This window comes from Amphiprion ocellaris, chromosome 18, assembly GCF_022539595.1.
Source record: "Amphiprion ocellaris isolate individual 3 ecotype Okinawa chromosome 18, ASM2253959v1, whole genome shotgun sequence".
In the NCBI taxonomy this organism is placed as follows: domain Eukaryota; kingdom Metazoa; phylum Chordata; class Actinopteri; family Pomacentridae; genus Amphiprion; species Amphiprion ocellaris.
This window is the reverse complement of record NC_072783.1, coordinates 20,440,981-20,561,945: the sequence shown is the minus strand read 5'-3', so window position 1 is coordinate 20,561,945 and position 120,965 is coordinate 20,440,981. Positions and strand designations below refer to the sequence as shown.

General features: G+C 39.4%; 6 protein-coding genes across 14 annotated transcripts; 5 read left to right on the top strand and 1 right to left on the bottom strand.

Moving 5' to 3' along the window:
• The first annotated feature begins 2,599 nt into the window (after window positions 1-2,599).
• On the top strand, window positions 2,600-55,653 carry shisa8b (shisa family member 8b). Its single transcript, XM_023278949.3, has 5 exons — window positions 2,600-3,231; window positions 3,775-4,448; window positions 22,721-22,845; window positions 41,053-41,166; window positions 48,888-55,653. Exons 2-5 carry the CDS (start codon window positions 3,808-3,810, stop codon window positions 49,406-49,408), a joined length of 1,401 nt encoding a protein of 466 aa, XP_023134717.3. The 5' UTR covers window positions 2,600-3,231; window positions 3,775-3,807; the 3' UTR covers window positions 49,409-55,653.
• A 1,614-nt stretch (window positions 55,654-57,267) lies between these two features.
• desi1b (desumoylating isopeptidase 1b) lies at window positions 57,268-61,402 on the bottom strand. Its single transcript, XM_023278969.3, has 6 exons — window positions 61,028-61,402; window positions 60,807-60,828; window positions 60,633-60,702; window positions 60,370-60,479; window positions 59,831-59,953; window positions 57,268-59,437 (listed from the first exon to the last, which is right to left on the bottom strand). The coding sequence occupies exons 1-6, from the start codon at window positions 61,113-61,115 to the stop codon at window positions 59,356-59,358; spliced, it is 495 nt and encodes a 164-aa protein (XP_023134737.1). The 5' UTR covers window positions 61,116-61,402; the 3' UTR covers window positions 57,268-59,355.
• A 127-nt stretch (window positions 61,403-61,529) lies between these two features.
• xrcc6 (X-ray repair complementing defective repair in Chinese hamster cells 6) lies at window positions 61,530-69,554 on the top strand. 2 transcript variants are annotated; one of them, XM_023278966.3, is made up of 13 exons: window positions 61,530-61,593; window positions 62,087-62,167; window positions 62,457-62,569; window positions 63,342-63,483; window positions 63,846-64,097; window positions 64,884-65,070; window positions 65,217-65,403; window positions 65,895-66,063; window positions 66,533-66,694; window positions 66,919-67,048; window positions 68,546-68,646; window positions 68,752-68,868; window positions 68,980-69,554. In XM_023278966.3, exons 2-13 carry the CDS (start codon window positions 62,095-62,097, stop codon window positions 69,177-69,179), a joined length of 1,833 nt encoding a protein of 610 aa, XP_023134734.2. In that variant the 5' UTR covers window positions 61,530-61,593; window positions 62,087-62,094; the 3' UTR covers window positions 69,180-69,554. The 2 variants fall into 2 exon arrangements, with proteins under 2 accessions (XP_023134734.2, XP_023134736.2); XM_023278968.3 differs by having other exon boundaries at window positions 61,532-61,593; window positions 62,084-62,167.
• Window positions 69,555-69,700: 146 nt separating this feature from the next.
• On the top strand, window positions 69,701-76,871 carry LOC111574406 (GTPase IMAP family member 1-like). Of its 6 annotated transcripts, none has more exons than XM_055004366.1 (8): window positions 69,701-69,894; window positions 70,173-70,261; window positions 70,950-70,996; window positions 72,350-72,400; window positions 72,541-72,591; window positions 72,692-72,742; window positions 73,005-73,055; window positions 75,353-76,871. In XM_055004366.1, the coding sequence occupies exons 3-8, from the start codon at window positions 70,954-70,956 to the stop codon at window positions 76,066-76,068; spliced, it is 963 nt and encodes a 320-aa protein (XP_054860341.1). In that variant the 5' UTR covers window positions 69,701-69,894; window positions 70,173-70,261; window positions 70,950-70,953; the 3' UTR covers window positions 76,069-76,871. The 6 variants fall into 6 exon arrangements, with proteins under 6 accessions (XP_054860341.1, XP_023134741.2, XP_054860342.1 ...); XM_023278973.3 differs by having other exon boundaries at window positions 70,950-71,027; XM_055004367.1 differs by having other exon boundaries at window positions 70,145-70,261.
• Window positions 76,872-81,524: 4,653 nt separating this feature from the next.
• josd1 (Josephin domain containing 1) lies at window positions 81,525-98,557 on the top strand. 3 transcript variants are annotated; one of them, XM_035952236.2, is made up of 5 exons: window positions 81,525-81,683; window positions 82,249-83,170; window positions 83,855-83,983; window positions 87,305-87,499; window positions 98,427-98,557. In XM_035952236.2, exons 2-5 carry the CDS (start codon window positions 82,821-82,823, stop codon window positions 98,464-98,466), a joined length of 714 nt encoding a protein of 237 aa, XP_035808129.1. In that variant the 5' UTR covers window positions 81,525-81,683; window positions 82,249-82,820; the 3' UTR covers window positions 98,467-98,557. The 3 variants fall into 3 exon arrangements, with proteins under 3 accessions (XP_035808129.1, XP_035808128.1, XP_023134759.1); XM_035952235.2 differs by lacking the exon at window positions 98,427-98,557 and adding an exon at window positions 96,022-97,744; XM_023278991.3 differs by lacking the exon at window positions 98,427-98,557 and adding an exon at window positions 90,684-91,670.
• Window positions 98,558-98,666: 109 nt separating this feature from the next.
• On the top strand, window positions 98,667-115,467 carry cbx7b (chromobox homolog 7b). The gene is made up of 6 exons (XM_023278970.3): window positions 98,667-98,801; window positions 104,674-104,717; window positions 105,760-105,825; window positions 106,233-106,299; window positions 106,419-106,770; window positions 108,926-115,467. Exons 1-6 carry the CDS (start codon window positions 98,733-98,735, stop codon window positions 109,126-109,128), a joined length of 801 nt encoding a protein of 266 aa, XP_023134738.1. The 5' UTR covers window positions 98,667-98,732; the 3' UTR covers window positions 109,129-115,467.
• Window positions 115,468-120,965: the final 5,498 nt, after the last annotated feature.

Genomic DNA, 120,965 nt, shown 5'->3' with positions numbered 1-120,965 from the left:
TTGGCTTTAGCTACGGCCTACAGTGACCTGTGGGAAGGTTCAATAAACGACCAGAGAACGAGATAAAGTCTCACTCATTCATCACAGAGGGTCACTACAACACGTTGCACCGTTTTTACAACTTGACCGATGTCTATCTGTGTTTCGCCCTGTTCAGAGCATTTTATTATTTCTAATTTCACTTCCATGGAGATGGCTTTCCTTTTCTTCTGAGCACTGCGATCAGAAGAGTCTGACTTACACTTAGGAGCCACAATGAAGGACAAAAAGTTAGCCAGTGTAGCACAATCCAAGGTGGCGTACAACTGGCGAATGTAAACAAAGTCATCTTACAGTGCCACATGATGTTTTCCTCCGCTCCGTTCGTCAACTAGTTCCACGTAACGAGGAAATGCGTAGGTCGATGACGACGTAAACCGAGGACCCCCTGTATTTGGCCTTAAATTAAAGTATGGAACAAACCTAAACGTTATCATGATAAGAGCAACTTCTGCAATGTCATTACAGTATCTGAAAACATGTGCGCCACATTTCATGTCAGCACATCCTGCAATTGTAAAGACAAGTCACTCAAAACCCACAAATTTTAACCTCAAGTCTGTGCTGGTGAAAAACAGGACAGATCAAAGTCAGAAAACTCACTGACGGTGCGAAATCCCCTTCTCTGGAGCTGTTCCTAAAAATGAATGTATAGAGCAGTTGGTGACAGCGCGTTGGTCCAGTGAGTGTTTTCAGATAATCACCCAGCTTTAACATCTCCTCCACAGTAATAATTAATACACATCAGCAAAGTCAGCCTTTCTGTAGGATTAATCTTTCTGCACAGTTGCAATGTTTATTCTAAGGATGATGGAAATTAGCAAAGGACCTAAATAACTTGTCAGACCTTCCTTCAGCTGGAAATAGTTTCAGTAAAAAACTTTCTTTTTTTTTATGAAATCACACTCATCCTGGCTGTCATTTGGTTTGCCGTTGGCTTGGTGACCTTCTGCACATCACGGTCCAATCGATGCTCGCTGCTCACTCTTATGTAACACGCATCTGTGTGGCTGCACTGCGAGAGTTTAACATCATCGAGTCTTACTGGCGGAAAACGATGAAGAAACTGAATCCTGCAAGTAAATGAGGAGAACTGTTGAAGCGCTGCCCGACGTCATCCTGTACCTGTCGCCTCTCTGCTGCCTTCATCCTCATCCCAAAACTCTCACCTTATCCTCCCTCCTGCTTCTCACTCTAAGCCCATCTCTCTTCCCCACACTGCTCCCCTTCTCTCATCTGTGGTCCTCATCCAGTCGTTGCCCCCTCTGCCATTCCACCTCCCCATCCCCCTTTCCTTCCTTTCTCTCCTTTCTTTTCTTTTCTTTTCTGTCAGCCTCCTCCCCACTGCCCTACATTTACTCTCTTCTTTTCATTCTCTCTGTTACACTTTCTCTCTCTCTCTCCTGCTCTGATATCCAGAATTGCAATACAGTGAAAATCAGAGGAAAGTGGAGGAAGCGTTGAGTTTGCTCCGGAATGACAAGACATAAAGGAGGGGATTTTGGGAGAGGCGATTAGCGGAAAGCAAAACAAAAAGCCCCTTGTCAATCTGGCTTATAATTCCATTAAAAATTGTACATGTGGTCGTTTACTTTGAGAAAAGCTCTTTTAATTGGCCTCAGCGGTGGCATGTAAGTGTGTGTATGTGACTGGAAAAGACACACATGCAGGTGTTTATCTGCACTTTTGTGTCGTTTCTTATGCACGTGTGTTCTGATTATCGTGTGTGTGTGTGTGTGTGTGTGTTTGCAGTCTTTAGCAGCATGTGCCGGTCTCAGCTCCTGGTTTTGGCATCCCCTCGCGCAGGTTGGGATTTAAACAAGGGAATAGACGAAGCTGGAGTTGGACCCTGCTGACTCCTGAGTCTTTCTGACACAAACAGATGCTCACAACACACACACACACACACACACACACACACACACACACACTCGTACATGCACACACTCGACACAGAAATCTGCAAACAAGTGTGTTATCTATGCCCAAGACGCGAGGGGAGGGCGGGGAAGAGACACAGACGGGAGAAGAAAGGATGGGGAAGTGGGAGATGGGGGGAAGGAGGCTGTAGGAGGAAGGGGTTGGCACTCATGCTTGTGTGTGTGTGTGTGTGTGTGTGTGTGTGTGTGCGTGTGCGTGTGTGCGTGTGCGTGTGTGGTGGGGGTCATGAAAAAGCAGGAGACAGACGGGAACTGGGGGAGCGATAAGTAGATGATGAGCAGGAGTGACCGCAGCAGATGGTGACTGTCCTCTGTGAGCCGGGCAAACATATTCGACATACAGGCACACACACACACTCACACAAACAAACAAACAAGCAAACAAACAAACAAACAAACGAGGATGGTGACAGAAAAATAGGAAAAAAGTGACTAATTACTCAGCTGACATTTCAGTTTTTCCCTCCTCTTTTTTTAATATTTGTCCCCCATCTCTCTCCTCCCTCCTTCCAGGCATTTTTCCTCTGGGGATGATGGGAGATGCAGCTGGATATAACCCCCACACTCATCATCACACACACCCACACACACACACACACACACACACACACACACACACACACACACACACACACACTCGCTCTCCTCTCTCTCTCTCCGTCTATCTGGCACTGAGCAGAAGTAAACAGAGGAGGAGATCTCATTTGGTTCCTGAACTGTTGCAGCGCTCAGTGCAGCCACCACACACACTCTCACTTAATTTCTCTCTCACACACACACACACTCACACACCTACACACACACACTCGCTCGCACACATGCACAAACATGAACACACACAGCACACAAAGGGATATTGGCAGCAAGAGATCCTGACAGTCCAGGACCGGACTCACACCTGCCAGCTCTGACTGAGCAGCTTTTACTGAAGAAGAAGAAGAAGAAGAAAAAAAAGAAGAGGAAAAAAAATTCAAAAGGGGGTAAAAAAAAAAAAAAAAAAAAGAAAGAGCGAAGAGGAAAAGAGGAGTGCGGTGGGTTCGTGGTTTGTTGAATCCACCAGATCGAGTCCACAGCTGACGATGGAGAACACATGAGGAGGAGTGACAACCGTGGGGACACTCGGTGGGGAAAAATGCTGCTGGGTAAAGTTTGTGGATATTTCTAAAGGGATTTTTACAAATTTTTTTGTCCTTCAACTTTGGAGAAAAATTGCAGAAGATCGACTGCGTGCAGACAGCAAAAAAGGAACAAGGTAAGGACACTTTGAGAGATTTTGAGCAGAAAAATTCTCCCATGAGTTTCTGTTTCATTGTGGTGCTCAAAACTTGCACTCGCTTTTCTGCAAATTTTTCATTTTTGATTATCTGTTGTCTCAGTTAAAGGCAAAGGAGTCAGTTTATGCAGATTTCTTAGTAGGACAGCTAGTACTTTTGCTGTACATTCCTCTTTTTTAAAATAAAAAAGCCTGGTGCTGATCTTGTCTCACTGTACGAGTGGTCCTGTAGGGATTCTGCCTGACCTATTTAAAATGTCCTCTGCTCTCTTTTCATTATTGATTCCAATAAGCATGTGGGATCAATAGCCACATCATGTGTTTTTACAGCAACATGCTGTCGATCTGTTTGTTCAGTGTTGCAGCAAAGTTACTTCATGAAAACAGAGAGGACATGAACACAAATAAAACTCTCTCGATGTTGCTGTCATGTTTGTGTTTGTGTTGTATAAAAGCATGTAAATGTAATTTTCTCTTTCCATCCATCTCCAAACTTGTCTCCCTCCTGTCTGACGCCTGCAGGTGGGACGTTGGATTAAAGGGCTCTCCGGAAGCATGGCGACCACCAACCCTTCCTCCTGCCTCCTTCTCCTCTTCTTCCTCCTCTCCTTCCTGACTTTCCAGCTAGCCCTCACCCAGGACCCATCCGTCACCACGGTGGCGGTAACCGAGGGCGACCCATTTATCGCCCCCACCACGCTGGCCAACCAGACGACCAGCAGCTATGTGGAGACCACTCAGAACACTCCTCCAGAGACGGGGCTCTCAACGCCCACCAGCGGTGGAGACGCCGATGACGAGGACGTCCCTCCGGTTGGCGGGACGCGTTGCCAGGGTTACTACGACGTAATGGGCCAATGGGACCCGCCGTTCAACTGCAACGCCGGCGTCTTTCTGTACTGCTGCGGTACCTGCTTCTACCGCTTCTGCTGCCAGTTCCGTCAGCAGCGGCTGGACCAGAACATCTGCTCCAACTACGATAGCCCCATCTGGGCCAACACCGGCAAGCCAGTGGCCACCATCACCGAGGGCCAGGGGGACCAGGACCGGGACCGAACGCACCTCATCGTCTACATCATCTGTGGCGTGGTGGCCATCATGGTGCTGGTGGGCATCTTCACCAAACTGGGCCTGGAGAAGAGCCGCGGAGGAAGCGGAGGAGGAACAGGGGCGGCTCAGGCTGACCTCAACTCCAGGTGAGGAAGTGTGTAAGAGTGTGTAGGTGTGCGGAGGAGGTGCGTTCGGTGACATTTCCCTATAGAGTGTAGATGCAAGCAGAGAGGTGGTTAGACATTTGTGTGTTTAGTACATGTGTCTATGCATGCACATATGTGTGTGTTTGCATGGGTTTCCTGTTGCATTGCAGGGATGTTGGAAAGTTGGAAATTCTGACTTCAAAAGTCAAACACAGAGCAGACAATCGAGGATTTTCGAGTCGCAGATTAGAGTTGCATCAACACACGACCTGCCAGCTTGGAATTTACAACTTCCAACTTTCAATGTGAGTCTGTGGGCCCACTAACGTGTGTGCATGTGCGAATGTTTGCTTGTACGTCTTCAAATTAATTTTGAACCCTGAAAACATCGAACCAAATTAGACCGTCTCATCCCAACCTTCAGAAAACTTCTCAGAGCAGAAGCAGATGATCACTTTGTTGTGGAGGTGTTTTCACCTTAATGTTTGATGCAAAACATGGAAATGCTGTTTAAAGTACAGTTAGAGGAAAGACAAAAGAGTTAATAATGTGTAAAGCTATGTACTTTATTGCTCTACCACATGTCTCTGCATGTTAGACTATAGCTGTAAGTTGCAAGCTCATATGTCTATACACCCTATATATACCCTATATTTATTATTCCCTTATTTTGGTTCTGCTCATCATTTTTAATATGTTTCTAATTTCACATTTTTCTTTGTTTTATTTCTTTGTACTGTTTCTGTTTTCTATTTTCTTTTCGTTTTCATCTTCTTTGTATTTTACCCCTTGTGTACCATTTGCTTTCTCTTGTAAGCATGACTTATATTTGAAATAAACAAAAAAAAAAAATGTGCAAAAAGAAAAACCAGCCAAACTATCTCTTGCTGCAGTAAAGCACTCATAAAGAAGGAACATCTTTGTGCTTCTGTGTGAGAATTCCTCCTTTAAAGTTTGCCTCAGGTGTGCAGAGCTGTCAAGGTTTTCACAATGAGCACAAGATAAGTCACTTTTTACACTTTCTGCATTGAAAAATGAAATAGTTTCGAGCAGCTGGACGGTCATTGACACTTAAATGGAAAACACAACCTGGTGGAAAATATTCTTTTAGGATTTACAGTTAACTACATCATCTACTCTCCTGGTACACATGCGAGCATTCAGACACACATGTAAGCACACACATCTGCTGCAGCTGGGTTAAATACACAGTCCTGGGTTCAATCTGTTCGCCTCAGGAAATCATTACAGCAAACAGCGCACAGCATGAGCTCCGATCTCCTCGCTTTCATCGGCAGCTATCTAACCCTCGCTAGCTGCTTCACCGCATTCTCTCCTCTCTACCTAGAGTTTATTCTGTCTTATCTCGCCGAGCTTCTTGTTTTTGATCTTGTTTTAGTCCTTGAATCTCCATTTCATCTTTTGTTCCTCTCATCCTGCGTTTCTTTGTCACAAATCCTGCTGTTTTGGTTCCCCCTTGCTCAGCTCTTCTCTAAGTCCACCTTCCTTTCTGCTTTCCTCCTCTTGCAGCCTTTCATCCCCATCTTCTCTCCTCTGGAGCTCATGGTTCCCAAGGATAAAATGTCAATCACTCTTTACTCATTCCTCCCCTTTTATGTCCATCTTTTGCTCTGTTTAACCCTCCAAATCTCCTCTTTCTTGCATCCTTTTTTATCAGTGTCACACCTCATTCTTTCCACCATCAGCATTTGCTCATTTCTTAGTTCATTCTTGCTGCATTTTAATTGAGGAAGTGGACATGCAGACACCTCCACCAAAAACCTCCACTGACCAGCTGCTCTGTTTGCTCCCCTCCTATTAACCTGAACTGCAAAAACTCATTCGGCGGATAACACACAGCCAGGATTAATATTTCCTGCAGGGTAGCACCTCACTGAAATAGAAACATTCCGGCTGCATAAACATCCTCCCTCGGTGAGCCCATCTCGACAGATTACCGCCCCTCTTCGAGATTAAACAAATTTCACCGAGATTACAGCTTTACCATTTCTGGACCGCTCTGCCTGCACGCTTGTTTAGTTATTAGCCTGCTGACATAAATCCCTGGTCCAAAAGTGAACGTGCAACTAAGACCTTATGTACGGCACGCACTTCAAGAGGTACCATACGTAAATATGCGCATGCAGCCACACTCTTGAGAGCAGGAAATTAAAGTGACAAAGCACAAAGGGACACTTCTGCACTTTGCTCTCACGCCGTTGAACTCCAACTCTGCACCTGCTTCTTAATGCCGTCTTTCCTTCCCACCACCTTTTCTCTCTCTCAACATCCTGCAAGCACAGGATGATTAACACTCTGAAATCCCACCAGTTTTCCCAAATCAGCTTTGAAAGTTAAACTCCAAAGTCCCAGATCACACACACATACACACACACACCTTCTAATGCATGCACCCCTCCACCAGGTTCAGTGTGTTGCTGCACTAATCCTGCACCAACAATAGGGAACGGAGAGCGCCGCCTTAGGTCATACGTGTCACGTCTAATGAAAGGCCTCAACTGGAGAGGGGCTGGCTTTACACACACAGAGTAAACAAACACCCAATGACCTTCATGACTTTACCCACACACACACATACACACACGCAGTGATTTATAGTTCAATTAACAACAAGAATGATAGTGGTGGCATTTAAGTTGCGTGAGCACGCTTCAGATCACCACAGTGAGAGGGCAGGTTAGCCAGGAGGCGATGTGCTGCAATACAACGTCCACCTAACGCAAAAGTGTGAGAGGTCCAGGACCAACATGGTGGCAGCAGAGGTCACATGGTTCAAACAGAGCGTGTGTGTGTGTGTGTGTGTGTGTGTGTGCGTGAATGTGGGTGCGTGCGTTCATGCGTGAGTGTGTGTTCATGTATATGTGTCGGGGCATTTGTGTGTCCCAGCACTGCAGCTGCTGTCAAAGGGAAAACCTTGTATCTCCAAGTATAAATCAACCCCCCATCTGATGGAAACCAAACATATTAATGTCGCTAAAATTGCTGATGTTGAATGAATCAGTATCAAAAAGTAACTGGAAATCCAGTTTAATATCATTAACAGACTTGTTGTCATCATGAAACCTCTTCAAAGAGCCTTAATTGGTTAATTAGTCCGAAACGACTCTTTAAAGGAAGCAAACGGAGCTTTTGTCATCACTCTGGAGATACGAGGTTTTCATCGAGTCGTGCACTTGGATTGAAATGTTTGACTGCTTCTGCATGTTGTCTATACGTAGCGTGTGTGCAGCCTTTTAGCCCCCATGTTATATAATGAAGGACACCAACTGTCGCTTAAATGCTTTGGCTGCTGTGCCCTGATTTAAAACAGACATATAAGCAAAACTCAATACAGCCGGGCATCCATATGAGCTGCTGCTGCACACAACAGACGCGATCACTTTTCCATTTCACCCTCACCCTCTTCCACACTCGCTCATCATAATGGCGTGGGATATAGTGTCACGGTTAACATTTGCAGGGCATTTTGGGCACTTTGATGTGATTTTCAGGGACAGTTTGGAGCTTTTTTGTAAAATTTAGGCAGCATTTATGGAGCGTCATTCAGAAACACTTAACTGCTTCTTCAGGCTGTGTGTTCATGTTGGTTACACTTTTCATGAAGGCTTTTTTAAAAGTTGTAACTTACTGCTTCATTAATAAATAATAATACAATCAGTCAACATAAATAAGAAAGAGAATCTTTCTCCTTCAGTACAACTTACGTCTCCTTTTCATCTTCTTTAAACTTCCACCACAGTTCATGAGAAAGTGATGAATTTATGACCCTTTATAATGATTTACTTGTTATAAAGTAATTAAGCCACTGATAAAGGCTTATTAGTTTCTCAGTTTTTAATCAGCTATCAGGCCTGCAGGAATAAAGACTTGCACCATTTACAAACGGTTCCTTCATTACAATTAACAGTCTGCTGTTTTATGATGTAAATAACAATTAAAACAGCAATTTGAATAATATCGCCCTCTGAGGGGGCTGCAGTAATAGGGGTTCCTCTTAATAAGCTGATAATAAATGGATTTTGATTGGATGCTCTGCAGCTCTACAAGGTCCTGAACTGTTACTGGAGGTAATATAAATTACAAAGACCTGGCACTATAGCTGCATGACACTGGAAAACACTGACATTGCGATATTTTGTTGTTCTGTGACTTAAAAAAAAATAAAAAATCAGGAATTGATTTTACATAACCATGTGGAGGGCATCTGCATCGGCAGTAAATGATATTAGCCACTTAGAACTTTCCTCATGTGGTGTAACACTGGCAAAGACATCCAAAATAGTTTTTCTGCTTTGAATTTCATCCAGATATGGCTTTGGCTTTGGCTTTGTACAGAGCTGTGTGGCGCTGATGATTTAAATGGTCAAACAAACCAGTTGTGCTGCCTCGCATGGTGACAACAGTTGTAAGATGCTGCTGACAGAGGACCTGTTCCTGGTCACACCATCCTCTCTGTAGCCAAAATATTTCCACACAGCTCACGGTGTGTTTCTTTTTCCAATCAACTCTTTCTATTCAGTGCTTTCTGTCCTGTTTCTATGCTCCGTTTGCCGTCCACATGTGGAGCCTGTATGCCAACAAACTGTCAGTGTATCCAAGAGGAGGAAATGGTGATGTGGATAGTCACGGAAAATAAGAACCTTGTTTTAAGTTTAGCACTTCTAAAAAGCTGCAAATATGCATCCACACATCACAGAAATTCTGAAAGAACATATCGTGCAGCCCCACCTGGCACTCTAAAACCTGCTGCTATGAACAGCTTGCTGTACAGTAACAAGTCTTTTTGGAAATGTTGCCAAAGTCTATCAAATCACAGATCGTGTCACACATGTACAGCCTAATCTGGTACAGTTACATGCAGTCACTCTTCAGTTTGTTCGATGCCCCTGTGATACCTAATGACATCCAATCCCATGCAATTGTTGACGCTGTCAAAAAGGCGATAATTCTGCTTCATTAAGGTCTGCACTGCATTTTCTCCCCATAGTTTTAAGATTTAACGTGCACCTAATAAAGTGGCAGGCTAGTGTACCTACTAATCTTCTATAAGTTATAGGTAACTGAGTGCAAATACAAGTCCAGTAAATCTCCCAAAAAAGCAGCGCTAAAAGAAGTTTTTAATAAAAGTACCAATACTGCAGTATAGAAATACTCTGTTGTGCATTAATCCTTTCATTAAAGTAAAAGTACACATGTATTAGCATCAATCCAAAGCATCAAAAGTAACAGTTCTCATTACGCAGAATGGACTATTTCAGAACAATGCATTAGAATACTGGATTTATAGTCATTGATGCTTTCATGTGTTCATCACTTTAATGTTGCAGCTGGTAAAACTGATTTTAATGATTTTATTTGTTTGTAAATTTCAACCTCATTCCACATAGGGGATGTTTATTTTAATCTAATAATAAGGTATCGTATTTTCTTTTTGCTTCTTTGTTTGATTTCGTGTTAATAATTTTAACATGCAAAATAGGAAAATGTAGCAAAGTATAGAGCACAGTAATTGCCTCTGAATTATAGTACAAGTATGAAGTAGTATGAAATGGAAATACTCAAGTAAAGCACAATCAGATCAGAATTGTGCTCAAATTCAGTAGTTAAGTAAATGTATTTAGTTACTGGACATCACCTCCAAAAAGTCCTCCACTGGACTACAAGTCCCATAAATTGGATTACGAACTCAGAAAAAACCTGCTTCTGAAGGATTTACAGTGATATTTTCTTCTTGTGGCAGAGCAGCGATCGAATTACACTCCCAAGTTATCTAGACAAGTTTCTAAGTTTCATTACCAACAGACTGAGTTCATCAGAGTATCATGTGACCAATCTGCTCCACATGCTCCCACTAATGGTAAGACATTCTGTCATAACCTACAGGGGCAAACAGTCAGATCCATATGAAAACATGCTGCAGAGTAATGAAGCGTTCTGTCTGCTCCTGGCTAAACCACACACTAACGTACAGCATGTTGGAGAAGACATGAGCATCAACGTACTTGAGAACTTCTTGCACTACCCAGCTCTGCAGTTTGAGGTTTTAAGAAGGAAAAAAAAAAGACAATTCATCACTTTAAGGTCTTGCCATGTAAGAAGGAACTTTTACTTAAAGTAGTAAAGAAAAAAGAGAAGTTTCCCTCAAAGTTTCGCTCCTCCTGTTCCACTTTCGCCCCTCCGTCTACCACCCCCCAGCCTTCTGATTACCTCCAGGGTATAGCTGTCACTCTCTATCACCTCTCACCTGTCACCAGTGTGTGTGTGAGCATGCATGTATGCTAAAGCGTGTTAAAGTGTGCACACGTATGCGCCTGCGTCACCGCTTGCCGCAATTCCTCCCAAAGTGAGAGGACATATAAGCTGACAGATTCCTGGCTGTATCAGATGTGACAATTCTCCCCCTGCAGCTGCTTTACCTTCCTCTCTCTCCCCCTCAGTCCTGCCAGGCTTCACTGGGCCCACACACATTTAAATGTGGGTCAGCGCCCACTGACTTAAGGGTTTGTTTGGCTGTGTGCTGCTTCTGTGTTTGCCTTTGTGCTCGGTCTGTTTATCCGGGTGAAGGTGCTGGGAAAGTGGTTGACACGTGGAAAGCTGAGAGACAGGCAGCTTTTAACGCGGCATGTCTTGAAGGTGGCATCTCAGAATTTAAGGGTGTTTGAAACACTTCATGCCAAGATGATAATTTTTTGTCTGTCACAGTCAAATCCATATCAGTCAAAAGTGAAGTTCACAGGACCAGCAGACACACAGGGAGTTGGCCCCTGTAGCTCCATTTCATCCTTCTCCCAAACTTCTAATGGGCCATCTGTCTGCAGCTTCAAATAGGCCTGAAAACCAGCTAGAAACAACCCGAGTGACTGTGGAAGCTGCTTAAAAACTTTTCATTTAGCACAGAATTACATTTCTTCCATTTCAAGGTGGCTGAATAAAGAAAAATCCTTTGGCAGAGGCTGTGGCAGAAGGAGAACTGGTAACAAGTTAGCTTATTAGCATGAAAAAAGCCACTCAAACACTAACGACTTCCACAGCTGAATAAATAACACTGTATCTGCAATTTGTGCCACGGATTGGATTTATTTTGCATTTTCAAGGTGACTGGAAATAAAAACTAGCCACGGTGCTGTTTGTATCCAACAGCTAGATAAGAACCTAGACAGATTGGGCTACTTGGAAACTGACAAATCACTAGAGTGTTGCACTGGTTTCTTTTAAAGATAGCCAAAAAAAAAAAAAAGACATCTTGCCGTAAAAGAAACACTACAAATCAGCTTGTTGGTCTTAATAAACCACACTGTTGCTACCTTCACTGATAGAGAATGCGAAGGCACATCATGTTGTGTAGTACGTTGGGATGACATCATCGTCTGAGAACAACCTTATTTTACGTTCCAATTTTCTCATTTATTAGGAAAAGTGTCCAGTTTGAAAGAGCAACAAAGTCCACATCAGGTGTTGAGTTGTTATTCTGAGACTGACACTTTGATTTTATTCATTGTTTACTTTCAGTTTGCACTCACTGTAATTAACCCTACACTTAGGTTGACACTTGGTTGATACAAGTTTTCCCAAAAATGTAACTGAGAGTGCAGTTTTGTTGTATGGGAGCATAAAGCTGTGGAGACTGTGTCTGCTACAGTGGTTACCTGCTTTACCAGGGGTTTTTTTGGCTGAAAAGTTGGTTAAATCAGTCAAGCCTGATGGAGAAGGGAAAGCTGGGAGAAACTGAATCCCAATGCCAAGCAAAAGCAATTGGACAGCCTTCAGAAATTTAAGGTTTCTAGCAGAAAACTCTCGGTAACTTTTGGCAATGTCGCCTTGTGGTGGTCTTCTGGTTGGCATTAGACTTGATGTGTTCTGGAGTTTGTGAGAGTCAACTTGATGTAAATTTCACAATCTCACCAAGTCCATGAGAGTCCATGTGGATACTTCTGCATGCATCCTTCTGCAGTCCAAAATTTGTGCCCACGCAGCAATAAGAGACATACTGTACATGTTCTACAGAAGCATGATGTTCAGTTTGTAAATGATGTTCCCTTTCAGAGTGACATAGTTCCATAGTTTTTCAGGTAGATCCTTCCTTTGCCGGTTATGTCTGGTTCAAATGCAAAACTGAAAGCTTTAAATTGGGAATCAACAATTGGGTGGCATTGTGTTCATCTCGTATATTCATTCTATGGTACCAAGAAAATCATCTCTGGCGTATATAAAAAAATCAAAAAATTATCCTTAAAACATACCAAACCTGCCATAAAGATTCCACAAATTTACCCAGAAGTCCACAGCAAGTTTTCTACAGATTTAATTTGAAAATGAAAATCTGACCTTGCTGCAAACTTGGGCTTGACCTTCCCAGTGCTCAACCACCTGTCTGCCTGAAACTGTTCCTACCAGAAATGTAATCTATTGTGTTTTCATCACTAATGACAAACTGGTTACCAGAAGGTTATAAGACGTTTTGCACTACAAAGTGTGGTGGCAAATCCCCAGTCACCACCTGAGCTGGTAATGTCAGTCTTCTCATGATTGCCAGAATGTTGCTGGAAGGTTGTTACTTGTGGCCAAAACCCACACAGGAAAACAAATTTATTTGCTGCAAATAAACAAGTTTGGTACAAGTCTGAGAAACTCAGCACAGTAACGTATGCCACCTCATAATAGTGTTTCTTAGAAGATGGCAGCCCAGTTCCAACCTGCAATACAACGTGACATCAACTTCATATTCTCTATAGATTTCTCGATAACTGATTATTACTTTTGCTAACATGGTGGCTAAAGAAACATGCAGGCACATAGAAGTTGCTAGGCAGACTTCCTGATAATTAAAAGAAACATGGATGTCTAATAAACATGGAGCCAGAAAAATTGGACAGAAAAGCTTTCATCACCTAATGATGAAACCTGTTATACAATTAAATAAAGACATGCAGCATATAGCAGCAGTTTCATCATTGGTTTGGTTGCATTCACTGTACCTCAGATTAAATTTGAAATTACCTCTGATTGTAACACCATCTCAGCTCTAGATTCATTCAGTAGCTGTTCTGGACCTTTTGATTATATTAAATGATCCTCATCAGCAGAGTAAGTTTGCTCAGTTGCCATTGGATTTATTTTGAGTGCCTCAACTGACTTTCTATCTACACTGACACATGTTCAAAGTCCATTCAAAAGCCTAAATGCCTAAAGATAAAAATGTACATGAAATTTCAGAGACAATAGAGCAGACAAGGCAGAGAAATCCAAAAGCATAAATATCAAACCACTGCACCAACACAAAATGTCTGTGTGCATATGTGTGTGAGTTGAAGATGTGCTTTGTCATCTTGTCACTCTTTATCAGTAATCGTTGGTGGCAGCCTTTGGATGAAAAGAAGCAGCAATGAGTGACAAGAGAGCAGTGACAATGGAGAGAAAATAAACAGATTGTGACACGGAGATATCTGCCACAGTGGCTTTACTTTTTCAGTGGATTATCTAAATGTTTTGTTTTTATAGATAAAACACATGAATGCCAGAGAGGAGTTTTGGACAGACATCAGTTTGAGCGCATACACAGTAAGATGGGTGGGAGGAGAATCAAAGAAAAGTAAGAAGACAGTGCAACGGACACGCTAATGGGCTGATGAGTTGAAAATGAGGGGCATCACTGATCTGTTGCCATGTGTGTGTTTATGAGTGTGACAGACAGAGGTGAACCGCTGTCTTCAGGAAAAGGTCAGAGACGAAACACTCATCAACAGCTCATCTAGTGACTTTTATCCACCAGCGTGTGCTTTTTCCATGTGTAAGTAGTGGTGCAAAGTGAAAACCAAACCAATGATCTGAAAACTGACCTTTCCAACTATTCATGTCAAGGATCAAAAATGTAATGAAAGTTAGAGTGCACATCAAAAATCTGTACAAACACTGAAAAATTACTTAAAAGTGAAATGATTCAAAACTATCAGTTTACAGTAATTGCATTACTTCTCAGTTGGACAGCAGGATATTTGCCTGTCATGTACATCCACCTTTGTTGAAGAAATACTCTACCATTATTTTTTTTAGCTGCACTTTGCTGGAGGGGTTGTGTTTCTTTCTCTTTAAAGTATCTTACAGGTGTTGTGTTGGATTCTGGTCAGGCGTTCTAGCTCCTAGGTTCTCATTTTTTCATGTTGCTTTAGACTGTTGGAATATTCCTTCTCTAACTTTTGGAGTCAACCTGTCAGCCAGCACTTTAGTATATCTACTGGTGTTCATGGTAGCATCTGTAAATGTCATCTCCCCAACATCTGTTGCACTCATGCAGCCCCATATCATCACACTCTCACCTCCATTATTCACTGTCAGGACTATGCATTCACTGCAGTAGTCCTAACCAGGTTCATGTGAAACATATTGGACCCCATCCGAGACAAATCCATCTTGTTCTCATCAGACCGAAGAATGTGCTCCCAACATTCATCAGGCTTCTTTTTAATTAAAGCCTAGTTGTGCAGTTTTGTGTTGAAGAGAAAAGAAAGTTATTTTTTCTTAGATGGCCTCCATATAGGTTGACAGTTTTTGAGGTCCATCTGACTATACAAGCTTCAACAGAAATTCTGAGTTCACTGACTTCCCCTCTACCAAATCTGAAGCACTTGCTCATCAGTTTTTCAGAGGTAGATTGTGCAAATAGTGCACTAACTGTGGCACCATCTTAGAAGGTTGAATTGGCTCTGATTAGTGATACTATGGCTCATTCTATACCTCTTGGTTACTGCTGCAAATGTGTTTCTACTGTTTTTAGTTGGTTACAGATCTTCCTGTATACTTATTTGTGAAGTCTCACAATCGCATTTCTCATTTCTTCTGGTAATTCTTATCAATGAGGAGCCATGATACAGACGAGCAGATAGACATGGCTCCTAGGTCCAAAACTGAGGAGCTCTTGTGTTCATAGCTCATTTTCTTAGCATGGTTATGCAGTAAGACTGATTGGAAATCCCAGGCGTACTCCATTTTATTCACTTATGTATTTACTTTTGTTGCATTGAGTTTCCATCCTAGAGCCTGCATTTTAAATGTAGTCTTTCTTAAGTGTTTGTATTTTGCTGCTCATACGAGGTGAGATACGTAATACAGCTTTGAATCATTTGACATACGTCTGTAGTATACAGTAAATACTTGGGGGTTATTTAGATATTGGGTTCAAAAAGTGCATCAAGAAGGCGGGTAATACACTGAAATATAGCACTGCTATCTTTAGACATTGTGAGAACTCATTCACTAATGAAACCTCAAGGGTGTATTTGAGTGCAAGGATATTTTATCATAGCAGCTACTGCATTTTTTGCTGCTCTCAAGCAAGCGAGACAGCATTAAAACCTATAAGATTACTTTAAAAGTGAGCCTTAAAAGTCTTGGATAGGAAACCATGAAGTATCAACACTGCAACATAAATACAAAATGTTATATTTCTATACTAAAAGAATAGTCTGGGGATTGAACAGAGGAGCTTATTTACATTCTTTGGTATTGTGTGTCTTCTGTGGGATGGGAGTGTAGCTGTGGACTTGTTAAGCTGTCTATGTACAGTGTGTTTGATCGTATCTTATTCGTATCTAACACCTTGGACATGTACTTGAATTTTTTTTACTATTGTGCCAACCTGTCCATGGACTGCATATGAAAATTAGCTTGTAGCTAAATCTGGTAAATGTATCTTTTGTCATATGCGATTAATGTGTTTGTACATAATCCCCGACTAATACAGTCACAACAAATATTTGTTGTAATTTTAAATTCACCTTAAGTTCAGACATAAACTGATGGCTTATTTGCCAAAGTGTATCTGCATACAATTACAGGATCAATAATATGTGTGTTACTGCAGTAAGAAGACATGAGGATATACAGGAAACATGCATTCTACTGTTCTTCCTAAATGTATTATCATGTTCAGAACATTTCCCATTTCAGACTCGATTTCTCTGTTTGGACAGTTTTTGTTAATATTTGTTGTAGCTAATCATTGTGAGTGCTAATGTGACTGATCTGGGTGGAGTAATTGATTGTTACAGGACATTAGCCAAGTCTCATCTCAATCCGGCTGTAATGTGATGAGAAAGCATGGAGGAAGTGATGATCCCACAGATCTGAGGCATCATACTGTTACATAATACGTTATAGACTTAATAAAGAGCCATGGGAAAAGTAAGTCGAAGGTTACTTATGGAATATATAATACTCAAATGTATATTCCATCAGCTTTTTGAAAAGGTTGAGATCAGTACAAAGCAAATCTCAGAGTGAACGCTGCCAGAGGAATTTGACTCAGAGCAGCAGTGGAAGTTGGTCTGCGGAGCTTTGACTTGGCCTCTGTGTGGATGTTTTTGAAAGTAATTTTGTCCAGTTGGCAGAGTAAGAAAGAACTGAATTTGTTTAATCTCTTGTAATCACTTGACCATTTGCTGATCAGCCACAACATTCAAATCATCTGCCTCATATGGTGGAAGTTCCCCTCGTGGCTCCTAAACAGCTCTGACCTGTTGGAACTCAGACACAGGACCTCTGGGACAGTGGATCCTTTGGGTCCTGTGGGTGGTGGGTTGAGCACTCTGTGGATCAGGCTTGTTCGGGTACATCCCACTGATGCTCTATCAGATTGGGATCTGGGGAGTTTGGAGTTCATGTCAACACTTTTGCTCTTGAAGCTGTTCCTGAGCAGTGTTGGAACAAGGTTTAGGAGGGTGTTAAAATAACATCCACAGGAATTCTTGGATCCAAGGTTTCCCAGCAGAACACTGCTTTGCAGCAAGATGGTAGATGTTATTCACTTCAACTGTCCGGTGATTTAATGTTGTGGCTGACTGATGAAAATTCCCATATTTAAATAAATGACACACTAAGGCAGAGCACCTTCAACCACAAACTTGCACTGACATTCTTGCACTGCACATCTCTGCACTTTTAAACTTTATTTTTATTTTTTCTGTTAAAAAATTTTGCCACCCTTGTATATATTGTAAATAAAGCTGCTGTAACAATGTAAATTTCCCCTGGAGTGGGGAGAAATAAAGAACTTTATCTTATCTTATCTTAAAACTCATCCCCCATCAGTGCAGGTCTGAGTACAGCAGGAAGTCCTTCCTACCGGCTGCAATGAGGCTTTTCAGTTCACATTAATATTTAACTTATGATGTATATGCTGTGCATATGTTTTAACTTTTATAATTTTTTCTCACTTATATACTATGTGTATGGTCATCCTGATGACTATTAGTGTTGATGATCTGTCAGGTTTGTGGGTTGTCTGCATGTTAACATGCTACTGTAACAAAGTAATTTCCTGTAAAGGATCAATAAAGTAACATTCTATTCTTTTCTAATGTAGATCCAATGCTGCATATAAAAAGACATTGATCAGTAGTGATTTTTAAAGTTTGCAACTGTTGCCTACTCATGAGACGAGGTGTTTAATTTTATAGATGTGCAGAAGCCTTTTTGCTGGATTGTATGCTGTTGCTGGAGCGTGCTTTGTCAAAATGTAGTTTTGGCTTGTTATTTGTTCCTACCTGAAAACTACATTTTGATTTTTATGTTGTAAGTAGTTGTGTCCATACCCAAGAATAAAATCAGAAGTGAGTGAATATATTTAACTATTAGAAAGACAGGAGATCCATCTTATGGTTTAGGCTGATATGACATGATGGCCAAAGATAAGAATGTAAAGCAGTTTTTTAAACTTTAGTGATGTAAATGTGCTGTTATAGTTTAGCTGCAGTTATGGTAATTGTGGCTTAAAACTACACTCACTGAAGCCCCTGTGACTAAACCAGATGATTGGGGATGGATTTCATGATATGTGATGCTAACATTGCACCAACACAACAAGAGCAGGACGACTAGTAACTGGCAGTACTGATTCCATCTGATTAACAAATCTGCACCTCTTTGTCCCTCGTCATGATTGATTGTATGTACAAACACAGTGGACTATTTCTGTCAATCTACCCCCCGCCTGCCCTGCGAGTATTAACCTTTCAACCAGCCGCACGGCCACCTTCACTCTTTCAAAAGCATCCACGGAAACTCTCATGAAGCTCAGCCAGCGCTCTGCAAACACTACTTAGCCCGGAGACGGGTGCAGTTTTTGTTGCAGATTAAAAGTTGAAATCAGCAAGTTGTTTGAGCGGCGAGCCAAGAGAAGAGTGCGAGGAGGCCCGAGGCACCGAACGGCAATGAGTCAGAGAGAGAGAAGATGAGGAGCGGGGAGAGATTGTAGCAGAGGAAGACAAACGGTGTGGTTTAAAGAGGAGGGAGAGGAGAAAGAGACAGATTTAGGGCTGAGTTTAGGTGAGGAGGGGGCAGGGAGAGAAAGAATGAGAAGACAAAGGGAAAAGAATTAAAAACTGACGAAAAGCCGATTTTAGAATCACTTTAGTTACATAGACAAAAATTCATATGATTTATATTGGGTTATTCCTTTACGGCTGTTTTGCGAGTCAAACACAAGGTCACAAATTTTAACAAACTGTCACATGTACCGTTTATCCACACGTGACAGTCGTGGGTGTTGACAAATGGGATTAAATCGGACATCAAAACAGTTTCATGCCAACAACGTCGTCCCTGCTGGGGCCATTTTCTGGCATCTGTGACACTGTTACTCGCACACATCATCACACCTACAGATAGTTACCAGAGAAGTGGCCAAAGGGAGCCACTTTTCTGTTTGGCAGGTTGAGTGTGAACAAGCCGCCGCTGGCTGTCGCTGTCAGGTCAATCTTGTCTGTGTTTTGTGTACCTGCACATTTACATATATATGTGTGTTTGTGTATGGTACTGGGAGGTAAACACATGCGCTTCACTAGCAAAACAGAGGCACTAGTGTTTGAATTATTGATCAAGGGAGTGAATGGCATTAATGGTGTAAACTCAGCAAATGCACAGGGAGTGGAAATGTGTTTATTCAGAGTGATGTGTATGTCTGCGTGTGTGTGTGTGTGTGTGTGTGTGTGTGTGTGTGTGTGTGTGTGTATACATGGTGAAATGTGTCATCAGCATTAGGAAGAAGGTGCAGCGGTCCAGTAGTGCGTTTCTTCAGCTGCATACGTTCACACGCGTATCGATGCATTTCTTGCAATCAAGCATATTAAGAGCTGCGTTCAAATGTGCCCATATTGCACGTACATCATGCAGCAAAAATGCCTCCGGTCAAATACAGCTGCCTGGAATTTGTTCTCGATGATGCACTGAACAAAATACATGAACATACATGGTGGAGATGAGCCGCGGAAATGCTGCCTCAGCACAGAGAAACACAGAAAATACATCAGATCAAGCCAAGTCACCATCATTTACAAAGGACATTAAAAACAACACTGACCCAAAGTGCTTTCCAATGGGGACATAAGTTTAATGGTCCAAATTTATCTGACACTTTCAAATATTAAAGTTCAGCTGTCTAAAAACATTACTGACTTTGTAAGCGAAGCGTCAAATGTGCAGATAAAGTGAAGTTAAAAGAGATCAAACATCAAAGTGGCGGTGAAGTCATGATTCAGCTCTGCATCAGGGTAACGCACTGTTACTCAATCTGATTAATATCTATTAAAATCCAATAAACAAAAAATACTAATAATACAAATAGGACATTGCATGTTACCCAGCCGTAATGTCCTGTTTACTATCTACTGTATCATATGGTAACTAAGAGAGGTTCCACTGGAGTGGTGCATTAGTGACCATTATGGAGGGGGGTGTCAGTCTGACTCACAGGATGTAGACTGTGGGTATAACGCTGTCATTTTGCTGTGCATTTCCTGCAGCATTCTTGTCCCCTTCCACTACCTGTGCGAAATGCATAAGCTAGCATTTAATGCGATATCATGCAGTGTGCCTTATGTGTCTGTGCACTCAGAGAGCACAGTACTCCGCCAAGGCTGCTCAGTCGTATCATTTCCGACGGATGAAATCTTGAAAAAATTAGTGGTGGTAATCACGGTACCATAGAATGTGTCCATTTAATATAGCTGCACCCACAAACAAAATGACCTTGCGCTGAGCACGGGTGTGTGTTATGCATGTGTACGTTATGTACAGATACCAAATCGCGTGACCTAAATATTTAGCGGGCGGTAGGAATTGATGGAACTCAGAAACACCCCCACAATTGAATCAATTGTTCCCTGAATCATTTCCGATGGATAAGTCCCGATAAGTCCACAACAGTCGATTTGTAGTAGGATCGCAATCATGTGATCGTCAGCAGGCAGCTGACGTAGTGTTCACTTGTTGCCATAGTTACAGTGACGACGTGCCGCTATCTTGCAATGATACAGGAATCTTTAACAAATCCGTGGATCCAGACAATACGCCGCATCCTGCAAAAAATCTAATCAGGTGGTGATTGTGTCATTTCTGACCTTCCCTGAAAATTTCATCCAAATCCGTTTGTCAATTTTTAAGTAATGTTGCTAACAGACAGACAGATGCACTCCGATCGTCACATACTGTACCTCCTTGGCAGAGTAAAAATCGAAGAGAAAAGCTAACACACACACACACACACACACACACACACACACACACACACACACACACACACACACACACACACACACACACACACACACACGCTTATTATTAGTTGCTTGCTTTGACATAACCACTGCAGTGATAAAATAGACGATAGGACAGCAGAAAGTTACTAAACATAGCTTCCAAAACATCTGCACAGTGGGTGATAAGTTTTCATAGGGTTTGAGCTTAAAAAGTGTTACAGTCAGTGAGCTATTGTGAACCTGTATTCTCTTGATGATAAAGGCCTGCTGAGGGTGTCAGAATATGAGAACTCCTTCTACAACCAACTTCACAATCGACGCTGCACTTCCTTGGGTCCTCAGCAATATTATCCGCCAAGTGTGAAGTAGGTCGGATGAACTATTGTTGAGAAATGTGAAGAACAGACACATAAACAGTAGCGCTGCAGCTATTAATTGATTAGCTGTCCAATTTTAAAAGTCAAAATTCTCTAATTGCAGCTTTTTAAATGTGATTTTTCTGGTTTCTTTCCTCCTCTATGACAGTAAATTGAAAATCTTTGAGTTGTGGACCAAACAAGACATTTTAGGATGTGATGTTGGCCTTTGGGAAACACTGTTTGACATTTCCCCCCATTTTCTGACATTTTATATACCGAACAAACAGTTAGCAGAATAATCAACAATGAAAATAATCATTAGTTGCAGCCCTAATAGACAGACAGACTCTTCCATTTGTAACTGTGATGTTCATGTGTGTTTATTAAGGAGGACTGTTTCTCCCAGCAGATTCTTTGACAGTTCTTTAGAAAAACAAAGCCTTTTTCTGCTCACTCCAGCTGTACAACCATTTTCACACATAATGAACAAGGCTTCCCCTGGGACGAGGGGGTGTCCTGTGAATGAACTGCCTGCATATGTGTGTGTGTGTGTGTGTGTGTGTGTGTGTGTGTTTGTGTGTTCATGCCTTGCTTCCAGCTGCAGGGGAAAGTCCTCTCAGGAGACCAACAACACACAACTGTCAGGAAAACAGATGATGTTTGTTGTCTCACTGCTGACCAGCTAATGTGTTTGGAATCAGGCGGAGCAGCAGCTCCAATGTGAACGATAAACGAATCACTTTTCAGCTGCTTTTAAGTTGGAGGGTGATATGAATAAAGGTTTATGTGGCCAGTTTGATTTCCTGCATTTTGTGCTGGAGATCAGATGAAGGAAACAGGGTTCAGTTTTTTTGTTTTTCTGACATTCATTCTTGTATTTTGTGGTTTCTGTGGAACAAATTAATGATCTTATTAAACCCAAAACTTCTATTTGGTTCGATTTTCCAGTTCAGATTTCTGTTTTGGGATCATCTCACTGTGTTTTTACTCTTAGATTTTTCTTGAGGCCATTTAGGGCTCAGTGAGTGGATGGGTGAGAACAGGGGACATTTGTATTTCATGATTTGCCTGGAGCAACAGTAGGGACATAAAATGTTTCACCAACTACTGAGATCTTTTTTTTAATCACATTACACCCTGCCTCATTTATTTGGTCAATTATTAACACATCCTAACAACCAAAATTAAATGGAGCGATCCAATTTCATCTATAAGACATCATTAAAAACAATCTGAATTCAGTGATTGGTACATTTTAATTTAAGTTGTTTTTTGAGATCAAATTCCATGTTGAGCACCGATTTACAGTCACTGTTTGTATTTGTGTGTGCATGTGTGTGTGTGTGTGTGTGTGTGCTTCTAGGACTCTTACAGACCTGCTGAAGCAGCAGGGAGGTGAGGTGAGCTCAGTGGAAAGTGCCACGGCCTGTTCGCCCAGCGGAGGAAGAGCCAACGGCGTTTCAACCAGGATGCTACGCAGCAGGAGTGGTGAGTGGAGAGGGTGTACACACACACACACACACACACACACACACACACACACACACACACACACAGTATCCACATGTACAGGTAATGTAGTAGAAAACATCTCCATTTACTGGTGTGAAGATAGAGACATTCAGAGTGAATTATGTTTTTCTTTGTGTGTGAAGCCCGTATAAATCACATTCACATACCAGTTATGTTTTGTATAAAAACATAAAATCCAGCTCCTCAGACAACTTCCACACAGTAGATTAGTTTCAGCACATTTTGCATCTGTTTGCTTCAGTGTGTATTTGCATAATGGAGAGTATTATATGCAGGGTCCCACATGTAATGAATTAACTCCATCTAATTGTGCATCTACAATGTTACACAGTTGGAGGATCAATAAAGTATTCTTACAGTACAGATATACATCCATTACCAACCCATTTAGCCAGTACAAAGTCACAGGGCTGCAGTCTTTCCAGCTCATTCTGCTCTAAAACACACTCCAGTCTATACAGGCAACTCCTGAGAGGTAGAAATTCTAGTATAAATTTCTAAAAAGTTTTGCGACAACAAGGTCCAAAGAATAAACCTGAAGTGCACAAAGGTGGGACAGGATTGCTGTTTGAAGGCCACTTAGTTATCCCTCTTTGACATAATATTTCTAGAATTTCTTGCATCAGAAAGGGTTTTACATAAAGTGATATTACATAATCTTTCTGAGTATCATGTAATATCATTATTTAAAAGTGTAGAAGCAGCAGCATCAGCCCGACTGGTTGTTCTGGTAACATTTATTCTCTTGCCATTGTAGAAAACCCTAAAACCTATCAAAGGTACATATTTAAGAGTTTATCCCATTAAAATAACCTTCCAACCTTAAAGACATCTTTTAGATGAAACTCTACATGGTTGCCTTCTTTAGAATAGTTCCTGCCTCATCACGGACCTTATTCATTGCAGCTCAAGCACACCAGCTCACCTATGACTCTGCTCAAACACTGTATCACTGCTTTGTATTGGAGTAATTCAGCCACACATGTTCAAACCAGACATTGAATCAGAAGAAGAAGAATGACGCGGGAAGCCAATTTGCGCAAGATGACAGCTGTTTTTTTCATTCGGAAATTAGAATTCGTGTTTAGGTGATACATCAATATGCAGCAGTTTCAAGGTGGAAACACTCAGTCATGCCAGTGTCTGCTTGATGATATTTCTTCCAGCATATAAAAACACAGTATAGACGTGTTACTAGCTTGATTTTCATTGGAGGAGACCTAAAACATGCAGAGTAGAGGCTACAGAAGTAGCTATTTATCACTGTTAAGCAAGTTCCATGAGCTAGCAAGCAGAACAAAGGCAAGCAAAGTTACATTAAGTTTTCTGACACCATGTAGAGCACCACAAACAACCTGTGTCTGCTTTTTCCTTTCTACTGTCAGTTACTTCACACTTGTACTGTACAAAGTACCACCCACACATTTACATACATACACACATACATATTAAACAAAAAATAAAAGACAGACGAGAGACCCTGTTTCCTCACGTCTCCTTTGATAAACACAGTCAGCCGGCGTTCTTCTAGTCTGTCGCTCTTATTTCTCCCACAGGCCGACGTCTCTCTTCACCTCTCACCCACACACACTTCTACTTCATGTCACTGATGATCTTCTGTCTGGTTCTACTCTTTCATGTCTTCCTCAAGGTCACATCCACATAGAGCCAAAGGTGTCTTATTTGTTATTGCTGCTTATTCCTGCTTCCTCATTTCAACAGGGGGTTCAATCAGGTGATCTCAGGTCAGCCACACAGTTCTACTCCTTTAACCTTTAGATTACTGCACTACCACCCATGCTGATTACTTTAGGTTGTCTTTTGTCAGTAGGTAGATGTTGGTGAAACTTCAAGCAAGCATGACAGAATTTAAAATAGCAATTGTGATGAGCATTAGTTGCAGGTGTTTTTGAACCAGACTTCCCAAAGATCCAAACAGTGTTTCCAGTGGGATGTTGACATTTAGTTGACTATGGACATCTGGGCCTCCAAAATAATCTGAGGTCACCATACATGAAAGCAAACAGAAAATCAAATCTTCTGAAACTTCTTCACACTGGCAAGCTGAAGAGCAAATCTGTCTCAGGATACCGTCTTTGGAAAAGAGATAACTACTGGATGATGGAACATGCGTCACTAAAGACTTGATTATACTTTGCAGATGTACATATGGAAACCATGGAGTGTAGTTGTTTCAATTATACAATTTTCAAGTCTGCAAGGAGGTTCTATACATGCAGTAGATCTGCATTGATGTGTTCTTCACATGGACTCCACAGTCCTTGGAGTGTATTTGTGGCGATGGCACAAATTTTGGGCTGCAGTCAGATTCTTGTGGACTTTGAAATTTACATCACACCAACCCTTGCATACTCACAGATGTGTTAATTCTGGCTGACATGTGTAGAACTTGTGATATTGGACAAGAATGTCACCGCAGATACCCCTTTCATTGTACAATAAATGCAAGGACTTTCATATACACTACCATTCACAAGTGTAGGGTCACCCAGACAATTTCATGTTTTCCTTGAAAACTCACACTTTTATCCATGTGCTAACATAATTGCACAAGGGTTTTCTAATCATCAATTAGCCTTTCAACACCATTAGCTAACACAATGTAGCATTAGAACACAGGAGTGATGGTTGCTGGAAATGTTCCTCTGTAACCCTATGTAGATATTCCATTAAAAATCAGCTGTTTCCAGCTACAATAGTCATTTATCACATTAACAATGTCTAGACTGTATTTCTGATGAATTTAATGTTATCTTCAATGAAAAAAACTGCTTTTCTTTCAAAAACAAGAACATTTCTAAGTGACCCTAAATTTTTTAATGGTAATGTAACTCCATTAGTGGGTCACAGGCTCAGTTACCGTTGTGTTACCTGAACTGACAATAGATACTGACCAAATAGACATTTATTTAACAAGGCAAATCTTTGAGACAGAGTGAAGTGGAGAGATGAATGCCTGTTCCTTGCTCTTGTTACTCTTGGACCTGTTTGCTTCCATTGCTCTCACCTTCATAGTCGTCACACGGCCCTCAGTTCAGTATCGTTCCGTCCTCAACTCAGATTTCACTCCACTCCACATAAATCGCTCACTGCTCGTTCCAATAAGAGAAGATTTGTCTGGTTCCATCCCAGATTATGCTCTTAGCTCATGATGTGAGTGGTACCATAGAGAACTTAGTAGGAGATCTGGGGACGCACTAGTTTTTTTAAAACATCTGCTCTTTGAACGGTCCAAAATCCTTCGCTGACGATCACCACTCACTTGCACTTAGCTCCGTTCATGTGCTCTGGTTTGAGATAGCCACATTAAATATGAATCCACAGTTATATCTGATATTATGAAAGCTTACTATCATTAAATAACCATTTAATGTAATTAATATCTATCATTTATTATGATCATTTAGCTCACTTAACTTCACAAACAAAGACTACACTATTACACAGTACTGAAACCAATAAAAAGTGTTTTGATGATGCTGCTGCCTCTGCTGAAACTGATTAACATCTATTACATTTGAGCACGTTGTAGAAATAACATGAAGCATGAAGCACTTTATATGTTGGACAATTAAAACAATGTGCAAAGCATATAATGCAACAAATATACTCACCTATGGATGACAGAAAGAGGATAGAAGCTACAGTTTTGCTGGAAACACACTTTTAGTGTAAGAAAGGAAATAAAGAAACTGCTGCTACTGTATTTGTGTCTTAAAATCATTTAGACTGTTCAAATCATGAGGCTTTGTGCTTTCAAATGATGTATAATCGGGGCCAGTGCCATTAAAAATACAGCAGCAGAATTTTCAATCAGCCCACATTCAGGCTGGCGAGTTACAAGGGGATACGAACTGTCTTAAAAGGAAGGAAATTGCTATTATCTATTTTGCAGCTTGAAATCACATCTTACACCGATGAAAGTATTTTACTGAAAACTTTGGTTACACCTACAGATGTTTTCTGCAGCTGTGTGTTGCATGATCCTCTATTCAGCATCTAAATATCAGTGTATACATGCACTGTTGCACTTCCACACCATCATGAAGCTCGGATTTGGTAAAATGCCATGTTGCTCTCTCGTCAGACAGTATTTCATCAGTTAATAGGAACAGCCTGACTGCCAGTGAAACTGACGTGTCCTCGGCCATCATGCAGACTTGCATTTTGAATTTCATGTTACTGGTTCTGATTTTTTAAGGCTTATTTCGGAGCAAGGACAGAGTGAGACACTGAACAATAGAGCATCTTCATCTTTAAGTAGAACACATGCATGCAACACATGCAAGACGCACGCACGCACGCACGCACGCACGCACGCACGCACGCACGCACGCACGCACGCACACACACACACACACACAGGGTTTAATTAGTATGTTAATGTAAGCAGGCTGCACCCCTACAGGCAGTTTGTGCCTTTTACATACATCTTCTATGCAGATCCAGCCACCTTCATCTAACACCGATTCTAGCCAGGTATATTCGGATTTAAAGCTGCAGAGAAGTAGAAGTGCTGCTATAATTTTTAACGTCTGGACTGTTCCTGTTTGTGCATCCCAGCAGCTGAGCATGCATGTGTGTGGATTAGTATGCGCTGGTGTGCGTCTGCATGTGAACATGAGGGAGGGATGCAGTGTTTGATATGAGAAGCCCCCTGCAGCTTCTATCTGACATCTCTCACTGTGGAGAATTTCACACCCCGCTAATGACATGATTCGAGCCACGTGGACACTTTTTGATTGATCGTATTGAAAAGGGGCAAAATAAAACTTATTAGCCAGAACTAATAGTTAGTAGAAGGGAAAGAGATGTTTGTAGGGCAGCAGCTGTATTATTTTATCTCAAAGTCGCTTGTTGCTTGTGGCCCACAGAGGCTGCAGTGCCAAACAAATAATAAAGTGCACAAGAAATCAATCAAGTTCTTTTAAAAAAAAAAAAAAAAAAAAAAAAAAAAAGCATTAAAGCAATTCAGCTGACAGTGTAACCTGGGCTGTTCCCTAATTTACAGTTACTACCGAACCTCTTGGCCCTGCAGTTATCACATCATACATATTAATAACAGTGGATCTCAGTAGCAAATGTGATCTCTGCTGGCTGATTGTACATGTCCTGAAATGAGCTTCTTCCTTAGAAAGAATCTGTCATTGCAACATAATGTCTCACCACTGTTGCCTGTAAAAATTGAAATGCAAACACTATTTACTGAGGAAGTTTGTGTTGAAAATTATATCTTTAAATGAGGGGAAACAAGATCTTTCCAGGGTCTGGAGAAGTGTGCAACACTTTGTGGGTTCTTTGTTCGATTCAAAACAATTCTAATGAAAAATGTGCATTAAATTTTTATCATCTATTCCTTTTAATTACTTCACAAATGGATAATTGTCTCAGTTTGTTGCTTCAGAATTATATCTTTAAACTGAAATAAAAGACACGTGAATATTCTAGTTTTCCAATTCCATCTTATGTGCTTATGATTGGACTGTGCCATTATCATACATTAAAATCCTTACAATGCATCTGACCATGCAATGATTTATAGGCTGTATTATATGTAGGACATTAATGTTACATTTATACAGACATATATTGTCTATAACATTATTATAATAATGTTGTCTTTACTTTCATCTGTTTATTTATTCATTCATGCATTTATTATCCTGTAGGTTTTCCTTGAGGTTTTGGTCATATACACAGATGCACCCTCTAGGCACAGTCAAAAACAGATCTGAAGGCTGCTATTTTAATCAGAACAACAACGGCAATACATCGGCCTGTGACCTCAGTCTTTGCGTTCACATACGTCCAAAACATTCCAAAATAGAGCAGCTGATAAATTATCGCAGAGTCAAACACTACAAACTGTATCATTTGGGTTTGCGGACAGCTGTGAACTCCCCTGGATACTAATGGCACAAAAAAAAAAACAAAGTCATTTGAATTTTTTTCTTCAAAAATGTAATTTTTATGCAAAACCGAAACATGAATAATCTTAAATTTTAAAAAGAGACAATAATCCATATGTGAAGTCATCCAAAAAATAGAAAGCAAGAAAAGCATTCAGAGAGCGCAGTACTCCGCCAAAGCTGCTGTCTTTGCATCATTTCCAACGGATGAAATCTTTAATAAAAAATGACCTGTGTGTTATGCATGTATATGTTATGTACATGTAGCACCCATATGCAGCCACTCTGCTGAGGTAATTACCCCGAGAATGGTGGGTGCTCAGGTTCTAAAGCTAAATGGAAAAAAAAAATATATAGATATCAAACTAAAAATGCGACCCAGAGAAGCTTTTTTTTCCCTTTTGGCCAAATTAGGAGAGGCCGGATTTAATACAACACAAATATATATACCACCGATAAATCAAAAAAACATGAGAAGTAACACAGACTTTCCCAAAAACCAAATTATTGGCTGGTTCGACAGGTGTCCCCGGATGGTCCTAATGACCAGTCCCGCTGTTATTTTTAAAGCTAAATCCCTTTCTCCAATAATGAAAGCTAATATTTCCCCCTAAGTTTACCCCACAGTCTCAATGTTTGCCCTCCAACACCCACAAAATCACCGAACAATAGAACATCGATCTGTGCTCTATGACCGCACACACACGTACACACACACACACACATACACGATACATACAAGTCTACTCACTGTCCGTGTTCAGTCTGAAGCAACAACGTTGTGCAACGCTGTTTGGTCCAGAAAACATTGAGTGCGGTGAAACAGCGCTCATGAAAACATTGAGTGCGGTGAAACGTTCCAATCCGAAGGATGCTAGCCGCCGGGCTAGCGTTAGCCACGCTAGCCTCCTATCGAACTCATCATAAACTGCTCCCGCAGTCGGTTCTCCGTCCTCCTGCTCACCACCTGACAGCTGGGCGTGTATGTCCGCAGCCCTGTTCTCCAAGCTTCCTGCTTGGGGCTGCTGAGTCTATGTTTGGGTTTTTCTCAAGCCAAAAAAGAACCCACGCTGTCTACGCTGTCTACGCTGTCCACGCTGTCCACGCTCTGCCTCCTGCTCCACTGAGAGACCATCGAGGAAAAACGTTCCTGCACACCTGCACCTGCTCAGTGTCACTTCCTCGGGTCAAAAGTACCCACCCAGACACACTCCCAACCAGTCACACAATAGCAGACAGCCAGAGTAAAACAAAGCAAGATTGCCTACAGTAATTTCCTAACTACCACCCAGCTGCATACAGATACCGAATCGCATGACCTAAATATATAATATAATATGGCAGCAGGAATTGATGGGACTCAGAAACACCCCCACAATTTAATCAATTTTTCCTTGTATCATTTCAGACAGATAAGTCCCGATAAGTCCAGAACAGTCCATTTGTAGTGGGATTGCAATCATGTGATCGTCAGCAGGCAGCTGACATAGCGTTCACTTGTTGTCATAGTTACAGTGACGCTGTTCCACTATCTCGAAATGATACAGAAATCTTTAACAAATCCGTGGATCCAGACTATTAACCACATCGCTGCCAAAATCTAATCAGGTGGTCCTTGTGTCATTTCTGACCTTCTGTGAAAATTTCATCCAAATCCATTAATCTGTTTTGAGTAATGCTGTGCACAGACCGACAGATTCACACATTCACAGAAGGACAAGCGTACACTGATTGTCACATAACTCCGCCGCGTGCCTTGGCAGAGTTCAAACCCGTTTTTCATTTGAATCATGTTGATGGTGTGAACTGAACTGCAGAGCTGCAGAGACTCTTCCAGGTGTCACCATTTGGATTTGGATCTTTTCAAACTGAAGAATTTTTACATTGTTGGGACATCACAAGAAAAAGAAGTGCTAAAAAACTCATCACATATAATTCACTATCGCTATTACTTACTTTTCATCACTCAGCATTTAAATAACTCCAAATCCTCTACACTCCACACCTCACATGTTCTCTACTGTACAAATAAAACACTGCGTTTTAACTTAGATGATAGTAGTTTTCTGGTTACTGCTGAAACACTGTATTCTAATATCAGTGTTACTGTGTCCTGTTAAATAATAAGAAAAAAATGTTCTCAAATTATTATGACATAATATTATTTCTCTTTAATTATTTATTCAGCTTTGTTGCTGGTTTCTCAATCTTTCACACCACATTGAGTTAGTCAACAACTACTGAACTCAAGATGTAAAAATGGAGACAAATACACAGAAAAAATTAAACAGATGCAAATGATTAAAAAGGAAAAGAGATGAAAACTGGTTCAGAACCCGGAGTCAGCTGGTAGATGCTGCTAATTGCAAGAGGGCAGAAAAAAAGATATCTCACAGATTTTTATGCTTCAGCGAGGGAAACAGCTACTGGTCACGCTAATTTGTTTTCACATTGTCTGTTTGTCCTATTGTTGGGAATATCTCTGGAACATTATGAGGAAATGTCATCAAAATTGGCACAAATGTCCACTTGGACACAAGAATGTATTAGATTTGAATGGCCAAAGGTGACAAGAATTCATACACTAATTTTTATGATACATAAATTTCCCACAAATGTCCAACAGGATAAACTGGTGAAGATAACATTAAGTTAATCAGAAATACAGTCTAGACATTGTTAATGTGGTAAATGACTATTCTAGCTGGAAACGGCTGATTTTTAATGGAATATCTCCATAGGGGTACAGAGGAACATTTCCAGCAACCATCACTCCTGTGTTCTAATGCTACATTGTGTTAGCTAATGGTGTTGAAAGGATAATTGATGATTAGAAAACCCTTGTGCAGTTATGTTAGCACATGAATAAAAGTGTGAGTTTTCATGGAAAACATGAAATTGCCTGGGTGACCCCAAACTTTTGAACGGTAGAGTATGAAAGGTCAAAAGTCCCTGTGACCTTTTGACTACATTGATTTGCAAAGACACCTTTCTGGTCTTTATTCAACACCTTAAGTCAAAACAGAAGGAGTGATCAGACACTGAACTGGTGACACTAAACTTGCGTGTCCACCTTTAAAACTGTGGTACCTGTGAAGATCTTCTGTGCTGGCTGGTTGAAGATGTGTTTGAAACATCCAGGTTTTATCATTTATAGCTTCTTAGCAGCAACATCCATATTTGAAGTGTCATCTACTGTCACGGCTACGACTACAAGTTCTATCAGAGTCAGCTAATTCACCAAACTCTTTCTTCATCTCTCCTTCACTACTTTCTATAGTAGTAATAGTAATAGTTTTTATCTCCTTTGAAATAATTACTACAAATGCAGGCCTTTCAGTCACTCCTACACCCTACTGCGGTTTCTTCTGTACAATTTTCTTTTTCTTTCTGAGCTCCCTCCCGTCATCGCTCCTGTTGTTGCCCTCCAAAAGGTTCAAGTCTCATTTAGTTGTCGACAGCGTATCGAGGAATTTTAAATATCCCACTGCTGAGAGCCACCGGGGGATTGACTTGATAATCCAGCTGCTTCTGTGGGGCCTGATGATCTCAAACTACTGAGAATTTTTCAAGCATATTGCAGTGTCTCGCAAATGAGACAGCATTTGGCACAATCTGCTGACTGAATGGAAACTGTAAGTAAGTTGAGGGGGGCGGGACATGAGTTAGTCCACTTCTAAATACGAAGTGACAGGAGGGAAAAGCAGGCGACTTGGAAGAGACATCAGTTTTGATGATGATACGTATTGATGCTAATTTGCGGCTTATTTCTGCACATTACTCACTTCTTATTTCCAAAGAAGGAAGCAGTGAGTGTATCCATATAATAAAGTTAGAAATAGGAACTTCAGCCTCTAAACTGTCATCTTGCAACACGTCACCTGAAAGCTGTCTACAATTTTTTTAATCTTTTTGGGTCATAGTATGGTCTTAAGCAAACTTACAGTCTGACATTTGAGGGTTGACACATCAGTGCTTTTCATCATGAATCACCTCCATCTGTGCCAGATCTTCATCCTCTCTTCATTCCATTTGTTTGTTGCAAGTTGTGCTTGATTTCTACTTCTCAGGCTGTCAGGAGGCACACTGTATGTGGATGTAAACATAATGCAAAATGTTCCCTAATTCAGCCACAGGACAAAGTGGAACACCACATAGATTTCCTGAGCAGAAAACAGATGAGCAGTATCGGTTTTTCCATTGTAGACAAGATGGCAGACAGGCCTTTGGAAAAAGTAGTGCTCATTACAGCAGCAGACTAATTGACCACATCTGAACTGATTGGAGAGGCTTTAAAAAGACCATTTCTGTCCTCTCTGCGAACAACCTGTTTGCATCAAAAACTGCTGTTTGGTCAAAACCACTTGCATCTGTGACACACACACAAGGTTTACCAGGACACTGACGTTTCTGTTGGACGTTTATTTTTGGTTGCTGGAAATGTTCCTCTGTACCCCTATGGAGATATTCCATTAAAAATCATCCCTTTCAATTTAGAATAGTCATTTACCACATTACCAATGTCCAGATTGTATTTCTGATTAATTTAATGTTATCTTCATTGGGGGAAAAATGCTTTTGTTTCAAAATTAAGGACATTTCTAAGTGACCCTAAACTTTTGAATGGTAGTGTGCATTTAACTGTAGAAGAATGTGTGGACTTCAGCTGGCCAACCCAAGTATTTGTTGTCATTTCCAAAGAATAAAGTCTAATTTATTAATTTCATGCTTATATTCCTGCTCCTGGTCTATCATGTGTGAGGAACCTGGATGTGGAGACTTTCTTCTGTAGCCCTCTGATGACTAAAACTGCCCACGTATTCTGTTTCATGTGGAAATATGTCAAATTACTGAAGCTAAAGATGCTCCAGCTTCTCTTTCACTGTGACTTTAAAGGTTGGAAGTATCAAAAGAGAGAAAAAAAAAATCACACGTCTTTAAAGTCTTTGCATGAGATTTACATCAACCATCAGTGACTGACGTTAACTGGGGACAGGAGGCGAAGATTTGGTCTAAAAGCCTCCAACAAACATGACTCATTGCAGAAAGAAAGCTTGAAGCGAAAAGCTATGACCTATTTATCAAAGACGACTGCAGAAGTAGTGTGACCCAGTACTAAATCACTCTTCACAACACAAATTTTACCTTTTCTTCTCTCGCGTCTCTTTGTTCCCCTCCTTCCCCCAGCTGTCAGAGGAGCTGCTCTGAGTGCTCGTCTCCTCCAAAAGGTTTTTCCTGCACTCTCAACTCTTCCCTGGGGTCATGAGTGCAAACTACTTACCCCTGTAAATTAATGATCTTAGTAAGAATCTGCGCTCGCCTGCTCTTGTTGATTATTCTGACAAAAGGCATGTGTGTGACCCACTCAGCAGATCGCACACAGCGGATTAGAAAGTACGAGGGTGTGGGAGAGGCTTGTTTGTTTGCTCTGACTCGGCTGCGGTAAATGTTGATGCACACAGACTTCCACACATGATCTCACCGTTGACAGACATGGTTCACACTCTGCTTACTCACTTCATTCTCAGCGCTTAAGTCTGCTTATTCTTACCGTCGCTGTCTCACACACAGACACATGCTTCATCTGGGTGATGACAGACGCCATGCAATGATTTCTCTCCTGTATCAACTTTCCCTCTGCACTTTTTACGTATCATTTCACACACTATCACACCCTCACATGTGGATTTGAATGCACATTTAAGCAGCACGCAAGTGGAAATTGCAGGAAGATGACAAAGGAGGTGAGAGAAAGCACGGATGAAAGCATGAATGAATAGCATCAAAAACTATAATGTCTCCTCCTGAAAATTTTAACTCTTCTTAAGTACCTGACTTTGAAATGAATCCTAGTCTAAACGCCTTGCTTCATATTGCAGCACCATTAATGCTTCTGTTACAGACAAGCTGGAAAGTCATAATAGGAGTCCTGCTGTGAGCCTCCGCTTGTTAATTTATTGATAACCTAGTATTTTACATGACAATAGAAGAATATATCCTTCCTCCTTTCATCTAAAAGAATCTGAGAATTTCTCTGTTCTTATTAATTAATACCTTAATTTTTAATATCACACCGGACACCACGTGAGCATTTTTCTAAGCAGCATTTAGAATTGAGGCTAATTATGAGTAACAGTTGTTTTAGCCTCCAAATGGATGCTTAATTGTCCTCAAGTGGATTCTAACCTGGAAGCAGTTGAGTGAAGTTAGACTGAAGCTAAAATAAAATGCTCTTGTTACAGACTCTCTCAAATATTCAAATCAATATCTGATGTTGAGATGTTTTGTCTTCATATGTAAGATGGCAATAGCTAAGCTAATCACTAGCGGGGTATGTCTCTGTTTAACATTCAGATCTGAGTCTCCTCATCTAACTCACACTCTAGAAAAAAATTAGATTTATGTCAGTGTGACTCTGAGGGGTGTCATTGTGTCAATTTCTATTTTTACGTGAGGAATTTTCAACACAAGTTACTATCTGAGCAATATTCAGATCAGTGGGATATTGTCCTGCTTCCCACCTGGTCAGTAATATTCCTAAAATACTATGATTTTCCAGAGTAACACACACTTCCACTGTACACCAAGTCTTTGTCTGTCAGGTCTGACAGCTTTGTTGCTCTGCATTATTTAGACGGATGAAACAGGAAGCTTCACTGCTGCACACCTTAATCTTCTGCTGCATGCAATTCCCACTGAGAGAGAAGATATTACATAAGCCATTAAGCAGCGTTCCTGCCCTCTCGCTCTGCGCTTAAAAGATCTCGATGCCAAACATTTACTTGGTGGTGCTTAATGGAGAAATTAATATGTGCGACTATGCTGGAGTTTAACATCCACAACCTCGAACCAGAACCTCTCCTAATTCCCTCACTTAGTGTTTAATATATTGGCTTGGACACACACACACAGTTACATACTTATTCCATTACGCAATCACTGAATACTGGCACGCTGAGAGAGGTTTTGTCCAACAGACCGACTCATTAATCGTTCTTGTTTGTATTCTCTACATGGGTGGACATTATGTGAACATGGGTGCATCATCTGTATCTAGTTTCAGTCAAGTTAAAGTGAATGGTGCAAAACAGTAAAAAGTTCTGTCATTCTGACTCTCCGCCTTCATCACTTCCTGTCTAGATTACTGCAATGGAATCCTGTCCAGGATCCCCAGCAAAGTCCTGGACTGGTTCCAGTATGTGCAGAACTCCAATGCCAGGATTCTTCCCCACACCGAGCCCTGGCAGCACATCATCCCCCCCTTCACCCACCTTTACTGGCTCCCAATCAAGTTCCATATCTCATACAAAATCCTCCTCCTCACCTATAAATCCTCTCATGCCATCAGTCCCTATCAGATCTCCTCTATCCCTCCACCCCATCCAAGAATCTGTTGTCCTCATATCCAGGTCTGCTCACCATCCCTTACACCTGTCTGCGGTTCTATGAGGATAGAACCTTCAGTGTGGAAGTTCTCTCCTGCATCTCGAAATTTTCAAAATACTTCTGAAAACCCTCCAGTACATCAAGCTCTTTCTGTCTAGTATACAAACATTGCCACTATAGTTTTTATTTTATTGTTCTCTCCATATATGTAAAGCATCCTTGGATATTATTATTATTATTATTATTATTATTATTATTATTATTATTATTATTATTATTATTATTATTATTATTATTATTATTATTATTATCCATTTTCTGGGGTTACTAGGGTGACACCTCCACCCTATCTAATATATGATCGTTTGGCTAAAAAGGAGTAACAGTGAATCAATAAAATAAATGGTATAGATATATTGGTTAAAATGTATTTGTGATACACAACAAACAATAGAATGAAATTGAAAATGCAGCTTAGCTGTATTGGAATGTAATTATTGGGAAACACAACTGAATCCAAAATACAGTCCATCTAAGTTTTTTTTTCCAATGTTCAGTTCAAAATTCTGTTTAGCGTCCTTCTTGAAAGTCAAGCCAACTTACCTGTGCACCCACTAAAATATGTAGCTTACCCCACTTCATAAGTTACAGATACCAAGAAGAAGACAGGACTTGATGCAAGGCTGGGATATAAAACGTGAACATATTGCAGAAATCTAATGAAAAGAATCGTATAAAATTTAAAAAAATAAAAACCTCCAAATGACAACCAAAGGGTTACTTTTCCACCAGTTTCCATTGTTAAATACACTGCTTGACCCAAAAAAAGGTGGCCACAGAGTCCAGACCTCAGCCCCATTGAGAATCTTTGGGATGTGCTGGAGAAGACTTTGCGCAGTGGTCCGACTCTCCCATCATCGATATAAGATCTTGGTGAAAAATGAATGCATCTCAGGACAGAAACAAATGCTGTGACATTGCAGAAGCTTATCGAAACGATGCCATGGTGAATGAGTGCCATACTCAAAGCTAAAGGCAGTCCAATGAAATATTAGAGTGTGCAACTTTGTTTTTGGCTGTACAGTGTATGAAGAAAGACTTCAGAGACATCTGAGTCGTACCAACACTGCAATCTGTTGGTTCTGCTCCGACAGCTTCATGATGAAAAAAGATGAAGATGCTGATAATGATGATGATGATGACATTATAAAAAAAAAGACTTTTCCTCCTAATCCACTAATCTGGCACATGCTGAGAGGTCAGCGGCACTGGATGATTCCCTGTGTCCACACACACACACACACACACACACACACACACACACACACACACACACACACACACACACACACACACACACACACACACACACACACACAAACGTATATAACAATATGTGGAACATCTTCTTGGTAGCTAATCAGCTTAAATTTAGCACACAGCATACTGATTATAGTGTGTGTGTGTGTGTGTGTGTGTGTGCGTGCGTGCGTGCGTGCGTGCGTGCGTGCGTGCGTGCGTGTGTGCGTGTGTGTGCAGTGATTAAGGTAGAGGCTCAGAGTTCTAAGTGTAAACGTTGTTACCGTAAAGACTAACTCTTGACATTTCTCCACCCCTCTGGCTTCAGCATAATTTTCTAATTTATTCCACCAGAACATCCCACCGTCCTCAGTGTTCCTCTCTTCGTGACTCTCTCACTCTGCAGGCCTCTTTCATGTCCGTGTGTGTGAAGTGGTTAGTATTCAAAAACTGCGCCGCATCTTTACATCTTTCGTAGCGCCGAGATGTGATGAAATCTTCTGTCTTTGATGCCATGCTTCTGTCATTGTGACACCGTCTGCATATTCACACACATATGCACAGGTTTCCCTTGTGCATGGAAAATCAGATTGGCAGGCACATCAATACGCTTTACTGTTTAAATCAGTCAGAAGCTCTGTCGGTTCAACACACAAACAAACTAAAACACACATAAAGATGCTGAAACAAATACCATTGATTTTGGTCCATTTTTTTTCCTGAATGACCTTCCAAAGCTGTTCTTTGGGTCCGTGTGTGAACATCGGTGAGTGCTGCATGTGTGTCCATCCATCCTTGGGGCTCACATCAAGTGCACTGGCTGCATCAGTGGACTTCATTAATGCTAATAGCCAGGGCTTTACTCTCCCAGTTTGTTCCATTGTTCATTAGCCTCAGTTGATTTAGCGAGGGACCGGCTGGCCGTCAGGGATAGAACCACTGTCTCACCCAGAGTCACCAGCCTCAAGGTAGAAGCTGATGTTTTTTAACTCGTGTTGATTCAGCGTCTGTGTGACATTTCTACAACTCACATTCCCACCTCAGAGATTCCTGAGACAGATGCTGATGAGCTTTTCCTCACCAGTGGTGGAAAGTAATCATGCACATTCAATCAAGTACTGTACTTGATTAGAATTTTGAGCTACTCAAGTATTTCCATTTTCTGCTACTTCACTACAGTTCAGAGGGAAATATTGCACTTTTTACTCCATTACATTTATTTTTCAACTTTACTGCCTTACTTACTTGAAAGATTTGGTTTAATTGTATAGCATATACACTACCGTTCAAAAGCTTGGGGTCACCCAGATATTTTCATGTTTTCCAGGAAAACTCACACTTTTATTCATGTGCTAACATAATTGCATTATTAGCCTTATAACACCATTAGCTAACACAATGTAGCATTAGAACATAGGAGTGATGGTTGCTGGAAATGTTCCTCTGTACCCCTATGGAGATATTCCATTAAAAATCAGCTAGAATAGTCATTTACCACATTAACAATGTCTAGACCATATTTCTGATTAATTTAATGTTATCTTCATTTTTAAAAAAGTTTTTCTTTAAAAAATATAGACATTTCTATGTGATCACAAACTTTTGAACAGTAGTTCAAGTAACAAGCAAATTTTAATTTATAAAACTTTACTGATTCTTAAGGGGGAATTCACAGATCCACAGCAGACAATCTATATAAAATGGTTAAATCATCTTTTTGCACTGACATTCTTGCACTGCACATCTCTGCACTTTTAAACTTTATTCTTATTTTTTCTGTTAAAAATTTTGCCACCCGTGTATATATTGTAAATAAAGCTGCTGTAACAATGTAAATTTCACCTGGAGTGGGGAGAAATAAAGAACTTTATCTTTATCTTATCTTTATCTTATCTTAACAGTTCCAAAATTAAAGTACTGAATGCATGAATGCATCAATAATTATAATTTTATTATATTATTCTGAAATGTGTCATGATTACCATTACTTTTAGGAATTAAAGTACATTTTGATGCTATTTTTTTTGCTTTCTTAGTCAAGCATAATTTAAACGCAGAACTTTGACTTTCTACTCTCCATCAAACTGTTAAACTTTATGTCACCACTTATCTTATTTAAATTTGCTCTTTGGGTCACCACAGTGGCTTAGGACAATTTCCTTACAACACAACATCAGACTAGAGTAGCTTTTTTAGAAAAGTAAAGAGCACTTGGACACAACAAAGAAAGATGAAGGCAAATGGCAAAGCATAGACACTGTGAACGCTATTCTATGAAAACGACCATGACGCACAAACAAATCAGAAGAGCATTTTTACTGCACTGTTAACATCCTGTTTAATTAAGCTTCTACACTGTAACTGGTAAGGTTTTGCACTGGGATTTCCAGCATGTGGTTTTCTGCGCATGCAAAAATAAAGAAAAGCTGGAGGCTAAAATAAGAAGAAACTGCACTGAATGAGTAAAAACCCGACTCTCTAATATGATGTGAAAATGGTCGTTAATGACAGACCAGCAGCTTGTGACGGCCTGTTGCTTCAGTTTGTGTCACGTCCCTCAGGCTGGAACATATTGTGCAGGGAGGCCGTCCAGTGGCCAATCAAATACTGGCAAGCACACAATCCTGGTGGATTACTTTGTAATGTGAAAAAAAATATTCCTGCTTACTTTATCGGGACTTATCCATCGGAAATCATACAATGACTGAGCAGCCTTGGCGGAGTACTGCTGTTATGTCTAGTAACATGTAAAAAAAACACAACAACCGATGGACACGTTAATAAGGTTGAAAAACTTTATTTTCAATGGAGAGAATCTTTAAACATAGCATTTGTTGGGTGAACAAGTGATGAATCGATGCTTCTTTGCAATGCCTCACCAGTCAGGCAAAGCTGGAAGTTGCCACAGATGCCTGAGGGCCCCAGAAGTCAAGACTCACTATACTGGTTTCGAAATATTAACCTCGAAAGAACAATATGAGCTGAAATGGTGAAGGCCTTAAGGCGAAACATGCATTATAACCTCATTTTAAAGTCCTGTCTTTTAGAGATGCCCTGCATTTTAGGCCTTTACGCCAAACAAACGTGTGCATAATGAAATTACATTGGATCAACTGGCACACAACAAATTTTGAGTAGAAAGTATTGCAATGTACTGACAAAGTACTGGTTGGACCTGGGGCTTTAGGCACATTATAATGAAGCTGCCACATATACTGTTGTATGTACACAGTATACAGGGTGACAGGGTGTTTACAGGCTGCTCAGAGTGGAAGATACTGGAATGAACTGGGTATTACAGCCTCCAGCATGTTTCTGCTTCAAGGTTAATGCAACTATGCTCCCAAGAAACTGTTTTTAAATGTATTTGGTGTCCGTATATAGGAACTACAGTATAATTATAGCTTAAAGATAGGTTGGGGTTATGGCTGAAAACAGCCAACAATTAAAATGATATTGTGTCTTACTTTATTAAGATAAAGTGTGTTCATTGTTTTTGTAAAAATGCTGGATTCACCACTGATTCGTTTTGCCTGTCTCTTTTCAGAACAGTACCATCTGAATAACTCAGCTTACGGGCCGTTTGGACAAGGGCTTCCACACCCACACAGCAACCACAGCATAGTGGGACTGAACAAATATACCTCCCTCAAAGCTGTGGGTAAGTCGGACACATGCACAAAATGATGCTGACTCCATCTGACACAGTAACCTTTACAGTACAGTAAGCTGGCAGTACAGGAGCTGTCAGCTGATGAGGCTCTCTTTGCCTTGTGGCAAACAGAGAGTTGATCTTAAAGAGGAGCCCCCCAGAGTGTTCCTGTCTGACACCGTGGTGTGACTGGTTAGGTAACGCTCATCGTCTAAATGTTACAGAGAGAGTCAAGTAAACTGGGGTTCATGAGGAAAGAGGGAGGGAAGTGTTATTTTTACTACTGAAACCTTTAGTTGTTGAAGTTAAGACTTTGATTGTAGTAAAAATCCCTTCAGAATACAGAAATATTTTAGCCGAGTCTAACCAGAGAGCCCAGGTCAGTGCCAAGGACAGAGCTCTATAATATTTCATGTAACAGTGCCTGAGGGAAGCTCTTGGTCAGGAAGAAGCTACTGGAGCAAACATGGAAGCTATGTGGGTGGAGAATTTACCAAAGTCACCTGCCCCTGATTTCAACAACTGGGAGATTTATATTTGTTTTCTATGTATTTCGTTATTTCTAACAATTTGGATTGCATACGCTTTTTATTTCCAAATGAAGTGATCAAGCAGCTGACATGAATAAAAAACATCAGTTACTGCATCTTTATTTTGATATTTTTGTAAATGTACCTCTCTGGTCATTGACTAAACCCCTAGATACTCATCTATGTGCAACTCTGCACCGTTGTATTCTTTCGACTGTGTCAATCTATGGAGTCCCAGTGTCTTGCTGCATCCCTCACCACTCGCTGCAGCTCAAGCACACCAACTCACCTACAACTCTACTCAAACACTGTAGAATTACTCTGTGTTTCACAATGGCAGTCTAATATTGGAGTAATTCGCTGATAACCAATTCTGAGGAACAATAATGACACAGAAAGCCCGACCTGCAGGTAGACCGTCTTCTGGCAAATTAACCATTTTGAATGACAGTTCTTTTTTCCTTACATGAAGCAAAACAAGACATTCTCTGCAGCCATTTTTCAGGAACACCGTTGCTGCTTCATGTTCTTAGCGCTGCCCAAGACTGTTGTGATTGGTTTACAGAAAACAACACAAAAAAACTTTAATTTTTTAAAACTACAGTAGAATGATAATGAGGTGCAGTCAGACCATTATCCAGCATCGGAACACCACTGTGAAGATAGGTCTGGCTATGTGCGACTAATTTCTAAGTGTAAAATGTATGAACTTTAGTGCCTGCAAAACTTCACACAAAGTAATGGCCTGGAATATCACAGTCATGGTGATAAGCTTTGCAGTCAGTGATGGCACAAAATGACGATGGTTCATGGTTGTCTGAAACCTCAGTGCGCTGCTCTGTTGAGTAAATGAGTCAACTGGGACACAACACTTACCCAAAAATAGTTTGCAGTGCCACAAATGGACACAGATCTATCATATCTAATTATTTTCTTGTGCACATCTTTCCTGATTTGACCCTCTGTAATGTTGTGCTTGTATTTGTGTGTTCTTTCACTGCACTTTAATTGACGCCTCCAGATGTGATTTTGTAAGAGATTTGTGATGTAACTGCGAAGCTGCTACAGAATGTAATGGAGGCTGTAGGGTTTTTACCAGGTGACTCTAGAGACTGTTTGTAAAGGTCACACACATTGTTGTCCTTGAATAGTGAGTTTAACAGTGAACTGAGCTGCATCCAACCTCAGGCATCCCATTAGAACAAAACAAACCTTTACCAGTCAGCTAAAGGCAAAACTTCTTGTCAAGGTAAATTTTATTTGTTAACCTTTGTTGTCTGTGGAATGTGGACGACGCATGACCGCTATTTCACAGTAGCATCCTTCATACATACTGCACATACATGTTTGTATTTTGAAGATGTGAAAGTGTACGCTTCTATACTGGACATGTTTTACCTCCTGAGATAAGATGAGTTGCTCAAAGGTACTAAGATTAAACCAATTAACCATTAGATATGCCCCCATTAGTACCTGTCAAACTGTCCCTTTCTGCCTGGCACACAGTTTACAATGACAGCAGTGCCAGATTTACCTATCAGACTCGCAGTATAAAAGTTCCTCGTTGTAAGTCAGCATCCATCGACTGTCAGTCTGACTGACGACTAGAAGATTTTATCAGCTTGAGCTTGTCAGCTAATTTCTGTTGGCTTCACGAGCTGCTGGCAAATGCCACCTCTGGGCGACTTTTAAATATTCATCCAAAATGAAAACCCAGCAAAAGAGAATACAAGCATAATCTGACATAGAAAAAGACTTGCTGTATATATTGAGACATTATCATATACAACTTTATTAGATTATCAGTGCTGAAGCATCGTTGTATAAGCAGCATGTTACTGTTGTAGCTGCTGCAGATGGAGCTAGTTTCAACCACTGTATGTACAGTTTAATATACAGGAAAAGCAGATAAATCCAAAGGCTCATCACAGGGAGAGGTAAGAAGGAAGAACAATGCAATGATTCATAAATCTGTTCTCAATTTTTGGACTAATTTAGATTTTTGGTGACATACTTGATCATTTATTTACATGAAACCATTTGAGATGTTTACAGAGAAAGTCACGATTTGGTGGAACTATTAATTAAGATATTGGAAATGTGATTACAGACTGCTGAAATCAGAAGCCAAAACTGTAGCAAATAGTTGTATTCTAAATATTGTTAAATTACTTTATCTGTTGTTTTATAATCTGGCAAGTTCCTTCATTCGTTCAGCTTTTATTTACATTTGAGGTATCGTTCAAGATGTCGTTTTAAATGACATCAAATTACAAGAATAAAGTAGAAAAGATTGAAACAAAGAAAAGGTGTTACCACAGTTAGTTAAATAGAAGCATAAAACATTTGCTGTTTTGAGAGAAAGATTTGTTAGCTAAAATAACTAAGCTGTCAATTTAAATAAAAGGAAAAACCCTAAAACTTGCAAACAAGGTAAATATTCAATAGACACATTAAGGAATAACATGTAGTATAAAATACAATAGTGTTTAGTGATCACAAGTAGAGCTTGGGGGTGTAACATCAAATTTCAAAAAGATTTCAAATGACAGAAGTGTATTAATACTAAAGAGGTGCTGTACTTTATTTCAGGTGTTGAGAGGCTACGTTGTAAGCCAGCTAGGATGATATACTAACATTTGTAGATTAGGTAAGAGCATATAAGTACACAGTTTAATTAATTTCTTGCACTTTTGTGCTTTTTTATTTTAAGAGGGAGCAGGGATTTAAACAGACACGACCCTCCAAACTCCCTTAAGATATAAACATCGTCTGCAAACAGGACATTAACATCTAGCTTAATATTATATCAATATTTCTTTTTCGAAGACTTGTTTTGTTTTAATTGGTTTTCTACTCAAGAATGAGAAGTACGGAGTAAAATGAACTGGGTAAAAATAGCAGCTTCTGAACAAAAGATGAAAAGAAGCATCTGTTGTTGGTGGAATCTGATTGTCTGACATAAATGATGAAAGCACACACAGACAAGGTTAGCGTTCATGTAGCCAGGAAGCTAGCAGCGATGACCTCACTGTTGGGTTTATTTAAATAACTCTCTGTGACATTCATGCATGCACATGACACACACACACACACACACACACACACACACTCGGGGTATTTATAAATCTATGTTGCTGTGTCCCCTCATCCTGACACACATACTTTTACCTCCATCATCTCTGTCGCACTCCTCAGTTCCTCCCTCCTCCTCCTCGTCGCTCTCACTGCCTTCTGCCCTCCTGTGTCTCAGCAAAAGAGGGATGCTGCTAGTATTCATTCACCTTAGGGGCATACAGCAATTGGAAATACTTAAATCACCAGCTTTCCCCTTTGATCTACTTCAAACTCCCCCCTTTCATCCCGACCTTCTTTCTTCTGACTTTCTCTATATGTAATCTTTCCACTCACTTAAAGTTATTTTATTTCTGAATTTCGCATTTTCTGTCCAATTTATTTGTAATAGGGGAAAAAAAGAACTTTCTTTTTCTGTGTATTTCTGATGTCTCACACTGGCTCCCTCCCATTAGGCCTCATTTTTCTACTATTATTTTGTTAGTCACCTTGTTTTCTGTATCATATCAAGGCATTCTTTTGTTTTGCTACAACTTTTCACCGCTTCCTACTTTAGCTTTCATTTATTCTTTGCTGTACCTTTGATTTCCCATCCTAACATTAGCCACAATACACTATAAGCTACACTATATAGTATGTATTCATACATATAGTGTGGACCTAAATAAATGAGCGGCTACATGTTTTCACACAGGTGCATTATATGTTTACCAATGCTGAGCAGACCCCACTGATTCTTGTAGTGTATCAATATGACAAAAAGAAGAGCTAAGAGACTTTGAGAGATGGTACACTGTTGGGGCACAGATGGCAGGAGCTTCAGGCACGATTGCTCAGTTGGCTTGTGTTTCTTTGGGAAGGACATCAGTCGATTGGGTCAGAAACTGTGATCCACAGTGCACATTTGATGACCATGGTACCTGTGTATTAGTGCCATATGTAAGGTAACAGAGGAGCAACTCATCCTCAGGTGAAAAAGAAAAAAAATGTCAATGCAGGATGTGATTCTGAATATTCACATAAATTTGGACAACCCTGTGGTAATTTTGGACAATTTTATACCATGCCAGACAGATTTAATGCCAAAAAGTTTTTTTACTTACTGTTATCTTACATATTTTCCCTGTTTTGTTAAATAACAGGTCCAGTAAAATCATAGAAGAGAGTAAATTTATGTTAACAGTTTGAAAAATTTGAATAATATCCGTATTTTAAAAAAATCTGTAATTGTATAAATGCTAACTTGAAATTTTAAAGTGTTGGGCAGTAAAATTACAGTTTTATATCTTACAGTTTAAAAAATATATGTTAAACTGTTTTCAAGTAGACTTTCTCTCTATTTTTTTTAAAAATAAATTGTATATCAAATCTGGTAAAATCAGGGGGAAAAAACACGAAAACCTTTTTATATGAACAGTAATTCATTCTCAATCCTAAAATTACTTTTTTGTATGTTCTGTATGTAAATAAGCGAAACCTATTATTCTCAAAATATTTGCTGTTATTTCGAAGAAAAAAAATGTATATTGAATATCGAATCCTATCTAATTGGTCAAACTGGTATTGTACAGATTTTTCCTGATTTAATGAGTTTCTGATAATATCTAGAGCAAAAGTTTTAGAGTCCATTTGTTCAAAAATAATATTAGAAATAATATATTTTAATATATTATAATATCACCCATAAACAGTGGCTATAGTCACTGACGCAGCGGTCATGGGTTTGATTCCAGCCCATGACCCTTTGCTGCAGGTCCTTCCCCCATTCTTCTCACATTCCTGTCTTCCACTCGCTCCTATCCTGTCAATAAAGCTGAAAAAAGCCAAAAAAATAATAACAAAAAAAAGAATCCTGAAGTTTTTAAACAAGGGACAAACGGGACGTCGGTCATTCCCAGATTCTCAACGACTGATAAACTTTGCACAAATATCTCAACTGCAAGATTCACGACACCAAACAATGTCTGTAGCCGAAGAACTTCTTTACAAGCGAAAACCGAACAACAACCTACTCAGGTTTGTTTTCCTGGAGTTTATTGTACTTACAATATCTTTGTTTTGACAGTGCAATGGCACAAAAGAACAACAAGAAAAACACCTCTCGCCATTGTGGACAGAACGGAAAACAGTGGCGCCTCTGAGCAGGAGCTCTGCTTATTTGGCTTTCAGGACCAGATATTTTGCCAGAAAGACCAAATAGAAGAAATGGAGCTGCACATTAAAGAGCTGGTAGCTGACAAGGAGCAGCTGACCAAAGAAGTCCACAGCAGGACAAAAGGACAAAAACAGCAAGCTGGAGGATCTTCTGCAGACCAAGGAGAAGCACCTGAAGATCTGCTGGAGGTCGACAAACACAAACAGTCCGATCAGCTGGAAGACGAGGCTCCTGAAGACCAGTTCTACTCTCCACTGATGGTCAAAGAAGATGGAAATGTCAAGAAAGATCGGCTGGATGAACACAAGCCAAAGAAAGCTGCGGTGAAAAAGCTGCACGAAAACAAGAAAGAAGAGCAATAACGTCCGAGATGAAAAAATACTCCTGAAGAAGGAGAAGAAAGAACTGGAGGCAAAAGTTAAAGATCTCCAGATGCAGAACCGAGAGTGAACATGAGTAATTCATGTAATTAAAACATCTTTCTACTGTATTAATCCAACAACTGCCCTTGCTGATTTTCTGAGTACAGATTGTGTCAGCTGGAACGGTTTGTCAACAGTTACATAGAGACGGACATTATGGTGAAAACCTTATTACAAAGATGAACGCATATTTAAGAGTTGATGTATAAAATACTTTTAGGGAGCTAAAGAAGCTGCCATTACCGACAGGTTGGAGCCAGGAGGTTCTAACATAAATGCATCATGGATTAAGTGTGATTCAGTCATCAGCGTTCTTACAGTGACAGAGTCTGTGTTCGTACGTTGACAGTTCATTCTAGGCTGCTTCTCCATGTGACTCAGAACTGAATCAGACTGTGACAAATTGAAAATGACTCCAAAGTATAAATGAGTTTAAAGATGGCCAAATATAGCATGTGTTTGCTCTAATCACTAAATTGTTAAAGGAGAATTCTGACATTTACCAGTTTGTTTTGAGAGCTTTGGCCATCATTTTGTATCCGTCACATGAAATACTGTAAATATTTAAGTTGGAACATTGTTCTCAGATCAGGTTGTTAAGTTAAAGTTGGACAGGTAAAGAAAGGACAACCGAACAATGCCTTAAAGGTTTTATTTGGAGGAAAACACAAAAATGAATACACACCCGAATTCCTCAGATGAAACCTTCATTGCACAGAAAACTCTATCCATGCACAAGTGGGTGTCATAGCACAAATTTGAAACTGATAATGAGTCTATGAACAGTTATGGATTCTGACAGCAGTTCAACAGTTTGGTATGTTCATTCTGTTCATGTTTTCCTCAAAGTGAATCTGGCTAATTTGGCCAATCTAAGACTTCTTTGTTATAATATTTCCACAATTAACTTAGAAATTATGTAAAATTGTAGCATTAGGATGGAGTTATGGTGCTCCTGATCCATCCGGAGCAAAGACACTTTGAGGGTTCCAGGATTAAACTAAGAACGTTGTGATCAATGAACAAACTACTCTTCCACCTGAGCCAATCATCATGTGTTTGCAACAGAGGAGGCTGCAGTTCTAGGACCAAACCTACCAACCAACCTGGATTATTCCACCCAAAATACTACTCTCTGTACAAATACTTGAAGCTTTAAAGGTTTATTCCACCCCAAATACCATTTTCTGTCCAAGAACATATAGCTTTATCGTTTATTCCCCTCAAATGGTAGTTTTTACTTAACAAGTTATGGTTTACTCCATTCAAGACTACATAGGTACTGGACTAGAAAAGCTAGCCCCTCTTTGAAGTAAACAAGTGGTCACCATGTTAATTCGCCCAAAAAGAGTTGATAAAAAAAAGAAGGCTCCCAGAAATGCTGTCCTACAACTACAGCCCTCTCTGCTGCCATCTGAGCCACAGCTGCCCTGATGTTTGAAACTAGACCCAAGTCATAATAGACTGAAATGTTTCTATAACTTCCTGATGAACGTTTTGTACTAGATATTGCCTGTCTCAAACTGTCCCATCCTGTCTTTGTTGCAGCGGACAGTGCGTCTCGTAGCTACTACAAGAGCTTCCCACTCATGGACTTCTCCCATTACCAGCCTGTAGCGCCTCCTGCCTTCCAGCCCATACATCCCAAAGAGAAGTCGTACATCCACCAGCCCCTGCCAGCACACCACGACATCCATGCCCCCCTCGCCATCTCCATCCCTTCCAGTCACCTTGAGCATTCGCGCCTCCCCAAGACCACCACCCACCCGTTGCTCTCCAGCTCAGCCTTCAAGGCATGGGAGCCGACTGGCCGCCATGTCCACCGGCAGACCTCGGCACCGGGACACACGTCTTCTTCTACGCACAGCTCTACCCGGAGACACGCCTACTCAGCCCGGAGGCAGCAGAGCATAGAGAACATGCCGGATCTCTTTAATCAGCCCTATGGAGGGATGTACGGGGGAGTAGGGCAGGGACAGCATATGCAGGTACAACATGCAGCTCAACCCTACTACCACACCAGGCAGAAGAGCTACTCTACGCACAGTACGACTGAGGTGACTGTCTGAGCGCCAAAGCCTCAGAGAGCAGCCTGCCAGTATCCTAAACACAACAACGAAAAGCTTTGGTGTTAACCAGTTGCCAGAGTTTGGGACAGCTCGCCCACCATGTGACGGATTAAACGAGGAGACTCATTCAGATGAAAGGGGGTGTTTTCATAAGTGGAAACAGTGAGATTCAGGAGCAGAACCACCTCTTCTACAGATAATAGACTCAGTTAGTAAAGGTTAATGTTAGTCTGCAGGAAAAGGTCTCATACATAAAGTCTATAGACTCTACCAAAAGGATATCTTACAACCACTCTCAGGCTCCTACAGGTTGCACGGTCTTCACAGATTCTCAACCTCTATGGTTTTGCCACTGCGGTGTGGTTTTGCAGGCTTTATACTAATTTACACCAACTCTTACAGCAGGGAGCCTCATTGCATCTGTGATCACGTTTTACATGTTGGCAGGAATAAACAGTGAGGTTGTGTTAGCCTAGTGATTCTGGATAAGAGTAGATACGGCAGATGATCAGTGCATGGGTTAGGGCAAAGTCACAACCAGTCTCATGGGCAGGTTGGGTTGTTAAAAACGTTCCTGAGACTGACGAAAACTGGAGCCAGCTGGCCCTACTTTCTAACACTGTCGGTCCAAAGAGACATTCAGTGCAAGCATGCAGCTATTTTGATGTAAATGTACTTTGTAGACTTTTCTGTGGTTCACCTACAGGAGTTACACCTCAGGATCCTTTCACTTAAGTTTTGTGGAACACTAGAAATCTTCTATATTTATTGGGACCCATGTCCTTCTACACCTACCCACTGCTCCCATTAGTTTAAAGGAATAGATAAACATTTTGGGAGATGTGATTGTTTTTTTGGGTCCACCAGTAGTGATTTGGTTGTGAACATGCACACAAAGGCACAGGTCTTCAGTGGACAACAGTCAGCCGTTTGTCATAATGATCATTTTTACATTTCAGTTTTGTATGGATTAAATAAACCTGATATAATTTGTTGATTGTTGAGCTTTAGAGGATTTGGTTGATGGATTTTGTTCCCTTTGACCTAAGCTAAGCTAGCTGTTTCTCAAGTTTTGTCTTTTGCTTAGTCATCCTGCTGCTAGCAATAGCTTTATACTTTACTAGAGTGCCATCAATCTTCTCATCTATCTCTTTGAAATATTGTCACCGTAACAAGGACATGCACACTATCAAGCTAATTATTGCAGAAAGTTAACAGAAATGGAAAAGTAAATAAATTGCCATGAGAAATATTGGAATACTAATCTAATCATGACTGGATTTTTGGCACAAATATGAAATCAAAATAATTTCATTAAAAGGCTTTGCAGTTGTGGTTTAGAAGCTTCACACTCCAGTGGATCTGAAATTTGACAGACAAAATCAGAGCATAAGGTCAAAAGTTATTGTTTTTTAATTGCTAAATGACTTGTCTGAGGACAATGTGTGGCATCAGGGCAATAAAAATCCAAATTAGGCTACTTTAGGCTTAAACAATGTATTGTAGTTTCTGCATATGCTCTGATTCAAATTGGAGGAACTGTGACATGGGTCTAAGTCTGTTAGAGTTCACATGGACAGCTCTGCAGCCCAAAATCTGTGTACATGGTTACACTGCAAGGACAGTAGTACACATGTCCTGCAGCAGTGTGTATACATGGAGTATGTAGATACGAATTATACAGAACAGAGTCCTTCAAGCAGACTGCAGAGTAGTAAAACAACAACTACATATCCACAGCTGTTCATGTGAGTGTCTGCTAGGGAGTATAATACAATTTAGCTTAAGGTGTAGGGTGATAATCCAGTTGGAGCTAACTAACTGATGATATCGGAATTTGAGATGTTAATTTTTAAAAGTTTATTTAGATACACTGGACATTTCCCATTGTAATCTGTATATCACATGCCATTTATTAGTCTTAAACCAGTAACAGTTCAGGTCATCTCAAGGCCCCAGAAGCCTTTTTGTGCATTACTTCGTCAAGTTCCCTCCTGTTCTTCTTGTAAAAACACCTCTACTACTTTGCATCTCTCAGTCTACCTCCATGCACAGCTGTTCTCTCCTCGTTCTTTTCGCTCCCACCAGTTTTTCACAATGAAGCGCTTTGCATTCTTTGCCATCAGGCCAAGCATACAGGGACAGCATCCCTGGGGTCACATTAACTCCACGGTGAGGACAATGCCACCATCACGTCAGCTCCCATCAGCCTCCATCCCAGCCAGAGAGAGGCAGAGGGGGGGTAGAAAGAGAGCCAGAGGCTGGGACTCTTTAGAAAAGGAGAGAAAGGGAGGAGAGAGAAGAGAAAAATAGAAAAAACAAACATACATTGCTGTGTGTTTTCCTTCCTTGAGGGAAGAAAAGGCAGGGAGTCAGTGTGGATCTGGGTCTCACAGTATTGAACTGTCTGGGTCATAATAACTCAGAGTATGTGGACGCCTGTATGCAATTTCTAACCCGCAGGCCCCATTGCAGGGGAATTCACTGAGGCATTTCTAGGCCTGAAGCATTCAACATTTCTCATTTCATCTCTGAAGCCTGGACAGCAGAGGACACTGTGCAGAGCTGTTTGTTAGGAGCTGCAACAGTTGATGCCTCCACTGAACTTGTTGCACAACGAACTGAAATGTTAACAGCGGGTGCACATGTGTCTAGAAATGCTTCCATAAGTCTCTGTAATAATGTTTGTGCCGGAAAAGTTGATGGGAAGTTACGTTTCGTATTCTGTTATGTATGAAGTGCTTTTGTAGCAACTGAATTAAGTGTCGAGTTCAAAGATCGGTGTAGGTCAAACTGAGCCAAGAGCACAAGTTTTAATAGACAAACCACACATAAGGACTGAACAAACACCAAACCCAGATAGCCTGCCTCTCTGTAGCTTAAACTTTAAATTTCCATGCAGTTGCCCAAAATGGGTCTGAGATCTCAAATGCCCTGCTCTCCTGTGAAACAACAGCTCAAGTGGGAGCTCCGGGTTCAGATCATTTTATATCTTTAATATGCAGCAGTACATTACCTAAAAACAACAATGATCCTCACATGAGAACATTGTAATGTCAGCGTCCTCCTCCATGAAGGCTGTGTTACCAAGTAAATCTGGAAATGTGGTCACTACATCTCTGTAAATCTGCAGAAACAAGAAACAGTGGAACAAAAACTTGTCAGCGTCTTGCTAAATTGGATAATTTGTTATTTACACTTCCAGAAGATACAGAGCTACATTGATAAAGAGCCATGTTTGGCCACCAAAAGAATTAAAGTTCATAATTCACATTCTCCTTTTAGCTGTCTTGGTCTCCTAAAGGAAATATCTGGTTCTTTAGCTGCTAAATACTCCACTACGTTCCCCCGATAGTCTGTTTGATGCTACACAGTGAGTTTTTGGAGCTTTCTGCTAAAGCCAGCTGCCTGTTAGAACCAACTTAAAGGCATTAAAATGTTCCTTGAGCATTATGATTTCATCATTGCAAACAACCTGTTTGATGTTACAGTAGCCCTTTGTTCAGTTTTGATTATAAGAAATACCGATTATAGCTGTAGTAGTGTTAAAAGATGATCTGATTCCTTCATAAAGACATCACTGCAGCAGCTTTAGTCCTTTTATGTAATAGATTTAAACACCTAATAAAGATTAATGCTTTGATTTCACACATGAGCCAGTGATGTTGTCAATATCTAAAAAAAAATAAGCTAGATTAGGAATAGAAACGCTTTATGTAACCCTGACTGGCACATATATAAACTTGAAACTATCCTTAAGCTCATACCTGCTGAACCGCTTTTGCACTTTTACTTTCCTATTACCAAAATCTCAAACTTTACATTGTTTCTAAGTACAGAAGCAAATGTACAGTTTTATTCAAACCAGATATCAAATGCAACAAAACTACAATCAACTTTGGTTCAAACTAAGTGAAGGTGAATGTGACCTTTCCACAGAGGGAGGCTTATCACTCAGAGACCTAAAATAGGACTCATACATAAACGCTTCAGGCTTCTACAGTCTTGCTTCTCATTTGCTTCTCTTGCTAAACTGAATTGTGGGTAAATTGTTTTGCTTTTTTTTTTGCTTGTAGTGGAAAGCTGACAAAAATTCAACATTTAGTTTCAAGTGGCGATGCAGGATCCGGCCAATCAAATCGTGTTTAAGCTATGACAATCACACCAGCAAAGACATCCCACAAATATCACACCCACGACGAAGCGTTACAGCAACACAAGGGAGTTGAGAGTCCTGCCTGATGATATGTGTCTACAGGGGTGTTTTCAGATACAAGAAGAAGCTGTCAGGATAGAAGATGTTATAACTTCCATATAAACGCTGGCAACATCCGACTGGACAAACACTGTCACTCCTGGACTGTCTGCCCACAGGTTTCAAACTAACATGGTGGCTCATTTGGAAACCTTCTCTAACATTACAGAAATACTTCACCAGTAAGTGTTTCTGAAAGGATTTGTAAGCCATGAGGTCGCTAATCTGTCTTCACACTTGATAGCTCGACAACGATTAGTTTGAAAGTTTTTCAGGAGTTTCCAGAGACATCAAGTCACACTGGACACAACTGATTTGTATAAAGTAGCCAAGACCTCAACTTTATGCAGATAAGGAGCAATCAATGTGACGCCTCATCTCTCAAAATACATTGTGGCACTACAAGAAGAATACAAAACATGGCAATAACAGACCCTGTGAACATGTAGCATTAAGGCCAAAATAAAACCGAGTACAGAGAAGTTCTTTGTAGGAGAATGCACAGCGTCATCACTCGGGGGCGCCATTGTTGGACCACTGAATGCAAGCATGTCTGTGCTGATTGCATCCCCATAATCCTTCACTCTGCATAGGCGGAGCGCTACCTTAATGGACATCAACGCACAAACATAAGTCCACTTTAGCAGTCTCATACTGAACCGCAAGCCACACATTAAACAACACAGAGTCAAATCAAAGCCACATCTTAGTAGTTTGTTCTGTATGTTTCTTGCTGCTCCCAGACTCACACCACCAACACACAAAAACATGTTACAGCCAGTTATGGTAGATGATGTGTTACGTATTGATTTAAAGAGCACTGTGACTCGTCTCTCTTTCACTGAACATGTGCATCATGTCTATAATTACTTACTTTCTCACCACCAGTGCAGCAAAGGATCCTGGGTAGGCAATCATTTCTTCTTAATGCTTGATGTTGTGAATTAAAATGTTGAGATCTGCTGGTTTTGGGACACAAAAACTTTTTTTTTTAAGCAATGGCTGTTAAGTTCCTCACAGTAAACAAGTGCTTCCAATGATTTTCATGGTATAAAGTCATGCATTTTTTCTCCAAAAGCCCCTTCTGCTCTTTGTAGCTGAAACAAAACTACTTTTCTCCTCTATTTATGATAAAGCTTCAACATATTGTGCATATTATTACTCCATCTTTTTGAACACATGACATCTCTTTTTTTGGTTTTGGTCGTGCAAACACATTCTGAAAATAATTCATTTATAAAAACTGTGTAAATATGTTTATTTAACTGAATTCACTAAATTATTTAAATAAGGGCTGTATGAAGTGAGTAATTTAGGAGCACTTATTGTATTTGCTGTCAGATTTTAACAAATTATATTATTTCATGTTGATGAAAGATGCATAGAGAAGTGAATAGTAGCTGAGTTGTGCAATAGAGAAGTTTAAAGTCGGTCTACTGTCCTGTATGTCACTTTATCACAGTGTTTTTTCACATCAGTGGCAAAACACAGAGGCACAAATGAACTCTAGAGTAGGACAAAGCAGACAGGTTGTCTAAACCACTAATAAGTTTTCTGCTGTGTAGCTACACGATGCTGACTGATATATGGGACGCTGTGCAAAGGCAGTCGAGAAGAATATGAGCCAGGTTTGCAGCAATGCATTTGTGAGCATGTTTAAAAGTGGAGAGTTTCGGTGCTGTGTGAAGATAAAGAACCTTTAGACTGCAATAGAAATAGTTTGTTTACATCACTTTGAACTACTGCAGGTTAATGAATATATAAGAGAAAAGAGCTATGATAAATGTATAAATGCAACCATGATCTAAAGTGTATTGGTGTGAAATACAGTATGTAGCAAAAATGTGTATATACTGTATGTACTTGTACTTCTTACTACAACAAAACAACTACTTTATACCCAAAATGTTGTAGAGACGTTCTTTACAAAAGATTGTTTAGTAACTGATGCCACTTTTGAAGATGAAATATTAAAGATTGTAAAATTAAATAGGGCTTTGGTTGGACTTGTGTTCATGTGGAAGAGACGCTATTCTTTGTGATTCTTTGGGGCAAATCATAACAACAGCAAACACAATAACTGGGTCTTCTAAGGTCAACACACTGAACGGACAAAACTCCTTGCAAGAAAAACGTAAATGACAGCAGTCAGGTCAAGTTACTTTTACCACTTAAATATCATAGTCAATATGGATTTATTACTCTGCCAAGGAATGTGGTGGAGTCATGTGATGATCGGTGTACATTTGTCCTTCTGTCTGTCTGTCTGTTAGCAACATTACTCAAAAACGGACTAACAGATTTGGATGAAATTTTCAGGGAAGGTCAGAAATGACACAAGGACCACCTGATTAGCCTTTGACAGTGATGCGGCTTATAGTCTGGATCCATGGATTTGTTAAAGATTTCTTTATCATATCCTGTGTATTACGTATAGATAGCGACATGGCGTCACTGTAACTATGACAACAAGTAAACACTACATCAGCTGCCAGCTAATGATTACATGATTGCGATCCTACTACAAATCGACTGCTGTGGACTTATCAGAACATATCCATCGGAAATCATATATTTGTGCAGCCTTGGCGGAGTACTGCGCTCTCTGAGTGCTTTTGTTATTTAAAGTGATGCAACCCAGTTTGACCCAGTTCTGTTTGTGTTGTAAGAGGAACAAAAGCTGCAGTTATAACCGACAGATCCAAATCCTACTGCAGTAAAGTACAAAAGTATTTACAGTAAAATTTGAAAATGTGGTGAAAATATTCTAGTGAAAGTACTGGTTTCTGACCCTCTGATATCTCTCATATACGGTACATACATCTGTGTAGAAAAGACGTGAAACATCTTCAGAAACCAAAAAGACAAATCCATTTGCTTTTTACCTTAGCTCCTGTGATTATATATGACATCATTAGATTAATAGTGAAGCGTCAGTGTATCAGCAGCATGTTACTGTTGTAAATGCTGCATTTCAACTACTTTATATCCAGTTTCACATACAGAAACTGAAGATAAATCAGAAGGCTCATGAGATGATTAATAGGAGAAAAAAGAAGGAAAAAAGTTCTGATACACAAATGTGATTTCTGTTTATGGACTTTTTCTGTAATTGATTTTTAGAGAGATATTGGATCACTTTCCTCCACTGTCTATAGAGAGGAGAGTTCATTGAGCTCAGACGATGTTTCTGTCAGCCACAGAGCAGCTCCTCTTGCTACTTTTGGAAAAAAAAAACAACCTGTCTTTACACTCAGTGACAATATAGTAACAGAACAGGTGAAATACTTTCCCAGCTGGGTCTTGAAGCGGTTACAATCATAAACATACCCAGCAACCATGAGGTTCCTATTTTAGAGTAAACACTTTCAGGATTTACATGTTGCCTTGGCATGACACGCACAAGCTGAAACCCTTGTACTGATCCTGTAGTGTCACCTTGTGGCGGTTCTGGGTACTACACAAACCCAAAGCACCTTTAATCTAGTGTCCTAAAATCATACCAAATCCTGTACTAAATCCTACCAAACTTCACCCTATTGAAACTAATCAATAAAATTGTATTAAAATGTGAGAACGACAGAAAACAACTCACATAAAAACATTTTTAATAAAGGATATTTTAATGTTAGAACATAAGTCAAGCTTAAAATGTCACACATTTAACAAAGTGCAGAGTGTAAATATATTACTTTTTCAACCAATTTCATTATTAATTTTGAAATAAATGTTTGTCTAAAACAATGTGTGACTGCAGGTCAGCATACAAATTAGATTTCTCTAGAACACTCATTTCCCCAGCAGATTCATGTTTGAGTATTAATTCAGAATAAATATTTAAACTTTTGAGGTCTTGTGCATTTACTTGTAAAGTTAAATTCCTTACTTTAATATTGAATGACCTGCAGGCATGATTTTTAAGTGTAATAGCAACAGGTTAAACAATACTAAGTATGTTCAAAATAACAATTAGGAAACTATTCAGGAGATTAACTTCTCAGACTTTGTCCTGAAATGAGAATAAACTCAGAATAAAGACACTCATGGCATCAACAATATGTTTTTTCCTGACGACACAGTCATGGAGGTAAGTTGCTGCTGGCATATTGTACAGTGCCTGGTTTAGTCAGGTCAGTGCAAACTGTACACATTCTTCAATATTCCATGTTATCAGACGTAAATTGAGGATATGTAACGGTCTGTCTTTATGAAGTGAACAAACTCGATAACGCTGCAGATTAAACAAACAGAAGATGTAAATGCTGATTGGTCCTGTATTTACAAAAAACAACCCTATGGTCTGTGGTTAACAGATACTTTTGAGTTAGAGAAGACACTAAACTTAAGATTTGGTCAAACTGTAGTTTCTGAAACACTGAATACAAAGACATGCCAGTAAAATGGTTTAAACTCACTCTGGTCCTGTCAATGGAGTGCAGTCCTGTCACTATGATCACAGGAATAAAATTAAAAATCAGAAGACAATATGGTGAGCAAATAAAGGCTAACAGACATAATTAAATTGCCATTGAGAATGGTTTAGCGAGCATTAACAAAACCAAGACAGCTACTATGCAGTTCCTTGAGAAAGAAACTGGACTCGTGGTTTCTGAAGGTTAAAACTATCACTCAGGTCACAAGATCAGGTCTTTGGTCTTGTATGGTCGTGTAAAATGCAGTTTAGGAGGAAATTTGGCCACTGATCAAGGGACAAATTTTGATACTAGATTCACATGCAGATTTTTTTTCTTTCTAAAGATTCGCTGTTTGGTATCACTGTGTGTATTTTGATACAGATCTGGATGAAAAACTCACATGAACACATTTAGAATCATGCATGCACAAAATATGCACTTCAAATGTGTAAAATTTGCCTAAATACTACGTGAACTGTTGCAAATTTGTCTCCAAGTAGATGAGGAAAAACTCACCATTCATAAGCACTGACATACATGATGTAGAAAAAAACATCTGTGTGAATGGCTTTAAGAAGGTGAGGTGATGATAAAATGTGACATCTTATTAGTGGTATTAAAATCCTCTCTCCATTGTCACGATTCAGTGACAGAAAGGGTAAAAAGGCCAACATTGGTAAGAGCACAAGGCAAAAGCATGATCTGCTTAGTCAGGCTTTGCTTGTGTGGTGCTGGTATGGTAAAAGCTGGCTGTACACCAAGCATGGTAAATTACACATTTTGACAATACAATAATGTCTTCTTTTTTAACATGTTAACATTTTCAGCGGCTAAAAATTGCTCTGTCTTGATTCTGTACACGACAATCATTTTCTGCATTGGTTAACTCATTTTAATACTCCCTGACAGACTCTCATAATGAAGCATCTTAGGAAATAATGGCAATGTATGTTTCAAAAGCCTCTGGCATGAGGAAATTTAAAATCCAAATCCAGAGAATATATATAATGTATTGGCTAACCTAGGGGAAGTAATCTCATCAGGAAAGTAATCTTCATGAACAAAACAAACCTCATAGCTGAATCAGATTCATCATAAATAGTAGAAATCTCTTTTTTATCCTCCTTAAAACCCCATTTATGTAGAATATGCAGAAACAGAGCTTGGATAGAGGAGAGTGTTTCAATGAAGAAGCTGTAAATATGACAAGTAGAAGAGATCAACGTGTTATCAGTTATCAAGTATTTTCTTTTCTTCCTCAGTATGTGAAACTCTGCCTATCGCTGTCCAGTTATGTTGTTGCCTCCAGGATTTATGACAACAGAGTCCAGTAGGGGACGGAGAGCCTGGCCAAACGGCCTACAGAGGAAACACAGCAGTACAGTTACGCTGAAATCAAAAGGGCTCAAGAAAAGTCTAAATAGATTAGTGTATGCGAGTTGAGCAAACAAAAACACGTTGAGCACAACAAGACTTTAGTCCTTCAATAGAGAATAAAGCTTCTTTCACACGTCTTTCTGTTAATCTGAGGGCATGTGAACGTGTCGGCTTCATGTCTGAATTTTTTCCCCAACTTAGGCTTAATGTTAGACATGCTATTTATAATGTCATACATTATTAAATCATTGATTTTTAATCTTGTTACAACATCAGTATTTGTTTAACTACAAATGTAGAGTAAGACAAACCAAGAGGAGAATTTTGATGATGCAAGAGCAGCTTTATAACACTCATTATTCTGAACTGACTTACGTGGACAGAACTTCAGATGGAAGGTCTGTAATGTACGACGGAATCTTTTTGCCCGTTAGGAACTGAGCCACCTCGTTGCTGAAACTGTTGCAGTTGTGCTCAAACAAGTTGTACTTGTCACCTCTGTGAACCAAGAGAAGAGAGAGAGGAAAGAGGATGGAGACATCATTTCAGACACAACAGAGAGAGAAAGAGGCCAGACAGGGTGGAGAAGGGCGGGTGAGGAGCAGGAAAAAACAAGATAGAGACATTCTGACGGCGAGATAACAGGGAGAACAGAGGCCCTTCTAAGGTGTAGTTCATCTCTTTACTTTCTGTCTCCTCACTTGCATCTCTTTTGTAAATTAAAGCTAATGTAGCAAAAAATCAAGACAGTAATGAATTTAGTTTTAACATAAAATAATATGCATTTCTCACCAATTTCCCTGCTTTGGATGAAAAGCTACTTGTCTGACAGAAGGCAAAGAATTTATTATAATGGCTTTCTTTCTGACAGCTGTGACCTATGCACAAACTGTCTGATGAGCCAGATATTTTACCTGTAGGTGGACTCAGCCAGTGAAGTTAGATACTCCATAAATAACTCTGCGGGCACCTCAGTGAAGCCCATGTCCACCACAGAGTCAGGCTCGCCTAATGGAGTGCCACCCTAGGGACACAAGCATATACCCACCTGAGCGGATGCCTTGCTCCAAACAGTGATGACAGTATTGGGAACCATTATCTTTTAATGTCCAGAACTAAAAGCTGTAAAGTGTCATGTTTATGTGCTCTGAGGTAAACTGACACAGCTGATACTTACAGGTGGACAATTGTTGATGCCTTCTCCAACAAAGAAGTACTCTTTTCCATGGACCACAATAGCTGTATGCCTGTACAACATGTTTTTTTCAGTAAAACAAAGGCTTCGAAAAAAAACTCCACAGAATCAGCGGGAATATTTCGACAAAATAGTCCAATAAAAATGTACACTCACCATATACCATCAAGCTGTTTGCCTATAAAGACATCAGAAATATCATAAACAGATTAAAATATAAAATACAGAATGAACTTAAATCAGTCTTAACTATGTATGAAGCAGCTTATAAAGGGTAAGAACCAAGTTAAAGCCCTGGCTGGAGCATCATCCGGGCCTGGGCGCACTAACTACGGCTTTCCCAGAGTCAAAAGCCAGCAAGCTCGTCAGAAACTCACCTAGCATGACAGGACTCAGCTGGCGGGCCATGCCCCTGGACAGGTCATAGATGTATAGTTTCACCGGATAAGAGCCAGATGGGTCCATGTTGACACGAAAGAATTTCCTTAGCTAACCTGGTGTAAAGTTACGTGACTGAGTTGACCGGATAGCTAGCTTACTGGTAGCTACAGTAAACAAAAGTTACAAAAAACTTTTAGTGGCACCGTTACAAATATAAGTATACGCTAAATACCGTTTAAATAAGGAGTCGTGAATAAAGTAGTAAATTTAAATGAAGCCCGAGGTTGCCGGATGCTGACAACTGCTGCTGTGTCACTGTCTGACTGTAAATAATAACATGACTGTCCAAAAAAGTGCTTTAGCATGCGAACCCTTCTTCCGGACTTTTTGCAAACAAACCCCGCCTGCTTCCCTTTGATTGGACAGTATCTTAGATTGGCAGATAAGCCCCCAATAGGGGGCGAGTCGTCCGGTAGGCGTTTACAGCGTGCGCGTTCATGTACCTGAACGCGGCACTCATTGAAACTAGCCCGGACTTGTGGGTAGAAAGCTACAGAGCTCGGTAAGTGACTCCAACGACCACTCAGCGTGTCTTTAGTTTGTTGTTTTTAAGTGTATTATTTATCATTTAGGTGCAATATTAGAAAGATAAAGTAGTTACTAAAGCGACCCTTAAGTAAATATCAATGAGGCGACCTAACAAGTGGCTAATTGCAAGCTAAGCTAGCTAACGTTATGGTTCCTGGCTAAAGTTGATACTTTAGTTAATTAAACATTAATATAGTCATAATTAACAATACTACCGTCGTTGCATTGCTTTTGCTATGTTTTGCACTATTATGACCCTCTGACTAAATGAACGCCACACTTTTGTCTATTTAAGTGTTTGTTTAGTGAAAGTTTTGAAGGAGTAAATCAAAGAGAGTCAAAAGAGGCCTTGTGGCGAAATAAAATTGTTTGAATCCAGTCCAATGCTGCTGTACTACAGGGTTTAAATTTGAAATGTTGCAGCAGTATTTAGAGGTTGTTATAACTGCTGAATCCTGTGACAGCAGCAGCACTAATGGCGGAGTGGAACGCCTTCTACCGCAACGAGGATGAGGAGGAGGAGCAGGAGGAAGGGGAGCAGTCCGGAGGTGACATGGAAACTCTCTTTATTCTAAGATCAAACATCAGTGCACTTGTGCCAGCTGCTATCAATCACTCTGATTAGATCATTAATTACGGTCATGTATTTCCTCCACATTGTGTTTTATTGTTGTACAGGCAAATTTGATATGATCACCCTTATAATGGATTTTAGCATTAAGCACTCGAGGTAATGTGTCTCCTTTAGAGATGTTATTAAGTAGCATCGTTTAAATGAAGTCATTGTCTGACACCTTGTAGTTGCACCAAAACATACAAGATCTTTGTCTTTGATAGAAAGTTACAGAATCACTGGAAGAGACAGTCTGGTGTTTCTGGTTGATGCCTCCAAGGAAATGTTCATCAAAGGGGAAGATGGTCAGCCCTCCAACTTTGACATGACCATGCAGGTAAGATGACTAGTTCTCCATTTTGCAAGCTGTTATTTGCTGTTAGTTTTTTTTTTTTTTTTTTGTCACCTTTGCTTTGTCTTTGTGTCACAGCTAGGAATGAACCAATTGGATCCAATATCCAGCATTTTATGGGTTATCAGTATTGTTATTTTTTTCAACTGATTCAAACATATACTACTTTGTCTCTAATCAAGGCACCTCTGTCTGCATTCACCAGTCTATAGTCTTAGGCAATGTGCTGCCTACAGTAATATCTTGTTGGCTATATGTCACAGGTAACAGCCTATCAATAAGATAAATGTTAAAAAGTTCTCTCAATTAAACACATGTAAAACATGAATAACCAAAGGGATAAAAACAGAGTTTTACAGAATTGTGAAACAGTTCAAAATATTGTTTAACAGCCTATTTAATTGCTAATACTCAGTATCAGTAGCAGCGCTAAAGAAAACTTACTGGTCGATCCAGAGAAACAGACATTCTTGTACTGTGACAACTGCAAATGTTTGGACATCCAGATTGTGACATGTTTAGGAATTACAAGAGATGTGCTGGGAGTTTCACACATATACACACTTGGGGAAAGGCACTATTAAGCGTAAATCATCCTGACTATTAAAACTTACTTGGTGGAAAAGAGACATTTTGTGACAGAAATCATATGAAAAATGTGAAGCTTATTTGCTGTGTACCACCGTATTGCTTTCAGATATGTTTTCCTTTATTTAGCAATCTCATAACAGTACGAGTTTGTGTGCTGCTCTTGTAGGTTGTGCGCAGTGTGTACATGAGTAAGATCATCAGTAGTCACAGGGACCTGGTTGCTCTGGTTTTCTACGGCACAGAGCAGAGCAAAAACCCCAGGAACTCATTCAAGCACGTCTATGTGTACCACGACCTCGATGAGCCCGGTAAGACGCAGCATTCGTCCAGCTAACACATGAACACACATCATCTACAACCCTGCTGTTTTTCTGCAAACACAGATGTGAGCAGAGTTCTTGTGCCTCAAATTTATTCAAATAAAGCAAGTTCAACTTTGTAAGTTATTATTATGTTTCAAGAAGAACAACGAGAACTTAGAAACAGTTCAAAGTTGCAGTGACACTTTTTTCCAAGTAAACGTGTTCACTTAAAAAAAAAATTTAGTGACCCTTTAAGATGATTTAATCTCATTTGATCTGATGTGACTTTTTGTTTCTTCCTACATATTTTTAAATCACTAAGCTTAACTTTCTTACAGCCCTGACTGTCTAGTCCATTTTTTTTGCAGGTGCAAAGCGAGTCCAGGACATAGATTCTCTGCGGGGGGAAAAAGGCGCCCAGCTTGCAGCAGAGACTATGGGCAGTGGGGAAACATCACTAGGTGACGCCTTGTGGTGCTGCGCAAACCTCTACAGTGACATCAAACTTCGCCTCTCACACAAGCGGCTCATGATCTTCACCTGCAGGGACGAACCACACGGAGGCGACAGTGTGAAGGACCGACAGGCTCGAACAAAGGCCGGTGATCTCAAGGAGACTGGTGGGTCTGAAGCAAAGGGTGCTCTTCTTTCATAAAAATCTGTTGTATTGTTTTGCAGTTTGCCTTAAAGTTTCATTACATAGAAAGCCTGTGATGTTTTAGCAGCTTTAACCCTCTGAACTCCAAGCAGGTTTTCCGCTCCTGTTACACTTTTAAATACCTGTGGGCTCTATTTTAACTGCAGTACAAAGCCTGTACTTCTACTGAAACAGTACGACAATGGCTAAAAGTAGAGAAAGACAAAACAGGTCTTATCAGCTCTATTAGAGTTACAGGGCTATAAATCATTAAAAAAAAAAAGGAAGAAAGAACACAAGTTGCATTTCTTTGATTACCGGTATTTATTTTACAAAAATTGAAAAACCTGGTTACAGCAAACAGTTTGTTATTAGAAGTTTTATAAATAAGGCATATCTGATAAAGTAATTTTGATGAAATATCAAAATTTTAAGCTTAGATTCAGTTAAGTTTCCTGAACAAACAGCACTTGACAGATTAGTAGTTCACAAAAATTTCAACATGTGACAATTCTTTCTGCTTTTGCACCTTCTGGCTCTAATAAATGGTGCAATTTAGGCAATTGTTTTAACAATAACATGGCTTTCAAAACCACCATGTGGGTTTTGGGGTTCAAAGGGTTCATTTGATCAACTCAGTCAGCCTTTTAAATTTCTGACTTCTCCACAGAATACACCAAAGTTTCACAATAGTTTATTGCAGTGTGATGGTTTATTATGATATATTGGCCTCTATGTAAGCTCTTCTGACTCAATCCTCTTCTCTTAGGTGTTGTTATTGATTTAATGCACCTGATGAAACCGGGCGGCTTCAATGTCTCGCTCTTCTTTTGTGACGTTATAAGTCCACCGGAGGATGAGAGTGAGTTGGGGCTGCAGGAGGAGCCTTGTGAAAAACTGGATGACCTCCAGAAACGGGTCCGGGCGAAGGAGCAGAAGAAGAGAGCCATGGCCAGGTAGAGATGATTGATTGATGAAAGTTATTCTCGGGGTTTCTTCTTTTTTTTTAATATATAGCTTCACTCTTTTTTGTGTTTTATGTGTTGCTCTGTATTATGTTTTTTTCTGCCTTGTGTGGTTAACAATTCTTCCCTGTCCGTAGGTTAAACTTGTGTCTTGGTGAGGGCTTAAATGTAGCTGTGGGAATTTATGCAACTGCTGTGACGGCTCGGAAACCAAGTGCCATCAAACTTTACAGGGAAACAAACGAACCGGTCCGCAGCAAAACTCGCACCTTCCACACCCAGACTGGCAGTCTGCTGCTGCCCAGTGAGATAAAGAAAGCCCAGGTAAAAGACTGATAGACTCCAGCCCCCCCGCGACCCTAATAAGGATTGTGCGGTGTATAGATGATGGATGGATGGAGTGAACTCATGTGTTACGATCCTAAGCAACTAAAGCCAACTTGTGCCACCGTGCCGAAACATTCTTCTTCTATACAATTGGCACAAACATGCATGACTAAATTACTCCAGTATTACAACTTGCTATTGTGTGTCAAAGAATAGTTTTCCAGTGTTTGAGCAGAATGTAAGGTGAGCTGGACACCTGGAGTTGGAACGAGTGTAGAAGGTTGTAAGAATCAGGGATTTCAAGGAATCAGTAGCATCATATCTAAGCTATTTTAAGGCAGGAAGGGATTGTTTTTATGGAAAAAAATCTGAATATGTAGCTTTGAGACAGAGAGATGAGTTTTTAGTTCAATCAGCAAATTTAAATGTGTTTTATTAAAGATTTAAAAGCCAGTAAAAACTTTGCTTTGTATGTGTGTATGTTGTAGGTGTATGGTAAAAAACAGATAGTGATGGAGAGGGATGAGGTGGATGCCATCAAGAAGTTTGATGACCCTGGACTGCTTCTGATTGGATTCAAACCTATGGAAAAGCTCAAACTGCACCACCATATCCAGCCTGCCGTCTTCCTCTATCCTGAGGAGGATCAAGTGAAAGGTTCAACTGTGTTTCTATGTCTGACTTGCTTCAAAGCTAATGGAAAGCAATACAAAATCAAAGTGTTGCCTGTAGATATGTACATACAATGCAAGTTTGAAATTGTTATTCATGGAAATATGTTTAAAGCCTCTGAAAAATTATTTTGGCACACAGCAGAATCTTCATTCGAAGTCAAGTAGCATAACTGAGAATTGATTTGTTCAAACTACTTTGGCTAAGGGCATTAATGATATCGGTTTTTGTCATGAAAAAAGCGTTTTTGTTGATTTGTCGAAAGCATAATGAGAAACAAGAACTTTTCACTGAATTTCTGTTCAATGGCAGAAAAAAATGACATACAAAATACTGAAATACCAAATACATTTGAAACAGTGGCTATTTTAAGATCTTTTTGCTATCAGATATAGTTAAAGGGGATCCTCTGATTTCTGTACTGAATCAATACATCCTGTGTTTTCCTCATCAGGTAGTGCGTGTCTGTTCTCTGCCCTGTTGAAGAAGTGCAGCGAGAGGAATGTTTTTGCTCTGTGTCGTTGCATCGCCCGCCGAAACTACCCGCCTCGATTTGCTGCTTTGGTGCCTCAGCATGAGGAGGTTGATGAGGGAAATGCACAGATTACACCGCCAGGTAATACACCGATGACATCAGAAGGAGTTTCACTGGAGTGCCTAAGAATCAGAGACAAAACTCTTATCATGTCACTTTTTTGGCTTATCTCAGTTATCAGTTTACTGTGATATGCCAGACAGGCAAAATATACTTATATGTTAGCTAAAGAGTCGGTAGGTCTTGGCAGGTCATTGCAGTTTACTACAGTGTGATGGGAACTTGTCTTCTCTTGTTTTGATCAGGTTTCAATGTCATTTACCTACCGTATGCTGATGACTTCCGGACTCTGGATCCTCCTCACTACCCGGCAGCCTCACAAGTACAGGTGGACAAGATGAAGGAGATCATCTCCAAGCTCCGCTTCAAATACAGGTCAGTTAACACTAGGGTGAATCTGGAACCCCAGGAATAAAAAGTAGGGTAATTTGCATGACCACCTTCTTGTGGAACTTGAAAATGGAGTGCCGTAATTTATTCCCATAGTTGTGTATCAAAATGAATGTTTTTAACTCATGCAATGTTTTATTGTTCTTGTTTTTTGCTTCAGTTCACTTTAACAAATGTTTTTATTAAGTGTCGTTGCTAATTGTGTCATGACATCAGTTGTCTTTGACTCCAGTTGTTGGCCAGCTGCAGTTAGCACAGTTTGGATAAGGGCAGCTGCAGTAGAATCTGACAGAGTTCAGTGTGAAAGTTTTGAAAGTACAAGAACAAAACGTTTTTTCTACACTGTGCAAAGTTTCGATGACATACCACAGGAGCATTAGCAAAAAGCATGAGCAGCTGAAGAGAAAAGACACAGGAGCTATTCAGTACAGAGACACTCCCCATCTGTTTGTTTCCTTCCTGCTCTCTGTTCTCACACATACTGTGTTTTCATACAGGTGAACTCCCAATAGAACCTTTCTCATTAAGATATTTTCCTGTTTCTGTGGTCAGACTCCAGAGTAAGTATGCGATAGTGACTGAAACAAACATCCTGATTTTATGTGTAGGATGTCATCCCACAAGCTCACTATACACAGTGGTTAAAAACGACTGTGCATTGGAATTCAGATGACTCAACAAGGAGAAAAGGAGTTGCTGTAGCTGCTCTGTGAGTGTAAAATAGCCATCGTGTCCAATTTTAATTTGTGGAACTTTCCACTTTGTTAAGAGATGATAGAAACTTGGATTTCTATTGGAATTGCACAACATTGCACTTTTATCTTTTTATCATGTTGGAGTTTCCAGTTTAACTCTATGGCTTTGCGCTTCAATATTTGAACCTTCCTTTACATTTCATGTTGTGCTACAATAACACTCAGTTTGTCAAAAAAAGAACTTACACTACCATTCAAAAGTTTGGTGTCACTTAGAAATGTCCTTACTATTGAAAGAAAAGCATTTTTTAAATGAAGATAACATTAAATGAATCAGAAATACCGTCTAGACATTGTTAAAGTGGTAAATGACTATTCTAGCTGGAAACAGCTGATTTTTAATGGAATATCTCCATAGGGGTACAGAGGAACATTTCCAGCAACCATCACTCCTGTCTTCTAATGCTACATTGTGTTAGCTAATGGTGTTAAAAGGCTAATTGATGATTAGAAAAACTCAATTGTGTGCAATTATGCTAAGCACATAAATAAGTGTGAGTTTTCATGGAAGACATGAAAATGCCTAGGTGACCCCAAACTTTTGAACAGTAATGTAAATGAAATGGTCATTTTGTTTTTCTGAAATGTATCGATTAATCTTTCTAATCCGTAATATAGATTAATTGATTTAAAAAGTGGTGATTAATGGTCGCCCCGCTGGTTATAACAAGGTCATTTGGTTGGTTTCTTTTAGCAACATGTTTTCATTCTTTGTCATGTTTTGCAGGAGTGATGCTTTTGAGAACCCCGTCATCCAGCAGCACTACAGGAACCTGGAGGCCCTGGCTCTAGATATGATGGCTCCAGAGGACATAGAGGACCTCATCAGTAAGACTAAAACAGAACCCTGGTTCCTTTGGGTGCACAACCATTGCTTGTGTCATCATCGTATAATATTTTTTCTGTCTGCGTCTCTTCTTCTCTGCCTCTCAGTGCCAAAAGTGGAGCAGATCGATAGCCGTCTGGGTCCTTTAGTCGACGAGTTTAAGGATCTAGTTTACCCTGAGAACTACAACCCAGAGAGCAAACCAGCTGCTAAGCGTAAAACAGGTCAGAACTGGAGCCATTAATGATGACTTTCCAATTGCACCACAGAGTAGTGTGGTCTTTTGAGCTATGACACCTTAAAATCTGATTATTCTTTTGATTTTGAACTTGCAGCTGACAGTGGAGGTGGAGCCGAGAAGAAGCCCAAAGTGGAGGTGACAGAAGACGAGCTGAAGGTCCACGTGCAGAACGGCACTCTGGCTAAGCTGACCGTTCCCGTGCTGAAGGAGGCCTGTAAGCAGTTTGGGGTTCGGACCGCTGGGACCAAGAAGCAGGAGCTGATAGATGCTCTGGTTGCCCGACTGGGCTCATGAGGAGCTGGTGTTAAACTCACTGTTTATCCGCTTTGATCAAACTTTGTAATCCTTTTGAAACGCAAGTACTCAGTTATGATTTGAGGGTCTTGTTTTTGTTTTACACTCACTGTATGCCTATAAATTATGGGATGGACAAGACGCTGTGTTCATTGTGCAACAGAAACATTTGGTTGATAAGACTCAGTGAAGATTCACATTACCATTTATTTTTGAATTAAAAAAAAAAAAAAAAAAAGACTCAAATAGTTCATGTAGATCAACTAGTTCAAGATTCTAAAGAAGTCCGAAGACAATGAAAACATGGTTGTATAAATTGTGTAACTTTTGATGGTACTATTGTATTCGCATATAATAAAACTTCTGATAACCTTTCATCTTATTCTTTATATTCGAGTGCATGGAGTAGTGTATGGTTCATGTAAAGCAATATTTCCAGCTCTTCCTGTAGTGAGGCAAAAAGGTGTGTCCTTCCAAACTAAGAGCTCAACATTATCAGCATACCTAGACTTTGTCGCTCAATTGTTTTGCTGTACAGCCCAATAAAACAGAGGCAGTGTTTGTGCTGAGGGCAGGCCTGTGCAGGCTAATGCTTCTGCGCAACAGCAGGAAGAAGGAGCTCATACTACTCTGACCGAACATGGGTTGCGTCATGTTTTTGACCAGCTGAGAGCAGATGGCATTACTAGAGGAGGTTTATCAGACTATACAGCAGGTAATATCTCTTTTGAAACATTTTGCCATTGATAAAGCTTAAAATAGACTTAACAATATCTCATTTATGGTGTTCCACTTCAGTTTAGCCTGTCTTGATATCTGTCAACGTGTTTATGGTACACAACAGAATGATTTACTTTCTATCTCTCCTGATTATATTCTTTGCTTTAATCTGAGACTTTTGCATTGTGATTTGGTAAAATATTTGTCAGTGTTACTTTGACCTTTTAGGTCTTTTGTATTGAAAGTTTTGAACAGAAGTGGTGTTGTCTGTAGTTGTCACATTGACACCAGCTGTGAGTCTGACAACTGCAGAGAAATGGAGTGTCAGTGTGAAAAGTACAACTTGGAGGATGCTGCCACAGGTGAGAAACATATTAAGATATTCATCAGTTTTATCTTTACTTTTACCTGTTAATAAGTATTACTTTATTTATCTCACATGTATGAGGACAACTGTAATCGGGACTTAACTAGATATCTGTCACTCCTTCAATGGTGTTTTATATGTCATGCTGTAATATTGTGTTTTTAAGTGAAAGAAAAGCTTTTGTTAGATTTGTGAAGTGTTTAGTGTTGGCCGTGCAGTATGTGCCCTATTATGACAAATTAGCAGACAATTATTTGACTTCCACATAATTTTTCAAATTAAAAGCAAGCAATCACAAACACGTTACCTTCCAGATGGTTTGAGAGGATCTTTGTAAGGCAGCTAAATTATGTTTTATGTGGTTTGGCTGACTGATTTAATTTTTTTTAAGCAGCAGGCATAAACAGCCACATTTACAATGGTGCTAAAGTTTTCTGCTATCAAGATAATCCTGGATTATGATGTCAATCTTGACATTATAAAGACTGAATTTTGAAAGTAAATCTCGGGACGCCTGCAGGCACCAGCACAAACACAAAACTCAGCTGTGTTTTCTTGAGATTCGGAGTATTTCATTCATTCATCATTCATGCATTTCAAATTTGGGTGAAAGGTAAAACCCATGATAAACTGTGAGCAGCACTGAAATACTAATGTCCTGTTTTCTTCCCTCCCCCCTGTAGCTGGATGGCTGAACAGCAACAGTGTCCAGATGGGAGCTTTTACTGTGGTGGGGTATCTTCTCTACAGATTCTCACAGAGTCAGTCACTCAGAAACACCTTCACTCAGATCAGATAGTGCTAGGTATGCAATGAATAGGTAGTGTAGAAAGTACAGAAGATGTAGAAGAGATTAAACTCTGGTGAACTTATTGGAAATGGTTATGGTGAATAACATGGCTGTAAACGCTTTATCAGCTTCTACAGGTCACCGTGCATTCATTAGATAGTCAAAAACACATATCTGATTTAGAGGATAAACATGATGATAGCCTATATTACTGTTACTGTCAACAAATACCTTTAACACGTCAAATCTGGCAACACATTAGTGCTTTTTTTAAAAACCACTTTACTGAAAATAACTGATTTTTACTCTCCAAATGTTGCTGAAAAAGGAATGAACAGAGTGTTTGTTGGTGGCTATTTTCAGCTGCAGATCATTACACAATAAGCACACTAAGTTGACATCATCCCACTGTGACTATTTTTAAGAATTCTGGGATAAGATTGGTCTGAAGCAGTGGATCTCTTAGTGAGGATTGAGCAACGTGATTTTTTTGAGGAGGCATACCGGCATATTTCAGCCATAATTTTTAGATTTAAAACAGCTTGCTAGTCAACTGCTCTTACGTAGTGTTTGCTCGGTGCTTCAGTTTAAACGTTGAGATTACTTTGATGTATTCAGCTGCTGAACTGTATTAAATCACTGTAAAATGATATTATGGTTGTTTGGGTGCTGTGTTGTTGAGCTTCAGTAACCTCCACCACCAGTAGGCGTCAGGATTATCTGGCACTGTCACTGTGTGAGTCATGGCCTGATAATTCTGGAAGCTCTACTCAATGGGAAGCAGAGATCATATGCAAATACATGCATGGATTATTTGTAGACACACAGTGATAACAATAAAATGTCTTTAAATCGGTCGTAAACCTGTTGTTCCTTCGTGTAGAGAGAATTCAACTGCAGTTTTCCATCTGTACTATACATGCATACTGTATGAACCAAAACTTTTAGTTGTTCTCAGTGGTGAAATTATAATTTGATAGTTATTTATTGAATGATTGAATTCTGCCTAGAGAAGGCAATTTGCGGGATCCAAACATTAATTCATGTAAATAAAATTAAAAGAGCTTTTTCCTTCAACAACTCAGGATCCAACACTGTCAGTGGTTTTGTCTTCATATTTAAATGTGTAGCTGATTCAGTTTAGGTTCAAATGAACAGTAACAGAACAATATGGGTTCTACAGTCATGTGAAAAATTTTATATTCTTCATTGTCCCAAATGAAAAAAAATCCTCTCTGAATCACACTATTACAACAATGATGTGACAGTGACAGTTGTCTGGTTTTCCTGCAGCTCTCCCAGCTCTGATCCGATGGCCCATCCGTATCTTCTGCTCTTTAACCGGTGAGTTTATTCAGGGCGATGCATCAGAGGTCAAATGTGATTTAACTGATAGCACACGGACCTGTTGCCATCAGCATGTTTGTGTATACTATCAATTAAAATCACTAGATCATTAGTGAGCATTGCTTCTTCTTCCTCAGGTCTGTCAGCTCTTTGGAGCTGGGTGAGTCGCCTAGTGGGAACCCTCCGTGGTATGAAATATATCCCTTTTTTTCTGACCAAGATGCATTAAAACTAAAGTCGGTCAAAGCCAAAAAGACATTTACTGACGTCTCGTGTCGTGTGTCTCAGGAATCCAGAGCCTGTTCAAATGGCTGTCTCGAATTTGGCATTTTTTCGTTGGTAAGTGCTGCCTCCACTCCAGTGTGATGTTGTTTACTCTTCGCTGTGTGTTGCAAATGGACTTTTTAATTGAAGGTCAGACAAAGTTTACAGTTTGCGTGGATGAGTTAAAGTTGTCAAAGGAAATGAGTCAGTAATTCAAGCACATGACACATGACAGCAATTTTAAACCTGAAGGGAGTGGGGATGATTCACTGATGGGTCATAATTATACACCTATAATTTAAATTTAAAACCACTAACTTCTAATCCACTCCATCAGGAATCTCCTCCAGGTTTAAGTGGTTGGGTGCTGTCATTCAAGCCATCACAGGTCAGTTCACTGTAAATTTTATTTGCTAAATTTTCTGCTTTCTCTGCTGTTTCTTGTTCGTCTCAGTGGACGCCTTAAACTTCCTCTTCTTTCACGTCTATTCATCAATCAGTCATTTGACACTTTCAGCAGAAATTAGTCTTGTTTCATTTCGTATCTGCTTTGCTTTTGTTTTTTCAGAGACACTTTCTCTCTCTGCACATCTTCTGTCAGAAAGAGGATACATGGACATATTATGATATTGTGACTTAAGAACCTGTTTTTGTGTTTGTTCTTTTATTCTCAAACTGTGTGCTTGTCTGTGAGCATGAATGCATGTCTATATGTATACTTACTCGTCCAAAATAGATGTATTTTTCTATACTCAAAGTACTGAATATTGTTGGTATAAGTGAGTTGATACCATATTTCTATGCAGATTTGCTCCTCTGGGAGTGTACTTAGAATCTGTCTTTGGTACATACATAGATAGTGTGACAGTTATTGAATTGCTGTAAGCTCACACCTGAGATATTTATGAAACCTTGGCTATACTTTAGTAAATGTATCACAATTGTATTATTTTGATGATGTAATTACCCAAGAACACATCCATCCATCCCAGTTGACTTAGTTGAACCCATGTATGCACAGGGAGAACATGCAAATTCCATACAGAAAGACCCCAGGCCCAGGCTGGGACGTGAACCGGGGATCTTTTAGCTGCAAGGCGACAGTGCTGACCACTGACCACTGTGCAGCCTTAAGAATCCATCAATAGTATAATTACAATTTACAGTATATATAGATGGACGAACCCTCTGTGACATCCTTAGGTCACCCTTAGGTTTCCTCATCTGCAGTTTTGAAGCTCAGTGTGGTGGCTCCAGCCATGAGCATCTTGGCAGGGCCTGACTGCATCTACTCCCAGCTCATCCAAAAATACCCAAAGAGGAGGAGCATGAGTGGAGCTGAGGCTATCCCTTCTCTCCCTCCTCTTCCTCTTCTTCTTTGGTGTTCTGGGGTTGAGCTGCTGGAACTGGACTGGAGGTCTGTGTCCGTTTCGGTACGTCATGGAACAGATCCATCCTGTTGAGTTAACCCAACATGCTAACTGCTACCAGGGCTAACTGAATGCTAACCATAGATGGTTATGAAGATGCTAACACAGGCGGCAACTCTTTAGTACAGAGTTACCATGGACTATCCTGTGACAATATCTACCTGTCATTGAAAGGGGCCCCGGCCTCAACTATACATTACTTTAACTCTTATTACAATCTAAATGGATGAATTATGAGAGGACTCACCCTCTTCCGTTTGTTATTAATGGAAAAGTAGCTATAGAAACCCAAACCATTTCTGTACTATACTCTAAAAATTGTCATTTTTAAGATGGGGGTCTCTCGGGATTGACTCACGTTTGGAACCAGCCTCAAGGAAATGCAGTTTTTGCACTTCCAAGGTGACTTCGTTTCTCTGCCTCCGAAGTTGTTGCTTACATTATATACATTTACATTATATTGCATCATATTAAGGTCATATTGACTACAGCTTTTAACACATTACAAGTACAATTTGAATGACGCCAATCTGATACAGCTTAAATATGCTTTACGGATATGTAAGAGGTATACTAAGGTAAATAAAAAGTGATTTTAGAAAGTAGGTTTTTAAGGGTTTTTAGTTGTTGATGGATTTGCTCATTAGGCTATTTGGGGTTGAATAAATGTGAAGATATGCAGTGTACTGTTACGCTTGTATGTTTTATTTTTTAGTGGTGGTTATTGTTCACTTCTTGGGAATAAAAAGATGTGGAAAACAAATAGAGGACATATTAACAATGTCTACATCAGAAGTAGGTGTGCAGTAGTCATGCTGGCTGGTTTTTTGATACAGTAACTTGGACGGAGGCCATAACTGCAGCCGAAAATCACAACATAGCTTAACAGACCTCAGTTTTGAATTTATCTGAGCCATGTGTAAGCCATGAAGCCATTAAAATCTGTAAATGGTTTGCTATCAAATAATATGCTTTAAAAAGTGTAACCATGGATTAGCTACATCTCCTCAACAGGTTCTAGCCTTCTGCTCTTCCATTAGCTAGACTTGACAACAAACTTCGTCATTCCATACAAATTTTAAAACACTCCACACAAAATTATTTGAAAACATAAAAGTTTAAATAAATATATTTATGCTCAATCTAGTAATACCTTCTGACAATGAAGAGGAATTTTAGTTCGCATTACTAGATTTGTAACAGTTTTTCTGTACAATCTTTTTACAATGCTTTCTAAAAAACTGTCTCTGTGTAGGGTCAGAATCAACCAGCAGCAGCAGCAGCTCCCAAAAACCAGGCCTGAGGTTGATCCTGCTGGGACCCACCGGTGGAGGACGGACCTCTCTAGCAGATACTTTGTTGGGCAAGTCTGGGACAACAGCACCCATGTGTCCCTTAACGGAGAGCACCAAGAGAAGGACAGTCATGGACGGTCGGGACCTTACAGTGATCGACACTCCAGATCTTTTGGGGGCATCACTGGGGAGCAACATTAGAGCCAGGGAAGCTCTGAGGAGTCTTCAGCTCGCTGGTCCTGGACCACATGCCTTCCTGCTGGTGCTCCGGGCCCCAGGCTCTGGCAAGATACCTGACCAGGATGCCAACCAGGCAATCCAAGCTGTCCTGGAACTGTTTGGAGAGGAAGTCATGGGATACATCATCCCAGTGCTCACTCATGCAGACCGCCTGAGCCAAAAGAACACCGTAGATCACCTGCTGAAAGTGGATACAGGGACTCTGAGAAGGGCTGTGTCTTTGTGTGGCCAGAAGCCAGCGCTGGTGGACAACAGGCCCAACCTCCCTTCAGAGGCTCAGAGTGTGATGCAGAGGAATCTGGTGGGGCGAGTGATGGAGGTGAAGGAGCTGAGGGGGCATTTCATCCACGAACTGCAGAGGAGGGAGGACCGCATCAGGGAGGAGCTGCTGGCTGACATGGCCTCCGCACTGGCTACAAAACTGGGACACTTGTGAAGAAGTGTATGTGGGTTTGTGTGTTTGTGTGTGTGTGTGTGTGTGTGTGTGTGTGTGTGTTTGTGTGTGTGTGAGAGAAAGCACTGCAGAAGTGAAAAATAAGGTGGCAGGATTCATTCATGTGTTAAACATGCAATTTGGACTTTAAGTGCAAGGGTGATTCTTTGCCTGAGGTATTTTTGTCACTCTACTGGTTTACCACTGTCCAAATGAATTTACTACCGCCGGTTGCATTTCGCTTCTCAACATGCTGCACATGCTTTTGGTTAGATATCATGACCGCACACATGTAATTTTCCTATTTTGATGTGTTGTAATTCTTCATTGTGCGTATATTCTTTTGTGTGTCCGTGGTTCATGTTTTCATACTCTGCTCCAGTCCACTGCCCTCCCACGTCTTTCATGATTTATAAGAGATATCAAACTTTAAAGACGATCAGGGAAGATAAAGTGAAGTCATACTGGGGCCAGAGTTCAGCAGTGCTGCTCTGTGTTTTCTGTGTGTTCTCCAAAATTCTCCGAAACAGGTTTAAATGGTGAAACGATTACTTCTGCAAGCTTAGAGTTAATTGCAGGTTTTATACTCTGTATTTATGTCACTGTGGTGAACAGATACTTGTAACAGGTTGATGAATGCTTTGCAGTAAGTGAATAGGGCTATGTTTAACTGTGATTTATTGGGAATCTATTAAGATATTTTGCATGTACAGGGCTGTTGGTAAAATGCAGTGTAAACCAATTTAACCTCCTAATTTTATAGATAGATTAGTCCTTTTAACCAGAAATAAATGGGATAAATACAACCTAAAGAGCCCCTTCAGTAAAAATCTAGTTTTTCACCTTGTTAACTTGTCAATATGGTAGAAGACATATAATGAGCAAAATAAGCAGTCAGCACCATTCCTGAGTATTTCCTCCTTGAAACTGCAGCTTACAGATGATCTCAAAAACACCTAAGAGTTTTAGTACAAGGCATCCAGACTTCTCTTTTTGGTTACTACTCTATTCTACATAATAGCTAGCTGTAGTACTGGAGAAATTCAGCCATATTTTTGAATGGGAAGCTGGTTCTAAAAAAGAATAATAAGAGAGAAAGCACAACTCTGCAAGTTGACTTCGTTAGGTTTGTTATAGTTGAAATCCCAGAAGTCTGAATGTGTGTTTTTGAGACATGTCTGTGTACATTCTCAGTCTGTTTGTCAAGGGATCTCAAGACGGCATTATCTAACAAGTGGTGCCATAGACCTCCATCTTTTATTAGAAATGGCTGTTGCAGTTTAACATAGAGGACTTCTTTCACTCCTCCTCTCTCAATCCATCTTCTCTGTCCAGAATATGAACATCACCATTTCCAAAGGAATGAGGGGGGAATAAATACCCAAGACTCCCCATCAGTTAGTCAGAACTTTAAATGACTCTCGGACGCAGGTGAAACATCTTCAAGAAAATAGAAGCCAAATACATTCTAATGAAGCTCTTAGTATTACCATGACCTGGATGACTGAGAATCTACGCAGACATGTCTTTAAAAAGCACAGAGTTAGACTTCTGGGATTTCAGATGCAACAAACCTAAGGAACCAATCCTTGGTTTCCTGTTCACATGTATGGCTGAATAACACCAATAATACAACTTGCCACAGTTTAGAATAGAGTACTTTTACAGTGCTTGAGCAGCATCCAGTGTGGAAGCTGGAAAGAGATGCAGGGATTTCATAGATCTGCGCATTCTATGGAGACAACACTGTAGAATTACATGTGATCCATTTGAAGGCAGAGAGGGGTTGATTTCAAGGAACAAACTTCTAAAAATGGAACTTTGATATGGGGAGATTAGTTTTTGTGGGGGTTTGTCTGTTGAAGCAAAGTGGCTAAATAGCTCTAGGGAACAACCAGAGAGTCAGGGAGGCTCTGAGGGGTCTTCTGACAGTTCCATTGTGTTTTATATGTTTCATACTCAAACAAATATAGCCACCAAATAACAGTCATCTGACTAAATGATGGCTTGCTGTTAGTTAAGAATATTAATTAGAATGTGGCACAAAACACTACATCAGAGAGATAACACTATATCTTTGTGTCTGCCAGATGCAAATTGTTTGCCATTTTAACCAGAACTACATGTTAACCTCTGGACCAAATCTGTTGTTGCTAAAAGCAGCTCTAAGGTTACAGTCCTGGTCAACACCTGTAGCAGCTGCTGTTAATTGCAGGTCTGTTTTGACATTCTAAGAGTTGCTGAAAATCAAAATGCAGCCAGATGGGAAACAACACCTGCATCCCTTTATAGCGCAGTTAAATAAGCAGTGGGTTTGAGCAAATGAGACTAAAGAGGACCATCAAAATGAAATCAATATACAAAGCAGCTTTTGTGTTTCACATTACATGCACCATGTGAATCCCTTGTGCATACTATGCCAGTTAAATTCTGCACAAAAAATACATTTAATTGAATGTCAGTGAATATAACAGAATACAATAAAAATTTAATTAAATACACTACCATTCAAAAGTTTACGGTCCCCCAGACAATTCCATGTTTTTTATGAAAACTCACACTTTTATTCATGTACTAATATAATTGCACAAGAGTTTTCTAATCATCAATGAGCCTTTCAACATCATTAGCTAACACAATGTAGCATTAGAACACAGGAGTGATGGTTGCTGGAAATGTTCCTCTGTACCTCTATGGAGATATTCCATTAAAAATCAGCCGTTTCCAGCTAGAATAGTCATTTACCACATTAACAATGTCTAGACTGCATTTCTGATTAATTTAATGTTATCTTCATTGAATTTTTTTTTCAAAAATAAGGACATTTCTATAAGTGACCTCAAACCTTTGAACAGTAGTGCATGATGACAGTGTAATTCATAAATATATATGTATAGCATATTAGCATTTGTTTCAGGTGATGTGGACACAGTTCAAATTGCTTATAGAACAAAACAGAAATATCATGACTTCATGAAATCACTGAGTAAAACGTTATTGGATAAAGAATTGATTAAATCCTGGTGAAGAAACTGATTATTTACTTTTCTGGCAGACATGGAGCAAATAACATTCGTTTGGAGTCATGTTTCTGGCTAATATCTGGCTCTTCTGCTGCCAAATGCTCACAAACTACTCTGTAACTTTGTCTGCCAGACAACGAGATAACAAGCAGCAGAATTTTTGAGACATTTTTGCTGAATAAAGCTTCTTTTTGGTTCAGAGCAATCAGACTAGTGAACCAAAACAGTAAGTGAGACCACACTTCGTCCATACTGGTTTCTCTCTATTGGCTCCAAGTTAGATTTAAAATTGATTTTAAGATATTACTGTTGTTTTGAAGTGATTAAATGGGTTAACACTTCCATATATGTCTGACCTTTAAACTTTGCTCACAGAGGTCTGCTAACCGGATTGAATTTTGAAATTTGCTTTGTTGTTTTTTGTTTAACTGCTTTTCACTGTTGTTCTCAGCTTGACTTAAGGAGGGTGAAAGGTTCTCAGTTCGAGGGAAGCTGCAGAGACAATTAGAAATTCAGCACATATATTCTCACCAAGATTAAATGTAGCAATTAAAAAATTTCTTATTACTGTCACTGAAGCATATAAACACTATAAAAGTGAATCTGTTTCTTGTATGTAAATAATGTGTTTGTACAAGTTTTATGATTTAGGTTTAGCTGTGGATTTACTGAAGCTCTTTTGCAGAACCTTGGAGACTGTAGGGATGAAACCTACTTTATAGAGCTCTGGAAACAAGTAGTGCAAACTGCTGAACAATACAAGGCTGACCCAGAATCTGTAGCCAAATAAAAGAAACCTGAGCAGAACAAAGAGGCTTTTGACGTGTCTTCTATGTACCTATCTTATTTAATTTTAATTATGATCATCTTATTAGCTTAACAATTATTATAATGGATAACTTTAGTAACCATTCCAGATGTGTAACTAATACAGGGTTAAATCAAAAAGCTGTTCATGTGTTCTCATGTACTTCAATAAAAATGAAAATGCAACATGTAATATTTTATGAAATTCTATCCATTACGTTCAACATCGGTACATAAGTATTTGTTGTTCCAACACACAGCATCTCTACAACAGATTGAGCATAGTAAAACAACAAAGTACACACTATATTAGAAATGATAATGTGCAGATAAAGAGAGGGATCATAGACCAGAAATCACAAATCAGTAATGAGCCAAAGATCTACAACACATAGAGTTAATGAGGTTGTCGATGCTGCTTGTGGAGTTGACAGACCTTTAGGGGGACAGGATCACGTTGTTGGACATTCAGAGCCATCTAAACTGGAAAAATGGTGGTGTTGTGGACATTCATGCACTTGGTTACAGTCCTAACTGACCTTCCAGCATCCAGCAGCCAATAGCCTGTTGTCGTCTTTCTCTTGCCATCTGTTTCTTTGTGTAATTTGAATATAGCTGCATTTTAAGGTGACTTTTTACAGTCGCTTGTCAAAGGAGTGTCTGTGACAAGGAAATTATTTAATATAGTGGTCAAGAATTTGCCAGCTGAACAGTAACACATTTTTATTGCACAATAGGCTAAATTTGACAGCAACAACAGAGAATCTGAGCATGCTTTAATCAGTTAAAGTGTGTATGATTTAGGTTTTGCTGTGGATTTAGCTGAAGCTCTTGCCCAGACCCTTAAAGACTGTAGGGATGAAACCTACTTTGCAGAGCTCTGGAAATAAGTGGTGCATTCTGCAGAACAATGCAAGACTGACCCAGAACCTGCTGCCAAAAGAGGGAAACAAAAGACTGGATGGACACAGTGCAAAGTCTCAGCTATGTGGGTGTTTTTTATAAGCCAAACAATGACAGGTTGGACATAAGTGTCTTTTGTATACTTGTAGTAGTAACTATTATTAATAATAAAATTCAAGCAAAAATTAGATAATTTAACAGAAAGCCAATCAGGATTAACAGAAAAAAGAAACAAAATGCAATATATAGGATTTCAATGTAAAGAAACTACACAAACACTAACTGATACAAATGAAATAGTAAAAGCACCCAAATTGCCATAGAATGGAGTCAAAGAGTACGTAATTTAAAGTAGAATTATCTTATGAGTTTTGTCAACTACTAAATGTGCAAAATGCATAACTTGTGCAACTTTTCCAGCCTTTTATTCAATTGGGTGCTACATAAATAGCTGCCCTTACTGTGTATAAGTTGCATGTGTACTTCTACATGGCAGTATTACCAGCATAAGCAAATCTGCAAAGTTTGTTGTGTAGCTAACCTCATTTAAGAGTCATAAAGGGTCTATTTTAATTACTCTTGTGTATCTGGTGCAGGTAGCATATGGAGCAGGTGATCTCCGGGAGGTGACCGCAGGTTTGCAGTCCGCTGGGAGGATCCACTCCGTCCACTGAGCAGGCCGTGACAGCAACATGGAGCCAGAGAGACGCTACTGCGCATGTCCGCGTCTGCACGGACGGAGACAGAGACAGAGAGAGCCACAACAGGAAAAAGTGGCAGAGACAAAGGACCGACAAGCCTTCAGGGGGAGAGGACACAGCAGAGTCCGCTTTTAGACCGGTTTCTGAGCGTCCAGCCGGGACTCCACCGCTGGGAGACGAGCTGGTAAGTGGTTGGTGAGAGAAAATGAAGTTATAGAAGCGTAAAGGAGCCGTTGTGGTTGTGTTTGCTGTGGACACGGAGTCACGTAGAGGAGCCACAAGACTAATGCCAGATATCTGTTACTAACATTTATTAGTTGTATCTGTAGTGTGTCATTTCAGAGTGTAACAGCAGCTGACTGTCTTTAATGTAGCGTTAGCTCGCTAATGTGTGTGTCCTGTGTGGCTGTAGTCACATTTAGCTAGCTTGCTGAACAGCTTGCTTCCTCTATCCAGTCCAAGCTGCTGGAAATGTTTACCTTCTTCTCATTTTGGGCTCTGCTGACCAAGAGGAGCTTTGAGCTTTATATGACATTATCCCAACTAGATATCACCATCAACAGCAAATTCAGCTCTTCAGCTGCCACAATGTTTAAACATTGTGGCAGCAGTTTTTTTTTTTTATCATTCTGGTCCCCTGCTAGATTCTGTTGGGAATTTGTGGCCATTTTTGCCATTTCTAATGACTGAATTATGAGATAACAACTAAATCACAACATGAAACTACAACTTTTCTTTTTGCGTTTCAGGCATCTTTCGCTGCTTAAATCAAACTCCTCGTTACGTCTGTTCCAGTGGAAGTGAGGCTTCATGGTCAGCACTGCGGTGATGGAAAGAACTGCAAACCTATAGGCTGTGGTGGAAAGAGCTGTCAGCACACACGAATACAGAGGATGGAGGAAGTGGAAACACTCAGAGAGTAATGGCAGTTTGATTGACGGCACAGCTGTGGCATTGTTGGAGGAGTAATCTTTCATTTGGGAGCATCCGGAGTATCTTTGTTTGCGATTTCTGCTGGTGATTCCATCTTGAGTTCCTCTTTCTGCCCCCTCCTCTATCTTGCTGACTTCATATCAGTCCTTTAGAGAGAGCAGGTGCTGCTGTGTTGAACAGCCACAGGTCTCTTTACCTTGCAGCCCCCACCTCCTGCTAGACTGTACACAGCAACACACAAGCTCCTCTCTTCCAAGCTGGCTGAGAGGTTGCCATGGCAATGGTTGTCATGATGCCGATGTAGCGTCCTGCAAGTAGTAGTGGTGGAGGTAGTGGTGGAGCTGGAGGTGGTAGTGGCTCCGTCGGCGGTGGTGGTGAACGTCCAGGGATGGGAAGCGCTCCGTATCCAGCCGGTGAGTGGAAGGGGAAGGGGCGAGGCGGCCTGCAGGAGCTGGGCTGTATGCCCTGGAAGGTCAGCAAGCAGAAAGGTGGAGGAGGGGAGGTGGTGGTGGGAGCCGAGGAGAGGAGGTGCAGGGATCCCAGGGACACTCAGCAGCAGGATCTCTCGTCCTCCTCTTCCTCCCTCACCCCCCCAGCTCCTCCCCAGCCGTCTCTGACACCTCCGGCCATTTATCATGAGAAGCAGCGGAGGGAGCTGTGCGCTCTGCACGCGCTCAACAACGTCTTCCAGGACGGGACAGCCTTCAGTCGGGACACTCTGCAGGAGATATACCAGAGGTGAGGATACTGGTATACTGAAATACAATATTTAGGAGGGTTAGTCCCTGTCAAATCAGACAGAATTTAGGAAATATGTTGCTGCGCAGACTCAAAACTAAGTTCTGCAAAATATTTTAACTGAACTTTAAGAACACTTGAAACAGCTTTCCAGTCTTATCTGAAAAGCCGTTTTAAGTGTTCAATATCTCCAGGAATGTGACTTCCAGAGGTATAAAACCTTTTGAGGACAAAGACTGTATTTTTAGTATAAAATATGGATACTTCCACATATACACACATAGGAAATTTCTAGGGCATCAGTACCACCCTTGTTTGAAAATGTTGCACTATTTTCATTTTCAAGTGCCAATAAATAAATCATTTGTGTCTGCTGCAAACAGTTTTGTCTGTGTCCTCACCACGTTTCATAGCAGTGGGAGTTTTATTTTTGAAGACATTGAACCCTTAAAATAACTTCCGACAAAACATGTTATTTTCAAGGTGAAATTTGAAACATTCTCAGGTATGAAAACACATGAAATTTTGAAAATTCTACCAAAATACTTTGCAGAATTTAGTTTCAAGTCACAAACAACAAAATCAGAGATGGCGGAGCAACATCACTATCTGAAATGACACAGAAGGTTCACATGAAGTGTTGTAGACAACCTGTGGATGATCTCTTCTGGTGACTCTTCGCAGACTTTCCCCCAGCACTATGGTGACGCCTCACAAGAAGAGCATGCTGGGAAATGGGAACTATGATGTAAATGTCATCATGGCAGCTCTGCAGACCCGAGGATTTGAGGCAGTTTGGTGGGATAAAAGAAGGTATGTAGGGCAGAAACTAAAACAAATTTTCTTTCACTGAAAATATGGTGTTCATCTTAGGACAGTAATCATGGAAGGTTTTTTTTCTGCACTCATATACATCAGTCTCTTATGTTGCAGCTGCAGTTTATATTTAACTGTTGTTTCCCAAAGTGGTCAATATGAGGTTCAGGCAGTGGAAGCTGTTGTTTGTCGCTTGTTACTTTCTTATCTTAGTGGAGTTCACATGAGGACAGGAAATCTTTCAAGCCACTCTGCCATCTGCAGTAAAGGAGCAAACTTAAATCCTAGAATTTAACAGCAGGTAAATGCTGTAAAAAAGGCTCCCCATGCCTTCTGCGGAGTCCTCGATGACCTCTTTAATTAGTCTTTAGTTCCATTATTTAACAGAATCAAAGAGACAGCGTTATCAGCATCCCTCGTTATCAGTCTTACATGACTGTTGACAGCAGCAGCAGCCACAGACCTGCTTTATCAATAGGACGTATTCCTGTTTTTCTTCCCTCAGCAAAACAGGAACAAAATCAAAGCTGCTCTGAATCTACAAAACAACAGTACAACTCTCTGCTGCTGAATGGTAAAACAATATGGAGATGTAACCTTTTGTATGTCATTAAGGCTTTTATATGTTTAGTTGTTTCAGGATTCCAACCAAAGACTGTGAAAAAACACAGATTATCTCTTACACCTCTCAGTGGAATTATTAAGCTTTTACAACATCCTGAAGATTTCTTGAAAAGAGGAAATATGACATATTTCTTGTTCCATTTCTTGTTTATGAAGTAGCAGTGACCTGAGGCTGTGTTTTGTAACTTCGCTTGTTGGGGATTTTAGCGCAGGAAGCACTGACAGCCGAGAGTGTATCCTCATTTTTCAAAACCTGGAAATACAGAAAACAAACCACAAAGCAAAAGTAAATGTATGTGAACTAGAGCTGCAACAATTAATAAAGTAGCTGTCAAATTCTAAACAAATATGCAGATATTTTGATTAAATTCTCTGATTATAGCTTCGTAAGTTTGAATATTTTCTGGTTTCTCTGCTCCTCTGTGACAGTAAACTCAGTATCCTTGCATTAAACAAGTGTTTTGAAGATGTTATCTCTGAGTTTGGTAAACAGAGATCAGCATTTTTTTACCATATTTCTCAGTTCATAGACCAAACTACTAATTGAGTAATCATGAAAATAGTGGAAAAATAATCAACAATGAAAATTATTGTTGTTTGCAGCCTTAATGCGAATCTGTGTTAGAAATCGACTTTCTAGTAGCAGCTTGCAAATCACAGCTTCTAACTCCAAAGAATAGCACTTCCTAATGACAGCTTAAGGAAAAAGCAAAGTAAATGCACATCAAAAAAAGGACACATCATTTATAATGCAACAACTTGTCCTAATGCAGAACATTGTGTTCTGTTATCAGTGCACTGAGAACAATGTTTTGAGATGTGGTCTGATACTGCAGCGAATTTGTGTCAGTGTTTTGCAGCAGACATTTCAATGCTGGAACCTAAATGCTGAAAGGTCAGCCTTTTGATGCTTAATGGCTGTTTGACTTTTGACGGGTGCAAAGTTTGTACATGTTGCTGCACAAAGTTTCCAGTCAGACAAGCATAACTGTCACCACTGGAAACTGACAAAATGTAAAACACTGTGTGGTGCAGTAAATACTGTGGCTGCAACTATTAATTATTTGCATTTTTGATTAATCTGTTAATCATATTCTTAAGAGAGTGATAAATTGTTTGGTCTTTAAAATGTCAGTTCATGATGAAAAAGCATTTTTTTTCCCCAAAGCCTTAAGTCCTCAACTACTGTGTTTTAGCCACACCCAGAGGAGTAAAGACTCTGGAAATTTTTCTGCCTAAGAAGTTGGAATCAGATCATTTTAACTGTTATTCTTAGAAAATTACTCAAACCGATTTATGTATAGAATTTATGTAGAAGTTTAGAACTAATTGATTATTGGATTCATCTTTGCAACTCTGATAAATCTGTATATAAAATAAAATTTACTGGTGTTAGGCTCAGTGGACTCAGTATCTTTTTTATTCTTAGTGCCAGCTTCTTTTTTCAGTTGTTTCTAAAGAGAAAAGGTGCAGTTCCCTAGAAAAATAACATTGCACCCTGCATGTTTTTTCAGAGCATTTTCTCTTTCTGTGTGGCCACTAGAAAGACCTAGTGTCATCATATGGGCAGGACTTGTCACCCGGGTAACCAAGAAAATGGAATACTATGGGCAATGCAAGTCTCGTATAGAGCGGCAGTTAGAGTGGTAATTTGCTATGAAAATAGTGTTGTAGAAACAAAACCTACGTGCTTCATAGCTTTACTTTGTTGAAGAAGTGCCCCCGACCATTCTTCCTTTTCTGCCAGAGAAAAACGCTAAATGTACACACGCCGTTAAAGAATTTTTCACTGCTGGATGAACACTAACAATAAAATTTCATTTTAATTATTACGCAGAGCAGAGTACTACTCCTGCCCCTCCTGAGGACTGTCTCAAGCAGGCTTCTGGTTTAGGTTCATTTTCACATAATTCTATAATTAATCTTGAACCTATAGTTGTAATGGGATGACCACTTGTAAAACCTATATGGTCAAATGAAGATCTTGCATTACATACTGTAACAGATAACATTTACATCTACAAGAAGAGCACTCAGAGAGCACAGTACTCCACCAAGGCTGCTCAGTTGTATGATTTCTGACAATGGAAATCTTGAAAAAATTTGGGGCAAAAATCACGGCACCATAGAATGTGGTGATTTGATATAGATGTACCCACAAACACAATGACCTTGAGTTGAGCAGAGGCTTGTGTTATGCATGTACATGTTATGCACAGATACTGGATCATGTGACCTAAATATGTAGCGGGCAGCGGGAATTGATGGGACTCAAACACCCCCACAATTTAATACATTTTTCTTATTATTCTAAGTCTGAATAAGTCCACAACGGTCGATTTTTAATAGGATCCGTGGATCAAGATTATAAGCCGCATCACTGCCAAAATCTAATTTCTTGGTTCTTGTGTCATTTCTGACCTTCCCTGAAAATTTCATCTAAATCCTTTAGTCTGTTTTTGAGTAATGTTGCTAACAGACAGACCGACAGACCAATGCTGATCGTAACTTAACTCTGCGAATCCCCCGCCTCATTGGCGGAGTAATAATGCAATTAAATATAATATTCCAATTTCTCCATCATGTTTTCTGATGTTCTCAACTCATCACAAACTTACTATAACTTTATGGAGGTACCTCTAACAATGCAAAAGGGAAGTGTACACAAAGTAAAAACTGCCTTTCTTCCTCCAGGGATGTGGGCAGCATTGAGCTGTCCAACGTGGAGGGCTTCATTCTGAACGTACCGTCCAATCTGCGCTGGGGACCCCTCCGACTGCCACTCAAACGGCAGCACTGGATAGGTGTCAGAGAAGTGGGAGGAGTCTACTACAACCTGGACTCCAAGCTACGTAACCCTCAACCCATTGGCAATCCGGATGAGCTCAGGTGAGCGTGATGGGGAGTGTGTTCATGTGTGTCCACCATGACAGCTACAGTCAGGATTGTTTTACTCTTCTGTTGCTTAGAGTATGTGGGTGATAGCAGTGTCCATGTAGAGGATGTAGCCAAGAAATGCAGTTTGTTCCTCATTAGAGGAAAGTGTAAGGACGACCATACTGATCTGTCTGACAATTTAGTCAAGAGAACAAGATTTATTTATAGCTGCTGACTAGGTAATGTGTTTGGTATTCAGTCTGTTCCATACCTCTGTGACACTGTTAACATATCCTGCTGCTTTCTCAAAGATTAATCATTGAATCACTTCATTACTAGAAGACCTTTTACTCTAAAGCAGCTGCAGGAAGTGTTTAGTTTGAATCAGTACTTCAAACTGCAAACTGTCAAAACTCTGGTAACACAAAGTAGTAGAGCAGTTCAGTGCATGCTGAAACACCAGTCTGCTAGATAGAGATCTGAACAGAAACTTTTAAGGGAAACATAAATCAAATGACTGGAAATGTACCATTACACAGAACTGAGGTTGGTGTAATTGTGCGTAAAGTCATAACTTGGCATTTTCATAGTGATAACCTCCTCCTGTGAGGATGCAGTGGAAATAAAGAATGACAAGGGCATGACATCATGCAGCTAAAAGACCATATCGGTTTATTGTAGTGTTAACAAAATACACCGCAGTAAGCAATCAAGCAGCATCACATTGATGACTTGAATGTTTATATTTTAAAATGTGTGAGGTTAGTTTTTGTCAAATTTGGGAGATATCTCTTCACGGTCCCCCTAGCTGTCCAATTTCTCTGTGCAGGAGGGCTGTAGCTAAGGATTTTTTTTTACTGTTGATTAATCTACTTGTATATTTTTTTACATGTCCTTTTTTTTCTTGTTCAGTTGATTAGTTGTTTGGTCTAGAAGTCCAGAATTCAATCAGTGTTTCCCAAAGGCCAAAATGATGTCCTCAAGTGTCTTGTTTAGTATATAACCCCAAAATATTCAGTGTACTGTTGTACAGGAGGAAAGACACCGGAATATATTAAATTTAAGGCTTATTTTCTTTAACAAAATTACTCAAACCGATTATTCAAAAAAATTCAGAAAAGTTGCCGATTAGTTTATTCGTTGACAACTAATCAGTTATTTGATTGCTTCAGTACTATGGTGCAGTGAAAAAACATTTGGTGTTTGGACTGAGTCACACAACACTCTTCCAGCAGGATGCTTTTCACAGGATAAGAGGGAAAGAGAAGCACTGGTAGTGAGAAGAACTGTAAATCTTTCACATGCTTAAAATTGCTCCGACAATGAATGCAACAGAGTTATGTGACAATCAGTGTACGTTTGTCTGTCTGTCCGTGTGCAACATTACTCAAAAACGGACCAACGGATCTGGATGAAATTTTCAGAGAAAGTCAGAAATGACACAAGGACCACCTGATTCGATTTTGGCAGTGATGCGGCTTACAGTCTGGATCAATGGATTTGTTAAAGATTTCTATATCATTGCGAGATTGTGGCAGGGTGTCACTGTAACTATGACAACAAGTGAACTTTACATTAGCTGCCTGCTGACGATCACTTGATTGCGGTCCTACTACAAATCCATCGCTGCAGACTTATCGGGACTTATCTGTTGGAAATCATACAACGACTGAGCAGCCTTGGCAGAGTACTGTGCTCTCTGTAGCCCCTTTTCAATCAAGCTGGTTCTAGTTCGGAGCCAGTGTCCGACTTAGCACCAGTTCTTTGTGTTTCCACCAACTAAGCACCTTCTCCAGGCTCCAAAAACTGGTGCTTTTCAGGCACCAGCTCTTTGCTGGGCCAGAGTTACAAACTGAGTATGTCATGGGTTGGGTACGGGGTTACAGTGACCAACGATCAACGGTGAAAACGCCATCGTCGCTGTTGCCTATGACTGCGATGAAAACAGGTAGCTACTAACAGTTTGATTATTTGTTTGTGGATCGCAATGTAGGCTTGCAGCGTCACGAATGGCACTTCTATGGTTACGATGTGCAATTGTTGTTGAATGGCTACACATGCAGTGACGTACTGACGTTTTATGGTGATGCAATGGCGTAACTCTAACTTGGCTCCTTGCCAATAGAAAAGCAAACCAGTTCTTGGGAGGCACAAGATTTAAACCAACAAAGCACCAGCACTGAACTAGCACCTGGTTCTTTTTGGTCGAAAATGGGTGTGAATAATTCTTGTTTGAATATGCTAATGAGCTAAATCTCAGCAGTTTTTATCTAGAATTACAGACTGCACCTTTAAAGCTGAAATGAATAATATTTTTTGCATCAACAGTGGTTCACAGTATAATGTGAAAGGGATCCATGACAAACCCACATAAACTTATCACTAGACTCCGTGGTTCTTCTCAAACCCTGCAGAGCTTTTTTGCATCTTTGAGCTTTTCGTTTTGTTTTTCAACCAGAACACTACCTGGTTCCCAGATGTAGCAAACAGCTGAGTTTCTTATTTTTTTGGCTCTTTTTTCTTTTTTTTTCTAACAAAACGCTCTAATAACTGATAACTATGATAGCAAACATTCTAAGTTAAACTAGTAATTGCGTAGCATTTAGCGGCTAAAGCAACAGAGTTAAGAAGGAAGTAAATATTGGACTTGCATTCATTTGGTGAGACAACTCCTGTGTTGTTTGCTAGCACATAGCAACTTTTTAAAACCCCTAAATATACTCCACACAAACAGCTGTAGATTTTCTTGTTATATTACTTCTCTGTCCTGCTGGATTCCACTTGGAAAACACTCTGGCTTACATGCACAGTAGTACATTCCCTGACATATACACTACTGTTGAGCATTCACAAACTTGATCTTGTAGCACAGCTGCTGCACAAAGGACATATTTTGGCCTGCACGCGGATTTGTGAATCCACGCGGACTCCTTTCGACTTCACGAAAAACTATGGAATTACTAAGTTTATGTCACAAAGATCCTCGAGTACTTAGACACAGAAAGTACAACACTGAGCGTAAAGGCTCATTGTTGTGTTTTTGAGTTATTTTGTTGCCCCCAAGTGGCCAAAATGTCAATTAATGCAGCTATAAATCCACCTTAAGTTGTCTAGTGGATTGTTTAATTCAAATGTTTTCTTTTCACTGTCATAACTGTGGTTGTTCTGTCTTCTTTTGGTTTTACCACACACCCAGGAAGTTTCTCCGCCAGCAGCTGCGTGGGAAGAACTGTGAACTCCTATTAGTCGTCTCCGAAGAAGTGGAGGCTCACCAAACGTGGCGGTCTGATGGCTAACGGTTTAACCAGCCAATCACAGCTCTAACCGGGCCAACAGGCCAATCACAGAATAAACAAGAGAGGAAGTAGCGTTGTGCACAGCCAATCGCATCGATGCACACTTGCAGATGTATTTTTTTTCTCCCCCTTTTTTTGGGTTTTGTTTACATGGCCCTTGCTGGACGCTTATCCGATAAGATACAATGCAATGAAGGAAGCAAACACTTTACAGGGAGAATCAAAGAATCACAGTCCTTTCTCACAACACAGTTAAGACTTACAAAATGTTATCCTGTTTCTGCTATTGTTGTGTTTTTATACATATTGATACATATTTTTCAGTGTCGGTTTCAATCTGTTTTTTTTTTTCTTCCTTTTTTACTTTTCAAGTTTCCAAAGCCGTGGGAGGTCAGGCTTTCTGAAAATTGCTGTGTTGATCTGCCTGTCTCCTTCAGTGGTCCTCCCTGCTTCAGCCATGATGTTCACTGATGTGTCTTCGTGTTTCTGTCTCTCCCTTCATGTCGTGGATCACTGTCTGTATCCTTCACTTTCACCAAAGCGTGCCCTTCCTTGCCTCATTGTGACTCCATCTCTCCCCTCTTCCTGTTCCCGTTTCATATCACAGGTCACACTGTGATTTATCACGTTGCCAACTTTGTATTTCAACACTTCCCAAACACTTCTGGCACAGGCTGAGCCTTTACTATAGAGTCTGTGCCAACGCAACAGTTTTATATGGCAACAAAACAATGCAACACCCAGGCCAAGCACTCCCTCTAGTGGATGTTTGTCTCAGTTTAATTCCAAGGAGAAGAAGCAACGTCATTCTCTTTTTTTTTTTTTTTTTTTTTTTTTTAAATTTGTTCACATTGAAATGGTTACTGTAAAGTGATGAAATTTACTTATCATCAAGTAAGTATTGCAATACTAACAATAATTGCCCTTTAGTAGAATTATTCTGTATCAGGATATAATAATCATCAAGTTAGGGCGATAATAAATACTGCTGTCTAAATTATTGATAAAATCAAATGCAGCAAAATTAGACAACTTGACCATACTTTGTATTTCTATGTTCAGTTCCCGTATAACATTTCATCTTTTGGTTGAGAAAAAGAACTCTACTAAACAGCCTCAGCTCAAGCTCTTGTTTCTTGCTTGCTCTGGAGCTTTTTACCATATCATATTGTCTTCATCAGTAGATTGAGTATACTCTGTCGCACGGCTTCAGGGGTTCTACTAAATACAGGTGGAGGTGCTTGAGCAGTGAACCACTGGTGTCTGAGCTTTTTAGCAGAGCTGAAGTGATTTGTATTATCAGTCAGCCTACGGATAATTAAAGCTGGGATAGGCAGTGTTTTCTACACTAAATAACACTAAATGGCTTTTCAGGCAGATTAGATGCGAAAGTATAAAGAGCAGTAGCTGGCAGTGAGAGAAGGATGTGGTGATAATGAGTTAAACAGAAGCGTTTGACTGAGGAGAGCAGGTTTGAATCTTGTGTAAAGCTCCAAGTGGATGTTGACTCTGACTCGACTGTTTTTGCATGTTTGAAGCATGTGATTATTCCTGTGTTTGTGTGGTGGAAGGTCTGGCAGATCAGAGAGAAGAGCAGTAGGACTCATTTAAGTAATTTCCAAATCAAAATTTCCAAGAATTTTCTGATTACTTATACATGAATTAAGGCTTGTTTTTGTAGTCTGATCAAATTTTTTGTGATTTTGGACTGTTAGCCTGACAAAACAAAGGGTTTTTTTTTTTTAAATTAGTTGTATTTTTGTACTTTATGTGGGCCTGTATTTGACAAGACAGTGACAAGAGATAGGAAACTGGAATAGAGATTAAAGGAATAGAATGTAGGGTCAGCCAAAATATAAAGCTGGGCAAATTGTGATGGACATTTTTCATAAATTTCGGAAACTGTGCGTAAAACTGGGATGAGCAATATCTTTTTTTTGGCGTCACTGGGGAAAATTCCATATTAACTTTTCAGCATGTTGTAATCCAAGTGGTCTGAGAGGAAACTGGACCCCTGCACCTCCTTGTGGCCGTTTGAAATCTTTAGAAAAGTAGTATAAAGTGCAGTGAGTGAAGGATGTGATGGCACAATGGGTTAGACAGCAAACTTTCTCTCAAGTGGTGTTTGAACTGAATTGTGAAACCAAGCAGTCCTTGATGGGGTTTTTTGGCCTTTGCCTGATTTCTGCTTATCCCAGCTTTGATTAATAACAGGAATTGGTAGATAGGTGCAGCCTTGCTTTTCAGCACATGTGGTTAAAAGACAACTGAGCAAACCGAGTCCTCTGATGAGGACTATGTGATGTGGTCAAAAGCTCCAGAAATGTGAGCAAGTGGACTTTGAATTCCAAAAACAGAGTTTGTCCCTCAAATATTGTCAATATGAAGAAATCATTTTTATTTTCTATTTCATACACTTCTACCTAATTACAACCACAATCATTTCTTACGCAGTTATAAAGCAACGATTCACAGACAGAGGACAAAAAAAATGCACACTAATAAGCGTGACATTCATTGATTGTTGTAGTTTTTTTCATTTATTATTATTTTTTTTAAATTCTTTTGGCTCCAACACTCATCCAAAGGGTCACCACCACAGCAGCCCTCTGTAGCACCAGAGCTCAGGCCTTCTCCTCATCCTCTTCTCAAATGTCTTCTGTCAAACCTGCCAAACAGCTCTGAGAGGATGTCATTGATTGTCCCAACAAGTCGTGCACAGTCAGAAGTGGTGGTTGTGTCAAGTTTCAGTGTAAGGGGGATTTTGGTGGTTAGTTGGGTGGAGAAAAAAAAGTTTGAGAATCTAACAGGAGGAGAGATGGGGAGCAGAACGTCTCGGTGGTGAATAATCTAGACAAAGAAAATGATTTGGAAAGCGAAAGTTGAGAGGCTGGCTAGTGATGAAATATCCAGTCGGGCGTGTGTTGTGTTCAAATATTGTAAAATGAGCCTTATGAGAGATTTCGCTGTTGTAGCTTTCAGATTTATCAGTTTAAATGTTTATACTATATACTGTATGTATTGTCTGTTAATGACAATATTGGCCTTAACTTGTTTACATAAAAGATATATGTGTTGCTCTGAAAGATTAAAAGGGGCTGTGCAGTTTGACGCCATTTCAGGAGATTAATTCCAAAGCAGTAGTTTATCATAAATTTAGAGGAGAAACATGCTGATGCTCGTCTAATACAGAGAGCAACTTAATCTGTAATGACGTTTTCACTTTTGCCGCCAAGGACTTTATGTTATTTACAAAAGTTTGAAATAGTATGACTTTTATAAAGAAAAGATCACACGATTTCAGTGGTGCATGTCTTATTTTGAATTGCATTCTTCTACTCCAGCCCAATCTGTAGACCTGTAATGTCACATTATATCCAACCTGCATTGGAACATCAGAGAAGTTGTCATTAATTTGCTGAAAGTTGTCAAACCAATCGCATCATGAAGAGTCGCACATTTGCTTTCTTTTTTCTTTTTTGCCATGACAATCCATTCAGACCTTCCTACTTAAGGAATCCTGATTGTCACTGTATTATTTTTTCTTTTGCATAAAAATAAAATGCTTATAATGGCACTTTATGAATAAGCCAGAGTGTGGGTGTGTTACATGGGTTATTATTTGCTTTTAAAAGGGGGTATTGTTGAGTTGTGAAGCAGAATGCTCCTCTTTTCAAACTATTCCAGTAGTATGGTCAGATGTGGAAATAAGCTATTTTACGACACTGAAGAACTATACATTAATAGAACTTTGCTTTACTTTAATATTTTCAGTTTATACTACTTTTACCCCTACATTTCAGGGTCGGGAAATAGAGGGAAATATTGCAATTACACTTTTTGTCTGTTATTGCTTTAAAGAGCTTCAATTTCAAGCTGCTTTTCAAAAGTTCATTTAGCATTGTTTATGAGGGCCCTTGTTGCATTTTAGAACCCCAATATTCCCTCAAAATTTATGATTACTTAATTTGAACGCAATGTATGAAACTATCAGAACCACTGGAGGTCGCTAGAGCATCTCAGACCAAAGTCACTTTAATTTACAACCAGAAAATTTGTGTACATGAGGAGCTACAAGAAAAAAAAAATACAACCACAACCATTAGTCCACACTCGCATTGTAAAAGATATTCACTGGCAGTAAAGATGTGTTGTCAGTTCGAGGATTGTTATCTTCAATTACTCTTACTCTAAGTCCATGACAGCGGAATAAATAGGCAGACAGTGAAAGAGACATGGAGAAAGAGAGACAGAGGAGAGCAGCAAAACAGCAGCACAGACTTTTATTGAACTGAAATGAAACAAGTGCACCTCCATCCACCCATTAGGTAGACCTGCTGTATCCTGTAGATGCTTGTGGATGTCTCAAGCCTACAAGTGCACATTAATTAAATGAATTTAAAAAAAAAAAAAAAATACTTGATTTGTAAATTCAGTGTTTTTGTAACTAGTACTTACAACAGCTGCTCTCACAAAGTAACCTCTGTTTCATGCCTAATTCATGTAGTTGGGACTTGCACTAAAAGGTCAAAAGTTTGGACACACCTTCTCATCCAATGGTTTTTATTTATTTGTATTATTTTCTACATTGTAGATTGATGCTTAAGATGAACACTTTTTTTTTTACAACATAATTCCATGTGTATACTTTTATAGTTTTGATGTCTTCAGTATTAACCTACAATGTATAAAATGATTAAATAAAAACCATTGAATGAGAAGGGGTGTCCAAACTTTTGGTTGGTAGTGTGCGTCTTAGCCTTAAACTTTCACCGTCTCAGTCTGTTGTGTAAAAAATGAGCTGTCATCTGACTGTGTGCTTCCAGAAGCTCAAACAGCTTTATACTCACAGTAAACATCTTGACGTAACAAAATCTGACTGGATGTAGTTGGATATCATTGTATTTCTGGCATAATGAATTTTGCACTTGACATACTGAAGCTGCATTCCAGGTCACCTACTTTTTCTTTTTACTTTTAGTACAAACTACAGCTGACCTCACAGAGTGCATACCGTTTTTTGCAGTATGCATACAATTGGGACCTGCTACTTAATCATAATGCACTGCCTGGCTGAAAAAAGAAGTTGCACACTCTAATATTTTGTTGAACTGCCTTTAGCTTTGACTATGGCACACGTTCGCCATGGCATCATTTCCATAAGCTTCTGCAATGTCACAGCATTTATTTCTGTCCAAACATGCATTAATTTTCTACCACGATCTTATATTAATATAGGAGAGTTGGACCGCTGCGCAAAGTCTTCTCCAGCGCATCCCAAAGATTCTCAATGGGGCTGAGGTCTGGACTCTGTGGCCGATCCATGTATGAAAATGACGTCTGATGCTCCCTGATCCACTCATTCACAATGTGAGCCCCATGAATCCTGACATCGTCATCTTGGAATCATCAGGGAAGAAAAACTCCATTAATGGAAAGACCTGGTCATTCAGTATATTCAGGTAGTCAGCTGACCTCATTCTTTGGGAACATAACATTGCTGAACCTGACCAAAACCAGATCATAACTCTAACCCCCACAGGCTGGTAGACACTAGACATGATGAGTGCATCACTTCATCCTCCTTTCTTCTTACCCTGATGCCCCCATTACTTTGGAACAAGGTAAATCTGGACTCATCAGACCACATGACCGACCACATTTGTTCCTCGAAGATGATGGTTCTCCAGGTTTTAATGATGCGTTGGACAGTTCTTAACCTGATTTTAGTAGTTTCAGAAATCTCCTTAGTTGTTTTCTTTGCTTGATGCAGGCCAATAATTTGACCCTGCTGAGACAGAGTAACATCCTTTCCACGACCACAGGATATGTCTTCTGACATAGTTGTTCAAGAAATGAGAAGCTCTTCACTGCATCAGCTAAGGTTAAATAAATTGTTGCAGCTGAAACATATTCATCTCTGCAGTATTCAATGGAAGGCTCTTATCTATTTGCTTAGTTAAATCCAGGTGGCAACTTTCTTTTTGGCCAGGCAGTGTGTTTTGCCTTAAGCTTTGACTGTCACAGTCTGTAGTGCAGAATGAGCTGTCATCTGTCCCTGCACTCTCGGACGAGTCACTGCAACGCATGTGACAAAACTGAGTAGAGAATTGTGAGTTGGAATGACCAGAGAAACACACTGGCTTGCATGCTGCAAAATCCGACTGGACATTAGTTCTACATCTGGGTATTTTTGGCATTATGGCACTTGATGTATGGGAACACACTAAGATTGTGTTCTAAATCACACACTTGTTCTTTTTTACTTTCAGTACATTCTACAGCTTACAAAGTACGTGCTGTGTCATGCAGTATGTATACAAGTTGGACTACATACAGCATTTGAAGCACTATATATTGAGACACACTAAATCACTTTCCACTATACTATACTGTATGGTAGTATGGATCCAGTTACAAACCACATATAGGAGTCTGATTTCGTTCTCAAAGAGGCACCATTACTCCATTATAGTTTACATCAGGGGTGTCTAACATACGGCCCACGGGCCAAAACCGACCCGCAAGAGGGTCCAATCCGGCCTGCGGGAAGACTTTAAGACATTAACTGCAATTTTTCAATAAAAATACCTGCTATTTTAGATTTGTTCATGCACTGCCACAACTTTTATGTATAAATTTTATACATTTACAAGGCAGAAGGACAACTTAATCTTCTTCCTTAATAGTTCCCACTTTAGGTTGTGTGGTGTAGTAGTCAGGATTACTACACAGATGTGGAAATGAACGTAAATTGAAAATAAACTCTAGGTTTTGACAAGTTGTTTCAATCATAAAGTAAAATACTATATTGCTCAGTTCCAGATATCTGTGACTGAATGTTTTGTGCCTTTGTAGACACACAGTGATCTGTAAGTTGTAACAATGCAGAAATGATCAACTGAGGCATAATACTGTTGAAATTAAACTTAATCTTATTAAGAAACTTCAGTTTGTTCATATTGTTTTGTAAAAAGACAGTTCATTGAATGTGAACATTTTCAGAATTTATTTATTTATTTATTTTTTTTTTTAATGAAACAAAGGGAAAAATTTGGAGTTGTGATTATTTGTAGGTTATTATGCTGTGATTTTACTGGTCCAACCCACTTGAGGTCAAATCGAGCTACATGTGGTCCCTGAACTAAAATGAGTTTGACACCGCTGGTGTACATAGTAGATTGGTTGCCTGTGGTTTGGGTTGTAAAGAGGGTTGTCCACTATTTGCAAGGTTGCAGGGTCAGTCCCCTGCCTCTTGGGCAAGACACTGACACCAAAGTTACAACGTACTTTGAGTATCACTAAGGTAGAAAAACGCTATATAAGTGCAGACCATTCAGATATTTGTTTGATGCAGGTTTAAATAAGCACTAAAAAAAATCGAATATTTGGTTGAAAAAAACTGATACTTGACAAGGAAAAAAAGCTTTTTTTTCTACCCTTTTATTCAATTCCTGACCCTTCAGCATCTTGTGACCCTTTTGTGGGTCGCGAACCGTACTTTAGACACCAGTGTTTGACCGCCTGTGTTAGTTAAAGCAAGCAGCAGCACCAGTTGAATGTTGTTTCTTCGCTGGGCTGATGCGGTCTCCAGTGTTTTCAGTTTCCTCTCTCTCTCTCTCTCTCTACTCTTAACATTACAGGATGATGGGGCAGCCGGCGGCGCGCGCGGACTCATCGTAACCGGGGGAGCGCGCTTCGGGAAATCGGGCGCGCGCCAAGCGGTGTGCAGATGTGTCGCAGATTTTGTAAAGTCACCGGACGCACGGAAACGTCCAGCACTGGGAAGTGTGTGTGGACAAATGGGCCCGTGAAGTGCGTGTGCGGGAGGTAAACACACCGCGGCGGCTGAGCGGAGCGGCGGACGGAGGCAGCCGTGTCATCAGCAGTTATCGTTAGCTTACTTTGTGGAGCAGCAGGACGCTACTTTGACAGTTGAAGCCGCACAGATGGAGCTGTCGGCGATTGGAGAGCAAGTGTTCGCCGTGGAATCCATCGTCAAGAAAAGAGTTAGAAAGGTGAGGGTTTCACATTTCTTTGCCCTAATTTGTGAGTGCGTGTCGCCGCGGGGGATGACGAGCGGTTGAAGAAGACGCGTTGTTGGGAGCGGAGGATGCTACTTTGGATGCTAATGAAAGCTGGAGATTAAATGAAGAGTGCTGCGCTACTAATCTGGTTATCTAATTGCGGGCTGTGAAGGGGGCGGGATACACGAGGATGTCTCTTTAACGCAGCGTGGACTCTGTTGTCGTCGCTCTGCCGCTCAGAGAGTCAGGTGTTCGCGTCAAACATCAGGAGGAGGCACGTTGTCAACACGGCACCTTGTTTTAGGCCCGTTTGGCTGCTAATTAGGTTTAAGTTACCGTATTGTGTTGACATGTGCAGTGGCGAAGATAGGCGCTGTGAGCCGCAGCGCCAAGAGGGGCCCCTCAAGGACACCACTGGCATTAAAAACAAGAGGTTTCACATGCAAAGGAAGAAAGTAAAGTCACCATTATTTGTATAACACATTTAAATCAACAGCTGCTGAGCCACGCTGCTTTAGTAGAGAAATACTGTAAGAATGATGTTTAAAAATACCCAACAAGTTGAAATATTAAGATTAAGATACTACTTATAAAGTGAATTTATCAGAGTAATTGAACTATTGTGGTTAAAACAACTGTACAACAACATAACTGTACAACAACATAAGTCCGGATAAGTCCTGAAAAGTCAACAGTGGGCAATTTGTAGTAGGATCGCAATCATGTGATCATCAGAGGGTAGCTGACCTAGTGTTCCTCATAGTCATAGTTACAGTGACGCCGTCCCGCTATCTCGCAACGCTACAGAAATCTTTAACAAATCTGTGAATCTAAACTATAAGCAGCATCACTGCCAAAGTCTAATGAGTTGGTCCTTGTGTCATTTCTAGGCTTCCCTGAAAATTTCATCCAAATCCGTTCGTCCGTTTTTGAGTAATGTTGTGCACAGATAAACAGACAAACGTACACCAATTGCCACATAACTCCACTACGTTCCTTGGCGGAGTAATAAATAATAAAATGTAATAGAAAAATTTGCCAAACTCAATCAAATATATAGTAAAAGCCCTACAATAGTATTTATAATGTCAATTTGCCAGAATAATTTACATATTACAGTTCATTCCCTACAAAAATTTAGAAAATATAAATTTACCTGACTAATAATTTATATATTACAGTTCAACCCCTGCAAAAATTTTTAAAAATATAAATTCAATGTCTGTCTTTTAAATTAAGTTTAAGACCCAACAGTATTGTTTATAATGCGAATTTATGAGATTAATTTAAATATTATGGTTTGAACAGCTGTATAGTGACATCATATAAAATACAATAAAATATGATAAAATTTAATTTACAAAATTGCCAGACTGAATCAAGTATATTGTAAAAACCCTACAATAGTATTTATAGTGTGAATTTACCAGAATAGTTTATATATTACAGTTCAGCCCCTACAAAGGTTATAGGAAACACACGTGACTATTATAGATGTTAAGTTGGAGACCCTACAGTATTATTTGTTATGTGAATTTAATTTAAAAATGTAAATATTATTTTATAAGGCCCTAATAAAACTAAATAAAAGAAATTTACCTGACCAATAAAAAAAAATAAAATAAAAATAAAAATAATAATAATAATAATAATAATAATAATAATAATAATAATAATAATAATAATAATAAAAAGTTGATACCCTACAATATTAAATAAAAAACTAATTTCTTGACTCACTATACCCAATATATTTACTTAATTGTTATGGTTAAGACCAGATTCAAGATTCATTTATTTATCACAAACACAATTATACATAGTATAATGTGCAGTGAAATGTATTGTGCACCTGTTCCAGACCAAAATAATAAGAATAATAAGAATAAGATATACAAGAAAAAAAAATAAATAATATATATATATATATATTAAAAAAAAAAATATATATATATATATATATAAGCTAAATAAATATAAAAAGTCTCAAATAATGCAAGGTATTATATATATAAAATCAATTCAATACTATATGCGTGGACTTTTTTTTTGCTGATTTCAATGTTAAGGTTAAGATCCTACAATATTAATTATTATCTAAATTCACTTGAGTAATTTGAATATTACAGTTGCAAACGGTGAGACCCTACAATATTGTTTATTATGTAATTTACCAGAGTAATTTAAATAATATGGGTAAAACCCTACAAAAACTATTTTAAAAATTTACCTGGCCATTTTATATATTGAGGTTAAGGCCCAACAATGTCTTATATCATACAGATTTATCCAACTTAATCATTAGAGCAAAGACTGTACAGCAGTACTCAACAAATTACTTGACTAATTTATACACTTCCTGACAAATTTTTGGTTAGTGACTAACTCGTTTATTAGGGCTAAGAGCCTAATATGTTGCATATAATACAAATTAATCTAACTAACTTATATCTTAAGGTTAGAAATAAACAGTATTATATACTCTGACAAATTAAAAATTAAATTTTTAGACATTGCAAAATTATCAATGAAAGACCCAGCAAATACAAAGATTCTCTTTGAGTAAGCATATTGGCAACAGATAAAATTATAACTGCATATTAAACATACTGTTTAACAGCATTTTCTGTTAATTAATGCCAAGATTGAAACTGCTCAAATAGCAGCTAATGTTTTGTAACATATTTTCATGAAGAACAAGCTAAAGCAATAATTGATTTTGCTGCATAGAGGAATTTTTGGCAGCCCCATCATCCTGTTTTATTAGTGTTGTAATGGGGATTTACTTCATATAAATTTGTGTATGCTCAGTACAGATGATTTGACATGAAGCTGAGAGATAAGCTTCAGAAGTGAAAGTAGATACAGAATGTACACAGGCCAATTTTAGACCACTGTGGTGTTTAAAGTGCATGTGGTTTTCAGTGGACTGTTTCTCTTCATCTAAGTGAGACACATGTACTCATTTACAGTCACCTGTATGTGAAATACTGTTTGACACTCTGATAATTCAGTCAGAGTTGTATGACTGAACTTGAATGATATTTTTAAGTCAAACCCAAATCCAGATGTACTGGAGTACACAGTGATGAACTCATCTTTGCACCGATGCATGAAAATACAGACTACCCTGTCAGTGCATAATAATTACAGGCTTCATATGATGATATATTTATGTGATTTATGTCGCAGGTTATGGCAAATATGGCTCTTTAGGTCTATTAATTAGAGCCTAGCACATAGAGTGCTGTTAATGCAGGACATTCCTCTTTTCACTGAATATGGGGAAGTGGGTGAGTAACATGAAGTCGGGAAAAGTGGTGGCTTCACCCACTGAGAATACCTTTTAGTGCTGGGAAGTTGTTATTGGATGATGTCAGTGAGGATGACTAACTGAGGGGCTTGGCTAGTCTATGGAAAGCATACAGTACATTTCAATGACATGTTAATTATAGACACTGTCTGATGGCATGGCAACATCTTCCCACATATGAACTGCAGACTCCAACAGCATGATTATACTGAGTACAGACATGAAATAGATTAGTAAATGCAGGTGTGAATAGCCCATGTTACATTATATAGTGATCAGTTAGGTTTTCAATGAAGCTTTACTACATTATTCATATATTTGTATATTTGTAAATCAGTCACTCAGATTAATCTGAAAATACACACAAGAGGAGACAAGTAAACTGGTCATCGCCCACAGAAGATGTAGGCATCCTTTGGCCAGTAATTAACCAGATGTATCACCGTAAAGGCTTCAATAAAATCCAAATCAGTGTTGCAGAAGTTACAGTCACTCAGAGTTTGACATTTTCACCAGAACCACCCAATAAAATTGAATCTAACCTGTTGTGTTTCAGATATCCCATCTAGTAGACCAGTGAGTTAAATCTGTTTAAATGCAGAGGATGTTGCAAAAAAAACCAACAAAAAACAACGTATTCCTTCATGTCTTATCAAAACTAGGCATCTGTGACAGATTGAGTTTGATGGATTTCAAAGGGGTTCATACTCACAAAGTTATTTTTGTTTTTCAGATTTTCCTTTACTACGTGCTTTTTTTCCCATAAGTTAGTGGAGGTGGCAGAAAATATCGCTATAGCAACAAGAAAAAGCACTCAGAGAGCACAGTAAGGCTGCTCAGTCATTGTATCATTTCCGATGGATGAAATCTTTAAAAAAATTTGTGGTCCGCAATGGTGGATTTGTAGTAGGATCACAATCATGTGATCGTCAGCAGGCAGCTGACGTAGTGTTCAATTGTTGTCATAGTTACAGCGACACCGTGACGCTATCTCACAGTGATACAGAAATCTGTAACAAATCCGTGGATCTAGACTGTAAGCATCACTGCCAACATCTAATCAGTTGGTCCTCGTGTCATTTCTGACCTAACCTGAAAATGTCTCCCAAATCTGTTAGTCCATTTTTGAGCAATGTTGCGCACAGAAAGAAACAGACAAACGTACACCAATTGTCACATAAGATCCTTAAAATGCAGGACAAACAGGCTGAGAAACAGTTTTTACCCAAAATCCATCAGACTTCTGAACTCTAAACAATAACGCACAGTGTCGCTTTTAATAATGCTGCTTACGTGCAATCTCCTGCCTATATTTGTTCTATTTTATTGGTCTTTATTTGATCTCATTACCTCCTCACTGTATTGTATATATCTTGCCTCTTTTGCGTATGTTGGAATTCTTAACATAGTTTTGTTTTATATGTACCTTTGATTTTCTTATTGTCATTAATTTAGCTTGTTTCAGTTCCACCGTCCAGTGGCAGCTACTTATATTTTCATCATCCCCACATGTATGATGACAATAAAGCTATTCTATTCTATTCTATTCCATTCTATTCTATTCTATTCTATTCTATTCTATTCTATTCTATTCTATTCTATTCTATTCTATTCTATTCTATTCTATTCTATTCTGTTCTATTCTACATAACTCCGCTGCGTTCCTTGGTGGAGTAATAATTGTATCACCTCCACTTGCAATGTATTATTGATGCACTGCTGCCAAATACTGATATTTTTATTAAAACATAAAAGCGTTCTAAGCAGATTCCCTTGCCCAGTTTGACCACCATGAGTCACTGGGGGCCATTACTAGATGAATGTGGTTGAAGTGAACAGAAGTTAACAGACCTACGGTGAAGATGAAGAAATGGGGAGAAAAAAGCAAACAGTGGTAGAAACCAAATCAGAGAGCTAATTAACTGAACTGACACAGTAAAGTTTTCCTTCTTCAGTCACACAGACATCATGTTGCATCAGAGAGGATTGTCATGCACTGTGTAGTACAGAGTTGCTGTATCATGATACTGTTGTTATCATGGGTGACGTATTGTGATGGTATCACATGGTAAGTTGCTCATTTCTTCTCACCCCTATAAATCAGTGGCCGATTTACCTTTTCAGGCTGTGAAAATGAAACAAGGTGGCTTTGTCCTCCCCTATTGCTGCCTCTGTGTGACTAGTTTCCTCACGGGAAACAACAACAACCAGGCTGCAACCTACCACACTGAAAATACAGAGTTTCGCAGAGGATTTGGATCGTGCAGTAAAGCAGCTCTGCTAGTTTGTTGCCATGGATTATGCAATTTAATGACAGTGCTCATCTCTCCACATGAAAATCTTCCACCACAACAATTCAAGCTTGTAATATTTTGTGGGAACATTGAAGCTGCATCCCTTTGCTTAAAGCCGGTTGAGATTGGTTTAAAGAAATACCTATTATAGCACAATGATAGTGAGTTGCCAGAAAAACAGAAAATTGTGTTATACAGAATGGGCTAGTTGACATTTAGAACATGTATAACTTTACATATACATGTGTGTCCACAGGGAAACGTGGAGTATCTGCTCAAATGGAAAGGATGGCCTCCAAAGTAAGTATGTAACCTTAGTTACTGAAGGCTGGATGGATACATTAAAATGAAAATACAAATGTGCCTCATATTCAAATGTGTATGTACAACAAATTACACATACGCACAGAAAAGTACCTTGGACAAATTAAGGAATTATTTTAATTAGAACTCTCAAGATTCTTAAAAGTTTCCTTTTTCCACATAGTGTGATTTAAAAGTAGTGAGTGGTTGACTTGTTGTAGAGCAGAGGTGTCAAACTCATTTTAGTTCAACCTAATTTGATCTCAAGTGGGCCGGACCAGTAAAATCACAGCATAATAACCTATAAATAACAACAAATCCAACTTCTTCCCTTTGTCTTAGTACAAAAAAGTACACTCTGAAATTGTTCACATTTAAGGAACTATCTTTTTACAAAACATCATGAGCAACCTGTAATTTCTTAAGAAAAATAAGTTAAATTTCAACAACATTATGACTTAGTTTATCATTTACACTTTAAAACTCACAGATCACAGTGTGTCTACAAAGGAACAAAACATTCTGTCACAGGTACCTGGAACTGAACGATATAGTATTTTACTTTATGATCAAAACAACAAAAGCCAGACAAAAATGACAAAACAAACTACAAAAATAAGACGAAATGTTACAAATATGAGACATAAAATGACAAAAATGAGACAAAATGACAAAAGCAAGAAATGAGCAATCTAGTATTTTACTTTATGATTAAAACAACTTATAGTCTCAAAAATATTTTAAATTCATAGTTTTACAAATTTAAAATTTGCAGGTGATGTCTTCTCTGTAATTTTTACACTTTACAAAGTCGTCTCGTGGGCCAGATTGGACCCTTTGACGGGCCGGTTTTGGCCCGTGGGCCGCATGTTTGACACCCCTGCTGTAGAGGATACACCCACCTCTAATGAAGAAGATTGAGCCAACATTTTAACGGAGAATGTTAAATCATTCCATGTTAATAAACAGACTGATTTAATGATGGAGTTCACAGAAAAATGAACAAAGCTTTCATTTATGTCTTTGTGACCTCTTCCAGATACAGCACCTGGGAGCCTGAGGAGCACATCCTGGACCAGCGCTTGGTGCAGGCCTTCGAAGAGAAGTAAGGCCCCACTCAACATGTAAGACTGTTTGACACATAATGGGGCAAGAATGTGCAGAGTAAACCTTTCTTCTTAAATTGAATTAATCATGAAGAGATCATGACTCAGCAGACCCAGATCCAGGCCTTCTCTCCATCTGGAATTAGCATGTGTTGTAGGTTGTTGGATTGTTGCCTGTACCCCCTGCTGACAAGGCTTCACTGTTTTCTGGTGGATTAATAGTAATTCGTGTTTACTGTTCCTTCCTTTTTCCCGACAATGTCTTTCATTTGAAACAAACTGACACACAGTGAAGTTTGAGTTTTGTCGTTTCTATGGGGAAGACAGGAACCTTACTTTCATGTCCACACAGCAAGTCAGTTAATGCATGTTTATAAGACATTTTGCTGCTGCTTGGCTTTTCTAGAGAACAGAGAGACCGAGCTGTGGGTCACAGGAGGAAAGGATCCAAAGCCAAAAGACTCCTTTTGGAGGTAAAGTTTGGAATTCAGTTTAAAAAAATCTAACCGCTTTTCATTTGTTGGCTCCTGTGCGGTTCTGGTGCTCTGTGCCGTATTTTCAAGCCTTATTGTTCTGTTTGATCTTGATTCAGAACACCGTCTACACCATGGATCTCCGCAGCGCTCACAAGACTCCAGAGAAACCTCCGCCTCGCCTGAGACTCTCCCTGACTCGCTCTCTGGTTTCCGAAGATGAGGATCAGCCATACAGTGTCCACAGGCGGGACCCTCACCCACATCTGGCACATCAGAAAAGTAGTAGGTCGCAGTTCAGATGCCTTAACTCCAACTCTCCAAGTCCCACACAAGAGGACTGGGAAGGGTGGGGAGACGAGGAAGAGGAGGAAGAGGAGGAGGAGAACAATGCAGAAGATGATGAAGATAGAGAAGAGGAGGAGGAGGCTCAGAAGGAGACAGCAAAGATGAGAGACAGCGTTTTAAATGGTAAGTGTGTCAGTCGGTCAGCCAGTGGACACTAATCACCACCTCGACCCAGTTTCACTTGACTCTTTGTCAACCTCCTCATATGCACAGCTTCTTTCACTGGGCATCCAACCAAAAGCATTGAAGGTGCCTCATTCTGAGCTGATTAAAGAGCAAATCATGCAAATTGCAAATATAGACTCATTAAAGATGCTGTTTTGCATATAAATGTAAGGTGACAGTTACTCTAGTCTCCGTGTTAAACAGGGTTTCTATGAAAAGCATAGATTTTGATGTTTTTCATGGCGTTTGGAGCAGGAGGCCAACGAAGCCCAAAATCTTTATGATCTTTATGTCACTAAAAAGCAAGACAAGAAGTGCAACATGCAACTAAACACACACTCTTATGTAGAGCTGCATGTACACGACACAAATGCCTTTTAACTGCAGTCAAGTTAGGGTTTAATCAGTTAATTATCCAAACAATAAAAAGTCTACAATTTCTGAGTAAAGCAGCCTTCATCTTTCTTTCAGTGGACTGAGCTCACTTTCTATCCTCATTATAAAACAGACCACAAAATCTGGGGGAACAAGAACTTAATATTAAATATACTACCGGTCAAAAGTTTGGACACACCTTCTCATTCAATGCTTTTTATTTATTTGTATTGTTTTGTACATTATAGATTAATACTAAAGATGAACACTTTTTGTTTACAACATAATTCCATATGTATTCTTTTATAGTTTTGATGTCTTCAGTGTTAATCTACAATGTATAAAATAATTAAACACAAACCACTGAATGAGAAGGTGTGTCCAAACTTTTGACTGGTACTATATTTAATATGCTAGGAGAAAATATTACGAGTACAGGCATTGGTTTTCTATACACAGAGATGGTGTTGCTTTTCTCTGTTGCGCACTTTTTTTATGTGCCATGCTTTGAACTTGACAGGGTTTGGTGTTCGTTGATTGTTATGAATTACAGTAGCTACAGCTAAAATCTTGTGGTAATTATAACAGTAATTCTAGTATCTATCTATCTGTCTGTCTGTCTGTCTGTCTGTCTGTCTGTCTGTCTGTCTGTCTGTCTGTCTGTCTGTCTGTCTGTCTGTCTGTCTGTCTGTCTGTCTGTGTCTCTATCTATCTATCTATCTATCAATCAATCAATTGATATTTGATTAACACTTTAGAATGTTGAAATGGAAAATTTGGAGGAAGTCTCCTTAAAGTAGAGTACAACCTCACAGTCTCTTAGGTCTGCATGTCATTGGGTAATTTGTAATAATTATATAATTTAACTATGACTTTTTTTGTAAATTTCTGTTTCCAACCAAAAGCAGAAAAATAGTTTTAGGTGTCGGAATTTAAAAATTAAAAAACAATCAAAAACAGTCCACTTTTGACACGATTCCTTTTTTTGTGTCGCAACCAAAAAGACAAAAAGAAATGACATCGTTGCCTGTGCTTGTATAATGTTTCACTTTTCCAGAATAGCTTTTCTATCAGGCTGGCTTTTAATCAAAAAAATAATTAGCAAAACCCAATACTGGACTTGAGTTTTATCTTTTTTTTCTCTGGTAACCAAAAAAAAAAAAAAAAGAAAAATAAACTGTTCTTGGTTTAAATTTGGAAAACAAAAAAGCCTGTGGCTTCTGATATTCAGATTCATACAAAGAAACACAAAAATTAATAGACTGTGTTTTTATTGTTTTTTTTAATTCTGAAACCTGAAATGGTTTTTCCATTTTTGGTTTTGAAACAAAGACAGGAAATACATTTATTTGCTGTTTTTGAATGACAAATGAGCAAAGTGAGTTACAGATTATCTGATGATACTGATGACGGCATGGTTAACATATGTAAAATTTATGGACTTCATGTAGGCGATAATTTAAAGTTAAGCCATCTGTAAGTCTCCACAAAATAATAATGAGGTGTACATAATGAAGTACATCTGTCTTCTGTATAAATCTAATAGCTGTCTGTTCCTGCTGCATCTTGTCTGCCTTTGTCAATTTAGAACATGTATCAGAGCAGAGATCCAGGTCAGTCAAGAGATCTTAACTCAATAACAGAACACAAGTGATGGACTTGATGCAATTGCTGTCTGACTGCAACTTGACCCGTTTCTCCCTCCATCTTTCTCTCTCAACATCCTCACCTCAATCAGGGCAGGAGAGGACAGACGACTGGAGCTCCGCCGTCAGACCGGTCCAGGTTACTACAGCAGAAAAGCTGGACGACGTCTGGAGACCCGTCATCGGTCCAGGAGAGGTGACGGTCACAGACGTCACCCTCAACTCCCTCACAGTGACTTTCCGAGAGTCAAGAGTGGCCAAAGGGTTCTTCAGAGACTGGGGCCTGGAGGTGTGAAGGCACTGTGGTGGGAGCAGGCGGGCAGTGAAGGCACCGTGAGAGGGAGGCGGAGGCACTGACTTAATCACAGTGTGTGAACGGTGGTCGAGGGTTTGGTGTTTTCACTCCACTTTTCCCTCTCTCTCTCTCTCTGCTCCTCCATTGCTAGCTACTTCCAGCTTGGTGAGTGGTATGTTTACATGCACAGAGTCACCTGAGTATAAACTGAGCTCCAGGGAGTGTCTTATTTAGGTTGATCTGATCACTTCATGCAGCAGAATTGACTTTCCTGAATTCAAATGGCGTCAGATACCTGTAACTGGTTGTTACTTCTCTTGGTGACCAAAGAAAATGGAAAAAGACAAACAGCCAACTGCAATCTGTAGTTAGTTCAAATGACATTTCCTCCACAGAGAGGAACTGATTTGGTAACAGTTTTAACCGAAACATCTGGTGAAGCGACAGTAATGTTTATCACAACACTAAATACTGGATTAATCTGTTTTGGCTTTGTTTTATCTGTAAAACAAAATGTGCAACCCCCAAAGGCAGAGAACCAAATGTGAAGAAGGCGCAGACTTTGTCTAAGAATAGTACTGAATTAGCAGAATGAAAGCTAGCAGACAGATAGCGTCAGCCGCTGGAATCTTTAGTTGTCAAAGAATTTAAAACATGAGCTGGTGAAGTCATTTCCTCTGACCTTAAACAGGACACATCATTAAGTGGGTTTTGAGAGCCACAACTCTCACACTCACTAAGAAATCTTGGAATTGTAGAATTGGTATTGGTGGAAAAAATGCAAATAATTAACATTTCCACCTTAAAGGTACCCTGTAGATTTTCTTTAAAGCAATCATGATCACTTAAGTTTAGTTTCTTTCCTTAAGGTTAACTAAATTATGTGAAGATACATTTTTTTATTTTGACTTAAACCATTTGAATAGACAGTTATTTTACAGTAGTAACATCTGGATTTGCATCTGACAGCTTTCTTTCATTTACTGGTAAGTTTTTTTTTTTTTTGTCCATTACCTCCACTTGTAAATCAGTGGAATAGAAACCAGCTGCATGAGTGTGTCTCACATGCATGTGGATGAATGTGTGCAATAGGTCTGGACAATTTGTTGAAAATATCTAATCATGATTTTTCTGACAGATGTTGGGATTTAATTTAACATATAGTCTTCTAAAGTCAAGCTTCAGTTCAGTATTCATCGTGTACAATGTGATGGCACATTACCACAAGAGACACCACCAAAAGTGTGATTCACACAAAGAGAATGGTATGACTTTATGAAACTACTGACACAGCAGTTTAAACCCTGGATCTGCAAAATGTCTGAGATGTGGCTGTTAAATAATTAAACTGAGCTTACGTCAGTCGAACCACAGCGTGCCTGCCTGAACCACATAGTAAACACTGATCAATGGACAAGCATTAACAGCCTTTAGAAGTTTTAATCTGCTTGAATTAAATGAAACTAAAATACAGCATTAGTCTTATTATTTAATAGCCACATCTTATTCAATATTACAGCCTCTTGCGATTGCATTGTTTCAAATTGAGATTTTGATTGAAATGAATTGTTCAGCCCTCATGTGCGAGTTTGTTCATGTTCATGCATCTGTATTAGATACAAGAAGAAACCTCCTCCTCAAAACATTTCTTCCTAAAGCTAGAGGAAACTCCACCAGGTACCTTAAATCACTTAACAGATTGAGCATCATTTTGCCATGTCAGATTAGCAGACTAAATGAGCTCACATGAATTTCAGTCTTGAAAGACGGTATATAAATGATGAATGTAGTTACTGTGACGTCATTCACCAGATTGTGGACTGACATTATAAAGGCTTGAGTTTGGAATTTGGCCATCGTCGTCGTGCTCTTTTGAAACCACATGTGACTTAAGGGACAATCGAACTGAGACTCGAGTACAACACACACGTTAGTGACTTGTTGATCATAAGGTAACCCCACCTTAAAATGTTCCCATTTATTGTCTGTTTTAATCTAAATGGAAACATAATTTACCAAATGAACTTCATGCTGCATTGAAGCAGACTTGAAACTAATAATTGAGTTCATAAACTCATTAGGAAAATGTTTGTGGAGGTAATAAATCAAGGAGAAGCAGGGTCATTTTCTTACAGATTCTATACAGCCTCACTTCTTTTTACACAGAGAGCAGTCGCCCCCTGCTGGTTGTTAGAAAGAATGCAAGCTTGCAGCATTTATCTTTGGCTTCACTTTTCAGACCTGGGGGCATCGTTCATCTTTTATACATAATCTGTGGTTAAAATCCTTACTCTAAACATTATTTTACTATTAGGTATAGTGGTTTGAAAATATAAAGTAGCACAAAACTGGAAGTTTTAAAAATCAGCACTTGAACAGTTGTACTTAGTTACTTGGAGTAAAGAATACTAAGGAGGTAATATTAATAATCATGTAAAGATATATTAAGTGTCCTCTGTGCATGTAAACCTGCCACTGTTTGTTGTCTCTCTTTCACACTAAACTAACCATACTGGATCTTGTACATACTGCAGACTACGGTGAGGTGGGAATAGCTGTGAGTCCCATACTAACACGCAGTGCTGTACCTGTAACCTGTAAACACATAGACTGTTACTACTGTACAACATGTGGCTTAGTCTTGTATGCGTTTCAAACTCCTCCGAGAGACGATTTGATCCGCCTGCATGCCTTTCTCCTCCAGTACAGTCAATGCAAAGACAGACAGTGTAGTCGTCTCCGTACACGTAGTTCTTCATCTCAAAGTATACAGCCCATCATACCAGTGACAAATGAATCTTGCACCAAAATTAGAAAGTAGAGAGACTTGATGACGGAATGTATAATGAAATTGCACTGTTGAGTTTGTGTCCACTGGGTTGAAGATTGACCAGCAGATTTTTAAAGTCACGAATACTTGATATTACATACCAGTATTCAGTAGCTTTTAATCAGATCAAATCATGTCAAGAATGACAAGGATTCAGTGTTTCTCCCCAAGGAAAATCCTCATTAAGGAGATTACCGGACAATAAAACTCTCCACTAAAAGCCAGACAAAGACATTTAGTTTTATTACTTCTGTAGCACTTGAACTACAAATCACAAAGTTTGCAGGACAGACAACTCTTTTCTAAAACACACCAAAGTCTGACAGAAGGACAATGTTTTCAGTTAACTGACCATCAGCTGGCCGGCCTGAACTTTCAATAAAATAGGCAACTCCTCACAGTTTACAATCATCTAATGAAGTTGCGACGAGCAGAGTTTTACCAACAGACCTCGTTGCATTTGATCGATAACAGACTAAGAAGAGTGAATGTTCCCTGGGAACATATCCATGTACCTAGTCCAGTGCTCAGCTGTCAGGAAAATGTGGACGTTGAATCTTCTGTGATACTGACTGAAAAGTAGAGTTTTTTCCTGACCCTGGATGCAACCATCCATCAGCTGCGTCTGCGTTATCCTGACCCTGGCTTAGAGAGTTCACCCTGGACAGGTTGCCAGTCTACCAAAGAGCTAACAGATATAGACAGCAATGAACAACCACACATACAGCCAATTAACCATCAGTTATCAGTTGTACCGATATATTAATCGAATACAGGCTTATTCCATCTCAAATCACCAGAGGCCTTCTGCTCAACCATTTCTGATTTGTTTGAAACCTTTTAATGTATGAATATTTAACCCCTTGACGCCCATTGTCGCGATTTCACATCATACCGCTTTCATTCCGACTGCAGCCAAGATAGTGTATCCATTCCCCCAGTGCCGGTTTGTGCATATTCAATACGTACCTTGGAACCTTTTGCAAGCACTGGTTTCTCGTAGGACGGGTCGGAGTGGGACCTAATTATTATATATCTGTTATTATATATCTGCTGTATGTGTAATAGATAAATTAACAATCTCCACTTATTTTAGCATCAGCTGGAAAGCAAAAACACACAAAAAATATTTTTTATTTAATTGTAAATTAATTCAGGCATCAAGGGGTTAAAATGGTATCTTTGAAACTGTAAATTTATAAATCAAGTACTTTCCAAGATATTTTTTAAAAAGCCCATCAACCCACTTTTAGCACACATAAACAACAAAGTTATATTCTTAGTTATACTTTGAAAACCATTTTGTCTCTGTGGTACAACTTTTCATAGCTGCTCAATAAGTTCTGAAATTCATTCAAAATAACTATTTTCAATTTTGTGACCTCATATTCAATGTTAAGAAGTATTGTGTATGTCTCAATTTGTAACTGCATGTGGTTCAAAAAATATCACCAGCTGACTTTTGCATCACCAGTTTTTTTGTTAATGCGTGCTCAGCTATTTTTTTAAAAAAATATTTTAACTTACCTATCATCAAAGACTATTTTATCTACTTGTCCAGTGTTGCACATTTTAAATCAGTGGTATCAGGTGAAATATGTGAAAGTTTCAGGCTTTTGTGTGAAAGAGTTCTTGCGATATTGTCGTTCAAACATTGACTGAAATTTCATTGCAGGACAAAAACCGTGCTGAAAGTGGGTAGACAGGCTGTTAAAATGTAGACAAGAAAAGCATTCAGAGAGCGCAGCACTCCACCAAGGCTGCTCAGTCATTGTATCTTTTCTGACAGATGAAATCTTGAAAATATTTGTGGCAGAAATCACGGTACTATAGAATGTGGTCATTTAATATAGATGTACCCACAAACAAAATGACTTTGCGCTGAGCACAGGCGTGTGTTATGCATGTGTACGTTATGTACGGATACCGAATCGTGTGACCTAAACATATAGTGGGCGTTGGGAATTGATGGGACTCAGAAACACCCCCACAATTTAATCAATTCTTCCTTGTATCATTTCAGATAGATCAGTCCCGATAAGGCTGGAGCGGTCGATTTGTAGTAGGATCGCAATCATGTGATCATGTGATAGTGTTCACTTGTTGTCATAGTTACAGTGATGACTATCTCGCAATGATACAGAAATCTTTAACAAATCCATGGATCCAGACTATAAGCCTCATTGCTGCCAAAATCTAATCACTTGGTCCTTGTGTCATTTCTGACCTTCACTGAAAATTTCATCCAAATCTGTCGGTCTGTTTTTGAGTAATGTTGCTAACAGACAGACAGACAAACGTACACCGATCAGCACATAACTCTGCCATTCCTTGACGGAGTAATAAATAAAATGATCTCAGAAAGTATTTGATATGTGAGTCTAAAATTTCCCAAATATCTTTCTGAATATGCACATAATTTGTTTCTAAAAAGTTTCAGGTGAATGAAACATGATTGAGCGGGAAATTGTTCTAAAAATTGAATGATTTGAGATGAAAACTTGAAAAATCTTGAATTCTGACAAGTGAGCAAATTACATTTAAACTTAACTGAAATAGGAATCTAAAACTCTGCAATGTGAAATAAAACAAAAGTTATAGCTGCAGTTTAAAAATGTGCAATGAGAGAGTGAGGGTCTTTATCTCTTTGCCTCTATCTGTCCAATGACTGGAAAACCGAATAATCAGAAATGATTTGACCAAAACACAGACAAATGATACGAAACTAAAACTGTAACTGCAGAGTAACAGCATCTAACAGCCGGTCAGGGAGAAACACTGAAATGTCAGATTTAGAAGAGTGAACTGTGAACCAGTGCTGGCCTGCTGCCCAGTGAACACAGGAGCTGAAGTGATGTGTCATGTCTGTGGAATCTCCCACAGTGGCGTCTGCATGTTGTTTATCCCACACTGAGGATGATGGGTCAGAGTCTCCTGATCCTAAAAGTGTCTCTGTGTGACAATGAAGCTGCAGGGAATGGAAGTGCCTGATGTTGCATAAATGTAGTTGTTTCTGTTCTGTGGAGCGTTTAGGGCTAACGTCTCTCACTGTCCCTGCTCATTCAGTTTCTGTGTGTCCGGATGCTTCGTCCTCCGCTGACATTGTTTAGACTTGAAACACGAGGAGATGTTGAAGGAGAGGACAGGACAGCAGGGGGAAACGTATTTTTTAACCCTTATTTTTCTACATTGACCTGAATGTATATTTATTCTTTAAAGATACCTGTGTATTTGTCACACAGATGACTGAGCAGGATAGTTTTCTACAGGTTGTGATGACCACTGAGCTGATGCCATATTTAAAGGACATGACAAAACAAGCAGCCTGGATTTGACGTTGCCTAATGTGGTCGCTTGTGCTGCTTTCATCCACCACTGAGTGAAGAACCTTTATTGCACTTTATTGTGATGTAACCCTGCACATTACCTGCGCCAGTCTATGAAGTGTCATTGTGTATAGAATATTTCTATGGTAATACTAAAATAAATGTTGCTCGTGTTTAATATCACTCTTAGTAAACTTCTCTTGCTTGTTGCCAGTCACTGAGGTAACTTGTTTCCAGTTTGCATCTGAACGTCATGACAGGTGTCAGCAAAGTGGAGGGGAAAACAACTTTATTTATATACACTACCAGTCAAAAGTTTGGACACACCTTCTCATTTAATGGTTTTTCTTGATTTTCATGACTATTTTACATTGTAAATTCTCACTGAAGGCATTAAAACTATGAATGGAATCATGTAGTAAACAAAAAAATGTGAAATAAGTCAAAACATGTTTCATATTTTAGATTCTTCAAAATAACCACCCTTTGCTTTGATTACTGCTTTTCACTCTCTTGGCATTCCATGAGCTTCATGAGGTAGTCACCTGAAATGTTTTTCAGCAGTCTGGAAGGAGTTCCCAGAGATGCTGAGCACTTGTTGGCCCTTTTGCCTTCACTCTATGGTCCATCTCATCCCAAACCATCTGGACTGGGTTTAGGTCAGGTGACTGTGGAGGCCAGGTCATGTGACGCTGCACTCCTTCACTCTCCTTCTTGGTCAAATAGCCCTTAGATAGCCTGGAGGTGTGTTTGGGGTCATTGTCCTGTTGAAAAATAAATGACGGCTTTTTTGTTAACTACGTAATTCCATATGTGTTCATTCATAGTTTTGATGTTTGATAGTTTTGCTCTTTTCAAACAAACTGCTCTATAAGGCAAACCATAGGAAGATAAAAAATGGATTTAGCAACAAATGCACAACAAAATTGAATAAAATTAAATATTAATATTTAAAATATTTAAATTAGTAAGACAATTTTTTTTATTTAACATAGTATTGTTGGTAATATTCCAACTAGTCAAGTAAATTTATAAAGCACGTAATATTGTAGGGTTATTCTTCCAACTTTGTTTTTTGTAACATCAATTTATAATAAAAGATTTTTAAAAAGTAATTAAAATTGATTAAATAATATGGTAGAATTTAAATAACAATCATGACAAAATAAACAACACATATTTAATAAGAAAAGTTAGATGAGTTTTTAAACTACCATTTAACTTAAAAATAGATATTTATCTCAAAGGTTCAAATATTCTTTGTCATGTTTTTAAAAACAAGAAGCACAGTATCTCGAATGGTCCGTGTACGGATCTGGCAATTGGATTTTCCGTTCTGAAACGGGTAATGAAAAACAAAAAACGAGTGGTTATTTGATTTTCGTTTTAAAATACAAAAATTAAAATAGAAATACAGGGCGTTTTTCCTATTCATGATCAAAAAGGGATATACGATTTTTTTTAAATGATTTGATTTTCGTTTTATATTTAGAATTACAAGAAAGTAAAATCAGTAAGAGACAGAAACGAAAAAAGGTCCGTTTTTTCATTTTCTGAGACCGGAAGTGGTCATCAGCAAGAGTGTAGCCAAACAGAGTACGGTGCATAAACTGTATATACATTTTTTTCGTGAGTTTTCATGGTTAAAATGAGAGATCAGGTGGCTGATCTTAAAATAAATCAATATTGATTTTTTTATAGAGCGTTAAAGTTTTGCGAAGCCAGGGGCGGGACTACTTGATTGACAGGCTGGTCTGGAATGATTGACAGGTCCTATGGAGGAGACAGCAGAGACTCTGTTCTCCTCGTTTGGATTAATTCTGATATAATAACTGTTGGTTTATTTGTCGGTGGAGCAGCAGAACATTTTCCACAGACAGTTTTCCTGCCCGTTGGCTTGTTTTAACCAGTTTTCTACCTTCGGCTGATTCTACCAGCAGACACTGAAAGGACTCTGATAGTTCGGTAAGTAAATGTTTATTTTCGTATCGGTGCCGCTTTTAATGCACTTTATATGCAGCTGTAGTGTCAGATATAATGTGTGCCATGCACTCCAGATGTTGGTGGAGTTTGTTTCAGTGTGTGTTGACCAGAGAAGAAAGTTAGCATAGTAAATATTAGCTTTAATATTAGCGATGCTAACCGAGCTAGCTGCTCAGTGGTAGCCTGATTAAAGCTAACGTAGCATCAAGCTAATGTGTTGAGTTTCATGTAAACAGCTGAAGTGTGTTGTGTTCCTGTAATGTGGTTCATTAAGTTCATGAAACTGTGGCTGGTTGACATTAATGTAACGTTCAGGAAACTTAAATGTGATTAAAACAGTAACGTTAATGTTCCAGTTGTCAGTAATCAGCTTTAATTTGACACTAAAACAGACTCTGATAGATTTAAATGACATCAGTTTCATTAATTTGTTGAAAATTGTCTCATTTGTTGTTGTGATGTTGCTGCTGATTCATTAAAACCAGATGATCCGTGTTGAAGATACGTTTAGTTCTAGTATCAGAAGTACAACAAGGAAAATGGAAGTTTAGTTCTGCTACATCAAAGATTTCAGGAATAAAATAACTAAATGAGTCTTTATGCCTCAAACTTTATTTTACAATAAAGAAATAATGAAATAATCACAGATAATAAAAATATAAATAGCAGAGGAGGAGCAACACAAAAACAGTCCAAACACTGGTTTCCAGAGGGTTAGACGAGTATTTATTTGAAAGAGTAAGTTTACAACAACACAACATGTGAGGGGGTTAAAAGCAAATGGGTGTTAGTAAAATAAAAATAAACAGAACTAAAAGTGAACTTCATGTTGACATTGATGGGCATTCCAACCAGGAACAAAGTAAAAGATAATCAGTACGAAAAACACTCTTCCTGTTCACCTCTTAAAACCCAAAAACACACCACAGTAGCACCCTAAACTAAAACTACCAATGGGTTTCCTGTTTTCCTTTCTGAACAATTCAAAGGTCCCTCTCTATCTCCCCACACATGCACCAACCACTGGAACACATCTCCAAAGTTCTGCCGGGCCAGCTCAGCTTCCCCTCAGAAGAAGTGCAACCACCTGCCAGATGAAGGAGCCTTTTGAGAGGCAGCTGGCATCATGATTGGACTGTACTTTGGTCTGTTCCAGTCCAGCTTCAGCTCCAGAGACGGCAGGCGGGACGAGTCAACGGAGGCCGGGTGGACGAAGGCATGCAGCTGAGTACAATCCAGAAAACAACAGAGGAGGAGTGCAGTGGCCCAGAGCCAGAACAAACACAGTAGCATCGTATGTCTCTGAGAAAACATCATAGTATAGCCTTTGGTATGAAAAAAACGCCATCATATACATCGTATATTGTACAAATAACAAGTCAAAGGAAAGAGACATACATTGTAGAATTGTAGTAATTCTGGGCTGACTGATTTACTGATTATCAGTATTTTATTTTTTACTGATTTATGGTAATAAATACATTTAAAAATGACGCTACTTTGGCTCTGAACCTTGATCTACCTGTGATCGCTCTGTCTTCTGGAGTGATTTGATTGGTTATACGTCACGAATAAAACTCCTTTAACTTAACATCTGTAAACAAAACAAAAACGTATCAACAAAGTTTTCTGTTAAAGTTTGTGTTCTTGTAAGTTTAACTCCAAGATTTTAAATACTTTCATTTACTGCAAATGAATATCCAAATGAATATCGACTCCAAATGTCTCAGTAATAATCATTATCAGCCTTAAAAACCCACAAAACACCCCTCTATACTCGACCACACTTAGTACAGTCCGGTTCCCCTTCTATAAATCTGCTTGGAATCTTCCACTTCCTGTTTGTCAAAGTGGCCTTCTACCTGGACAGGTTTTGTTGGAGCTCATGCAGCAAACATTTTGGGTAACTGCACTTTAATATGGATGGATGACACTGAATTAGAGTCTGTTTTAATGAGACTGAATTAAGATGTGTAGCTCTGTGATTAAATAGGAAATTATTTCTCAGAATTCACAGAGAAAAGTCTGAAATGTTTGCTAGGTTAGCGTCCCACATGTTCTTTGGCTCAGCTAAAGCTAACTCTCTCCAACTTCTGGATCTCTTGAGTTGCTTGTTGTTAAAATATCTTGCTAGATTTGCTGAAGCTCAGAAAGTCTGAGATGTTTGTTAGAAAATAAGCTCATTCTTAAGTCTTCTCTGAACTGTCTTCTTTTGTTTAAACTTTCCCTAAACTTAAAGGAGTTAATGACAGAGCAGCACATCCAGACTGAGTCTCATTTATGTAGAGATTAAACTTCAGTGTCATTCATTGATGTTAAAGTGCAGTTTTTCAAATGTTTGTTGCACATGCTCCCGACCAAACCAGTCCAGGTGGAAGACGATGTGAAGAGAAAGCTCCAGAGGATGAATATCACACATTTACGCTGGAAATAAATGTCCTTTAATTTGACATTATCATGCAAATGATGTTCAAATATTTGTTGAGTGTTTTGTTGATGTTGGTTTCTAAATGTTTTTTGACACTCGGACCCAAAGATTAAAACCTTGTACGGCTCACAAGCTGCAACAATTCACACATTATCAACTATCTTTCTGACTAAACTAAGATAAAAAGTGAAAAACTGCCTGATTCCTGCATCATGAATGTAGATCTTTTTGGTTTTTATGACAAACTTAATATATTTGGGTTTGACATTTTATAAACCAAAACAATAAATGAATTACTGGAGAAAACAACAGATTAATGGACAAAGAAAATGTGTTTTCCAACATATATGGCTGAATTACTCCATTACAAGATACATACAATTTGAATTCAATTTTATTTATATAACGCCAATTACAGGTCAAATTGTCTCAAGATGCTTTATTTTTGTATTTTTTTTGTCATATCTAAAATATGACAAAGTAAGAAATTAAAACCTCTTGACTAATCCAATTTATTATTTGGTTTTTAAGAGACTAATGGACAACTACAATAACTTTCTAAACTAAAACTAATAAACATGAGGTCAAATAGAAGGAAGAGTTTTAAATACTGCAGTCCCACGACAAGAATAAAGTTTGTCAACAAAAACTAAATCTGCTGGTGGATTCCATTAAAGTCCTAATAAATGATAATAAAGTGTGATACTAAAGGTTTGTGGTGCTAAAAATGTCAAAGTAAAGATATCAAGTTGAACATCTGGATGGAGGTTGATAAAAGTTGACCTCCCTTAATTTCTCTGGAGCCGACTCCATGGATTTTATGGATGGTGGTTAAAGACCTGCTCTTCTAGTCGTCGTCCTTCTAGTCGCTGTAAAAAGTCAGTCCATCCTGGCCAACTTCAACACCTCTTCATGACAACTTGTTCTGCCTCCGACCTGGTGGAAACTCCAGAAACTCGGGAAAACCTGTCGAGACTCGAAGAACTCGTGGAGACTCGAAGAACTCGTCGGGCGGGGGAAGGTGGGGGAGTAGAGGGGGGAGGCCGCCACCCACCTTCCCACCTACTCTCCGCCCTGACTCCACCCAGACTCCGCCTTGGCTCCACCCATGTGGTCACTTGAGGAACTACGATGCCAAAGGGACGACGAAATCATTTCTTTTCATCTGATCTGTAGCTCAGTGAGTTAAGGATTTGCCTATGGAGCTGTAGGTCGCTGGTTCAAGACCAGACACTTCTTAAATTTTCTCAAAATCCTGACAAAGACAAAC

What these genes read in the sequence shown, in the direction of transcription:
- shisa8b (XM_023278949.3), top strand. Translation starts at nt 3,808, where the DNA reads ATGGCGACCACCAACCCTTCCTCCTGCCTCCTTCTCCTCTTCTTCCTC. An exon ending in GATGCTACGCAGCAGGAGTG is followed by an intron (nt 22,846 to 41,052) that starts GTGAGTGGAGAG and finishes GTCTCTTTTCAG; the next exon opens with AACAGTACCATCTGAATAAC. An exon ending in TACCTCCCTCAAAGCTGTGG is followed by an intron (nt 41,167 to 48,887) that starts GTAAGTCGGACA and finishes TCTTTGTTGCAG; the next exon opens with CGGACAGTGCGTCTCGTAGC.
- desi1b (XM_023278969.3), bottom strand. Translation starts at nt 61,115, where the DNA reads ATGGACCCATCTGGCTCTTATCCGGTGAAACTATACATCTATGACCTG. An exon ending in GCATCAACAATTGTCCACCT is followed by an intron (nt 60,480 to 60,632) that starts GTAAGTATCAGC and finishes TTGTGTCCCTAG; the next exon opens with GGTGGCACTCCATTAGGCGA. An exon ending in CTGGCTGAGTCCACCTACAG is followed by an intron (nt 59,954 to 60,369) that starts GTAAAATATCTG and finishes CTTGGTTCACAG; the next exon opens with AGGTGACAAGTACAACTTGT.
- xrcc6 (XM_023278966.3), top strand. Translation starts at nt 62,095, where the DNA reads ATGGCGGAGTGGAACGCCTTCTACCGCAACGAGGATGAGGAGGAGGAG. An exon ending in ACTTTGACATGACCATGCAG is followed by an intron (nt 62,570 to 63,341) that starts GTAAGATGACTA and finishes CTGCTCTTGTAG; the next exon opens with GTTGTGCGCAGTGTGTACAT. An exon ending in TGAGGAGGATCAAGTGAAAG is followed by an intron (nt 66,064 to 66,532) that starts GTTCAACTGTGT and finishes TTTCCTCATCAG; the next exon opens with GTAGTGCGTGTCTGTTCTCT.
- LOC111574406 (XM_023278973.3), top strand. Translation starts at nt 70,216, where the DNA reads ATGGAGTGTCAGTGTGAAAAGTACAACTTGGAGGATGCTGCCACAG. An exon ending in TATCTTCTGCTCTTTAACCG is followed by an intron (nt 72,401 to 72,540) that starts GTGAGTTTATTC and finishes CTTCTTCCTCAG; the next exon opens with GTCTGTCAGCTCTTTGGAGC. An exon ending in TGTCATTCAAGCCATCACAG is followed by an intron (nt 73,056 to 75,352) that starts GTCAGTTCACTG and finishes GTCTCTGTGTAG; the next exon opens with GGTCAGAATCAACCAGCAGC.
- josd1 (XM_035952235.2), top strand. Translation starts at nt 82,821, where the DNA reads ATGGGAAGCGCTCCGTATCCAGCCGGTGAGTGGAAGGGGAAGGGGCGA. An exon ending in CTGCAGGAGATATACCAGAG is followed by an intron (nt 83,171 to 83,854) that starts GTGAGGATACTG and finishes GACTCTTCGCAG; the next exon opens with ACTTTCCCCCAGCACTATGG. An exon ending in GTTTGGTGGGATAAAAGAAG is followed by an intron (nt 83,984 to 87,304) that starts GTATGTAGGGCA and finishes TTCTTCCTCCAG; the next exon opens with GGATGTGGGCAGCATTGAGC.
- cbx7b (XM_023278970.3), top strand. Translation starts at nt 98,733, where the DNA reads ATGGAGCTGTCGGCGATTGGAGAGCAAGTGTTCGCCGTGGAATCCATC. An exon ending in TGGAAAGGATGGCCTCCAAA is followed by an intron (nt 104,718 to 105,759) that starts GTAAGTATGTAA and finishes GACCTCTTCCAG; the next exon opens with ATACAGCACCTGGGAGCCTG. An exon ending in GAGAGACAGCGTTTTAAATG is followed by an intron (nt 106,771 to 108,925) that starts GTAAGTGTGTCA and finishes CACCTCAATCAG; the next exon opens with GGCAGGAGAGGACAGACGAC.